Source organism: Perca fluviatilis, chromosome 11 (assembly GCF_010015445.1).
Source record: "Perca fluviatilis chromosome 11, GENO_Pfluv_1.0, whole genome shotgun sequence".
Classification (NCBI taxonomy): domain Eukaryota; kingdom Metazoa; phylum Chordata; class Actinopteri; order Perciformes; family Percidae; genus Perca; species Perca fluviatilis.
This window is the reverse complement of record NC_053122.1, coordinates 31,034,705-31,178,883: the sequence shown is the minus strand read 5'-3', so window position 1 is coordinate 31,178,883 and position 144,179 is coordinate 31,034,705. Positions and strand designations below refer to the sequence as shown.

The following is a 144,179-nucleotide window of genomic DNA, read 5'->3' as shown; positions in this document are numbered from 1 at the left end:
ACTAATGGGACGCTTACTAATGTCTCCAGAGATGACCAAAATATGCTCCTGTTTTCGCTACAAAATTGATTAATGAGCTTTTTTGTAATGTATTCATTCAGGAAGTCCAGCAGGAGTTTGTAAACGTGAACTCAAATGTAACCTAAAACAAGAAGTTCCAGTGTGTGTTTGAGGGGATTGCAAAAAGCAGGAAACCCAACGCTTCTGAACTCAGATGTCTCACAGAGATCTACATCATGGAGGGAGGGACTGCAGAAGTCAATTCAGAAAACGCATTCCCGGCGGAAAAAGCGTGGGAATGCTGAATAGCTGAACCTACAAAGCCAACTGGATGAATAGGCTGAAACCTGTAAGAAGAAGCTGAAATAGTGAGAATAGCTGGAAAGCGGAACCGTTAAAAGCTGCCTTAAAAGCTGAAAAATGACAAAGCAAGTAGAACATTGTGAGTCTTAGCTGAAGCTGAAGAATAGCTGAAAAAGTGGAAATTGGTCCACATAGTTAAAGAAAGTGAGAGAGGGAGGGAGGAGGAGGGAGGAGGAGGGAGAGAGAGAAAAAAGAGAAAGAGACAGGGAGAGGGAGGGAGAAGGGAGGGATGAGGGGAGGAAGGAGAGAGAAGAGAGGAAAAAAGAGAGAGAGAGAGAGAGAGAGAGATGGACGGAGAAGGAGGGATGGAGAGAGAGAGGAAGAGAGAGGGAGGGAGAAGGAGGGAGGGGGAGAGGAGAGAGAGAGAGAAGAGAGAGAGACACAGGAGAGGAGAAAGAAAGAAAAGAGAAACAGAGAGACAGAGGGGAGGGAGAAGGCGGATTGAGAAAGAAGGGGAGAGGAAAAAGAGAGAGAGAGAGAGAGACAGAGAGAGAGGAGGGATGGAGAGGAAGAAAAAAGAGAAAGGGAGAAGGAGGGATGGAGAGAGAAAAGACAAACAGAGACAGAGGAGGGAGAGAGGGATGGAGAAAGAAGGAGAGAGACAGGGCTAGGGATGGAGGAAAGAAGGAGAGAGAGAGGACCCAGAAGAAGAAGGAAATAGTGGAGAATAGCTGAAAAGGGAAGCAAAAAGCTGGTCTTTAAAAAGTCGAAAAACGACAAACATGACAACAGAGGAGAAGGAAGAATCACGAAAGGAAAGAAGAAGACAGGGCCGTGAAGGAAGAGAGAGAGACAAGGAGAGAGGCGAAAGAGAGGAAAAGAGAGAGGAGGAGGGAGGAGAGAGACACAAGGAGAGAGGAGGAGAAGGAGGAGAGGAGAGAAGGAGAGAGGGAAGGTGAGAGAGAAGGGAGAGAGAGAGAAAGGAGGAGAGAGACAGGGAGAGAGAGAGGGAAGGAGGAGAGGAGAAGAGAGAGAGGGAGAAAGAGAGAGAGTGGAGAGAAGGCGGAGGTGGAGAAGGAGAGAGAGGAAAAAGAGAGAAAGAGAAGAGGGAGAGGAAGGAGAGAGAAAGAGGACGGGAGGGGAGAAGGAGAAGGAGAGAGAAAAAGAGGAAGGGAGAGACAGAGAGAGAGGGAGGGAGAAGGAGGGACGGAGAGGGAGAGAGAGAGAGGAAGGAGGAGGGAGTGGAGAAGGAGAAGGAGAGAGAAAAAGAGAAAGAGACAGGAGAGGAGGGAGAAAGAGGGAGGAGAGAGAAGGAGAGAGGAGGAAGGAGGGAGGGAGGGAGAGAGAGAGAAAAAGAGAGAAACAGGAGAGAGAGAAAGAAAAGAGAGGGCAGAGAGACAGAGGGAGGGAGAAGGTGGATGGAGTGAAGGAGAGAGAAAAGAGAAAGAGACAGAGGAGAAGGGAGAAGATGGAGGGAGGACAGAGAGAAAATGAGAGAAGGAGAGAGGAGAAGAGGAAAGAGACAGGAGAGAAAAGAGAGGAAAGAGAGAGAAGGAGGGAGAGAGAGGAGGAGAAATGGAGGAGGAGAGAAGGAGAGAGAGCAAAGAGAGGAAAGAGAGAGAGAGAGGAGGAAGGAGGGAGGGAGAGAGGAGAGAGGAGGGAAACCGGGAGGAAGGAGAATGGAGAGAGAGAGAAGAGAGAGAGAGGAAAAGAGGAAAGAAACAGGAGGAGCAGGGAGAGGAGAGAGGAGGAGAGGAGAGAGAGGAGAGGGGGAGAGAGAGAGAGAGGAGGAGGAGAGAGAGATAGTGGAGGATGGAGGAGGAGAACGAAAATGAGAAGGAGAGAGATAGGAGGAGAAAGATGGAGGGAGGGAGGAGGAGGAGAAAAATAGAGGAGGGAACAGGAGAGAGAGAGAGGAAAGAAAAGAGGAAACAGAGAGAGGAGAGGAGGGAGAAGGAGGAGAGAGAGAGAGGAGGAGAAAGAGAGAGAGAGAGAGAGGAGGGAGAAGGAGGGATGGAGAGAGGAGAGAGGGGTGGAGAGAAGGAGGGATGGAGAGAAAAAGAGAGAGAAAGAGAGGGGAGAAGAGAGAGAGGGAAGAGAGGGTAGAGGTAAAGAAAAAGAGAGAGAGAGAGAGAGAGAGAAAAGAGAGGGAGGTTTGTAGCCTGTGGCCCAGGGAGACCATTGAAACACACCACACTTACTCAACAGCACAAACAGTATCTTGTATAGACCATTAAACAGAGACACGGAAAGGACACAGAAACCCCAGCATGTTTGTAGTAGCCTGAAACAGGAAGCAACAAGGGGAATGGAATACAGGAGAGGATAAACATGGATGGAGCCCACGGAAGAAGGAAGGACGACGTGACACCAAGAACCCTGGAAGGAAGGGCGCCATAGTGGAACGAATGGACTGGATCTGAGAGGAACGGATGGAATGGAAATAGGAACAGACATGGAGGGGAGAAGGAAATAGGAAGGGAAACATGCAATATGGAGATGAAAGAAATGGATACCCTGAAGAACAAGAGATGGATAACTGGAGTGGAATGAAGGAAGAATGAAGATGGGTGAATGGAAGGTAGATATGGAGAAAAGGAGGGATATACTGAACGGATAACTGGAAGGGGACGGAAGGCACAGGAATGGAAGGACAGAAAGGAAGAGGACAACCTGAAAAGGAACCGAAAGCTGAAATTTTGTGAAATTTTAAATTTTGAACACGGTTGGAATAGAGAATGGAGGGGAGGAGACACCATGGAAGAAGAAGAGGAGAGGATATGAGAGAAAAAAAAAAAAGGAGTTGGACAGAAAAAAAAAGGAAAAGAAAGGTGAAAGGAATAAAAGAGAAAGAAGGAAAAGTCCCATGAAGGAAAGAGCTGGAACATTGAATGGAATGGAATAGGTGGGTGGGCCCGGGATGGAATAACAGACCAAAACGCACAACAAAAAAGAAAATGCCCGAAATGGGGGAATGGAATGGAATTGCGGAACTGGTTGAATAGCTTAAATCTGTAAGAAGAAGTTGAAGTAGTCAAAATAGTTGAAAAAGCCGAAATCGTTTTAATTAAAGTATGAATTTCATTAAAAAGTTAAAACTTCATGCTAAACTGAACTGTTTGCTTTAAATGTTGAATAATGACAAAATGTGTAGAACATTGTGAGGTGTGAGTAGATTTTCTAACTGATAATGACTCACATATGCAGAAATATGAAACAAATTAATACTGTAATACTGTTAAAGATGAAAGTTGAAAAGGCTGAAAGAAGAAATATTTTTATTATTATCAGATATATACACTGCATAGAACGAAAAAGCATCAATCTAGCTGAGGTTAAGATAGGGGAAAAACCTGGCCTGAACAAGAAGAAAGAGAGGAAAGAGACAAGGAGAGAAAGAGAGAAGAAAGAAGAGCCGGAGAGAGGAGAGAAGAGAAGAGAGAGGAGAGAAAGAGAATAAAGAGAGGAGAGAAAGAATAAAGAGGAGAGAGAGAGGAAAGAGGAAAGAGAGGAGAGAAAAAAGAGAGGAAAGATAGAAAAAATTTGACTAAAATTGACTAAAGACTAAAAAGGCTTAAAGTTTGACTGTCTCTGAAAGGGTTGTCATGGCTACCAAGTGTACGTGACGTGTGTTTATAAACATGCTTTGTGTATGTGTGTCTGTGTATGTCTGCATGTGTGTGTGTGTCTGTGTGTGCTTGCGTGTGTGTGTTTGTGTGTCTGTGTGTGTTTGTGTGTCTGTGTCTCTGTGTGTGTCTTTGTGTGTGCGTGTGTGTGTGTGTGTAGGTGTGTGTCTGTCTGTGTGTGCTTGCGTGTGTGTGTGTATCTGTGTGTGCTTGCGTGTGTGTGTCTGTGTGTCTGTCTGTGTGTGTGTTTGTGTGTCTGTGTCTCTTTGTGTCTTTGTGTGTGTGTGTGTGTGTGTGTGTGTGTGTGTGTGTGTGTGTGTGTGTCTGTCTGTCTGTGTGTGTGTGTGTGTGTGTGTGTCTGTGCGTGTGTGTGTGTATAGGTGTGTGTCTGTGTGTGTGTGTGTAGGTGTGTGTCTGTCTGTCTGTGTGTGTGTATCTGTGTGTGTGTGTCTGTCTGTCTGTGTGTGTGTGTGTATCTGTGTGTGTCTGTCTGTCTGTGTGTGTGTATCTGTGTGTGTGTCTGTGCGTGTGTGTGTGTATAGGTGTGTGTCTGTGTGTGTGTCTGTGCGTGTGTGTGTGTATCTGTGTGTGCTTGCGTGTGTGTGTCTGTGTGTCTGTCTGTGTGTGTGTTTGTGTGTCTGTGTCTCTGTGTGTCTTTGTGTGTGTGTGTGTGTGTATCTGTGTGTGTCTGTCTGTCTGTCTGTGTGTGTGTTTTATCTGTGTGTGTCTGTCTGTCTGTGTGTGTGTGTGTATCTGTGTGTGTGTCTGTGCGTGTGTGTGTGTATAGGTGTGTGTCTGTGCGTGTGTGTGTGTATAGGTGTGTGTCTGTGTGTGTCTTTGTGTGTGTGTCTGCTAAACTGGATGAATAGCTTAAATACGTAAGAATAAGTTGAAGTAGCGAGAGTGGTTGAAAAAGTATAACAACATCCTACACTGGGACACATTGATTGATGTACCACAGCAGGATTCGAACCCTGGTCCTCCACACCAAAGTCCAGCAGCATAACCACTGGGCTATCTTTAGATGAGGCAAGCAATGGTCCTTCGTTATTTATAAAGCATCCCTTTGATCATTAATCGCCACACCTAATGAGTGAGAGACAGTGTGAGAGAACCCTTCAAACAAGCCTTAATAAATCCACAACAGTAAATGCTATCGAAACAGCGACTTGACCGTTAGAGGCACACGGCCTTTGTGAACGTATCGGTATAAAATTTATATGGATAAACATAAAAATGTGGGCATGTCAGCGATTTAAAAAAGTGGTTCGTTCTGCTCTTCGCTGGAAAATATGGACGCCTTTTATCATTGGAGCGGATGGACAGAAATTTGTTTATCTCGTCATTTGGAAGCTCGCTGAGCCAAAAGTATGAGACGTATCACATGACTGAGCAGATTTTCTGAAACTAGACAAAAATACCTACGTTTTGATGTATAAATTGTGTATGACAAGTAGATATTGTGGGGGTGAGAGCAGTTTACAGACAAGGAACTAAGATAATTTTTTCGAAGCTTCACCCTCTAGCTGTGATGTCATCCACTCTAGCAAACGCAATACACACCCTGTTTAATCGATAAAATTTCCTGAAATAATTACTAAACTTAAACAGATTTTTCACAAAAACTGTAAAAGATATCAAAACACTGAGCACACCCCGAATACCTGAATATTTTGTGAACATTTTAAATTTTGAATCACGTCTGTAGGTGGAAGAATGTAGGAGGAGATACATTTTGAAGCAGAAGAGGATTTGAAGGCTTTGAAGCCTGCTCTCATTGACTTTAATGTTAAAAAAAAGTGTTAAAAAGCTTAAAATTTTAAAAAGTATAAATAGTAGAAAAAAAGTTGAAGAAGTCCCATCATTAGCTGAAAGAGCTGAACATTTGAAAAGTTGAATGGTTTAAATAGGTGAAAGTATGCAGAAGTTACAGAGAGCCAAAAAACGTACGGAATAATAAAATTAAAGTTAAAAAAAATAAAGAACCGAATAACAATAGGTGGAATGCTGTAGAACAGCATTCCCCCAATAAATAAAACCGAATAACAATAGGTGGAATGCTGTAGAACAGCATTCCCCCAATAAAGAACATGAGGTCAGACAGATTGAAATAACGTCCAGAAAACCAGACAGACCAGAAACAACAATCAGACGAGAAGACATCTTTAAAGCCCCAACTGGAAGAGATGAACCAATCAGAACAGTGATGACAAAGGGAGTGGCTGGCATCGGGAAAACAGTCTTAACACAGAAGTTCACTCTGGACTGGGCTGAAGACAAAGCCAACCAGGACATCCAGTTCATATTTCCATTCACTTTCAGAGAGCTGAATGTGCTGAAAGAGAAAAAGTACAGCTTGGTGGAACTTGTTGATCACTTCTTCAGTGGAACCAAAGAAGCAGGAATCTGCAGGTTTGAAGAGTTCCCGGTTGTGTTCATCTTTGACGGTCTGGATGAGTGTCGACTTCCTCTGGACTTCCACAACACTGAGATCCTGACTGATGTTACAGAGTCCACCTCAGTAGGTGCGCTGCTGACAAATCTCATCAGGGGGGAAATGCTTCCCTCTGCTCGCCTCTGGATAACCACAAGGCCTGCAGCAGCCAATCAGATCCCTGCTGAGTGTGTTCACGTGGTAACAGAGGTCAGAGGATTCACTGACCTACAAAAGGAGGAGTACTTCAGTAAGAGATACACAGATGAGGAGCAGGCCAGCAGAATCATCTCCCACATCAAGACATCACGAAGCCTCCACATCATGTGCCACATCCCAGTCTTCTGCTGGATCACTGCTACAGTTCTGGAGGACGTGTTGAAGACCAGAGAAGGAGGAGAGCTGCCCAAGACCCTGACTGAGATGTACATCCACTTTCTCGTGGTTCAGTCCAAACAGAAGAACATCAAATACAGTGGAGGAGTTGGGACCGATTCATCCTGGAATAAAGAGACGAAGAAAATGATTACATCTCTGGGAAAACTGGCTTTTGAGCAGCTGCAGAAAGGCAACCTGATCTTCTATGAATCAGACCTGACGGAGTGTGGCATCGATATCAGATCAGCCTCAGTGTACTCAGGAGTGTTCACACAGATCTTTAAAGAGGAGAGAGGACTGTACCAGGACAAGGTGTTCTGCTTTGTCCATCTGAGTGTTCAGGAGTTTCTGGCTGCTCTTCATGTCGATCTGACATTCATCAACTCTGGAGTCAACCTGCTTTCAGAAGAACAAACAACATCGTGGTGGTCCTGGCTGACTAACGTCTTCAGAGTCAAACCTGAAGTAAAATGTTTCCATCAGAGTGCTGTGGACAAGGCCTTACAGAGTCCAAATGGACACCTGGACTTGTTCCTCCGCTTCCTCCTGGGTCTTTCACTGCAGACCAATCAGAATCTCCTACGAGGCCTGATGACAGAGACAGGAAGCAGCTCAGAGACCTATCAGGAAACAGTCAAGTACATCAAGACGAAGATCAGTGAGGATCTGTCTGCAGAGAGAAGCATCAATCTGTTCCACTGTCTCAATGAACTGAATGATCGTTCTCTAGTGGAGGATATCCAACAGTCCCTGAGTTCAGGAAGTCTCTCCACAGATAAACTGTCTCCTGCTCAGTGGTCAGCTCTGGTCTTCATCTTACTGTCATCAGAAAAAGATCTGGACGTGTTTGACCTGAAGAAATACTCTGCTTCAGAGAAGGCTCTGCTGAGGCTGCTGCCAGTGGTCAAAGCCTCCAACAAAGCTCTGTAAGTGGGATTTATTCATCATAATGACGTTAAATCAAACCCTCTCGTGTAATATTGCTTAATTCAGTCATGATTAATTATCATGTTTCCAACTTGTTTATTAAAGTAGAGCAGCAGATGTTTAAACATGCTGAGAAGGCATTTCATATACTGTATCACCAAAAATCCAGACTCAAGATATAAACACAATCATTATTTGTCTTCTTCTATGACATTTCTCTAAACTTTGAGCTTCATTCAATTTAAACCATCCTTCTCATGTCAGGATTTAAAATTTAGCAATTCGGAAATCTTTTCATGTTTCCAAAGCATTTTGTTTATATTTATAATAAGTCGTGAAGCACAAAGTATTAAATATGGCTATGGCATTTTCTTTTTCTTTAAATTTCATGTGAATTTGAATACTGGATGTCTTTCAACTCCTCATTCATTCACAATTAGTTATTATGTTTCCAACCTGTTTAGAAAATGGATTTTATATACTCTATCACCAAAAGTCCAGACTTCACATTTAAACACAATTGATATCTGTCTTGTTCATTACTGTCCCTCCAATTAAGCTCTGTAAGTGTGATTTATACATCAATAAATACTCTGCTATCTTTCAACAGGAGTTAGATATGAATAACTTGTTTCCTTCCTGTTGTCTCTCCAGACTGAGTGGCTGTAACCTTTCAGAGAGAAGCTGTGAAGCTCTGTCCTCAGTTCTCAGCTCCCAGTCCTCTAGTCTGAGAGAGCTGGACCTGAGTAACAACGACCTGCAGGATTCAGGAGGGAAGCTGATCTCTGTTGGACTGAAGAGTCCACACTGCACACTGGAGACTCTCAGGTCAGGATTCAGTAACCCATTCAACTGATGACCATTTCAAATCTGATTAACTTTAGTTGATAAACAGCTGCTTTGTATCTGCTGATACGATAAACTTGGGCAGTAGTTATTAATTATATAATTATTAATTCATAGACTCAGAGTTACTTTCCATGAGGATTTTTCATTGTTTACTTTTGCTGTTGAATAATTAAATAGAACAGATGATTTTAAAGGTGTATTCTAAATCTGAACCAAAATGTACCTGGACAACAAACAAACATAACACTAACACATGGCTACATGTGTTGACAGAGGGTTCCTGTGTGTTGTTCTCTGTGTTTGCAGTCTGTCTGGCTGTCTGATCTCAGAGGAAGGCAGTTCTTCTCTGGCCTCAGCTCTGAGCTCCAACCCCTCCCATCTGAGAGTGCTGGACCTGAGCTACAATCATCCAGGAGACTCAGGAGTGAAGCTACTGTCAGCGGGACAGAAGGATCCTCTCTGGAGACTAGACACTCTCAGGTACAAACACTGATGAACAAAAAGGAGATATTTGTGTAGGAAGTTTTAAAGGAGAACATCTCCAGGAACTAAAATGATAACTCCCTGTTGTTAATAATTGATGTAGTTTCGACACATCTCTGTATGTTAAAGGAACTGTCCGTGGTTCAGTTTCAACTCAACAGACAGGTGACAGACAAGAGACGTAGACTGATTTCTGGACCAATTATTACGCTCTTAAGTTCCGCTTTTGCTGGGAGACTACCAAACCTGACTCCGCCAGATGGATTGCTTTGCATTTGCTCGTCATATCCATCTGAGAATTTTCCATTGGAGAACTTTTGGGAGGGGGTGAAAATACTGGTTAGTTGATTGGATAAACCATCTGTCTATTACCACCTATGTTGGTGATAGACGGGTCAAATCAACCAATCAGATCAAACTCTTGCCGAAGAAGAGAAACAACTTATTTTCCTCCGAGAAAAGCCTCCAGTACCGTTTTTGCTCTTCTTTCAATAAAGGAATACTTTCAAATTTGGATAAAAGTTGCGCGATAGCTACGTTCTTCTCATCCGTGGAAGCTGCCATGTTGTTTAGACTAACAGTCGCTTCTCGTTGCGTCACACCTAAACCCACCTCAAAACCAACCCTGATTGGTCGGTTATTTGGCGAATGGCTCCAAATCTTCTCTATCTCAAGATGCCAGACTGCTCTGCGAGTAGAAAACTGGAGCTCGCGAGATCAGGACGGTCTTTCAGTCTCAGATAGCTCTGTACTCTCTCTTTATGGACAGATAGCTCTGTACTCTCTCTTTATGGACAGGTAGCTCTGCATTTTGCTTTTGTGCTTTTTTTTTGTGTGTTCCAATTGGTGATGTAGTTTTGTTTCTGTTGTGTTTTAATTTGGTTAACTCTGATTGGTTGGTTCCCAGACTGGTCCTGAGGAAGAACAGAGTCAGAAATGAACTGAGCATCAGGACCAGCTGAGTGAGGGACTCTTCTCTTTGCTCAGCTCTTGGTGTTGCAGGGCTTTCTGCTGATAGGAGAGAGGGGGAGTCACTGTTTTTAGATGTAGCCAATATTTGATTGCATGTTTTGAATTTTGATGAATAATGGAAATTGGCCTTATTCAGCTCTGCAAGCGTGTTGTTGGTGTTTTGGTGGTTTTCTGTACACCTACAGTACAAGCCAAAAGTTTGGACACACCTTCTCAGTCAATGTGTTTCTTTATTTTCGACTATTTACATTGTAGATTCTCACTGAAGGCATCAAAACTATGAATGAACACATATGGAATCATGTACTTAAAAAAAGTGTGAAATAACTGAAAATATGTCTTATATTTTAGATTCTTCAAAGTAGCCACCCTTTGCTTTTTTGATAGCAAAGCAAAGCCTTGGTGTTCTCTCAATGAGCTTCATGAGGTAGTCACCTGAAATGGTTTTACCTTCACAGGTGTGCTTTGTCAGGGTTAATTAGTGGAATTTTTCCCTTATTAATAAAAAAGCAAAGGGTGGCTACATTGAAGAATCTAAAATATAAGACATTTTTTCAGTTATTCCACACTTTTTGTTAAGTCATAATTCCATATGTGTTCATTCTAGTTTTGATGCCTTCAGTGAGAATCTACAATGTAAATAGTCATTAAAAATAAAGGAAACGCATTGAATGAGAAAGTGTGTTCAAACGTTTAGCCTGACTCTATCTGTGTGTGTGTGTGTGTGTGTGTGTGTGTGTGTGTGTGTGTGTGCGTCTGTATAATAGTAATGTGTACAGTGCCAGGTCTAGCAGTAACTGCTCCAGCAGGTAATAATAATAATAATAATGATAATAATAATAATAATAAACCCTTGGTGTTCTCTCAATGAGCTTCATGAGGTAGTCACCTGAAATGGTTTTCACTTCACAGGTGTGCTTTGTCAGGGTTAATTAGAATTTTTTCCCTTATTAATAAAAAAGCAAAGGGTGGCTACTTTGTAATATAATGTTTTCAGTTATTACACACTTTTTGTTAAGCACACAATTCCATATGTGTTCATTCATAGTTTTGATGCCTTCAGTGAGAATCCACAATGTAAATAGTCATGAAAATAAAAGGAAACACATTGAATGAGAAAGTGTCCATGGATGCATTGATGTGTGAGGAGGGAAACCTTGTATTCAATCCTGGTGGAGACGGGGAAGCCAGTGAAGTGAGGTGGAGAATGGGGGTAATGTGCTCATGTTATCAGGATCCCAGCTGCAGAGTTTTTGGATGTACTGAAGCCTCTGAAGACTCTTTCTAGGAATCCCAATGAGCAGTGCGTTACAGTAATCCAGTCTGGAGGAGACAAAGGCATGAACCAGCTTTTCGGCATCTGAGAGGGGTCAATGGGGTGGAGTTTGGAGATGTTACTGAGGTGGTAGAAGAGGTCTTGCATAGGTGATTTATATGGGCTTTAAAAGTGGGTTGGGAGTCAACTTTCACACCAAGATTTGTGATTGTTGATGAGAGGGGGATGTTGGAGCCAGAAAAGGTGATGCTGGTTATGGATGATGATTTGGTCTGGTGAGGAGTGCCAACCAGGTCCAGGTCCTGGTGTAAGCCCTGTTCTATAGGGGACAATAGAACCAGGTCATCTGCATAGAGCAAGAACTTGATCTCAGAGTCGTGTAGAGTGAGACCAGGTGCTGCTGATGTCTCTAGGATGGAGGCCAGCTGGTTTATATAGATGTTGAATACAGTGGGACTCAGACAGCAGCCCTGTCTCACTCCACGCTTCTGACAGAAGAATGTTGTTCTCTTGTTGTTAATACTGCACTTATTGTTAGTGTACATAGATTTAATGATGTCATATGTTTACGCCCTACACCAGATTCAATACCTTTGTAGAATAGACCACTGTGCCAAATAGAGTCGAATGCCTTTTTGAAATCTATGAAACATGCATAGATGTTGTTGTTGTTTTGGTGAACATGTTTGGCTATGAGGGTGTGTAGGGTGTAAATATGATCTGATGTTCGGTGTTTTGGTACAAATCCAATTTAACTTTTACTCAGGACATTGTGTTTGGTAAGGAAGTTTATGAGTCTGGAGTTGATGATGCTACAGAGGAGCTTCCCCAGATTACTGTTCACACAGATGCCTCAGTAATTATTTGGGTCAGATTTATCTCCAGATATGTAGATTGGTGTGATGAGACCGTGATTCCAGATGTCAGGAAAGTAACCTACACTCAGAATCTAATTAAAGAGTTTCAGAACGGCCAATCGGAAATGTGGGCTGGTGTATTTCAGCATCTCGTTCATGATGCCATGGAGCCCACTGGGATTTTTGGGAGGGCATTGTCTGTCCTGGGACATTGATTTTGGTGACTTTTTGTCCAGGGAAAAGCTGGTCCTCATTCACAAATTCCCATTAGTATCTATAAGGAAGATTATCTCAGCATCGCTGGTTTTCTTTGCTCTCCAGATGTTTTAGGCTTGTTGGTAGTGGCCTCTCTATGTGGGTCGTTGGGGGAGGGGTTACTCATTACTGCAGGTTGTTGTGATGGTCTGGTGTTAGTCAGGATGGAGGTGGATGGCTGTGGTTCAGGTTGAGGGGGCTGTTGATGGTGATGGAGGGCTGTGGTTCAGGTTGAGGGGGCTGTTGATGGTGATGGAGGGCTGTGGTTCAGGTTGAGGGGATGTTGATGGTGATGGAGGGCTGTGGTTGAGGTTGAGGGGGCTGTTGATGGTGATGGAGGGTTGTGGTTCAGGTTGAGGGGGCTGTTGATGGTGATGGAGGGTTGTGGTTGAGGTTGAGGGGCTGTTGATGGTGATGGAGGGTTGTGGTTCAGGTTGAGGGGGGCTGTTGATGGTGATGGAGGGCTGTGGTTGAGGTTGGGGCTGTTGATGGTGATGGAGGGTTGTGGTTCAGGTTGAGGGGGCTGTTGATGGTGATGGAGGGTTGTGGTTAGGGGTTGAGGGGGCTGTTGATGGTGATGGAGGGCTGTGGTTGGTGTTGGCAGGTTCTCAGACTGTGGAGCTGCTCCTTGAGGCTGAGGATGGTTTTGCTCTCTCAGGTGCAGCTCCTCTCTTATAGCAGTCACCTCTCTGCCCACTCTGCCAGGAGCTTTGATGGTATCAGTGGCGCTGCTGGTCATTCAAGAAGAGGGAAGCTCATTTTTGGCCTACATCATAAAATTCTTCCATTTATGTAGACTATTATAATAATATATATAATATAATGTAATAATTACATTATATAATAATTATAAATAATAATATAATACAGTAATAATATAATTATTATAATAATGATTTATAATATCCGTGAGAAGGTTTCATCAAAAGGCCAGCAGTACATTTTCTTTGTGTCACAGCACTTCCAGTCAGCTAACTTTGTCATTCTAGGAGAGCTGAACAGACCTGTTACTTTACATGTCTTTTGAACTAGATCAGTCTTAAGTGTTGATCTAGCTCTGCTGTTTAATCCTAAATTCTCTTTGTAAGGAAGACTTTCAAATGGTTTCGCCAAAATCAGGTCGACAATATTAGCATTGTCTGCCATCGTGTGCAGTTTGCTAGCTGGCTAGTTCACCCCTACAACACTGGCCTATCCTACTGTATGAATGAATGAACAAACTATCTAACAAAACGATATTAAATTCGAAGGAGGAAATGTGGGAATTAGGTTAAACTGAAACAAGGAATGTGGTGTATAATTGTATGAAATGTATGATGAAGATTGGCTAGCAATTTAACCGCAAATACCAAGAAATAGGTTGCAGCAGTTCGATCTTTCCCCTACACTTGCCAAAATCCACGATGCGACTGAGCTGAGCTCTGCTTGAAGTTGAACAGCCGATGACATTTTATAGTACAAAATCGCTGTCAATCAAAAGGGAGATACAGTCCCTACGACAGACCCTCCAATCATCACGAAACCGTTGACCCCCAGAGACGCTGAGCGTCCGTGGAGTGAGGACATAATCGCACCATTTATCCAATAACCTTCTAGTTTTGAAGCACTGAAAAAACTGCTCCAAAGCAATCCCATTGAAGTCAACGGCTTCAATGGGGAAATGCACTCCGAGACCTTTACGGGGAATGTATGAGAAAGAAATCAAGTCAACTAATTCTGGAGCCAACTCGGTCTTGAGATGAACGTATTCCTAGCATTTAAGTCAGTAAAATGTTAACACAATGGTACATATTTGACCATTACATTTTTAGACATTTTAGGAAAGCTGAGCTTCCCTTGCAGTCTTAAAGAAATCGCAACTGGATGGTATTGAAGTCCTCTTGCAGGAGAGCTGGAACTGGCCTCATTGGCTTGACACATGATGGTCCCATTATGGTGGACATTGACAGTGAGAGGTGGACTGTCCTTGTCTTCATCTTCGATGACTATCTGTCTCCACTGCATATGCCTCTCTTCTTATGATGGTCATAGTGGGCACAGATAGCTTTATGCCACATTCGGTACTGTCCGTGTACAGTAGTAGGTTACTAATTCCTCCTGTGTTGCATATGTCTGCAGTCAGTGCCTCCTGAGTTGTTTGTGTTTGTAACCTTTCTTGGCCTGTGTACTTTTAATTTCTGTTGGGTAGTCAATCACAAGGAGGCAGGGCTCTCCCCGGGAGATCTACAACATTGTTTCTATTCCAAACTGCTGCTCTGCTGCTACTTAGCATGCTATGTTAAGTTAGCACAGGCTAGCCTTGGTTTCTTGAGGTGGAACATTAAAATTAGCTTAGATTTAGCTGTTGTGTTAGAGGAGTTAGCTGTTGTGTTAGCATAATTAGCTGTTGTGTTAGAGGAGTTAGCTGTTGTGTTAGAGGAGTTAGCTGTTGTTGTTAATAGTAGCTGTTATGTTAAAGGGGGTTAGCTATATTGTGTTAGCAGAGTTAGCTATTGTGTTAGCAGAGTTAGCTTTTGTGTTTAGAGGAGTTAGCTGTTGTGTTAGAGATAGCTGTTGTTGTTAGAGGAGATAGCTATTGTGTTAGCAGAGTTAGCTGTAGCGAGTGATAGAGTTAGCTGTTGTGTTAGCAGAATTAGCTATTGTGTTAGCATATTTAGCTGTTGTGTTAGTGGAAGTTAGCTGTTGTTGTTATTTAGTAGAGTTAGCTATCTGTCATTGTTTAGTGGAGTTCCCAGCATTGCACTAATTAGCTGTTTAGTTAGCCAAGAGTTACCGCTGTTGTGTTTGTACGAATAGCTGTTGTGTTGAGAGTAGATTTGCTTCTTTAATGACCCACTTTTGCACCAATCAGATTGGTCATTTAGTCGACTGCCCACTGGCTTATTCAACAAGTCAAATCAGCCCAAATGAGCTGATGGCTCCACCCGACTGACAACGTACGGAACTGCTTGAACAGACTCGGGAGTCACTGACCTCGTAGACTATCTGACAATAATAGTGTGTGTAAATAAGTGTGTCAGCACCTTCCGGCTGTGGGAGAATGTGACCCGCTTTACTAGGCTCCCTTGTGTTTATTTCCTGCATACATCATGGTGACAATGCTTGTCCCTCTGTCCTGCTCTCTGTTCTCCTCTCTTTCCCCTCATATTGGTCAGATTTTCCTCTGGTTATTTCTTTTTTAATATTTTGCCATTCTTCTTCTCTCTTACTGGTCTGTCTCTCAGTTCTGTCTGACTTGTTTTCTGTAGGAGGATCATGGAGGTAGATTAGACTTCATGGACTACATCACATTATGCGTGATCATTTTGAATTTAGTAATGATCATCACAATTAGCATGCACTTATTATGAAAATATAGCAAGGGTAATACAAAAATGTTAATAAAACAAAGAACAGAATCAAACCCAGGGTATTCCATATAGTCTAATATGCTATTCTTCAGATAGACACATGGACATGGTGATGAACACGCTTCAGAAATGTTTTTCTTACACAATAGGTTACTGATGATGAAAGTGATAACTTATTTTAAAGTTTTTTTTCTACAAACTAATAGCTGTGAAGATGTAAGAGTATGTCTGAAACATTTAAGAGGTAATTTGATGAAAATTACAATCTTGAAATTTGCACAAACCATTACTTGCTGTATTTTTCTATTTTAAAAGTTTCTTTCTACTAATTTACAAGTGTGAAATGTTTAAGGCTGAAACTTTCTATAATGGAAGTGGTTTGAGATTTCTATGTTGTAAAACAAAAAAGTTATTAAAGATTAAAATGAGTGGTGTTGCAATTTTACGACGGTCCCTATTTGTCCATTGTTTAATTCTAAAGAAACATGACTATGTATAACAGGCTCCATTACCTTGTATCTTACGTTATGGCCCCGTAGCAGACGTTTTTGTAAAAATAGGCTAACGATTGTGTCATAATCACGCGACTTTCTGTCACAAAGTAGAGAAATTACTGTATAGTCAGGAGAAAGCAGTTTCAACTTACATTAGCTGTTTAAAGGGGTGATAGAATGATTATATAGGGTATTTCACTGTTCCGTAAGGTCTCCTAATAGGGTATGTAACATTGGTTGGGCTGAAAATGTCCCAGGTGTTATTTTTTTGGCCCTTATGCATCCCTGTGTAATGGCTCTATTTGGAAAAACAGCTTTTCTTCCATATATGGTACGCTCATGAATATTTAGATGAGCTGCGCGCTGACTGGTTGAGGAACTACATACACATTCATTGGCGACAATACAGCAGGTACACACACACACACACACACACACACACACACACACTGATGCCCGGCGCACAGTACACACACACAAACACAGACAGACACAGAGCTGCGCACACACACACAGACACACTGTCTGTTAAGGCGCTGACACACCAGGCCGATAATCAGCCGTTGGACAGTCTGGCGAGGTCAGTGACTCGAGTCTGTTCCATGTGTTTTTTCATTCATTCAAACCTTTATTTAACCAGGAAAAAACTCCTTGAGATTACAAATCTCTTTTACAAGAGGGTCCTGGCAAGTGGCAGCAGCTTGGTTTCAATAAATACAAAGACAATAACGAAATAAAAACATAGACACACTTTCACTCATCATATTCAAACACCAATGTCATCATAAAGAAAATCTGGGTCCTAAATCAATTTAAAAACAATGACAGACAGACTGCCTCTCTGCAAGATCTTTTAGAAAGCCTTTAAAAGAATAAAGTGAGACCAACTCCTTCAACCGTAGCTCATTCTGAAGCTGATTCCATGCAGATGGTGCTGCAAAATTAAAAGCCTTTTTGCCAAAGTCAGTGCGGGCTTTAGGGACTGACAATAAAAACAGATCCTGTGAACGCAAGTGATATGTTCCTGCAGACCTCGGGAGGATGTAAGCATTCAGATAAGGAGGAAGTAATCCTAGTATTGCTTTATAAATAAAAAGATGCCAGTGCATCCAACGCCTAATTGAGAGGGAAAACCACTCGACCCGAGAGTAAAGCAAACAGTGATGAATATGAGATTTTAAGTTTGTGATGAATCTTAAGGCTCCATGAAACACCGTGTCCAAAGCGTGAAGACACTGGGAGGTCGAATACATATATAAAATGTCACCATAGTCCAAAACAGACAAGAATGTGGCATTTACAAGTTGTTTTTTTGCTTTAAACGATAAACAAGACTTGATTCTAAAGAAACCTAACCTAACTTCAACTTCAGTTTTTTAACCAAACCTTGGACATGCAGTGTAAAATACAGTGATTGATCAATGATAATGCCCAAGTATTTATAATGTGATACTTCTTCAATTTCTGTACCTGAAAGTGTACAAATGGTTGGAACATTGTTTTTTGATGATTTTCCCTTAGTGAAAGTCATGACTTTAGTTTTGTTAGAGTTTAGAACCAATTTTAAAGTAGCCAAATTATGTTGCAAGATGTTAAAAGCGGCTTGTAAATTTATAATTGCCTGACATAAAGTGGACCCAGAACAGTAGAGAACAGTATCATCGGCATAGTAATGATAGTTTGTATTATTTATATTATTACAAAGGTTATTTATGTAAATGCTAAAAAGAAGTGGCCCAAGGATTGAGCCTTGAGGCACCCCTTTTGAAATATTTAAAGATGCAGAAGTGAGGCCATCTACTTGCACACATTGTGTTCTCCCTGATAGATAACTATTGAACCATCCCACTGCTTGTTCCGATAGTCCAATAGAAGTGAGTCTTTGAAGAAGTACTTCATGGTCCACTGTGTCAAAAGCTTTTGACAAATCAATAAACAATGCTGCACAGTGCTGTTTATTGTCTAAGATTTTGACCAGATCATTTACAACTTTTGAAACAGCTGTTATTGTGCTATGCTGCTATAGGATATTATTATTAATTAAATAGTCTTTTAATTGCAAGCTGATAACTGATTCCATTAATTTTGCTAATACTGACAATTTAGAAATAGGCCTATAGTTATTCATGTTTGCAGGATCTCCACCTTTATGAAGGGGGAGAACATTGGCAGATTTCCAGATTGCTGGTACTTGATTTGTGGCTAAAGAAATGTTAATTAAATATGTAACTGGATTTGCTATCAGATTTGCAGCTATTTTTAGAAAATATGGTTCCAATTTGTCTGGACCTGATGATTTTTTTGGATCTAGATCTTTCAAGGCCTTTCTTACTTCTAGTACGGTTACTGTCTTGAAATGAAATTGTTGAGCTGACAGTAACTGATCAGCAGAACATGCAGTTTGAGAACCGGAAACTGGATTATTTAATGTTTCATACAGGGAACAGCAGCAATGAAATGATTATTAAAACTATTGAAAATTTCATGTTTGTCAATGATTTTTTTGTCATCAACAACAATACAAGATGGTACTTCTGTATCTGTTTTTGCCTCTGTTAATAATTTGATTGTTTTCCAGAACTTGATGGGGTTATTTAAATTTTTCGATGTTTCAGAAAGGAAATAGGAATTACGTAAACGCAGAAATTTCAACCAATCCGACTCAAGCTTTGACTTTCTAGCTTGAGCCCAGGCTTGATTTCGCTCTAGAAGAAGGCCAGACAATTCATTGCTAAACCAAACATTATTTCGCCCTTTCACTCTGTCTTTTGAGTGGGGCATGCTTATTTACCAGGTCTGTGAAACCATCATAAAAAAATGTCCAAGCATTTTCAACATCATCAATAAGACTAATTCTTTCCCAATCAAATTCATATATATCATGTAAAAAGCCCTGCATTGAAAACTGCTTCATTGCCCTCTTAAAAATTATTTTTTAAGAATTTTTGTGTTCCTTACAGATGACAATGATCGCTTGTATCATTTGCAAAAACAGAGGCACAGGAATATTTGTGAGGGGCATTTGTAAGAATGAGATCAATTAATGATGATTTTTCTGGATGTTCTAAATTTGGTCTGATGGGACTATTCACAATCTGAAAAAGATTAAAAGAATTACAAAATGATTTAAAATTATCAGACATTGGCAGAAGCCAGTTCCAATTAAGATCTCCTAAAAAGATAATTTCATTATAATTCAAACTTATTAAAAACTCCCTCAGAGAGGAAAGAGTGCTACTGTCAGCTGAGGGAGGTCTATAACAACCAACAACCATGATGTGAAAACTCTTAGAAACTTCTAAGTCAAGGGCCAACAATTCAAATTTTCTGCTTATTGACTTTGAAACAATTACATTCACAATAAATGACTTTTTCACATATATCTTGACACCTCCACCCTTTTTAGGTCGGTCTCTTCTAAATAAGTTGTATCCGCCTATAGTCACATCCTTATCAGAAATAGATTTGTTCAGCCAAGTTTCACTTAAAACAAAAACATCGGCATTGGTTGAAAGTGCCCAGATACGAACCATATCTATTTTGCCAACCAGACTACGAACATTCAAATGACAAACTCCCAGGCCCTTTCTGCATTTAAAGCTTTCAGGGGTGTCATATGACATAATTTGCTCTGGGCCTGGATTTGGGTGAACATTTCCAGAAATTAATAGCAACAATATAAGCAAAAGTCTCTGTTTAGGCAGTTTACAACGATGGTGGTTGTGGATGACTGTCAAGTTTAAAAGTGCTGCTCCTTGGGACCCCAGATGGTTTTGCAGAGCCATAAGACAGCTTAGATGTTGCACTTCTGATATACCTGAAGTGAAGAGCAAAGGCTGGGGTTGATTGACCGCAGCCAGCTGATGGCTTGTTTCGCTCCTCGCCCGGAGTAAACAATCCGTAAATGAGAGCAACGCGTTTCCATGGCAACAAGGGGAGATTCCAATAGAGAGACACAGCACTATCAAATGCAGCACAGCAAAAAACATCCACGGCTTTAAATCCATTTTAATTCAAGGAGTTTAGTCAATATCCATTAAAAACTCAAGATCCTCTTTTTCAAGTAGAGTAAATCCACCACTAGCTCCGCCCGTTCCACAGCGTCCTCCCGTAACGCAATGCTGTGAAGCTAGGAGTGAAGCTAAATAATTTCCACGGATAAACAATGCGTTCCGAAGTCACAGCCAACCCAGATAAGGTGAAAACAGCAGTGCTTATTTCAAGATGATAGCCTACTATCCCAAGACCACGACTGGAGTCAGATTTCCACTTCTTCCACCCCGAATCTACCCGTCTTCACAGCAGTATAAAGACAGATAGGAGTTTATATCAAAGTTTCTTTGCTCTGCACCCATCCGGGAAAAGGATCATATAACGCAGATAAAGTGAGTAGAAAGAGTAAGTCCCGATATGCACACAGCTACGGCACTCATAACAATGTTTATCAAAAAACACTGCACGCTTACGTTGAGCTGATTGTGCATGTAGGCCTAAGTAGGCCTAGTCAAAAAGCATCCAAAAACTTGATCAATTAATCCAATAAACCCCAGAATCATCACAGGGGTTCCATATGAATTAAAATTGAGTATTCAATTCATAAGAGTGATGCCAAATGTTTACAAACTCACTCACTCAAACAATCTCTCAGAGCAACATACAGGCGTACTGCCACTTGCTGCCGACTCTCTACCCCTCTCTATGACTGATGTGTTCCGTGCCGTCGTCCTTCCAAAGGGGCCATCGGCCTTTATTTTGGCCGATTTGACATGTATAATCGGCAGGGCGGGCACTGCAGGCAGTCGGACTCAAATGACCCATCTGATTGGTAGAGTGCTAACCCGGAAACAGGGAGCGGAATGAGCATGACTAGAGTCTCTCAAAATCTGACGAAAATCTTTTAAACTGACCTTTGTCCATCTGAAATGAAGACAGATTCAGCGACTGCATGGCCTTTTTCTCACTTAAAATGTTTTCAGAAAGACGTTTCGGTGAACTATTTTAGTACAATATGAGACTGTATTCTGAATAAGCCGCCATGACAGTCTGTCTTTGAATTTCCGGAGAAAACAGACCATGTGACTCATTCGTCCTATTAGTTGCCGGTTTTCATTTTTGGGCGACAATACAGATTGCACTGCCTGTTGTTATGGAGACGTATTACGTCTCGTCTTTGGTGTGTTACGAGACACTTTTTTGACCAACTCGGGGAGACTGATCAGTCCAACTGCCTTTTCTGCCGAGGGTCGGCCGTCTGGTCAGTGTGTCTGCAGCTTTACATGCCGAGACATGCCAGGGCGCGAACCGCGAGACAAAATGACAAGTTTCGATACTTTCATTACAACTAGTGTTGTTGTAACGTTACCCTTTGGACATAAAAAACCTCCACAAAAGAATCACAACTCAACTTGTAGCTAGTAAGCGCGGGGAGCGGAGAGTGAACCCCTGCAAGTCCTCTGCCAGTGCCTCTGCGGTGCTGCGTTAGAGCCACAACTCCCTCTCGTCCTACTCGTTGTAAACGCTTTTCTCTGGGCCAGTAGGCTATTCCGTTGTACAGTCTGGAACACTGCATTTACGACCGTGGTTTATTTTCAATATCCTTGGAAAAACTTCCAAACTTTATTCTTTCTAAAGTACACAGCGCAGCTGGTGTGTGAGATCCTGACAGACTTCCAGCTCACAAAGCAGGTCTGTGAAGGGGGAGAGGCAGACAGGGAAGGCATCAAACCCGGCCGGCAGCCGTCGTCTGTCACGGCAGATTGTGGAGCTCCTGAAGTCCAAAACTGTCTTCTTTTGTAAAATGGCCCATATTTGAGCTTTACATAGTTGATTTATTGCATAAAAAAGTCTCAGAAGTGAATTTAGTGATGGAATAGCAGACGAAAAATGTATAACATTTCTGAGATCTGCACGACCTAGATTCAGAAGACGCCTGATCTCAGGTCAGTGGTGTAGCCTATGTAAATTTTGGGGTGTGACAAAGGTAGGAGTTGAGGAGTTGACATCAACTTTTAGGTTTGTTGAGATTCGCCCGTTTTCAGCAGCAGTTTCTAATTTTGAGATTTGCAGAGGAAATCGGTGGCAATGGGATTTTGAGGTTCTATGTATGTCCTATTTACCCTCCAAACTGTTGTTTTTCAACTATGACAAGGTAAAATCGGTTTTGCATTCTATCACCCCTTTAAGTTTAATTACTAATGTGAACTAGCATTTTAGTTAGCAATAATTAGCCTGTGCCTATGTTATTTCCTTACATATACTGTACCTACGCTCTGATTCTGAAGGAGTGGGGCACAGGCGAGCGCGGCACTCCAAGGATGTAACCCATAGCCTATCTTTGATGTTGCCTAAATGGCAGCTTGCATGGCGGACAGTTGCTCTAACGTGATTAAGTGATAAAGGAGTTGAATTTATTCTGTCATTTCAACTTTAATCTCAACATTTCGACATTATTCTCAGAATGTTCAACTTTATTATCCTCATGTTGACTTTAATCTCGGCATTTCGACTTTATTTTCTAAATGGTATTTTGACTTTATTCTCGTCATGTTGATTTTATTCTTGCCATTTCGACTTAATTCTTGATATTTCGACTTTATTCTCGAAATGCAAAATAAATAAATAAATCTTCCACCTTCATTTCTTTCCCCTATGTGGGCCTAATGCTCCGTTGTAGACATTCAGTTCTTTGCGCTCTAAACTGCACCATCATTTTTGGTGATTTTGAGTTAACTAAAACTGTGAAAATTTTGTGTACGCTCTCCAACATACCCTGAAACTGGGGTAAATCGAAGTATTGACACAGAGCTGTTGAATGTAACATCCGCGAAAACCGACGAATGTCAAACTTTAAAATTTAAACCCCGGTCAGTCAGATCTGCAAAACATTAGTTTAGCTGGCTTTTATTATGAAAACCAAAACAGGAAGACCATACTGTTTCATCACGTGTATCTTAGCAGTCTTCACTTCAGGGTGGGAGAGTCTTCTAGCACTCAGCAGTGGAGCGACAATGGCAGCCGTGGCGGCCGCCTCTCACCCTCCCACGTCCCGTTTTCAGTAATCGACACTGATGCGCCCAGCCGCCATCAGTCCCCGTTCCCTCACAGCTCCGCTGAGAGCTGGCATTTTCACCGGGGTTCCCTGTCATCATTACCGCGCATTTTATAACAACTCACACACTCTGGACTTCATAATAAGCCACCGAGTAGTACTTTAACCCTCCGTTTCTGAATGACGGGCGGTCGGTTCGACTTTGACGATGGTGGCACCTACTGCGGAGGCTGGGAGGATGGCAAAGCCCACGGCCAGGGTGTGTGCACCGGGCCCAAGGGCCAGGGCGAGTACTCGGGCTCGTGGTCCAACGGTTTCGAGGTGGTCGGTGTCTACACCTGGCCCAGCGGGAACGTGTATCAGGGCTACTGGGCGCAAGGGAAACGTCACGGACTCGGCGTAGAAACCAAGGGGAGGTGGATTTACCGGGGAGAGTGGACTCACGGGTTCAAGGGCCGCTATGGAGTCCGTCAGAGCCTTAATACACCGGCCAGGTACGAGGGCACCTGGAGTAACGGACTGCAGGACGGATATGGCGTGGAAACGTATGGTGATGGAGGTAAGTGGGGGGACATCATTGGGTTTGTGATTCTAATGCAAGTAAATGTTTTTCAATGTTGGAACATATTAATGTCTATTTTTAGAAACGACAGTGTAGCAAAAACATTGTGCACATGCCCAGTGACAACACACAAACTCAATTGCCTCATTTACACACACACACACACACACACACACACACACACACACACACACACACACACACACTACACACACACACACACACACAAACTGGAACATTGTGTTTGTAAGGAACAAATGTTAAACATTCAGTTTTATTAGGAAGATGTGGAGATACCTATTTGACTGTATTGAACAATAATGAAGCAAGTTTTTTTATTTTATTTTGAAAAGTTGACATTTTGCTCAGGCTTGTAATCATATAGTATAATATACATGTTGGTATCTTAATTAACCCTGAAAAACAGATTTGTTCCAATATAAGGGATGGTGTCTAGGCACTGGCCGGTTACTGGTTTCAAGGTGTACCGTGGTTTGAAAAAGTCAATGTTTCAAAACCACTAATATTTTCCCTTCCTAAGGTATGAGCTGTTTTTTATGAGTGGTCAAGGAGAGAAACTGCAGTTTAGTAATCCGTCTCCCTGCCAGTGTGCAGTGTGTTTAAAAAAAATAAAATACATTGTGTTCAATGGAAAAACAATTTAGTTTTTTACCCAGACATTTAAAAAAAAAAAATTTTTTTATTTTTATTATTATTTTTTAATCAATATGTTACACCCATCTATTAAACTGATGATACTTAAGTCTACCTTTCCTTCAAGACCATAACTGCTGCTGCCACTCACTCTACCTTTACTCAGCATTTTTCCTGGATCAGAATGGGCCTTTGGAGGGAAACATTAAATGGGGGTCTGGGGGTCCTCCCCTTGGAAATTTTGAGCGTCAAAGACTTAATTTCCTGCATTCTGATATATTTTTAGGCACCACTTTATGGTGAGAACATCTTTTTTATGTCAAGGAAAACCCAACATTCTGGTGGCAGGTAACAATTAAAAATATTAAAATATAATGGAATATAATGAAGTAAGGGACCTGGGCCCCAAAGTCCAGTTTGTTTTATATATTAATAATATGAACATTATGCAATAACCTTCTGTGAACATCCAGTCTAAATTTGGTGACATTCTGATCATTATTTCCAGAGATTCATGTGATAAGGCAGACGACCCTTTTGGAGAAGCCTACATTTTCTCTATATTTGGTTTTTGGAGGAATCCAAACATCATCCAATTAAACAAATTTTCCAGTAAAACACGTTAATACATGTTAATCAATTTTAAAAACAAGACATATTAAAGTTATGAAAAAACATTTTTGGCGATTTGTTCCTCCAGGGTCTTCAGTGGGCCACTGTGGAGAAGGCTTGTTCCACATAGCAAGATAGCTGCTTGGAGTTATATTTGGCCAGCCAAAAGACTTCCCAGTATCTCAAGTTACTTCCATCTTTTAAAATAGCACATTCTCACATTCTCTAACTGAATCCATAATGGCCAGAGCCTACGCTTTCCTAACCAGGACATAAAGCTATCTGTTTAATCACCTAATGACGCTCATTGGTGGTGTTTTTAGAATAACCGTTTTATGTCCGAAGTGTCAAAGTACCTTTCAGACTCAAGCAAACTCAAAGCTTACTAAAGTCTTTACTGTTGTTGTAAATACAGTAATAAATACATGGCCATTGATAGATGAACATCTCACATGCTTTTCAGATGCCAAATAAATGTGCAAGTCTAACTAAATCATGCTTGCATTTTGTAAAGTGACCTGAAATCAGGCCTGGGATCTATTTAGTGTTAGCATTCATGGATTAGGTGGCAGGTAGGCCTACCAAAAGAAACAGTTCTCTCTGAACAGGTTGTTAAAACACCATTGACATATAATCACCTTTAAAAGTTCATATAGTGAAATTGTTAACAAGCAGTTGCTTATTTCCACATCCAGCACTTACAAAGCAACATGATGAATTATGGGGTTGGGTGTCTTTGGAGTTGTGTCCACCTGATGAATGTCAGTCCACTATTCTCTCTTTTTTTTTTTTTTTTTCTCAGCCAACTCCTGAGGGAAATATCTGTCTCTAAAGCTGCTTTATGCTTCACTTTGTTCACCAGCTGGTCTTTAACTGTGTCTATCTACTGTTTGTTGCCAAGCAGGCAGAGTACAGGGGCCTCTTCTCTGAAAACAGCAGCTGCTGAAAACCAGGTTGAAGAGAGCAGGGATTTGACTGCTGAACTCTTCATCGCTTAAGCGTTTTGTGGAAGAAAATTTCTCTCAGGTCCAATTCAGTGGCTGGTTCAGATGAGTTTTATTCACTGTGCAGTGGAGAAAGTTCACAAGAAGCTGTAGGAATCTCTCTGACCAGAATGAGTTTCTAGCCAGGGTTTTATACAAGGTTACAGGAAACAACAGAATAAACAAAAGCTATCTGAGTAGATTTGCACACACCCAATATTGTCTGCTCAAACTAAACAATAGGTCTCTCTCACAGTGACCAAAGTAAAATGCTTTGTTTTATCACTAGGTTAGTCAAAAGGCAGACATAATTAATTAATTCAGGAGACACTAAAGTTTTGTTGATCAGAGAAAATAATAGGAACTTAAAGGTCCAGTGTGTAACATGTTTAGTTGTTCATTATCAAAATCTGTGTTGACCGTTCACGAAATTGTCCTTTTTCATGAATATTTACCACCACCATCAATTCCAAGTATTCCTTTTGGCTTGAAATGTTACATTTGCATCCGCATGAACTGGGGTAGAAGCTTCATATTCATGTGCCATCTTGAAATACGTTAGCCGGTAATGGACATACAGGACATACTGCTCTGCCTTTTGTGTTTTCGCTGTCACAGGATAAACTCACAAGTGCTGCTAATGGGTATCGTAGCTTCCCGGCCCCGGCAAGTTTGAAGAAGGAAACATGGAGTACCACACATACAGTGGGGCAAAAAAGTATTTAGTCAGCCACCAATTGTGCAAGTTCTCCCACTCAAAAAGATGAGAGAGCCCTGTAATTTTCATCATAGGTACACTTCAACTATGAGAGACAAAAGGAAAAAAAAAAATCCAGAAAATCACATTGTAGGATTTGTAATGAAATTATTTGCAAATTATGGTGGAAAATAAGTATTTGGTCAATAACAAAAGTTCATCTCAATACTTTGCCAACAAAGGGTATAGAACAATGACAGAGGTCAAACGTTTTCTGTAAGTCTTCACAAGGTTTTCACACACTGTTGCTATTCTGGCCCATTTCTCGATGCAGATCTCCTCTAGAGCAGTGATGTTTTGGGGCTGCAGGGCTCGAGAGTGTGACCAATTTGGTCGCAAATGCGCCCAAAATTTGTAAGGGTGCGACTAAGATTTTTCCTAGGTCGCACCAGTGCACCTAACGTCCTCGCATCCGCTGCCTCTCCACGAACAAAGCAATGTCATTTATATGTTGCTGTACATGACCCATTCCTTCTGTAAAGCCGTTCCTGTGTTTGGATCTCTCCTCCGCGCAGCCCCGCCCCCATTCACTCACACACCGGCCGGCTCACCTGCAACATGGGAAAGCGGCTCATGGAGAGACACGGCTCCGCCGGTCCACATGCTGACATTTGTCTACAGTTTTAATTGTTATTAACACAGCTGTATATGGTTAAGTACGATAGGGAAACCTGTATTGGTACCAGTGTTTCCACTGGTAGCCTAACTCTCTGTTATTGCGGCCGCCACGGCGAAAAACACAGAAGAAGTTATTGAATGGAACTACGGTAACTTCAGTTCGTTGAATAATAGTGTGTGAGATGGAGCCTGCTGGACCTGGGCGAGAAATGTGACCCATGGCCACGTTATCATAGTTCATAAAAATGCAGCGCAGTGACGATACAGACATTTCATAGCTTACACAAGACGTATGTAACGCCGCTGACCCGCATTCGACCCGTGCAGGACCCATTCATAATGAGTCAGCCGTCACTCTGTGAGTAGCTTCAGTCCATCGTACTCCCCCTCTCTCCCTATATGAGCTACTGGGCTATCTGGTGTTATTGAAAACAAGTGAAGGAGCTTTCTCAGCGATATATATTTTTTAAATATATCCCAGGCTATTTATTTCAGATAATTGACATGTGTTGCAGCTGTACATTTTCAAATTGTGAAGGAAACCCTGTCTTTGCATTTTATTTCAATCACATCTGTTTTGATAAAAGAGCTTGTGAAAAGTGGCTTTGACTTAAAACTGAACATTTAGCCTACTTTGTAAAAAATATAAATTAGAGATAGAGAGATATATATTGTGTATCGCCATTCAGCCGAAAAATACAGAGATATGATTTTTAGTCCTGGACTAGTGGAAGTTCTGATAATAATCAGTGTGGAGTGGCCCAGCTTGCAGAAATTTGATGCTAGGGAGTGTGGCAAGCTGGTTTAGCAAAGCCAAAGGGGAAGAAGGCCAAATTACAGGTGTTGGCCATCTGAGGGGCATTTGACAGCAAGGGGGGACCCGCTATAAGACTTTGAGTACAATATAATGTGCTTCAAATAAAAAAAAATTGTTGTTTAAAATAATTGACATAAAAAAGTTAGACGCACCAGTGCGACCAAGGCAAAAAGTTAGTCTGGAGCCCTGGGCTGTCGCTGGGCAACACAGACTTTCAACTCCATCCAAAGATTTTCTAAGGGCTTGAGATCTGGAGACTGGCTAGGCCACTCCAGGACCTTGAGCTGCTTCTTACGAAGCCACTCCTTCGTTGCCCGGGTGGTGTGTTTGGGATCATTGTCATGCTGAAAGACCCAGCCACGTTTCATCTTCAATGCCCTTGCTGATGGAAGGAGGTTTTCATTCAAAATCTCACGATACATGGCCCCATTCATTCTTTCCTTTATACGGATCAGTCGTCCTGGTCCCTTTGCAGAAAAACAGCCCCAAAGCATGATGTTTCCACCCCCATGCTTCACAGCAGGTATGGTGTTCTTTGGCTGCAACTCAGCATTCTTTCTCCTCCAAACACGACGAGTTGAGTTTTTACCAAAAAGTTCTATTTTGGTTTCATCTGACCATATGACATTCTCCCAATCCTCTTCTGGATCATCCAAATGCTCTCTAGCAAACTTCAGACGGGCCTGGACATGTACTGGCTTAAGCAGGGGGACACGTCTGGCACTGCAGGATTTGAGTCCCTGGCGGCGTAGTGTGTTACTGTTACTTTGGTCCCAGCTCTCTGCAGGTCATTCACTAGGTCCCCCCGTGTGGTTCTGGGATTTTTGCTCACCGTTCTTGTGATCATTTTGACCCCACGGGGTGAGATCTTGCGTGGAGCCCCAGATCGAGTGAGATTATCAGTGGTCTTGTATGTCTTTCATTTTCTAATGATTGCTCCCACAGTTGATTTCTTCACACCAAGCTGCTTACCTATTGCAGATTCAGTCTTCCCAGCCTGGTGCAGGTCTACAATTTTGTTTCTGGTGTCCTTTGACAGCTCTTTGGTCTTGGCCATAGTGGAGTTTGGAGTGTGACTATTTGAGGTTGTGGACAGGTGTCTTTTATACTGATAACAAGTTCAAACCGGTGCCATTAATACTATAGTAGTATAGTAGTTACCTAGTATAATAGGTAACGAGTGGAGGACAGAGGAGCCTCAGAAGTTAGAGGTCTGTGAGAGCCAGAAATCTTGCTTGTTTGTAGGTGACCAAATACTTATTTTACAGAGGAATTTACCAATTAATTCATTAAAAATCCTACAATGTGATTTTCTGGATTTTTTTTTTTATCATTTTGTCTCAAGTGTACCTATGATGGAAATTACAGGACTCTCATCTTTTTGAGTGGGAGAACTTGCACAATTGGTGGCTGACTAAATACTTTTTTGCCCCACTGTATTCAAAATCCAAATTTCAGGAACAGTAGTCTTCTTCTTCACCCAGAAAAAGAAGGATATTGAAAAGAGCAAGAGACTGGCTTTTTGAAGCGTGAAGGCTACTGTAGCTGTAATACGTACTTTGAACTGCGTGGTGCGAGAGAGTTGATATACAATCTCAATGGTGGATGCGAACAATTCCTACACATTGGACCTTTTAGTGTGAGCTGGAAAGAGGAGAACAGGATAAGTAATGATGAGTAAAACTGTAAGGTAATTAATAAATTTTCTTCTACAAGCACATCACTATGACTTTATTTATACCACACTGTTATGCTTTACCTTTATACTACTTATACTTCCTGTTTATATCTGCACACACTGGAATATATATTTGTCTTACCAAAACAATAAAGTTTAGGCTGTGAAACAAAAAAAACAAGATGAAAGTTGCTGTAAAGCTTAGTAGAGCTGATGGGGTAGGCTTGGGCCAAATGGCGATCAGATCGCATATCAACAATTGAAGGAATGAGCTGCGATTGGTTTTTCCTATGTCTATATTAAACAGGGCTCGACATTAAGGCCTATTTGCTTGTCCGGGACAAATGGATTTTTTGTAGGGCAAGTGGAAGAGAAATTTACTTGCCCCACTGGACAAGTTAAGAGTCAAACAAAATATAAAATGCCATGTTACTAAACGTTATGTGCCACTCATTACGTCTACGTTACCATTTTGAAACGATACATTTTTTACCACGCAATCTGGGGCAGCGGACCCAGCGGTAGCAGGTCAGCAGGCCACTAATGTTAGACCCAGCCCGCTGTTCAGCTCATTCTCTGTAAGCAATGCAGCATGAAAGCACGGAGAACCAGCCGGTGTTATTTAGCTAACGTTAGCTTGCTAACTCCACCTTAATGTTACCACCTCGCCACATCGTTGACAGAAAACGAGAGACCCGGTGCTAATACGGCACCGGTGCCTTAACTACCGTTATCTATCGGACCGAATTGCAACACGGATTTCGGTGCCACTGAAATGCCTCTGATGCTCCGAAAATGGAAGTTAGAGGGAACTGAAACATCGCTGCATGTCACGCTAGTTAACACTACTCTTGGCAGCAGGTAACGTTAGCCTACCGTTAGCTAGCAGCTGGAGTTTTTGAATTTTGTGCTCCTTTTTGAAAAAAACACATATATATATATATATATATATATATAAACTTTTTCAGCCCTTCTGAGTTTGCAGGTATGCGGATTAAATATCAGGTAATAATCAACTGTAAAGTAGCTACACCTTTTTAAAGGATCCCTTTGGTAAATCAGCCTCTGCCCGGTAGAAATTTGTGAAATTGTATTAAAAAAAAGAAAATGTTAACACCAACATTTAGTGGCAAAATCCATTGTTATGTCTACAAAATTATTAGACATATAGCTTATCTGCTAATGTTAGCTGCCGACCGTTACCTTGAAACCATCCAGCAAATAGACGGTACCGTAGGGTGATTTAACGTCACCGCTCATTTTACACACAGTTTAACAACAAAACTAAACTCTGAGTGAACATTACTAGCTAGCTACGGTTTTAATGTTGGTTTTGAGCGGCATGCACCCCCACTAACCTGGAAAAGGTTTTAAAACCGTAATGTTAATACAGCGTGTCGGAGGAATGCAGCGTTCTCCTGCAATGGGAGGCAGAGGGACCGTCACAGCAGAGTTAGCTAACATTAGCTTCTTGTCTCATCTGGGTTCAGATAAACAGTAAATTCATCAAAGTCAGTGTGCCCAACACTATTTTCCAATAAACTGTAGCTGTCAAATTTCACGGGACCTGCGTGAATGCGGATTTCATGTCGCGGCTTTCGTCACTGTTTATCACTTATTGAGTGAAGTACTACTTGCCCTGTTGTTTATTTGGTTGCCATGACTTTGCGAGTGATGACATCCTGTCACTGTTCCAGTCTATGGTTCCAGTTGCTCTGCTCACCCTATGGGGGGAGGGAGAGAATGACAGTTCGCTTGAGTTCAGTAGAGCAGATGGCTCTACGACTTTATCACTTTTCATAAACAGCCGAAGGAACGGTGGTGCGTGGTGTACATAGCGGAAACCCTGTTGTGCATCTGCCCCATTTCTGATACCATGGCGCTGGAAATTTTACTGTGGCGCACCGCCACTATGCTATCAACATAGAGGAAACACTGGAACATTTAAAATATTGATTTACAATCTCAATATATTGACTCAGTATATCAAGTATCGATTTAGTATCTCAATATAGCTATTGACTTAGTTACTCAGAATATTGACTAGGAATCTGAAAGTATAGACAAACTTTAAAATATTGACTTAGAATCTCAATATATTTACTTCTGCGTGCAAAGTATTACTTTATATTATGGAGTCTGGAGATCCTTTTTTCTTGTTGAAGGAGAAATCTATTCTTGGGACAGGTTTGTTTCTACTGTTTCAACTGAATTGTATTAATGCTGATAGTGTTTGGATGCTTTCAACGGTTTGTTCGAATTCTGCATTAGCAAAACACAATTTTTTATAACCTGATAAACGGCTGAAATTTCATGCTTTTTGTCTAAACGACATACCCAAATTAAAAGTGGTACAGCTCCCATATACTTTGACATTCTGGGGTGTGCCTGACATCATTGGAAAGGTAACACTCAATTTTTTGTTACAAGTGTCAGGGTGATTCTAGGCCTTACTGACACAGAGTTACAGAGGCTAGAATGGAGGTTTTTTATTTCCGTCCAAGTCATACATCTGTAAAATGATTAAAATAAAATACTGTTAACACATCTGGTAAGATACAGATACACCCAGGCCATAGCAACATGTCCCAGCTTACAATAGAAAAAATCTAGAAGCCAAAAGACTCACTGATTTTATATGAATTCTTTTCTACAGAAATGTCTCTGTTCTTCTTATTTCAATTTGAAAAGTGCAAAGAAAAAGCCAATAAAGTACACAATAAAACACTTCTCAAATACACAAACACACCCACATCAATCACACGCATACTTGAAATAACTATATACATAAATGTATAGAAATAAGTCATTACAAATTGCACAGGGTGTGATATTCTGCTGATAGGCCCTGTTTTTGCTTTGATACAGTTCCTGCCAACACAGGGTTAAAATTTCAGGGTCAAACTGCATATCAATCGAATTGTCTGCTCATTCGCTAAAAAGGTAGACGCGTCTTGTAGCATTTAAATCTAACTGGTCCGAGCAAATGTCGATCGAGTAAACATGGTGCCTGACATGTTGTCAGAGGCTCCTCCGCTTTCATTGGCCATATCACAGGCAAACCTGAACGGATTGGCTCATATCAGGTATCTATGGAAACCTTAGACCCTAGGAAATACAGTGACGCCCACATCTACGAGCATGTAGCAGCCTTGGCAGAGAACCTAGCGGCGATTGAAGTGCGGAAATGAGAAACTGTTTCGCATTTTTCCGTTGTGATTCGGCCAGAAACTTCAACATTGTGAGGCGAACAGATCGTTTTGGAATATAACGGCGTGGATATTACATTTCCTTGGACTCTTGGGGATTTATGACAAACAAGTTTTGGGCAAAATACCACTTTGTTGCTGAAAGAAAAAGGTATGCATGCACGACTCTAGACAACAGCTGCGCAGTTTACGGCTGAATTGTTTTATTTTCTGTTACTTTGTAACAGTTGTGTAACTGCTATAAATCATCTTATGCTTTGTATGTGCGCTTAAATAAATCATTAGAGGCTAAGCTTTCTGGTGTGTCGCATGGCTGTATATTTTGAAGATTTAATGCTTTAAAGTTATAAAAACGCTAATGAGTGGAGGTTTTATCAAGGTTACAGCGATGCCACAGCCACAAAGTGTCCCGTCCGCGGTGTAGTGATCCTTGAGAAGTTAATAAAATGATAAATCTTTACCCGGACAAGTGACTTTTGTGCATGGATAAGTGAAACGTAAATGTACTTAACTAAATTAACTAAAAGTTAATGTCAAGCCCTGTTAAAGCAATTTTGACTAAATTACTATCAGAGCTATAATATCTAGAATTGGCGCCCCCCTGTTTATTTCTGGTGGAGTGGTAAGTCCACCCACTGACCCGCCTGCTAATCAGCACGAGTGACGAGTGAATTGGAAATCCATTAAAAACGTGTGGAATTAGCGGGAAAGTCGCTGAAAGGAGATCGCTATGATCCCTACGTTAGGTTTAAATAAAAAGTGGATAGTTAGCCACTGTAATAAAAAAATGTGACAACCGCATCGAGCTACCGAAGCAAAAACGCTATCAACACAGAAGCACGTCAGCCAAGTAGGAGGCAGGACAGCCGAGCCGCGATAATTATCTGTGGGTTTGTAGTCATGTGATCCATTGTTAACATAAAAATGTTGATTCAAGGGTTAAGCCAGAGGTCTTTTAAACTGAGGCATGCCTCCTTATTCTGGGATCAGACTACAGGATTTCTTTGTCTTTCACGACAGTCACTATGTCAGACTAGACAGACACAGTGCCAAAAATTCTTGCTCTGTCTTGGACGGGAGATGGCAACACTACAAGTATGACACCGACCAGCCCCCAGACCGATTATCGTGTGCTGTCATCGAGATCACACATTCATAGGTCGCTTTGGAGAAGCGGCAGCCTCTCAAAAACTCTCAAAAATCTTTTAAACTGACCGATTCAGCAACTTTATAGGCTATTTCTCACATAAAATGTTTTCAGAAACACATTTTGGTGTAGTGTCAATGTCCAAAAACGCTGACTAAGACTAAATTAACATGCATTATTGTTGACGAAAAAAGACGAGACTAAAATGTTTTGCATAAAATAAAAACTAAGATAAAATCTCTCTTCATTTTCGTCTACAATCGTCTTTACTTTTTCATCATGAGATAGAATATTCAGCTGTTACTGAGACCCGGTGCTACGGCACCGACAGGTGCCCTAATGACAGTTATCTACCGGACCGAATAGCCTGCGCTTCTCTCTGATGCTCCTAAACGGACGTTAGAGTCAACTGAAACATCGCTGCAAGGGGCGCTAGTTAACACTACACTTGGCAGCAGGTAACGTTAGCCTACCGTTAGCTAGCAGTTGGATTTAACACAGTTAAAATGCTGACAGCTAAACGGTGTAAAGGTTTGTCTCTATTTCCAACACGAGATGTACGACAGTCTGCAGCTGCCGTTGTCTGAAAAACAACACATGTTGCGTTCACTTGAAATACGCCTCGCCAGTTTCGTGCTGCATTTATTTTATTGTAAAATATCCTTTCCCCATGCAGTGGTTGTTTTCGTCGTTTACTGGTGAAATAAGGAAGAGGCTCAATATTTATATAACTTTATAGCATTTATTTATTTTTATAACTATTTGACTGAAATGCTTATCAGAAATAATTTATTTAAAAAAAGACTAAAATGTTTTGACTAAAACTAGACTAAAATGACGAGACTTTTAGTCAACTAAAACTTGACTAACAAAATTTTTTGGCACAAGACTAAGACTAAATTAAAAATAGGTGACAAAATTAACACTATTTCGGTGAAGTATTTTCGTAAAATAAGAGATAATTTTCCAAATGAGACGCCATTATGGTCGGTTTTGAAATTCGGGAGCCCCACATGTAGCGTTCGTCCAATCAGGTGCAGCCATCGCGGTTGTAGGAGGGTGTAGTCTGTGTTATTTGCTTGTCAGTGAAAAGAAACTGATAACTGCTTGTGGCTAGACCACTGCGGTGCTGGGAAGCGGGGCGATCTCTGCCATGAAAAAAAGCCAACATGGGCACTGTGTGTATCTTTCCTCCTCCTTGCAGCAGCAGTAGTGTCTCTTTTCACCATGTTTGCATATGTGCACCAGAGAGCACTCTCTTGGGGCAAGCATTCTCCTTATTGGTCAACGTCAAGGAACACGTCGTAGAACATGTCACACTAGGTGAAAAAAGACAAAAGATTCTGACATTCTAGACTTTCTGCGTTGTGGTGCAGCTCTAATTACCGACCAAAGGTACCGGTTTTGGATTGGGTAATCGATTCCCTGAGAAACTCGCCCTTATGGGGGCACTTGAGGGGTTAATCAGGGATCTCAAGCTCTTAACTTTTTTAGTCTAACTAGTGCAGTGCCCTTTGGAGCATGTACCTGTTCGGAACGGGCTGATTGCTTGGTTCACAGTGGGTTTTTTCCACAACTTTATTTTGTAAATTCTCACAAACATGTGACACAAAATGCAGTTATAAAATGCTTGGTTTCCAGTATTGCTGCTTGCAGCGTTGTCGGGTTGCTTGCATGTTCGAAGCATTCTCGAGAACAACTTATCAGTGTTCCCCACAGGTTGAAAATTTACTTGTGGTGGTGGGTGGTGCAGGATGTGGCGGCATACTTAACATTAACAGATCATTTTGAAAGAAATAACCATTTACATATTAAACAAATCAGACTAAAAGATGATACAGATGAAGTGCAGCCATGATGTACTTTGTCAATTAAATCTGGTTGGTTTATCGATAAAATACCAGATTTCCTGGAGCCCAAATATTTTATGTATTAACAAGATAACCATAATACCATACTATGACGCATACAAAAAGTAGCATGTTAATAAATCTCAACAGTCTCCTCCTAACTCCTGTTAAATCATATAAGACTAAGGCTATCTAAAGTTAATTCTTTTAACTAGTCGCTTTTTGGCGAAAATCGCCATTTTGAATGGGAAAATGTCATCCATGTGAAGAGTTTTTATTTGTGGGGGATGGGGGTGTCCGGTCTGAGACCCAGTGCTAATACGGCACCGGTGCCTTAACAACCGTTATCTACCGGACTGAATAGCAACGCGGATTTCGGTGCCACTTAAATGCCTGCACTTCTCTCTGATGCTCCGAAAACGGACGTTCGAGTCAACTGAAACATTGCCGCACGGGATGCTAGTTGACACTACACTCGACAGCAGGTAACCTTAGCCTACCGTTAGCTAGCAGCTGGAGTAAACACTGTTAAAATGCTGACAGCTAAACGGTGTTAACGGTCCCATGACATGGTGCTATTTGGATGGTTTTATATAGACCTTAGTGGTCCCCTAATACTGTATCTGAAGACTCTTTTCCCGAAATTCAGCCTTGGTGCAGAATTACAGCCGCTAGTCCCACAATGAGCTTTCCTTAGTATGTGCCATTTCTGTGTCTGTAGCTATTGAGGAGGAGAGAGAGGGGGGTGTGTGTCCTTGACCAACTGCCTCTTTGCTCGTTTGAAAACCATGATGTCTCTCTCATGGGTGGGCCAAATTATCTGCGCGGGCAAAGCAGAGAAAGTGGAGGTTATGACCTCAAAAGGAGCAAGATTCCAGATTGGCCCATCTGAGCTTTCATTTTCTCAAAGGCAGAGCAGGATACCCAGGGCTTGGTTTACACCTATCATCATTTCTAGCCACTGGGGGACCATAGACAGGCTGGGGGAACGCATATTAATGTTAAAAAACCAACCTTCTTCCAGTCTTAAGTAGTCCATTGGCAGTGTTTCTTGGCCCAGGCAAGCCTCTTTTTCTTATTCTGATGTCTTAGCAATGGCTTTCTCGCTGCAACTGGACCTGTCAAACCTGCAGCTCGAAGTCTTCTCTTTACAGTTGAAACTGAGACTTGCTTATTACGACCACTATTAGGCCGTGCTTGAAGCTGTTGTCCTGTGAGCCGCCTATCATGCACGCTGTTGACTCTCAGAAACTTGTCTTCTGATTCTGTTGTGGCTTTGGGTCTGCCAGACCTCTTCCTGTCAGAGTTTTCCCCAGTTCCTAAGTGCCTTTTGATGGTAAAGAATACTGTACTCAGGGGCGGAGCTAGACTCTCGGTACAGTGGGGGCGGAGCTTCATCATGGGGCCCTCTGTTACCAAGTAATTTTAAATTAGAACCGTTAAAAACGGTAAATTATCTGATGAATGCATATGTTATAATGTGTCACTTGTTGAGCCAAGTAAGCCTATATGTCAAATAAAACGCAAAGAAAAGCCAAATGTTTTGACAAATTTGTATTGACAAACAAACAAACAAAGCAGTTTGCCAGTCAAGTAAAAATGTTTCAGCACCAAGGACAGCAACAGCCGATGGACAGCGATCGTGCTGAACAGGCCAAGTGCGCTCAATCAGTGCCACGCTATATAATTGACATGGCACTATTATACTGTATTGAACACAATGTTTGTTTACAAGTCCATAGGTAGGCGAAATGTGCTACATGAAAACTCAACTGGGATGAAAACTTTGAGTAAAACTGATTTATAACATTCTGAGTGACTTATTAATAACTAAAATATAAATTCTTAGAAGATTTCTTTTCTTACCATTTAGCATTTAGTTGTCTGCTTAAGGATCTTCAAGAACAAATACATCTAACAAAACTATATACATATCATGGTCCCTTATTACATCTTCATCCTCCTCTCCTTCATGGTGGCAAATCTGCCAACCACTTTGTCGTTGTCGATATGTATGTCCCGCTCCACACACAGCAAGGTGAGATGGGACAGTCTGGCCTCATCCATGCACGAACGCAAGTATGTCTTTGTGAGCCGCAGACGGCTGAAACTTTGTTCGGCGCTGGCGCTGCTGATAGGAAGGGTTTTATAAATCCTGTGGAGAAAGGTCAGGTGTGGGTAGGCTCTATCCATGTCGTTGGCAATGAGGAATGGCAGGACGGCGTCGGTGGTGAGATCCATGTTTAACTCTGAATACAATGCACGAAAAGAGCGAAACTCCTCCACTGCGTCTTCTGGCTTGGGCATGTCTTCTGAGTAGAAACGGGCCAGCTCAAGCATTTTCTCCTCAGCATCAGGGTGCTCAAACCGCTTTGGGCAGAGGACTGCGAACAGTTTGGCCATTTTTTTGAAGTCTGAAAATCTACTTTCAAACTGCCCCACAAAAACATCCAGAATGTAAAAATAAATTTCCGATTTGAAGCAGCGTCTGCTGTCCTCGATCTGGTCATCCTCTGCGTCCTCGTCAAAATGCCTTTTTCTCTTGCGAATCCTCTGCTCTGCAAACTCGGTGGCTGCGTCGCTTTCTCTGGCCATACTTCTTGCTGTGTTCTCCATGCTGTCAAAGGCTTCTTCTGTACGTAACTCTCTGATCTGAGCCACCGTACTGTCAATAAGATTCACAGCAGTGTTGACATCCAGTGACTCTTTTTGGAGGTAATTCGACAGGATGTATGTCCTCTTCAGCAAATCGTTCCAAAACACCAACATGAACATGAATTCAAATGTGCTGAACTGTGTCAAACTCGAGGCCCGCAGGCCAAATCCGGCCCCTGGCAGATTTAGATCCGGCCCTCATAACAATTTAGGTTCAAAATAATGTCCATCTGCTCAATGAGAACTGTGGCTAGCCCCCCACCAGTGTTGGGTGTAATGCATTACAGTAACGTAACTACTTTTTTCAGGTAAAAAGTAGTGTACTACTACTGAAAATTTGGTAACGAAACATAGTTCCTTTTTCAATTCGGAGCAACGTTACTTTTCCCAGGGACAGATTTGACAGCGACACTGCCTTCTTAGCTGCGTGCTCACAAGCTCCACACGGTACGTGACAGAGGCTGGTAGCAGAGCAATCATGGAAGCAGCCAACACTAACTTTTAAGAGCGTTTTAAGCTTTGTGGCTTTTTGCTGGACGGCGCTCTGAGCAGAGAGCTACATTACACATGCCACGTTTAACAGTAACTTCCCCAACACTGCCCCCCATCCACCACCTCATTTTCTATTCTCTTAATCTATTGTGTTGTATATTACTATTTGTTTTTATTGATCTGGAACCGGTACACAATGAATTTCACTGCACATTGTACTGTATATGATTAATGTGTTAATGTGAATTTTAAATTCCATGTTCTGTCATCTATTTTTATTTATTAATTTTCCTGATGTTTTAGGCAGTGTATTGTAAGTCATAATTTTGGTAACATGACATCACTATTAACTGCATGAGGTGAAAGAGACAGGTGTATGTAGGGCTGTGAAGATAACCGCATCACCGCAATACCGGTGCTGACGTGCCACTACCGCGGTGATCATCGCATTTATTTTTATTTTTTTTTACTTTTTGTCTGCGAAAGTTACAGGAGAACAGATGTCGTGTGATATGAAATATAATGAAAGCAATAATTGTGTAGTTATCCTAGATTATGGAGAAACAAACTTAAGTTGCTCGTCACTTCACCTTTGCACAACTGCATCAGTAGTGCATGGGATTGCTTTTATGTGTGTCAGATTGTTATCAATTATTTCTACAAGTAATGTTTAATATAATACACGGTAGGGAAGGAAAAGACATTTGTTCTCAGCTGAGGTCACGCTGCAGGTTTTACCATTGCACATTAGCCTAGCAGCTAGCGGAGTTTCCTTCTGTTTATAGCTTACAGAACTGTTAGTCTTCCTCTATAATACCATTCGAATTTCATTTGTTATTTTTTTTTATATTCAAATAATATTTGAATATTTAATGCTCATATGCAGCCTGTTATAAATATGAACTACACTACTCAGGCTTTTGCATTGTCAATGCAACTATAAGCATGTGGTTGTTGTTACATCTTCTGTCACTAGAGGGACTTCCAACATTAGCCTGGCCTTGAACGCATGTACGCCGCTCTCTTTTACATTATTTTCCACCGCGAGCACACAGCGACAAACCCAAATCAACAGAGAACTCTGTAACGAAACATTATCTAACAGGTGTATTGACGTGGCTCAATGACATCATATTAGAAAGCACAGCTGAAACAATTTGTCATAAACTAAGTAACAATAATGTTAGCTATGATGCTAACAGCATTGATAACTAAGTCAAAGGGTGCTGCCACTATTTTAGTGATTTAAAAGCAACCGGTTTCTTGCAGATTGTCATGTTACTGAGAAGACAGCTGTAAGAAGGAAATACATTAAGTAAAGATGCGGCGATTACAACTTTCTAGGCCGATTCCGATTTTCTTTGAGTTAGACCAGCCGATACCGATTTTAGTCGATTCCGATTTCATTTTGCACAGAACATAGAAAGTTTTTTGAACAGATAATGGATCACTATAAAATAGAACTATATTAATTACTCCTGGGTTCTCATTTATAAACGTGGCGTACGCACAAAACGGGGCTGAAAATGTGCCACTTCCCACGCAAAGGTTGTGATTTATAAGAAAAAAAAAAAAAAACCTGACGGGAGAATGTGCAGTCCTCCACGCAAACTCTGACCCATGCGTATGCACATTTTGGAGACAAAATAGGAATTGGCGACGCAGATGGTGAGGTGGTGAACTGAAGTCAGACTGCAGAGAGTAAATGGGAATAAGATTACTCTAATCTTTTCTAGTATTGATGCCTCACGCACATTCTTTCACTCCATATCATCCACGTTACCATGAAGATGAAATCCAGCAGTGTTATTTGCGCTTGTACTGAGTGATAAATGTTACATAAACACCTCCAACTCAAATCTTAAATAAAAATTTGTTCTTAATATTTAATCGGCGCTGTCTCGCCGTCACATTGTCCACTACGGAGTGCAGGAGGAGGGGATGGCCCGACTGTATGGAATGCAGGATATCATCAAATACCCTACCATTAGATAACTGCAGAACACAGTGTAAATAACTAAATATCTGTCTTTAAAACTGTGCATATATCATCAAATGTCAAAGTCTGGAAATACAGATGTTAAGCTCTGGCGCAATCGTTACCCTTAATGTCCTCGTTATCAGTCCGAACTTTAATACCGTTTGTGAGAATACCTGCATGTGTTTGCCTATTACACTTTATTTTGTCTTCAAATTGTATCTCGGGGTGGGGGATACCACTAGTTGATGCTGAGTTGGCAAGGTGTTAACAATCACAAATTGTTGTAAACCTATAAATACTGCGGTGACCTCTGTGCGTAATGCTGCATGATGGCCCATCTGGCACTGCAGGAGGACTACGCTAACGGAAGAATCAGGAGAAAAAGAGACTTCAGGGACCATGACGATGACTGGCTGATTTAGATTTTCTAAAGCTGAGCTCTTGGATCTATGTACTGAATTGGGTCCAGGAGAGGGCAACGCGCCGGAACCGTGCCATCCCGGTCCAAATATAGGTCCTCGCCACTTCTGGGGGAAACGGTCTGTTTCCAGAGGGAAATGTCAGACAGCTAAGTGTTTTTTAAAATAAATATTATATATAATCTTCAACTTAATCACTAAGCCTTGTTTGGATATAATATATAGTTCTGTTAAATCTTATTATATACGTCTGGTATATCAAAGCTGTCCCTGAGTGCCGTAATGTCTGCCGTTTTGGACGTATTATTAATGCATAGTTATAGATCAGGGTTCCCTACACTGTGCAAGAACCGGCCGAAATTATAATTCAATTTGCAGCAATTCCTGAACGTCTGAGAAGTTTTTGCTTTTTCTCTGCCAGTCATCATGATGCGGTGTAACAACTGCCAGTGTCATTCATACACTGATTAGTATTCACGAGGTGCTTTGCATTGACTATTTATGGTTAAAAATGGGCGTGTACAGGGCGGGATAAGAGGCTGATCCACGTATGCACGTTTGTAGGTAATCTCTGATTTATAAAGGGAACATTGCTTACAGGTGTGCCTACACACGATTTTATAAATCTGACTTTTTTTTGCCGTACGCCATTTTGAGCTTTTGGGCGTACGTACACTTATAGTAAGGATCCTACGCACAGTTTTATAAATGAGACCCCAGGTGTGGGAAATCTAAAGTACAATGTTAGAACCATTTCCTTCTTTTCACATCCAATATCCAACTAAAAAAATTTGATTTTGGTTTTTGGTGTCATCCCTCCATGCCCTACTTTTTTTTGCAGGTGTTGCATATTACAAAGTTGTTATCTTCTGCACACACGCCTAAGAATTTCCAAACAACTGACATGTTGCAGAGTTTCCCTACATGTGCGAGAATAGCGCGACACACGACGGAAAAGTTGAGAGAAAGGGGGGAAAAAAAGACTGTCCGTGTATGTGTGCGTCCTTGAGAACTGCAACTCGTATAACTAATGTTGTCAGTTAATTGTAGCATTGACCGGCATGAAATCGACATATGTCAGACTGACCCGCCGGTCGCCGGTAATGGCCGAGCACGTGAAAACAGGCCAATTCCATTCATAGGCCGGTCTATCGGTGCATCTATAATATGAAGTTGAAGCTAATTCTGACAGTTGTAGGGCAGCTAACATTAACTTTAGCTGTCTCCATGACGCTCCCAGCTGAGCTCCTATAACTCGCGACGCAGTTAGGAAATCAGAACGAGCTAACTATTGATAACGTAAGCATGGTCGGAGTCGAACCCGGGCCCGCTGCGTCGAGGAGTAAATCTCTATATATAGGTGCCCGCTCTACCAACAAAGCTATCCGGACGCCCATGGATGATGATTTTAAATTCATGTTAAAACTATTTCCCATCCTTCTTCCAATTTCCAGCCGCAGCCTGTCACTGTACTAATGTTTCTCCGTACATAACGTTAGCTCACAATGACCGTGTTTCTCACTCCCGTAACTTATTGTTCATCCCAACTCCTTTGTCAGGATCTTATTTATGGATTTTGCATCTGCATTCAATACAGTAAACATCAACACTCTTCTGCACCGCCTCCAACAGCTGCAAGTCAACCCAACTCTGACACTCTGGATTAAGGAGTTTTTAAGGACAGACCACAGCATGTGAGGGTAAATGGGTTTAAGTCCACCAACACTATTTTAAACACCGGAGTGCCTCAGGGCTGTGTGTTGTCACCTGTCCTATTCTCCATCTAGTGGAAAGAAAATCCAACTTCATCATCCAGGATGCCTCCCACCCCGTCCACCGAAGCTTTGAGCTATTACTAGGGGTGGGCGATATATATCGTCTACGATAATATCGTCATTGTTGTGTGTCGACCGGTGTGGCAGTTTGCTGAGGCATCGCGTCGCTCGCTGTGGCCGAGCCAACCCCTTTTTATTGCCTTCCCCTCAGCAAACCCCCGGCCCTACTAGTGCCCTCTTTTGCCGTACGGACGAACGCCAGTTGCCCGTCAGCGGGGCGGATGTTTTGACCTATACTAAAAAGGAGTTGCTTTTGACGCTTCCCTGATTAATTTTAGTTTATAGAGACACACACGCCCTCCGTCTAAGGAGAAGCCCTCGCCCGGATCAGGGAACCCGAAGGCGAGACAAGAGGTTAGATACACACTACACCAGACGTCCCCAAAAACACGGGCTCTTATCCCACTGTATATGACAAGCACTGCCCGAGGGGATCTTTAAAACCAAAGATTTTTCTTTAGTACTTACAGTCTGTTAGCCGTCCTCCCAGGGTCACCGGAGGTCCCTTGCTTCTCAAGGACGCCCGCCTTGCCCTTCTTGGTCGCCCGACTGAGAGAGGGGGATGCTCAAAGGCTCTGACCAGGCCGCGCGGATAGGGAAATGCACTCCCACTAGGAGATAACAGGAGGTCTGCATGTCCAAGTCGATCCCCGCCGGGAGGCTACTCTCCGCGGGCGGTTAAAGAGGAGTCACTAACCCCCGTAAGGGGGGAAACCCCACCTGCTTGACAGCGGGTGGTACGATCCCAGAGAAAATAAAAGAACTGGCAAAGATTGGCGCCCCTAGTCTAAAATCAGACTCAGGTGATTTTTATTATTTTGTGACAAAAGCAGAAATTAAAAGCAAGTGGTCCTTTACAACATAAAAATAAAAATAAAGATAAAGCCTCCGCTCTAACAGAGGTACTTAAAGCTGCTTCTCTTTTCCTCCTGGCCCTGTCTCTCCCACACTCATAAACGAGCAGGTAATCTCCTTCCTCGATGTCGAAGAGGGTAAATAAATCTTCCCCACAACGCAACGAAGAGAGCGTCTGGGTAAAAACTAAGAGAGAAGAACACTTTTTGGCCTCTGTATAACCGAGGTATTCGAAGCCGCTTCTCAGAGATAGTCTTTTTTTCTTTTTTTCCCTCCCTTACACTCAGCGCGGCAAGGGGAACCCCTCTCAGGGAGGGGAGGGGGGGGTGGATAATGAATCTTCCCCAAAACACAGAAAGGGTAGATGGAGAAGGCTTCATGGTATCCCGATGCCACGTAAAGCACTCGGTAAAAGAGCCCGAAGGAAGCCCAAAAGGGACCCAAAAGAGGGGCTCACCCGAAGGGGGCCGCTACTCGACAAAAACACTCATATTTATACACAAAAAACATTTTACTCCTCCCAAAGTTATCAAAAAGGACGTACTATATGTACTTCCCTATCCTTGTAAGGTAATGTAGGAAACACTTCACAAATAACGTAACAGTAATGAACTTCATGAACTCTACAGCTCGTGTGCTGTGTATGGCCACACACGTGCCTTCAAGACGCACACACACACAGCTGCATGCACCCATCAAGGCCGCAGCTCCTGCCTGTGCCCTTATCTGTCTAGGTGCTTTCCTACACTCTTCACAGTTTCTCAATGAGAGCTCTTTCTGTCATAAAATGCAAAAAAGATCAGTATGTAAGCAAAAAAACAGATTAATAAAAAAATATTTTTTGGGGGGGGGGGTTTCAACACACACTCTAAGCAATGATATAGTTTGCTTTTCAAAACACATCTATCTAAGTGATTATATGGTTATCTTGTTAATACTGACAACGCTATGTATGTTGTAAAGCAAGAAATGACATGGATTCTGCTATTTCTTCGTTTTTGAGTTTTCATCTGGCCTTGCGGACAACATGTGTTAACGATGTGCAAATTGGCATTATCGAGTATTTAAATTACTTAGAAAAAAAACACTTCAAAACACGCATTGGAACGCTACACGTTCACTAATGTCAACAAAGATTGCGGCGCGCTGTCGGTGTATATTTATACAAGTACAGCCTACTGAACTAATCAATATAGGACTATGATACAACACAGCCGTTACGAGAGCCTTCCAGGCGGCTCATAACATCCCGGAGGACACAGCCAGACCGGGCGCTCCGGGGTTTGTTGTTTGGCATCTAGCAGGCCGAGCTAGCTACTGGCAGGATCAAGACAAGAACTCCGGCAAGACCAGAGGCGGAGGACTGCATTTTTGTGCATAATGAATGGAGTACAAGCTGTAGGATCGTTGCCCAGCACTGCTCATCTGACCTGGAAGCCCTGTCGGTAATATACAGGCCATTTTATTTACCACGAAAACAGCACACTGCCGTCTACATAGCCCCCGACGCTAACGTTAGCACAAGTTTGGCTCACTGCTAACCATAGGGAACAAACTGCAGCGCGTTCACCCAGAGGGGATACATATTGTAGCCCTTAAAGTCTGTACTCCCCAGCTTTTTCCAGCATGTAGATTGTGTTACTAGAGGGAAGAACACACTAGACCATGTATACTCTAACATCAAGAAAGCATACACCTCTCCCTCACCTGGGCCAGTCAGGTCACATCCAACTACTCCTGATCCCAGCATAAATCCCGCTCAGAAGGACTATACAGCCAAGTAGGACTATCAAAACCTGGCCTGACACTGCCCTATCTCATCTCAAGGACTGCTTCCAATAAGGACATGGTTGTGTGCAATATGTTACAGAACAGAGCCCTTTGTTTATTATTATGATTTCATCTTGCTTGTATGCTGCACAATTTACATTACAGCAGAAGTGTACAACTGAATGTTGACTCAGAGTTCAATGTTCCTACAATAGTTCAATTAGTATTTTATGTCTTTGAATTGTTTTTACTTGAATACTTATATTTTAAAGAAAATAAATAAGAACTGTTTTCATTCAACATTGTGCCCATTATTATCATCAGTGATTAAGTAACTCAGACTTTTAAAAACAAATTTTTAAAGGATATCGTCTAATTATCGTTATAGTCAAAATCGCCAAAAAATATTAGAGATATTATTTTTTGTCCATATCGCCCACCCCTAGCCATACCTTAGGAAGAAGGTTCAGAGTGCCTCTGGCTAAAAAGTCATTATACAACAAATCCTTCATTCCCAATGCAATACATACTGTATACAAACTCATGCTACTGACACATCACACACACTCTGCCTTCAATCAAAAGAACATTTTCTAACATGGCAACATATTAGACAATAAAGCTTTCTGAATCTTGAAAAGTTTAAGCCAATGTTTTTTCGGGGTTAACGCCATTCACTTATCCAGCAGTACTGACAACAGATAAAGCCACCGTGTTTTTAGAAGCTCAAGCTTATTGTTTTATTGTTCACTTTTAACTCACTTAACATAATCTTTGCTATCTCTTTTACCTCTCTCTTTTCCTCACAGCGGCACTCATACACTACTCTCCGTTACCGCTCGCTTTCTCCTTGCTCGACCACATAGGCACTGATGTCACTCACTTAAGGCACCCTGCCATTCTTGTTTTAACTTGCGTTATTCTCGTAAGGGTGTAGCGGTTAACCACCATACCGTGAGATACGTTGTTTCTTCACTGTGGTAAAAAAGCCCTAGGTACATGCCTGTGTTGCCAGATTTCATAATCGGGCCTCTTATCAACACAGTCAGCAGCTGCAGAGACTGTGCTGCACCGCTCAATTTTTAAGTTTTCTTCAGTATCAAAGTAATCCTCTGATAGTCATCTTCACATCTATGGGCACACTGCAACCAGGAGCAGCTAACAGGGCTTACGTTTTAACTCACAGCTTAACGCTATACTCTTAACTAAATTGACAGCGATGTTATCCTTCTCGTTTACATCCACTAAAGCATCATGGGATCTATAGTTCAGGTTAGTTGTTTTGATTTTGTCTAAGTGGGGGCCCACAGTTTCAGACTTTGAAAATCCCTGTGATAAACTAACCTAATCCTGACCTAATTGGCCTGCACAATTTATTAGAGCTCGGTAGCAATGCTGGTGAAACTACTTACAAAAGGAGCCAAGCTGAATATTGTTGAAATAATATATAAGTTAATAATAATAAGTTAATAATGGCAGCACTCACTGAGACTTCCGGTGACATCATGAACGAAGTGGCAGCATAGAGACATGGCTCCGTCGTGCAACGCAGTAAAATAAATGACAAATATAGTTATTAGACCCTAAACGCAAGAAACAACTCCCCTGCAGAATAACTTCAAGACAGAGTACTCAAGGTAAACAAGATGCCTCTAAAGAAAAGGAGGACAAACGGAGCACAACGACCCATGCTTGCATAAGGACCACCAGTAACGTGTCAGTTCGACACAGACTTAACGTTGCTAGAAGACCTAAGGAAACTCCGTAAAGAGAACCAAGACGGCCATAACCACAGTTATAATGTATGAGGAATCAACAACCCAATTAAAAGGAAAAAAAATCTTGGGCAACTAAATAAATTACAATGTTCTATAGCTTTAATTCAGGAAACACATCTAACTGAAATTGAACATTTAAAACTAAGACGTGAATGGATAGACAAAGTCTATATCTTCTTCAACAGGTTTAACCAGCCCTTGTCCTTGTCCCCCCACCCCCACCCTCACCGCAGCCATCTCTCCTTCTTCCCTCTACACACCTCTCCCCCCTGACACCACAGTCACCCCCTCCTCCTCCCCCACCTCAACACAATCCGTGCCTCACATCACCACAGACCAGGTCAGAGGACAGCTGAAGAAGCTCCGGCCCAGGAAAGCAGCAGCCCCGGATAAAGTGTGTCCGAGACTACTAAAGACCTGCGCTGCAGAACTGGCTGAACCACTACAACAGATCTTCAACCTTAGCCTACAGCTAGGGAGAGTGCCCACCCTCTGGAAGACATCCTGCATCTTTCCGGTTCCCAAGAAGAACAGGCCCAGCGAGCTGAACGACTTCCGACCGGTGGCACTCACTTCACACCTGATGAAGACATTGGAGCGGCTGTTCCTCAGCCAAATGTTGGTGTGGAGGATGCCATCCTCTACATGCTACACCAAGTCCACTCCCATCTGGATAAGGGAAGCAGCACAGTGAGGATCCTTTTCTTGGACTTCTCCAGTGCCTTCAATACCATCTAACCCCCTATACTTCAGGACAAACTGAACAGGATGGGAGTGGACCCCTATCTGGTAGACTGGATCAAGGATTACCTCACTGACAGGCTACAGTACGTCAGGCTGAAGGACACCACATCTGACACTGTGGTAAGCAGTACTGGAGCCCCCCAGGGCACAGTGCTGGCTCCTCTTATCTTCATCCTGTACACCTCGGACTTCTGTTACAACTCGGAGCTGTGTCACATACAGAATTATGCCGATGACACAGCCATCGTTGGGTGTATCAGGGGTGACCGAGAGGAGTATCGGAGTCTGGTGGGGGATTTTGCTCTCTGGTGTCACACTAACTACCTACAGCTCAACACCTCTAAGACGAAGGAGCTGGTCATTGACTTTGGGAGGTCCAGACCAAGACCAGTCCTGCTAGAGGGAGCTGAGGTGGATGCTGTGCAATCATACCTCGGGCTGTGGCTGGATAATAAACTGGACTGGAAAACACACACCAGCCACCTGTACAGAAAGACACAAAGCAGGTTGTACTTCCTGAGGAGACTGCGGTCTTTCAACATCTGCAGCAAACTGCTGTTGATGTTTTACCAGTCTGTGGTTACCAGCGTCCTCTTCTACACTGTTGTGTGCTGGGGGGGCAGCATATCCAAGAAGGACACCTCCAGACTGGATAAACTGATCAGGCGGGCCGGCTCTGTGGTCGGCATGAAGCTGGACTCACTGGTGACTGTGGTAGAGAGGAGGACACTGGACAAACTGCTGGACATTACTGACAATGCCAGCCACCCCCTGCACACCGTCATCAGCAACCAGAGGCGCCTGTTCAGTGGAAGGCTGCTCCTTCCCAAGTGTAGGACCAACAGACTCAAGAACTCCTTTGTCCCTCATGCCATCTTACTCTACAACTCCTCACTCGGGGGGAGGAGGAAATAGGGTAAAGAGGACAGAACGAACAGAACAGGAAGGAAGGGAAGGAGTGGTAGCCACTCACTCATTCACTGTGCAATAAATTAATAATCTACTCACATACATACCTGGACACTCTAACTGCTCTTAACTGCTAATTTATGCTAAATGTCATTTATTTATTAACTGTATAATAACACAATACCATACAAAGTCCTATATATCTATCTTTATCTGTAGTTTATTGTTGTTTACTGTCTGTTTACTTTTTGTAAAAATATTTAGCTAAAAGTTTGTTATTCTTATACCGTATTTTTTTCTATACTGTATTTTTTTTATACCTCTTTATTTAAAGAGTGTTATGTAAGCTGCTAAAATCTGCTGCTGGAAATCTAATTTCCTTGCGGGAGTCATCCCAAAAGGATCAATAAAGAGAAGTCTAAGTCTATAGTGCAGCATGTAGAAAGAAGAAAAAAAGAGTGGTGGCTATCCTATTTAGTTGATCTGTACATTATAACAATGAAACCACTGTCCAAGATGACAAGGGCCAATATGTCATGTTGATTGGAACAATTGGAAGTGTAAAGATAACAGTTCTACATGTGTATGCACTGAATGAAGACTCTTGTGGCAGATAAAGGAGAAGGGATCATACTCTTGGGAGGGGATTTCAATTGTAAACTAGAACTGCAAGCAGTTATTGATGGGGTCCAAGCCTCCCCGGCGTGAGTCCCCCCTGGAGCAAGTCGCCTCTGACGGAAAGAAAGTGGAACCAAAAGTGCGACGTCAGAGAGGCAAATGTCAGGAAACATTGCAACATGCGAGATGCAAGGTCTGTAGTGAATTGCAATAGCAAATTTCCCATTTACTTTCATTGAATTATAGGTCAAAACATATCTAACTCAATTATTGGGCCCCTTGAGGGCCAATCTGTTTGTACTGTTGCTTAATTCAGTCAAAAGAGAGAAGTTGTCTCTGTCCGTGTTTTAAACACACACCTGGGGCTAAGTTGGAAACCAGAATCTGCTTTGAATACAGTCCTAATCTAGTCCTCACTAACACGGGCCCAATTGCAGTAACTACATGAAAACTTCACTGTTGTTGCATGAAATGTCTAGCGGTAGGTAGGCTAGCATTACCTGCTATCGTGTGTAGTGTTAACTAGCGTCACGTCCCTTTCAGAGCATCAGAGAGAAGCGCAGGCATATCAGTGCCACCGAAATGAGGGACCAAATCCCTGTTGCTCTTCGGTCCGGTAGATACCGGTCGTTAAGGCACTCGTGCCATATTAGCACTGGGTCTGGGTACCCAACCCTAGGTAAGATAAACTGATAAAAATCTATATTGGTTCAACAATATTTAAACCTTCGTGCAGTCACGTCACTTGTTGTTATGTTGTTTTCTGCGTGGGGTAACGTCAGTCTCTGAGTCGAGTTGATTTTGTGAGATCTAAATTGGCACAATGTTAGGAAAATGCTATTTTAACAATATATGGCTTCACTTAGACAAATACAAGACATAGCTTGAGAAAGACCAGGACCCAGGGCGTGCAAAATGTGGACTATGTCGTAAAACGTTCGACATTTTGAACATGGGCGCTAGCTAGCCATGCTAAAGGAGCTAAGCACCAGGCTGCTGCTGCTGCGCACAAATCCACTCACCCCATTACCAGTTTTTTCACCCCAATGACCAACGTGACACCCGCTGCCAGCTGCAGCGCTTCTCTCTTGTCCACCATCAAACAAGGGACCATTTCGGGTGCTGTGTCCAGAAATTAAGCCCTAGCTAACTGCAGAGGTACTGAGGGCACTAAAGGTGGCTAATTCTCACTATTCTTACTAAATTTCGCCAATGTTGAGTTAAAATGTTAAGAAAAAAACTACGCTAACTATAAGACAATAGAATCCTATTGCGCTTTTGAGAACATCGGAAACCTAGGACAATATTTTTGCCGCTGACAGACTCATAATGCTATTATTAGTGCCTGTCAACATATAACGGGGTATCTACAGAGATTAACATTATGCATAGTTACTTTAAAATCTTAGCTACTAAATCTTGTATTCCAAAAAACTGTTTTTCTCGATACTGCTACCTTTTGAAGTTAATGTCTGTTACTGGACACTTTTATTTACTTATTTATTTTTCAAATATTGTTGCCTCCCAGTAATTTGTCAGTTAGGACTAGATAATGGAGTTCAAAGGGTTTGACAGATTTTATTCTGTAAACATCTTATTGGTGTCATTGTTAAATATACATGTTTATTTTGTATCAAACCATATAGGTTGTCTTTAATTTTAGGATGTATATTTGTATTCTTATTTTTCATGTATACACAGACGTTTCAGAGAACGTATGATCATGAAAATGTACCTCAAAGGCATGGAAATGTATTGGTAAAAATGTGTATGAACCCAGAATTAAGTTGACTATATGCAAGTGATATCAGTCATTTTAAATAAAAAAAACTTTTAAAATTACTTTTGGCTAAACCATATGCAGAAAACCCCTCATTGCAATTATTTTAGTAGAAATTATAATTTCTGCATTTCAGTTTAATTGAAAAAAAAGATGTGTGTGTGTATATGTAAAACGCGTTGAATGTGTCCAAACATTTGGCCTGTACTGTGTATGTGTGTGTGTGTGTGTATATATATATATATATATATATATATATATATATATAAAAGGCACCACCATTTACAATGCTATGTAAGCTTTTGAGAGTTAGATATTGTACTTAGCCCTATGACTAAGGCCTATTTGTGATAAAACTTAAATTAAGTGTTATGCTCTTGAATTTGATAGTAAATTCAAAAGCTTTGCATAAAAGATGAAATACAAATAAATCTCATTTCAATAATGAAACCGCTTTCTACCTATACAGGTGTGTGGGTGCTTTTACCTGCATGGTTCAAAGTGGTCTCTTGCTCTTACTATTGTCCAAATTATGTTTGCTGCTGGTGTAGTTCTTCTGTATTGGCGAGGCTGTGTTTAAAATGCTCCACTCTCTTGTGACACTTTGCCAAAGTGTCACCAAACCCGCTGTTACCAAGGCAAATGGTGATTGTTTTCTGTAACATATACGCAATACAGGGCATGTGCTTGAATGGAATTATATTGAACTTTCCAATCATCTGCCACAGACTTTAGCAGTGTGTTTGGCGATCGTTTTAAGCATGGTTAAAGCAAATGACTGAAGCTTACACTCACTGTCAATGGTGTGTGCGGTCACGCCAAGGTAATTGTGATGCTTACCGAGGTCCAGTGATCCTGTCAGGGCAATACATTCGACATTCGCCAATATATCAGCAATTGCAGTCTTTTCTGGCGTATAGCTGCTGAAATTTAGACACAATTGTGCTTCTGGATTGTGTCATATACGTTGTGTTGGAGGACGCAATCTGTAATGCTTCTGTTAACCCCCTGTCCTTGACCATCGAAATTGGCGTGCAGTCCATTGCAATCAATTTTGCAATTGCATTTGTTAATCTGTCACTGGTAGATTTACTACATTTTTACTCCTCCAGTGTGGCATGTCGAGTTTAGTTGCTAATGCTACCGTCAGCATCAGTGGCTAATTTAGGGCTGGGCGATAAATCTTTTTTTTATCGAATAAATCAAATGTGTAGTTAACATTGACTTGTTCAAATTACAGACAACACTGATTCGCACGGGATTAAGATCACAGACAACCTCCACCATTATTACAAATGACTAGTGGTAACCAAGTAATATTAATCCCGTGCGAATAGGGCTTAAGACTACATAAAATGTTGGCTCTAACACTCCAGTGATGAAATATTCAGCTGTGTTAAGGTTGTGTGTAAAGCTCCTATTGTATGAAAACCGATTAGGACACAGACATGAAGAGATTATAGTGGTGCAGAGGTGTAGAAGATTAATTAAGTGGTTTGAAATGCGCGCTCACATGTCACTCAAGCAGTCATCAGCTGGCACGCACCACCGGAGACGAGAAGTGGAGCGCTCAGAGCAAAAGTCTGTTGTCCTGCTGCGCGCAATCTCGACTTTTTTTTTACAATACTCTTGTCAAAATGTGTTTCTGCTACAAACGAAACTGTTGCCTTGGTTGAACCCGCCATATAAGGCCGTCGCTTGCTGGTCTGGTTTGCAGGATTTGGTGACTGTCGGGGCGGACAGATCATGCCCCGGCTCACAGACCCTCCCCCTTTTACACATGTTGGCCAACTCTGGCAGACTCGCTCTCTCCCTGTTTTTTCAACATGAAATAAAAAATTTAAAAAGTCGTCAGATTTGCACATGTGCGAGTAGTTGTAAAAGTACTTGCACTGTCTCAAAAAATGGTCGCAAAATGAGACCATTTGGTTGCAGTCTGGAGCCCTGCTGAAATTCACTGAAAGTTTTGTCAGGATTAAGGTGCTAGCTGAATGTCCGCTAGCTGCTAGCTAATTTATGCAGCGCTATGTTGTCCATCTCAGCTAAGAACGGAGAAATGTTGTGTTTACAAGCGAGCAGTCTGATGTTTGTAGAGGTCTGTATGGTTATACTGTAGCAGCCTGGTGTTGTTTTCAGGCAATTTGATAAACAGGTTGCCCACAGGGTCTTAAAAGTCTTTAAAAAAAGTCTTAAATTGAATATTAAAGGTCTTACATTTCTTTCACAAAGTATAACATTTCGTTTACAAAGGTCTTAAATTATTTCTTGCCCTTTCCTAGGATAAAATAAATACTGTAACGTCGTAAATAAATGTGTGTGACAATTTAACGTTAGTCCGTTTGTGACTTGGATGTTTACTTCAGTGTTTTTCTTTACGCTCTTGACCGTGGAGTGTGCGCATATACAGTATATATTAAGAGACACATGGATGTATAATAACGGTGCAACACAGTGTATTATTATAAATCCATGGACATGGTGAGCAAGCTCTGGCCTAAACATCCAAGCTCGGGCGCAAATCAATCAGTTGTCAGGAAAGAAAACAAAGTCTCGCACAGTGCTACTAACAAGCTAACATTAGCTCGTTGGTTAGAATAGGCAAATGCTGAAGGTCTGGTCAGAGATGCGGACAAGTTGGCGGAAGAGGCAGAGGGCAATGGGGCTGAGGTTAGCACAAAATTTGGTAATTGTAGTTTCATAGCATAAGAGATCTTCATGCAACAAATACTTTGTCTAATGTTATTAGAGTAAAAACACCTTACAAAGCTATTGTGAATTAAATATGATTGTTGAGTATTATAATAAAATGTTTTATTAAATTCAGGTAACGTTACATGGTAAATAATTATTTTCTCAGGCCTAAAATCCACACTGATTTTCCATTATATGGCCGTGAAGTTGGCATTAAATTTCATCCTAGGTGGTTTTAAAAAAGTCTTAAATTTAACTTGAAGAATCCTGGAGGTACCCTGGATAAAGGTAAAGATAGTTCATAATGTCAATACAGTGAGGCACCGGCTTGCTGAGCATTCATTCACACCATAGACGGTAGGGCTGAATGATTTTTGAAAATAATCGAATTGCGATTTTTTTTCCCAAATATTGCAATTGCGATTCGATATACGATTATTTTTTTAAGCTCTTTGTCTTCTGTATTATTCAACAAAGACAAACAATAAATCATTGTATGAACAACACACGATTAGATAGATTAAACAAACTGTTCTTTCCTGGAGGCCAGGCCTGTATGTGATGATGAAATTAGGTGATGCATGAATTTATATGAATGACATCTTTTATTTAACTACTTCAATCACAGTAGTATATTGAGCACTGACCAAGCTTGGTGTAAACTTCATATGAAAGTCAGAAACAAATCACACAAACTAAAGTGCAGATTGCAGAAATGTAAAAGCAAATATGTGGCTTTACCACACTTAGTGGTATTTAGATTATTTAATATATACTGTAATAAACACATGTAAACATGTGGATTGCACTTTTTAAACACTGTCTTTGAACTTTACTAGACACTTAAATAAGTTAAAAAAATAAAATTATATATACATACATACACACACACAATGGTGTATTTTTTTTTACTTTAGTTGATGCTTTCTCTGCGGAGTTCAGACTGATTTGCTCTCGCCAGTCATGTGACCTTTGCGATTAGGAAATCGCATTTTAACATATCGCGATATTATTGCAAATGCAATTAATCGTTCAGCCCTAACAGACGGTTAAATTCACACGTCAGTCGTCAGACAGTCCGGCAAAAATGCAAGTCTTTCAGTTTATTTTGAACAGAGGTGAAAAAAGTACTAAAATGTTGTACTCAAGTAAAAGTACCAATACTTTGATGAAATATTACTCAAGTACAAGTGAAATTACCTATCTGAAAAATTACTCAAGTAAAAGTAATAAGTAGTTCATTTAGAATGTAAAAGTTACTTAGTTACATTCACAGCAGGCAATGTGCCTCATGCTACAATTCTCTCCAAAAAAACTGAACTCTCCCTTTACCATTCACACTGCTGATACATTTGATGTGACTGTAAATTCAAAGGCTCGTTTACATTCAAACCGGTGACAGTTTTGGTGGTGCACAGCCTATTTGTTCAACCAAAACTAATGTTCACAGCTCAGACTATCAGCTAGCTTCTACACACCTAAGTAGCCCATATGAGCTAATTAGATGTATGTGAATTAATCTAGCCAGTGTCCTACATACGTTGTTGTACGGGTTGCTAGTGCTAGACAAAAATTAGCAATGCCACAAAACATGTTGTTTTGCTAATTGGAAATTTGCTATTAGTTATTATCAATGCACAAATACTTCCCAAAACATGCTTCTGCAGATTAGATATGGAGTTATTGAATGCTGCCAATTCAGTCACCTTTGGCAGGCACATCTGGCATTGCATGATGATATTATTGGCCCTCTTGAATTTAAATGAAATTTTAATGTGGCCAAGGATTTTTGTCGTTTTGGGCAGCAGAATTCAATGTTTCAGCTAGCATTTCTACTGAAACGGTCTCTGAACCGTCGTCGCTCGCCTGATCCATCTCCATCTCGTTCTCAATCTCCTACAGATAGACTTGGCACCTGGTAGGCAGCCTAGATACTGATCATTCGTCACTGTAGTGGTTCCGGGCGCGATATTTTTTCTTCCTTACGGTTTTCTTTAGTCTAAGTTTTTTTTTTTTTTACTCCGTAACAGATGGGATTTGTAATGTAGTGAAATACCATACTTCACTCAAAACATAATCAAGTACATTTTGAATTACCGATTTTAAAAACTACTTGAAAAATACACAACAAAACTACTCAATACAGTAACGTGAGTAAATGTATTTTGTTACTTTCCACCTCTGATTTTGAATGCCTGCGAAAGACCATGCAATACAATTCAGACCGTCCTGCCAACCTGTAGGAAACACACACACACACACACACACACACACACACACGGTAGAAGCAGGAGAAGTTGGAGACAGGAGATGAGACGATGACTTAAGGATAGCTACGCTCGTTATTGTAAGTGCAATATAAAGTTACTATATCAAACCTTAAGGCCAGGATGGAAAATTGACTTTTTAAAATATAAACATTAACCAGCTACTGACAGATATGTTCAAATTTGATTCATTCAATTGTTAATTATTATTTTGTGTCATAAATCCACTCGACATTTTCATATTATACCAGCATTTGCAGCATCTTGAGCCTTTTTGGTAAGATTACTTGGAACACTAAGCCCAAAGTAGTTTTTATCTCCCTGAAACAAGTTTCCTTTTATTTTTAAAGGAAAAGCAAAGCACGATGTCCGGACTTTTCCTTGGAAAAAGAGGTTGATTTCCCTCTCTGCAGAGTTGGTGGGAGACTGAGGTTCAGTGGCCCGGCAGGATCCCTTGTATCACAACGGATACAGAACAGCTCACTCGACCAGCAAAATTAAATGATTTAAATACAGCACAAACGTTTGCGTGTGTGTCACCCTGTAGCAACCAAAGTCACAGGGGGAAAACGGGGAGGGGTGAGGTGACGGGGAGTTTTATATTCTGGCCACTGGACATTGATTCACGCTGAGTTCAGGTTCTGCTTAGCCAATGGGAATTCAGAGGGGTTCTTTAGACTTCCGGCCATTGCGAGGCTCTTTCTCTCATGGCTCTTTTCCCTCACATTTTTTCACATGGAAGTGTGAAGTGAAAGGACTTCTGAAAGTACTTGCAGGCCCATCTCTTTGAGAAAGGGTGCTCAGGTTGTAGCTTTGTGACGTAGGCCGCAAATCCTTCGTCTGTGGCTACATGTATTTCTTTCTCTCAGAGGTCAGTTTTACTTTCTTCGGTCCCAACACCCACCATATTTTTTAACTGTCAATACAGTGGTCAATTAGGATCCCTTTAAATTTAGTTATAAAATAATTGTGACCAGATTGTGACATTTAAAAAAAAAAATTGTTAGTGGCTAGTCTTGCATTGCCAGACCTATCTCCAGTGCTGCGGAGGAAGGTCTGGCTAGTCCACACAACATTCCTGGATAGGAGAAAAACGTGCTCTGGTTTATTGGCATTTCTTTAAACCAATCAGAATGGTCCTGGGCGGCGCCAACACAAAGAAAGCGGAAAGTGAGGGACGTCCAGACGAAACTGAGGGACATTCGGCTGAACCTCCGGCGGCACCAGAACAATCACGTAAATGAAACGTCGTTGATATAGACTAGTTAGTGGCTAACATAAATGCCACGACAAATATATGTGGGATAACCTAATAAAGTTATTTTGACACAGAAAACTGGACAGTCCTAGATAATTTAGCAGTACTATAGGCAGTCCAATCAGGATGTTGCTCATGTTGTTGATAAAAAAGTAAACACATAAGCCAAGGTAAAGAAGAAAAGTTATTGAAACAGATAGAAATGAAAAACACATACAAACAAAAGAAAAAGAAAGCAAGTAGATTGCTGGCACTACAGTCCTACAAACTTGTGCATCTGCACTTAACAGCCAAAACAGTGTGAGGATATGAACCATTTCAGATGGTGAAAGATTGCACAGGGGGAAGGAATTTAAAAAGAGAGCCCGCAGAGTGAGTGGGATTGCCCATCTTCAAATGTAGTGATGTGCACAGATTGTCATGCAGAGTCATTCGTGTAAAAAGACTGTAGCAAAAGTGAGGTTGATCTAAGGAAAGATTGTTTTAAAAGCATGGTTAAATTGATTATTATAGTCCTAGCATAAGTAAAGGGTTGTTTAAGCTGTGAATTATCTGCTGGTGAACATTTAGGAAATTTTAAGCGTCAAAGACTTAATTTCCTGCATTTTCAGGAAAAATTTATGGTTAAAATGTTTTAATTTATGTCAAGGAAATATAAAAATCCTGGTGGCAAGTAACAATTCAAAATGTAAAATACAATGCAGAAAGGGAAGGGGGCTTTTGCATCCGACTACAAAGTCCAGATCATCAACGATAACTTTTTTCCCTAAATTGAAAAATTTAGGAGTGACTTAGATTAGGTAGGAACTGCGATTACTGTTGAAGCTAATTTGTACAATAATACAATAGTATTATGAATACAAAACTTTATGAAGTGTAATGTGTTCTATTTGTCAGTGATGTTAAATATACAGTTGTGTAACGGACCGCCCTTACAGTTGGGGATGCATGTGAACCACGGATTAATTATAGTGTGAAATACAGTTTTTAACTGTCGCTGAATGGGACTCATCAGAGAGACAGAGCGGGCCGCCTCTGCAGGGAGTGCTTGAAACTGTGGTTTTCACGCGTACTCTGTAAACTGGACTACTATTTACAAGAGACGTTTTCACAGGTTATGAAACGGTCTTAATTTAATACTGATAGACAGCAGTGCAGCCCGCCGTGGACATACAGCAGTCACAGCTCCGGCGGAAGACTGAGCTCCGTGCTCGTCAGCAGCAGCTTCTCGCTGCCCCGCCGATCCCCAGCATGGTCACCGGGAGAGTCCGGTACAGCCCTCTGCAAACGGAGATCCCATTAGCGCTAGCTTTACAGCGGAGCATTCAGATCTAGTCAAATCAGCGCCAGTCGCACAGCTGTAGCTGTGGTTGAGAGGCTGTCTACGGGAAAATCTGACGTTTTGGCACTCAAGATTTTCCTTTGGCACTGGCTAAAACCTCTTTGGCGGGCGCCAACATTTTTTCTTTATGCAGGAAAAATCCTGGTTGTTTGTCATTAGGTTGTTTGAATAAGAATTTGAAGGAAATGTATAGAGGTCGACCGATATGGGTTTTCTCAGGCCGATGCCGATCTTTTGAAATCAATATTTGCCGATATTTGCTGACCAACACTCCAAAAAACAAATATATTTATTTTATGTTCAGTCATTGGGCTGTGTATTGGCAAGAATCTGGCGATATGATACGTATCACGATACATGGGTCACGATTCAATATATTTATATATTTTTAAGTATAATTTTAGAAAAACTAATATTTAAAAAAAGACAATGTTCATAAAAGTCAAAGATTACTTTAGGTAAACAATTCAGTTTATTATTAAATCAATTAATCAATCAATCATTGTTAAATCAAACTGCCAATTTGGGATTGTGATTCACAGGTTTATATGCTAAAGTAGGCCAAAGTTCAGCCATAGCTTCATTGTTAGCTTCTAGCAAAAAGTCAGGCACTGTTAGGCAAGGACAATAGTGGTGCCTCTCAGCATAGCCATCTAGTGGTAGGGGGTTTAAACACAACATAAACGTGAACCACTGTCTTACATGAATATTTTTTAACGTAAAAAAAAAAGTATCAAAATTAAAAAAGAAATCGCTATTGCCTTTTTGAAAATCGATACAGTATTGCAAAATAAAATATCGCGATATTCAAGTGTATCGATTTTTTTCTTACACCCCTATTCAGTCAGTCAGTTTAGGTATATATAATGTTGAAGAAACAGCACATTTTAACATTTGAGAAGCTTAAACAAGAGAATGCTTTTGTTTTTGCTTAAAAATGAAATGATTAATTGATAGCTGATTCATTTTTGTTCAATTCAATAATATAAAATTTTATTTATAGTCTCAAATCATAACGAGTTATCGCAAGACACGTTACAGATAGAGTAGGTTTAGACCACACTATAATTTACTAAGAACCAACAATTTCAGTAATTCCCCCTAGAGCAAGCATTTAGTGCAACAGTAGCGAGGAAAAACTCGCTTTTAGGCAGAAACCTTGAGTGGTGAGGAAAACTTCCTTTTAGGGAGAAACCTTGGACAGACCCAAGCTCTTGGTAGGCGGTGCCAGGGGTTATGATGAACAGTGGCAATTATAGTCAGAATAAAGATAGTGGAACTAGGACTAGAAATAGTAGTTGTAGTAGTTCATGGCATAGTAGGGCACTGCAGGGCTTAGCAGGGCATAGCCAGGCATAGCCAGGCATAGCAGGGTGCCAAGCAGGACCACGGCGACAGCTGCAACCAGGATTTAGGTGCCATCCTAAACCAAGGAAAATTGCGGGGTGAGAAAACATAAGGACTCAGGGGAATAAGCTCCCCAAAGCTAAGTTAGTAACAAGCATTTCTGGGAAATAAATGCACACAGATGGAAAGAGAGAGGAGAGAGGAGCTCAGTGTGTCAAAGGAAGTCCCCCGGAAGTCTAAAACTATAACAGCATAACTAAGAGCTGGTCCAAGGCAAACCTAAGCCAGCTCTGAGGTCGAAGGGTATTTTCACACATCTTAAATTTACCTTTTTAGGGTATTTGCATGAAACCAATCCCCATGTGTGTCATATCAAAATATTCAGAACAAACTCAGCTTTCTGTACAGTGAGGCCCACATTTTTTCTAGAGCAATGTGTAAAGAGATAATTTGACATTATGAAACGCGGGATGTTCGCTTTTTAAAATGCCTCAAATCTCTTTTGTAATGATGTGTTGTACAAATTGTTTTAGTTAGTTCTTAGTTCTTATAACAGGCCACCTCTCCTTATGACCTGTCTCTCATAGTTACGCTGTTATAGTTCTAGACTGCCGGGGGACTTCCTTCCTTTGACACACTGAGCTGCTCTCTCCTCTCCCTTTCTATTACCATTTGTGTGCATCCCGTTCCAGAAATGCTTGTTATTAATCCTAGCTTCTGGGGAGTTTACTCCCCGGAGTCCTTAGGCCCTATTTTAACGATCTGAAACGCGCCAAACGCAAGTAGCTTTGTGGGCGGATCTCGGGCGCTGTTGCTATTATACCGGCGGTATAAATGACTCTTGCGCCCGACGCAAATCTTAAATGGGTTGGTCTGAAGTAGCTAGGTGTGGTTTGGGCGTAACGTGAAAATAACCAATCAGAGCGTCATCTCACATTCCCTTTAAGAGCAGGCACGCTTGTTCCATGGCGGACTGCTATTATAACGGCGGATTTGCCTGGCGCACGCCAGCGGGAGCTGTCCGGGATGCGGCAAAGTAATAAATGCCTGTCTTGGCCAGGTGCCGATGTTGCTGCGGCCTCTCGGGCGTATCACCTCAAGTCTGGAGAGGATTGCTGCAGCCATGGAGCATGGGCCTCCAAACGCACCACCTGCACCTGTTGTGCCCCTTCCTCCTCCCCCCACTCCATCTCCATCCACCTGCTCCACCATGAGCGCATCGCGCATTACTCCAGATTCACCAGATTCCGCCGGAGTGTCCAATCCCACCGTGGTTCAACATCACGTCTCCTTAAGTCCTCTAATATTTCCTCATTTATGTCATCAACACATCCATGATTCATGGAAATGTTGTGTAAAACACAACAAGCCACAAAGAATGCTGTGACTTTTTGAGGACTGTACTGTAAAGTGCCTCCTGACCTATCCAAACACCTGAAGCGCATTTTCAGTAATATTTTTCTTTGTAATTTTGTATGGTTTTCAAAAATGGGAACTGCTGTAGATGAGAGAAGTGTATGCGCGTTGTGCACACGCTACATTATGGCCAAGCATTCGTCCCTAAAATAGCATCTGAATAACGCGCTACTGACTTTAGACTAGCGCCACTGACTTTAGACCAGGTTTTTCCTGGTCCGTGGCGGAATTGTTTTCTGAAACTGCAAAATAGGACCACGTAATGTTTGCGCCCAAACACGCCTCCTCTTTTCGCGGAACCGCCCCCTGGAGCGCAAATACATTCCCTAATTTACCGACGTGCGTCTGTGGAGGGAAAAGTCCGCTGTGCGTCGGGTGCAAAATAGGAATGATACATGCGTCGATGTACAAAGGCAATTGCGGTGAGTGCAAGATAGGGCCCCTTATGTTTTTCCCCCCATTTCCTTGGAGAACGTTGTCACCAAGATCCTGGTTGCAGCTGTCGCCGTGGTCCTGCTGCACTCCCTGCTGAGCTCAGCGGTGCCCTGCAATGTCATACTGTGTCCTGCTAAACCCTGCTGCTTCCTGCTACGTCCATCCATGCTCTGCTGGGCCACGCTACATCCTGTAACGCCCTGCAGTGCCCTGATATGACATGAACTACTACGACTACCATTTGAAGTCACTGTTCCATTATTAATGTGACTATTATCGCCACTGTTCATTGCATCCCCAACCGGCACCGTCAGACACCGCCTACCAAGAGCCTGGGTCTGTCCGAGGTTTCTTCCCAAGAGGGAGTTTTTCCTCGCCACTGTCGCACTGGTCGCACTGCTTGCTCTTGAGGGAATAACTGCAATTGTTGGGGCTTTGTAAATTATAGAGTGTGGTCTCGACCTACTCTATCTGTAAAGTGTCTCAAGATAACTCGTGTTATGATTTGATACTATAAATAAAATTGAATTGAATTGAATTGAAATTGAATTGAATTGAAATTCTTGTCAGCACACGCGCTGCAGCGTCTGCAGTGTCTTAAGTCACATTAAATCCCTTTTTTTTTTCTTCATTTACAATATCTCTTACTAAAAGGCAGAAGTAGTGAAGTAACAAATGCATGGACTAGTTTTTCAGCATTATTTAGCAATTTTTGTATATGTATTAAAATCAAGTATTTCTGATATAGTTGTCAGAAGTCACAAACCATACATCCTGCAGTCTTGTATTTCATGAATGCTTCTGTTCAAGGAATTATGTAATCTATTAGTGATTCTGTTACTTATCCGTCTCTCTTTCTGTCAGATTTTTTTATTCCTGTATTTTACATATAACTCACAGTCTGTTGTCTCTCTCCCTTCCTCCCTTTCTCTCTCCCTTTCTGCTGTAGGTACCTACCAGGGTCAGTGGACTGGTGGGATGCGTCATGGCTACGGCGTGCGTCAAAGTGTTCCGTACGGTATGGCCTCTGTCATCCGCTCACCCCTACGCACCTCACTGTCTTCCCTCCGCAGTGAGCAGAGTAATGGTACAGTACTGCGTGACAGCCTGTCTGACAGCCCTGCTGGTACACGCGGTGGCTTTGTACTCAACTTCCACTCAGACGGAGAAGGTTCAGAGAAAAAGAAGGGTCTTTTTCGCCGTGGCTCCCTCTTCGGCAGCCTTCAGCGATTGCGCAAATCAGACTCTCGCTCATCCATTTCCAGTAAGCGCAGCTCAGCACACAGTGACACCACTATGAGCCGCATCAGTTCAAGTGACGCCAACTCCACTATTAGCTTTGGAGACGGAGACCCAGGCGATGACTACTTGCCTCTGGAGGACAATGTGGATGCCACCACCACCGAGTCATACATGGGGGAGTGGAAGAATGACAAGCGCAGTGGCTTTGGTGTCTCAGAGCGCTCCAACGGCATGAAGTACGAAGGTGAGTGGTTGAACAATAAGCGCCATGGCTACGGCTGCACCATCTTTCCTGATGGCACCAAGGAAGAAGGCAAGTACAAGAACAACGCGCTTGCCCGGGGCATCAGGAAGCAGCTGATCCTGCTGAAGAACACCAAGACCAAACAGAAGGTGGATCGAGCCATTGAGGGAGCAGTGAGAGCAGCAGCTATCGCCAGAACCAAAGTAGAGATTGCCATCTCCAGGTAAAATGTCCCGTGGCCAATATTTGCCTTTATAATGAAATTGTGTTTTCCATATATATATTTAATTATGGTGGCCCGCCACAATATCAACGTTGACTGCAACATATTGATTTATTTTATTGTAGAGATGTGCACAGCACATTGATTCGCTCAGCCCCTCCTTTTCCCTATACATAAATTCTGACCTGCCTGTGAATAGCCCCGCGGACGCCTCCTTGTGTGCTTGACTGCATTTAACTTCTGTCTTTACCATATACAGTGGGGAGAACAAGTATTTGATACACTGCCGATTTTGCAGGTTTCAACACTTCAACTGTGAGTGACGGAATCTAAAACAAAAATCCAGAAAATCACATTGTATGATTTTTAATTAATTAATTTGCATTTTATTGCATGACCTAAGTATTTGATACATCAGAAAAGCAGAACTTAATATTTGGTACAGAAACCTTTGTTTGCAATTACAGAGATCATATGTTTCCTGTAGTTCTTGACCAGGTTCGCACACACTGCAGCAGGGATTTTGGCCCACTCCTCCATACAGACCTTCTCCAGATCCTTGAGGTTTCGGGGCTGTCACTGGGCTATACGGACTTTCAGCTCCCTCCAAAGATTTTCTATTGGGTTCAGGTCTGGAGACTGGCTAGGCCATCCATCCTCCCCTCAATACGGTGCAGTCGTCATGTCCCCTTTGTAGAAAAGCATCCCCAAAGAATGATGTTTCCACCTCCATGCTTCACAGTTGGGATGGTGTTCTTGGGGTTGTACTCATCCTTCTTCTTCCTCCAAACATGGCAAGTGGAGTTTAGACCAAAAAGCTCTATTTTTGTCTCGTCAGACCACATGACCTTCTCCCATTCCTCCTCTGGATCATCCAGATGGTCATTGGCAAACTTCAGATGGGCCTGGACATGCGCTGGCTTGAGCAGGGGGACCTTGCGTGCGCTGCAGGATTTTAATCCATGACTGCGTAGTGTGTTACTAATGGTTTTCTTTGAGACTGTGGTCCCAGCTCTCTTCAGGTCATTGACCAGGTCCTGCTGTGTAGTTCTGGGCTGATCCTTCACCATCCTCATGATCATTGATGCCTCACGAGGTGAGATCTTGCATGGAGCCCCAGATGGAGGGAGATTGACCGTCATCTTGAACTTCTTCCATTTTCTAATAATTGCGCCAACAGTTGTTGCCTTCTCACCAAGCTCCTTGCCTATTGTCCTGTAGCCCATCCCAGCCTTGTGCAGATCTACAATTGTATCCCTGATGTCTCTGGTCTTGGCCATTGTGGAGACATTGCAGTCTGTTTGAGTGTATGGACAGGTGTCTTTTATACAGGTAACGAGTTCAAACAGGTGCAGTTAAAACAGGTAATGAGTGGAGAACAGGAGCGCTTCTTAAAGAAAAACTAACATGTCTGTGAGAGACAGAATTCTTACTGGTTGGTAGGTGATCAAATACTTATGCAATAAAATGCAAATTAATTATTTAAAAATCATACAATGTGATTTTCTGGATTTTTGTTTTAGATTCCGTCACTCACAGTTGAAGTGTACCTATGATAAAAATACAGACCTCTATATGCTTTGTAAGTAGGAAAACCTGCAAAATCGGCAGTGTATCAAATACTTGTTCTCCCCACTGTATATCTACGGCAACAGCTTTCACAACTTCACCTGCAACTCCCAGACTGTCAGTAAGTTGCTTTCTCTCTGCCTTTGTTTTTCACATAGAGCCTAACGTTAGCTGCGATAGCTGACAGTAGTTAAAGTTTGTGCTTGTTACAGCAGACCTCTTTAGTTAAGTTAACATTAAGCAGCCCGGTTCTGTGTGGAAAATCAACAACGGCAGAGAAAAAACAGACTTAACGTTAACTTAACATACTTGCTGTCTGGGAGTTCCAGGTGAACTCATCGAAAACATTCTCGTATGCGTGTGATGATGCTGTGAGCTGACGGCAGTAATGGGGTTTGACATGACATTGAATTGTCATGGTTAGCATCCTAAGATCTCACGCCATCAGGACACCTCTTGGCCTTGAAAAGAGCAGTCAGACCATCAGACAGTTTGGAAACAAACCTCCAGGTGAGGCTAGTCAAACTTATTTGGAATAGAAAACAAAGGTGTTGAATACCGATCTCAGTTAACACAGTGGACTTCCTTTTATTACTTTGACACAGTAGGGAAACCCAAGGGAGAGGGCCTAAGATATTCAAAATAAAATAATATTTAAAAAGTCATGAGTTGTACTTTTATTTTATCAATTTATAATTTGACAATCATCTAATCTAATCGAAGCAAAACCTTTTTGAGGAAATAAACCCTTCAAACCTGCCGATTCAGTTTGTGTTGAAATGTGAAAGGTTAAATCCCTCTCTGGAAAACCTCCACAATTGTACCAGTACCCAAAATCCCCAGGCCCAAAGAGCCTAATGACTTTAGGTCTATAGCAATAACTTCACTGGTAATGAAGGACTTTGAGCGCTAAATTAAGAGCCACATAATCTCCCAAAAACAGCACCCTCTAGACCAGGGCTTCTCAAAGTCCGAAACAAGGTCCGCATCTGGATCATTGATCAATAAATTGTCAGTGACGTTGCATATAGGCTACAGTAGCGGTGTAACGGACCATAGTTGATCCATGATTGGATTTTGTGTGGTGTGTAAAATGTTCTAAATAAATAACAAAATGTAGGCCTAAATAGTAAAAATCGGTTTAGACTTATTTTTACAAATGAAATACATTTTTTTGTTATTACAGAGAAAATGCAGGAAAAAGGATCCATTGGGAATGTTCTTTTTAAGAAAATGGTTGTCTTTTAATGTCAGCAGCAGTATGCTGGTTGCAGTTTGCAGTGTGCAACATTTGATTGTTATTTTATTAAAAGTGTTCTCTCCTTTGGCATCATCTGTTGGTTTGGCAGAAAAATTAAAACAACGTCCCCCTCTGTTGTCTTGTCTTCGGTCGCCAAAATGCCAGGTAATTTGTGCTGCAATTTCCCCACAGCTAAAATAAACAAACTACTACTATTACTACCAAAATAATTGTCAACATATCACAGTTATGCTGTCTCTGCAGTTGCTAGGAAGAAGTTGTTAGACTTTCAGCTCTGTGATTGGTGGTCTACCTATTAATTCACAGAGGGCTGAGCAATAGTTTTTAATGAGAGACTGAAATTAGTCATATAGACCAATCTTATCTTCACTCTAGGCAGGCTTTGTTATTACTAACTTTATGATAAGTTCTGCCTGCTGTGGGGTTAGACACAAATCACAAGCTAAGTTAGCACTGCCAATAAACTAGCTAGCTAGCCTGTTGCTTTGTACATTCATGTTTGGAAGACGGGAGTAAACCACTGGTGAGGAAGACATTGCTGCGAATTTGTAATCCATGCCGTTTTTTCCCAGATGAACTTTTAAGGAAAAGTTTTTTTTAACAATATGTTTATCGCAGGTCAACATTGGGTACAGTCCGCACTGTTACAAGCAATGTTACTTCCATCCATTTTCTTTTCCACACAATAACAACAAGACAGCAGCAACCAAAAACATAGTTATAATTGTTTAGCGGATTCTAAATACATCAATGGTGAGGTAGTAAATAGCAAACTAGAGAGCAAACCAGGAAAGCGAAATGAGAAAAGAAAAATTTCCTTTAGAGCTACCACTATTACAGTATACTCGACCCTCATCCCACATCTTCACCTCAGACCCCTATGTTTAAAAACTGGTCGACATGCCCTATCAAAACCCGCTTCTCCTGAAATTCTAAATTAATCTATCCAGATGGAGAACCTTGCCCAACTCTTTCAGCCACATTTTAAATGACGGCACAGCATCAGACTTCCGTAAGTACTCAGAAAGACTGGTCATTTGTCCCTGCCAGAGTTCAAAACAGTGTCATTTGTAGACCCCAGGATGGCCACAAGGGGGTTGTGCTCCCATTGCTTGTTAAATGCTTTTGAGTAGAAATTAAATACAAAAGTCCAGAATGAGTGGAGGTTGGGGCACATCCAGAATTCGTGTGGGAGGGTGCCAAATACAGTGTTTTCCACACATAGACTAATTTGTGTGTTTTCAGGCGCTAATTGGTCGCAAAGACGGACGTAACCCATGCGGGCTATTTACAAACAGGGCGCACTTGGGTAAAATTGCAGATTGTCTGCCACATGAGCGAGAAGAGACAAGTTGCGCTTTCAATATGCGTTCCTGGGAGGGTCGTGGGGAAAGTGGGAGTTCCACCCAAAAAGGTGGGAGGATAAGCGCAAAGTGCACCTAATTATATATTCCGTGGTATTTACAAAGACTGTCAGTAAGAGCGCGCCTCTATTCTGTGGGGGAAATTCTCCGCCTCTTAAAAGCAGGTCTAAACCAGCTGCAATCGAGTTTCCTCATAGACCTTTATGCCGCTGGTGAAATGGCAACAGTAATTTGAGCAAGACGAAGACATAGGCGAGGCTGAAAAAACGCTTTGCTACAGTGCAATTTACGGTCTAGTGGGTGGAGAAAGACGCTGATTGCCTGATGGGTGTCAGGGTTGATAAATACTACGCAAAATGTGGAAGCATAGCGTGCGCTATTACCGAACTCGCATAAACAGACGCAGCGCAAACTGCGCTAGTGTTAGTAAATTAGGCTCGCAGCGTATTCTTTCAGCTTCATTTCCTCTCCCTGCTCTCCTCCGTCTCTCTGTCACTTGCATCTCTCTCACGTAGGCTAACACACACACACACACACACACACACACACACACACACACACACACACACACACACACACACACACACAGCCCCTCCATGCACACAGCGTCTGTTTCCATGAAAACGAGAGAAGACGGCTGGCAAAATTCACAAGTTCACGAAAGGTTGGTATCTCGTGAACACTTTTACACAATCACACATTAGAAAGTGCTATAAAAATATTTTATATTCTGAATACAATGTTGTCAGTGTGTTAATGTTGGAGTCCCGACCCGACTCTTAGCAAACATGCGATTGTGCCTGCTTTAGAAAGTTAACTAGTCCCAAGTTTGCGGTAAAATGCAGTTGTGTTGTCGATGTCAAAACACTATATGTAGCAGCTGTGAATCAAATAAACTTTTATAAATAATTTTATGTCATTTCTTTACTCTTACACTAAATGTTTGCTGCTTCAATCCGAGTATTGAACAGTATTTTCCGCGACTGAAAAAGGCACGTTTTGAGGATGAGGACCAGCCTGAACCAGGGGTATCAGTCTGAGACAGAGGTGAACAGTCTGACCAGTGTAATTAGTTATGTTATTAATTTGTTTACAATATTTTCAGGCTTCAACCAGTGCTTCTCAAGTAGAAAGACAGGGTCAGGGAGAGAAAGAGATAGATTTGTTAGGCATTGAAGAAAGAGTAGGAGAGGAGGACAGCATCCAACAGTGTGTCCTCCTCAGTTTTTGATACTTGATTGCTACGGAAATAAGTATTTTACCCCCCCATCACCCTCCCACCTGTCTATGCTGATTGTTTCTTGGCAGATTAGTGTCTGGTATAAGATTGCAACTGCTTTTTCCACTTACTGGCCCAACAATTATAATTTTGAGTGCATGATCTATGGTATGTCTGCAAATGTAGATAAGCAAGACTTTATAAAGTGCCAGATTTGCAGACATTGGAAAAGGTGTGAAGCCGGGAGGCTATACTACCAAGGTTTCCTGGTAACAGTCACCCCCAAGTACATGAACCTGTCCTTAGTAACTTTAAAGTTTAAAGTTCAGCACTTTTATCCCAGTTGATTTGAAACCCTGAGAAAGAGCCAAAGTGGGTAAACAACTCCATAATTGCAGGTAATGACTTCCGGGGTTTAGACACGTTAAGCAAAACGTCATCTACATGCAATGACAAATGATTCAATTCAATTCAATTTTATTTATAGTATCAAATCATAACAAGTTAGCTCAAGACACTTGATACAGATAGAGTAGGTCTAGACCACACTCTATAATTTACAAAGACCCAACAATTCCAGTAATTCCCCCAAGAGCAAGCATTTAGTGTGACAGTGGTGAGGAAAAACTTCCTTTTAGAGAGAAACCTCGTGTAGTTAGGAGAACTTCCTTTTAGGAAAACTTCCTTCCAGGCTCTTGGTAGGCGGTGTCTGACGGCGCCGGTTGGGGGTGTGATGAACAGTGGGAAAAATAGTCACAATAAAGATAATGGAATGATGGAAGCAGTTAAAGTGATGGTTCGGAGTAATTTCACCCTAGGGTCCTTTGCACCATGACCTCGAGCCAAACACCCCCCCAGAAGCTTTTTTCACCTGGGTCTAACATTGGGAGAGTTAGGGTAGAGTAGCGTTATCAGCTGAATAGCTTAGCGCAGGGGCTAATGGACCCACGTTTGTATCTCGTAAATGACCCCACTAATAATGCCCGAAATGATACCAAACGTCTACACTAGTACATATAGGTTATGTACTCATAAAACGATGGATTAGAAAGTTTGTAAGTATACCACAAGTTTATGTAAATAACACTTTCCTGCTGGCTTCTGCTCTCTGCTGTTGTTGTTGCTGCTGCTGCTGTAAGACGAGTGCTTAGGGCCGTCTACAAATTACAACACCGAAAAGAGATGCAACAAAAATATTTTTTAATTTAACTTTCTTTTAAAGTAAGTGCTGTAGTATAACTAGCAGGAGACAAGTAATAATTGAGGTAAGTTTGGAGACATTACCTTATTTAATCATTAAATTAATAAATATTTTTGCTTACAAACTTTCCAATCCATCGTTTTATGAGTACATAACCTATATGTACTAGTGTAGACGTTAGGTATCATTTCGGGCATGTGATTAGTTGGTCATTACAGACATACAACGGTCATTAGCCCTGCGCCTAAGCTAATCAGCTGATAACGCTACACTACGCTAACTCTCCCAATGTTAGACCCAGGTGAAAAAAGCTTCTGCGGGGGGTGTTTGGCTCGAGGTCATGGTGCAAAGGACCCTAGGGTGAAATTACTCCGAACCATCACTTAACATTCTGTGATGTTTTGGTATACTTGCTGCTACTGATTCTATGGCCAAGGCAAACAAAAAAGGTGAGAGAGAGTCCCCCTGTCTGGTACTGTAGTATAGTGGGAACTGAGCAGAGATATTATTGTGTTTAGCGTATAATATCTTGAATAAACTTAAGTTGAAGTGAATGTGTCTGTTTGGAATAAGGGTGAACAATTGTGTGGATATAATTTTTCAACCAGAATGTGTCTGTTTGGAAAAAGGGTGAACAATTGTGTGGATATAATTTTTCAACCAGTTAGCTATTATTTTGCTTTGTTTCAGTAGGGAGCAGTGACGAGGCATCTAGCTCAGTCCGGCCCTTTTTCAAAATTAATGAAATGTTGCTTTTATAAAGCGTGTAAGGCAGTTAGCCGTTAGATGCTCCATGCTTAAACGAACGCAAACGATAGCCATGAGCCAGTTCTGCCAAGTATCTGGCAGGCCCAGCAACTCTCTCGTAAGCGACATCCGTGTCACTTTTGGATCAGAGCCAACACTAAGAGCGGAGGTGCTCTGGGTCCTCCATGTGGTGACTAGACACCAGTCCTATAAATAAGAATTAGAAAATCGGGGAATTGTTTCAGACAATGTTCTTGGACACTTGACATCTGAAAAAAAATGTTGATGTTGTGATATAGCCTAGGTCTTCAATTTCATTTAAAATGGTCTTAATCTTACAAAGGTCTTTAAAAAGTCTTAAATTTGACTTGGTGAAACCTGCAGAAACCCTGAACAATGGCTACCCCTCTGGCGCCAAAGTTTGACTGGTATATTTGTGATCCCCATCCCATTCTTAGTTAGTCTCTAGCTGTAGTCTAAAGTCGAGTCAAGTCAACTTTATTGTCAATAATGCAATATGTGCCAGACATACAGAGCAATTGAAAATACATTTCTCTCCAACCCACGGTGCAATAAGGACATGTACAAGAAGTATAATATAAAAAGATAAGAAATATATACAAAGAAAGATAAAAAAGATGAGTAATATATAAAATAAAAAGATAAGTAATATGTACAAATAAGATAAAGAAAGATAAGCTATATATACAATTAAAAAGTTCAGAGTCCAGAGTTGGGCCAGAGGGGAGGGTGTTGAGCTTCCAGACAGCCTGAGGAATGAAGCTGTTTGCCAGTCTGGTGGAACAGGCTTGGATGCTCAGGTATCTTCTCCCAGATGGCAGGAGGCTAAGTGGCTAATGTGTGTCTCCTGGAGAGGTCTTGTATAGTATGGAGGACTAAAAATGACCGAAGGAAAAATAAATAAATGCAGAAATATAGTGAAAATAACAGCCTGGTCTCATGGAAGTTCGTGTAAATGTGACGTTATTTGAATCTATTGATACGTGTTCACGGAGACGTTTTTGTCGGTTTTTACGTGGTGGAAAACACGAAAATATAAAGTAATGTATTTCAATGGGAAGCATATTTTGTGGCCACAGCACGAAATGGTAGGGAGTGATATAAAAAGCCGAAAATCCGCGTAGGGAGGTTGGTCGGGTGGTGGATGGGTCAAACAACACAGGACTTTCACCCGGGCGAGCGGGGATCGCGTCCCGCGTGCGGCACTTTGTTTCCCGGGGATGGCGTCCCTGCGTGTGGCGTTTTGTCCCGCATGTTACTGTGGCGCGTCTCCCCACGTTTAAGGCGCCCTTTCCCCGGCGTTTAAGGCGCCCTTTCCCCGTAAGTTTTTTCCTAAACCCAACCTCCGCCAACCCGTTATTGTGGGGTGTCCCCAGCGGGTTGCCTCGCGGGCGCCTCCCGGCTTATGGAACGTCCTTTTCGGCCGCCTCCCGGCCACCTCATCCAGCGGGTCCCCAGCGGGCCGCCTTGCGGGCGCCTCCCGGCTTATGGAGCGACCTCTTCCCCGAGAAAATAACGTGACATTTACTCGTAAAAAACGAGAAAAACGTCTCTGTGAACACGTATCAATAGATTAAGAATAACGTGGACATTTACACGAACTGCCGTGAGACCGGGTTGGAAAATAAATGGCTATTTCTGTATTTTTACATGTATTTATTTATTTATTTATGCATTTCTGTATGTATTTATTTATGTATTTATACATTTATTTATATATTTATGTATTTATATATTTATTTACATATTTATGTATTTATATATTTATATATTTATTTATTTATACATTTATTTATTTCTGTATTTCCACATTTCTACATTTATGTATTTCCACATTTCCACATTTATTTTTCCCTGCGCCTGTATGCTAATTGAGTGGGGGGTGCCAACATCAGTCTGAAGAAGGATTGGTTAGCTGGGGGCCGTGTCGCTAACCAGACAGAAGCAAACGATCTATCTATCCATCTCTGGACGCAGGCTACCTATGAATGCTGTGTGTAATACGGTGTAATACAATCTATGGTAATGAGTCGGGCGGTGCTTAAAGAGCAATGTGCAGGTTGAATTCATAACTGAATTAATACGTAATTTATTGTGTTTGTGCTGGTTGCACAAAGTCCAGTCTGTCAGGAAATCGTGTACATCATTTTCCTTGTAGGAAAAGCAAGGTTTTTCGTTTTTGGGTGCGTTTTGTGCAGGTGAAGTGAGCAGACTTCACTGCCGCGTCTGTCACCACACACTCGGTCGTTTGTGGTGCTCTTTTCCCTCCGGAGAGTTATAGACCTGGAGATTTGTTGGAGTCTCGGATGGGATTTTCGAGTAAGGACAATGTGAGGCTGATTACCGATGCTGTTCCCTCGGTGCACTCGATGGAATCAAGTCCACCACCATCAAAGCTTTCACCTGAATCTGGCGCGGGCAGGACTGGAGGACCAAGTGCTAGCACTTGCAGAAATTCCTGCACCAAAAAAGAGCTCTTAGCAGAGTAAGTCTTACTTTTAATTCTTGTAACTCTTAATTTGGCTGATTTTGGCTAATAATTTCAGAATAAAGAAGTGATTTGAGCGTGTATGTATTGGGCAATCCACCATCTAACTAGTAACTTACATGTTAACTTGGCTATTGCATTAGCAAACATTTGGTAGCTGATGATTTGATGACCGGAGTAGCTAAAATTGCGTCTGAAATCATTCCCTCATCTGGATTAAAAATGCGCTGATTGCAAAATCCTAGCATCAGGGCTTCAGTATACAGAGAGAGGGAGAGACTGAGCTTTAGAATAGGTTTTCGTAATTGTCTGCCTTGACATCAGTGCAGTTTGCATTAAGCTAGCTATGAGCTGTTGGCAGCTAGCTAGCCCAAACACCCCCGTTTTCCCCGCATTTTATTAAGCTATCTATGAGCTGTTGGCAGGCAGCTAGCTAGCACAACCACCCCCGTTTTCCCCGCATTTTATTAAGCTAGCTATGAGCTGTTGGCAGGCAGCTAGCTAGCACAAAAACCCTGTTTCCCCCGCATTTTATTAAGCTAGCTATGAGCTGTTGGCAGGCAGCTAGCTAGCCCAAAACTCCAGTTGCCCCTGCATTTCAATTCAGACCGTTCTCCCGCACGATTTTGTATCCCAGTAGGCTACTCTCTGGTAATTTAGAAAGTCCAAATTGATATATTAATCAATATGCTGAAATCTCCTAGATTTTGCCACTAGAGGTTTAGACACATCAGAGCTGCTTTGGTTTTATTTTTTTTATTACTGATCCAGTTGGTAACTAAGCTTGTATCCTATTTTGTGAGTGATTTTGAACCTCTGTGTTTTTCAGATTTTGGCAGAGAGTGCAGCCAGTAATGAAGGGATAGATGCGGTCCGTGTACTTTTTCGTTCATTCGATTTTCATTTCATAACCAGGTATTATAAAACAAAAAACAAATTGGTTATTTGATTTTTGTTTTAAAATAAAACATATGAAATTGAAAAACAAGGCGTTTTTTCCTTTTCATGGTCAAAAGGGGATGGGAGAAATTTAAAATATGATCTGATTTTCATTTTCTATTTCATATAACAAAAATAAAATCACTCGAAAATAAAAATGAAAAAAGGCTTGTTTTTTCATATTCAGAGGAAGTTTTGTTATCTCACCGATTAAAAGCAACTAGGTCCGTGTACTTTTTCGTTCATTCGATTTTCATTTCATAAACGGGTATTAAAAAACAAAAAACGAATGGTTATTTGATTTTCGTTTTAAAACACGACATTTGAAATTGAAATACAATGCGTTTTTTCTTTCTCATTGTCGAAATGGGATGGGAGAAATTTTAAAATATGCTGTGATTTTCATTTTCTATTTTATATAACAAAAATAAAATCACTCGAAAACAGAAACGAAAAAAGGCTTGTTTTTTCATATTCAGAGACCGGATGTTGTCATTTCCAAGGCAACAGCGCCAGCCTAGCCTACCAGTGTTCAGCCCAGGCCAAAATTACTTTGGAAACCTAGCTATACTCTTGATAATCCTTGGGGGGAATTTTATTTCATAATGTCACATGTATTTATTACCCTCTCTTCCTGCCTCCCTGTCTCTACCCGCCGCAGACAACTTCGCCCGAAGAGAGTCGAACCAGCGGAGCAAATAGACTTTCGGTTCACGGCTGTAACGTTACCGTTACGCCACCGTTAACAATCCCAGCAAACGTTCTGTTGCTGCCGTTAAGCTTGCTGATCTGGCAGAGAGTCACCGGGGGTTCGGGATCAGATCATGGGGATCAGACCTCCGGTGCTGGGTCTAATATTCTAATATTAGCTGCTGCTGCCGCTAGCTAGCAGGTAGCCACCAGCCCTGTGACCTCGGTCCTCGCGGTTCGCTCCCCGGGACTGACTCTGCAGAGCTGGCGTTACCCGCTCTATGATCAATGAGCAATGATCAAGGATTACCAAATTTCTCTCTCATATTGCTCCTCATAACCACTGAAAAACAAAAAAATCTAACCCAAAGTACAATTATTATGGACGTTAGCTGACATTAAGGGTTTCTGCTTCATTAAGGGAAATTGTAAGGAAAATAACGCGTGGTTAACCATTAAGCTTTTTCCGCGTTAGCGATTTTTTGATCACTATTTATAAACAGTGATCAAAAAATCTAACCCAAAGTCGTTATGGACGTTATCTGACTGATAACTGACTGATATTTGATTGATCATTGTTTAGGTACATTAAAGTTAAGCTTTTTCACGTTTCACGGAATCTGTAGCCTAACTTCCGTTTTTTGCCCCCCTTTACATAAATATACATATGGCTATGAAATAGATCATGAAATACAGGCTTTAGTCATAATAGTTCAATAGCCTAAATACATGTATGTTTTACTATGTATTTCGAGGGACTTTTATTTATTCCATCTATTTATATGCACGTTATATTTAAAGGAAGTTTGGTTATCTCACAGACTCAGACTAAAAGCAGCAGCAAGCCTGCCTGACATCAGTGCATCATAGCATATCACTATCTGCAAATAAAATAAAATATGAATAAATCACGAGGCGGCAGATTCCCAGCTCAGCTAGAGCGAGTAACGCAACTCTGCAGACGGACCAGAGTCAGTCAGCACTGGGGCGAACCACGGGGACCGAGGTCACAGGGCTGGTGGCTATCTGCTAGCTAGCTGCAGCAGCAGCTAATATTAGAATAGACCCAGCACCGGAGGTCTGATCCCCTACGATCTGATCCCGAACCGCGGTGACTTCTCTGCCAGATCGGCAACAGAACGTTTGGGGATTGTGTAACCGGCGTAACGGTAACGTTACAGCCGTGAACTGAAAGTCTGTTTCCTCAGCTGGTTCGACTCTCTTGGGGCAAGGTTGTCTGCGGCGGGTAGAGACAGAGAGTCAGAGGGAGTCAGGGAGAGAGGGGAATAAATAAATGTGGCATTATGAAATAAAATCCCCCAAAGCATTATCAAGAGCACAGGTTTCCAAAGTAATTTTAGCCTGGGCTGAAAGCAACACTGGTAGCTAGGCTGGGCTGCTGTTGCCTTGGAAATGACAACATCCAGTCTCTGAATATGAAAAAACAAACCTTTTTTCATTTCTATTTCCGAGTGATTTTATTTTTGTTATATGAAATAGAAAATGAAAATCACAGCATATTTTTAATTTCTCCCATCCCCTTTTGACCATGAAAAGGAAAAAAATGCCTTGTATTTCGATTTCAATTGTTGTATTTTAAAACGAAAATCAAATAACCATTTGTTTTTTGTTTTTTAAGTCTGATTATGAAATGAAAATCGAATGAACGAAAAAGTACACGGACCCAACTAGCCTGCCTGGCATCAGTGCATAATAGCATATCACTATCTGCAAAGAAAATAAAATATGAATAAATCACGAGCGCGGCAGATTCCCAGCTCAGCTAGAGCGGGTAACGCCAGCTCTGCAGACGGACCAGAGTCAGTCAGCACCGGGGAGCGAACCGGGGACTCAGGTCACAGGGCTGGTGGCTAGCTGCTAGCTAGCTGCAGCAGCTAATATTAGAATATTAGACCCAGCATCGGAGGTCTGATCCCCATGATCAGCAAGTTTAACGGCAGCAACAGAAAGTTTGATGGGATTGGTAACGGTGGCGTAACGGTAACGTTACAGCCGTGAACTGAAAGTCTATTTCCTCAGCTGGTTCGACAATCTTCGGGCGAAGTTGTCTCCGGCGGGTAGAGACAGAGAGAGTCAGAGGGAGGCAGGGAGAGAGGGTAATAAATACATGTGACATTATGAAATAAAATTCCCCCCAAGCATTATCAAGAGTATAGGTTTCCAAAGTAATTTTAGCCTGGGCTGAAAGCAACACTGGTAGGCTACGCTGGCGCTGTTGCCTTGGAAATGACAACATCCGGTCTCTGAATATGAAAAAACAAGCCTTTTTTCATTTCTTTTTCCGAGTGATTTTATTTTTGTTATATGAAATAGAAAATGAAAATCACAGCATATTTTTAATTTCTCCCATCCCCTTTTGAGTCAAAATAATCAAATAACCATTCGTTTTTTGTTTTTTAAGTCTGTTTATGAAATGAAAATCGAATTAACGAAAAAGTACACGGACCAGATGCACCTAGCACTGTAGATTTTGAAGAGACAGAGGGCTTCTCTCTACAGGATCCTGGACCATTAGTGCTTCATCGTGGGTCACAGTGCAACATCAGATGTCTGCAATGCTCATCAGGTAGTGTAACTTGTATCTATCATTAGCTGTATTAGACACAAACATTTACAAATTACTTCTAATGGTAGGAAGAAGACATTTCATACTGGACTGTATTAGGTTGTGCATGTGTTGTGACCACTCTCTTTTTTTTATTTATTTTTTTGCCTAGCAGTTTTCCTTGGACTAGGGTGGCCCCTAAATCATGGCTGCAGCTGTCGCCGTGGTCCTGCTACGCCGTGCAGTTCCCTGCTACATCCTGTAACGCCCTGCTACGCCATGAACTACTGCAACTACTATTTATATTCGTAGTTCAATTATCTTTATTGTGACTATTATTGCCACTGTTCATCACACCCCCAACCGACACCGTCAGACACCGCCTACCAAGAGCCTGGGTCTGTCCCAGGTTTCTTCCTGAGAGGGAGGTTTTCCTCGCCACTGTCACACTGAATGCTTGCTCTTGAAGGAATTACTAGAATTGTTGGGTCCCTGTAAATTATAGTGTGGTCTAGACCTACTCTATTTGTGACTTGAGTGTCTTGAGATAACTCTTGTTATGATGTATTAAAGTTGATAAAGATGAGACTTTATTGATCTGGTGGTGAAATTCACAAGCTACCTGCCAAGTCAAACTTCTAAAAGTAATGCAAAAGTAGTGTAAAGCATTACAATTCAGAGACAATAATATTGTAATATAACTAATTACTCTGAAATGACAGTAACAAGTAATCTATAATGAACTGCATTTTGGAAGTAACTTGCCCAACACTCCTAGTTACTATCAATGACATTATGAATACATTTTATACAACAAGACACTTTGTGATTGTGTTCATTTTGTTAAAACAAAATATATTTATTGATTGCCTCCCTTCCTCTGGAAACTGCCTCCTGATTGCGGCCACAACACAAGCTGGTATTGCCTTCCTGATCTCCCTGCCCAGAAACCCATATGTCTATCGGACCACCTGCCTGTAGGTTGTGTATCGGAATTGCCTAGAGAATGATAGGGGTGCAATGTTGATATTGATAATCCTGTTAACATAGTCAATATGATCAAGAGTGGTAGACTTATTTGATGTAACATTTTCAGTTATTCTATTCCATAAAGGTATGTATGCACATCAGAGTTTAAAAATCTGCTAATCCCTCAGCATCAATAATGCACATTAGATTAGATTAGATTATACTTTATTGTCATTGTGCAGAGTACAAGTACAAAGACAACAAAATGCAGTTTGCGTCCAACCAGAATTGAAAAAAAATCAAATATGTATAACTAAGTGTAAGTAATGAACAACATGTACAGATATGTGCAATGTAGTAGGAGTAACATAGTAAGAATATAGATATATGCAGGGTATTAACAGAATATAGTATAAGAAAAACTGAATAAATATGGATATTCAGTATGAATCACATAAACAGATAAGTGCAGTGTGCTAACAGTACCATTGTAGTGCAGAAACGGTGTTATGTGTAGAAAACTGATGACTATAATAGAAGTGTATAATATAGTAGAGTTATAAATTACTCTCATCTAAACATACTCTGGTCTGTTGGCTTGGAGAGGGCCATACTCCTGCCTGAAGTTGAGGTATGCTACCTGCAGCGAGAACGGGTTGAGGCAGCAGGCATCAAAGCTGGGATGGAGCGTCAGGCAGGTAATGTCTGTGGCTGGGACTAAACCCTCAACTAGTGCCCAGTAGGCATCCACCTCTTGACAACACATGCTGTCCACCGCCGACGCCATAGCCTCACAATGTCCGCAGAAGAACCTAGCCAACAAAACGATTACGTGCTAGTGCTAACCTGCTTCTCTTAATACATCCATGGCTTGGATGGACTCCACAGCGGAAGTTATTTTATCACAATTTTATCTCAAAATATCGTTTATGGCGGTTATATATTCCTCCAGTTTTGAAAATCTAGTTGTTTATCATTAATATACACTATGTTGTATAGGGGTGTTCAACCTGCACATAAGCAGCAGAGTAGGCTTCCTTGTACCAGTGAAATCAAGGCAGTAGTAGTAGATTCGATCACATCGCTCTAACCAATCCTTCTTCAGACTGATGTTGGCACCCGCCACTCAATTAGCATAAAGGCGCAGGGAAAAGTAAATGTGGAAATACAGAAATAAATAAATGTAGAAATGTGGAAATACAGAAATAAATAAATGTAGAAATAAATACATTTATAAATAAATATATAAATAAATATATAAATACATAAATAAATGTATGAATACATAAATAAATACATATAGAAATGCATAAATACATGTAAAAATACAGAAACAAAAAAAAGCATTTATTTCTACTTTTATTTATTTATTTATTTTTCCTTCTGTCATTTTTAGTTATAAAGTACTTAAAAGCAATATAAAATTGAATCAAAAGCTTTTGTGAAACCAACTTTTCCTTTAATATGTTGGTGGATAATATGTTGGTAGATGTGGATGTTTTAGTATTAGAGCTGGGGACAACAACCTTTTTAATACAACGTGCCATTTTAAAAGTATCTTGTTAATCAGTGTTAAGCATTAAGCCTGCCATCATCTAAGCCTGTTCAAAGCAGTGTTACTTTTTTCCCTTTGCACCGCATTACTAGCCAATCAGAGGCAGAGTAGGACGGGTCTTCGCGCAGTGCGGATGGGGAAATAGTCATTCAAACAGTCGTCAATAGCTGTCTGTCCTGCCAATGGCTGTGAAAGAGGTCATTTGGCATGCTAATTAGAATATTTCCAAAAAACACTCTTGCACACTTATTACTAGTGTGCCATTGGTTGAGCTACCACACGCCTACATATGGTACCCCTGGATTAGAGTATGGAAACTGCAAGTTGACTGGCGGAGGCATTCAACCACAAGGCTGTAATTCTAGTCTTGATTTTATTAATTTTACCTCTCTCTTTTTATTTATTTTATTTCATTATTTCTCAAACCTTTGGAAATATTGTCTTTGATACACCCATGCCAATAAAGCTTACTTGATTAACTTCAGTGGAGAGGGAGAGGAAGGAGAGAGAAGAAGAAGAGATAGAGAGAGAAAAAGAGAGAGAGAGAAAAAGAGCGAGCGGGGGTGAGGATGGAACCAATGTGAGTATATATAATAGAGAGTCAAGAGAGTAGGTGTGTGTGCTGGAGGGAGAGGAAGAGAAGCAAGTAGGCACATTCTTGGCTAGATTGACAGTTTATGTGTGCGTGTGTGTGTCGGTGTGTGTGTCAGTGTGTCTAAATAAGGCCAAGGAGGACGACGCTTATCAACAGCTGAAAGCGCCCACCCCCCTCCCTCCCACACACACACACACACATGCTTTCTCTGGTATTCTCCTTGGTCAGTGTGAAAGAACGGGCTGAACTCTGTTGATGACATGGCTGACCTTTAAGGTCCTGACACACCAAGCCGACTGTCAGCTGTCGGCCCAACTAGGACCGACCGCGACCAACCGTCTAGTTTGTGCGGTATGTCCAGCGTTGGCCTTCGTCGGCCAAACAGCCAATTCATATGATTGGCAGTTCAACTTGAAAACGAGAGTGAGGAAAACAAACGACTGTGAAAAGCACACACAAGGCTCCTTTAATTTTTCATCTCATCTGATCAATCCATACACATACTAAACTAAAACTAAACTGGTCAAAAATTACGTTTGAATGTTTCTTCTAAAAAAACAAGGTTTGAACTATTGGAATATATATTTTTGCAAATTATGTCTATAAGATGGCAAACGTAGAACGAGATATACATAATTACTTGTGTAGGCATATTTATTCCAACAATAACATGTCTTTTAAAAGATCTCTATATACCTACAGATTACAAAATAAACTTTACTAAACTAATATCCTATACCGTGATATTTAAAATAAAGACAGTAATAGACTTCTCTTTCTCTGCACCCTCTGTACCGCTAAACAATTAACCCCCTAGCAAGCAAGCTAGCTTACTAGCCAGCCGGCCAGCCTCTAAATTAGTAAAATGTAAGAACTTAATGTTTAATTTACACACTCTTGTCAAATCAAAGGAAAGCACATTGCTATTGCCAGATGAGTGACAATTTAGTTTGGCTAATTTTCTGTAACCAGTGTATGATGAAGACAAGTTGGGTGGGTGAAATTAGAGCCAGAAAAGAGCCAGCAGCGGGCCATTCGGTCCCTCCACTCACAGTGTAGGGAGACTTCTTTGCCGAGAGAACTGCTGAGAGTCTGGTGTCTTCCCGGTAGGGAGTGAAGCAGATGGACCGTAGGCTCTGTTCGGTTCTACCGCTGATCGACCAAATGCTGTTGGTTGTGGATATCATAGCAGTGTTATCCGGTTTCCCTTGTTTAATGACGAATAGATTACCGCTGCCTGTTGGTATGAGTTATTTCCTCTCACGCAGGCACAGAATGACGTGGTACTTGGCTGTCGGCTTTAGTCTCCGCGGTGTGTTCCGGTGCTAATTTTTGGCCAAGACAAAGGGCGACGAGGGCGGATTAGAGGCGACGCCATAGTCGCCATCTCAAGTTGTAAAAAATAACTTTTAGAAGTGTGCTGGAATTTGTGAAAAAACATTACCTTACCCATTGTGATAAACTGTTTTGGTCACTTGAGGTGATTGTGTGAAGTCTTAGGTAAGTAACAAGCACACATTTTCATCTGCTCCATTGTTTTATATAATTTGGATGCCAAAACACGTATGTTTGTTGATTTGCGACCAAGAGTTAGCAGTGGCTAATGGCTCAGGACTTTTCAGCTTATAGCAGGTGAATGTGACTGCAGAGAGCCTACAGCAGGGCTATTCAACTTATTGGGCCTCATTCACCAATATCTTCCTAAGTAATTAATATGTAATTAAATATGTTCTTAAGAAAGTCCCTAAGAAAAGTCTACGTCGGATTCATGACATGTTCTTAAACAGCAGAATTGTTTGCACCTGTGTTCTTAGGATTGATGAATCCCACGTCTTTGTAATTGAAAGTGCATGTCAGTTGTTCCTAATTAGCATAAGAAAATGCCCCGCAAATTCCCATATAAAGACATGACACTTCTTGTGCACCTCCTGGGAAGCGCTGAGATGGTCGGAGTCGCAGATGACTTGTACATTGCAGTGGTGTACTGAATCTCAGTACTTAAGTAAAAGTACAAATAACCAGAGACATATTTACTTTAGTAAAAGTAGAAGTACCACAATGACAACCCTACTTAAGTAAAAGTAAAAAGTACCTGATTTTAAATGTACTTTAAGTATTAAAAGTACAAGTACTTGCGTAACGAGTTATTCTCTTAATCTTCTTTGCATATTACCATTTGAAATTTGTAATATGTCCACTACCACAAACGACGCCTGGCTTTAAAATAAAGTGAAAAAGTGTTCATAGATTTTGTTCTTAGCTAAGAACAAATCCAAGACAAGAAAACATTAGTGAATGTCAGAATCTTCGTAAAATGTGCGTTAGTGGGGTTTAAGAACACATTTCTTCGTAAGAACGGTTGGTGAATGAGGCCCATTGTTCATGAAAAATCAGTGCCTGGGGCCTGGACATTTCCCTGAGCTATTGTCAATAAAATCAATAATTTTCCTGACATCTAAATACTGAGTGAAGTTTATAGAGATTAAAGAACGAAAACTTGACGATGACATCATTCACATGAATATGAATTAGCCATGTGGATTTTCCGTTCCAGTGGAGAGGATGGTTGTTTATGCCAGAACCTAAGTTTAAAAGAATTTTTCCAAATTTAAGATTCTTGGCAAACTAAGATAAACTCTACAAACCGACAGTTTTCGTTTTAGCTTGTTTCTAAAGATTCACTATTTGCAGAGTAGCATGCTGTGGTTGTGTAAAACACTGCAGCGATGAAAGAGAGACTGCATGCAGCCTGAGCAGATTGAAATATTGCTTTCTACATATTTATGCCTGTTAAACAGGTAAGTATTAGCTTTGTACTTAAAAAGGTGTCTTTGCACTTACAGTAACAAGCGTAACATTTGTTGTCATATGTCCCAGGGGCCGTTGCTAATCCTCTCTGTGTTCTCCAAGTTGGGTCATGTTACATATGCTGCATGTTGTAACACAAATACCGCTTTGCTTTGTGTGGGATGTGCATGAATAGTGCTTGAACCTACATGGCTTTTTGTCTGTTTTATTATGGGTGTTGTCCAGTCTGACTTAGATCCTCCCGCAATACTGAAACTAATCTGCATGTGAATAGAGATGTAAATATGGGGAGTTGGGTTTGCACTCTCGCTCTCTTATGTGAAAAGCTTTGTTTTGTCTAATTCCCATAATTTTGAAAATAAACATTATCTGTCAATATTTCTAATCCTGCTGAGCTCCAGCGGCAGAGCTCTCGCCTCCAGAGGGTTCCTATTTTTGAAAAGAGAGGTGTGGGGACATTGATTTTTGTGGCACAAGAGCTCATGTACTGTACTGACTGAGAAAGTAAAGGGAAACAAGATAATGGACACTTTTATTTTAATTTATGCAGCTGTCTCCACCTCTCCACCTAGCCCTGGGTATCTGATGCCACCTCCCAGCTGAACATGCCTGGAACACCTCCCTAAGGGGTCATCCTTACTAGATGCCCAATTAGTTGAGGTCGTCAGCGTCCCTCCTCACTATGCACAGCTTGGATGGACCCCGTTTCCCCCTCCTGAGGCAGTGGATGCTTTTCCATAATAATAATAATAATAACAATAACTAGAACTGCAAGCAGTTATGACGGGGTCCAAGCCTCCCGGCTCCAGTCGCGCCTGACGACCCGGGGAGTGCGCAAAAGCAGAACCCAAAGCGTAACGTGGGGAGGCAAATGTCAGGAAATATCGAGAGGTTTGAGCCGCAAGGTCTGTGGTACGTTGTCGTTGCAAATATCCCATTAACATTGATTGAGTAAAAGGGCCAAAACTCGTTGATTATGGTTTATAGATTATAGTGCCCCCTAATGGCCAATCTTCGCCAAATTTGGTACAGAGCCTCAGAGTGGCATGCCGAACGAGCATCACAGTTTTGTGTTGATAGCAATTCTCTATAGAAAAATAGAGAAATTGCAATTAATCGCAAATGTTCCATTTGCATACATTTATCAGTTGTCGGCCAAAACGCATAATTGTTGATTATAGCACCCCCTAATGGCTGATCTTCGCCACATTTAGTACAAAGCATCGTAGTGGGATCTTAAACAATAATCTTAAAGTTTTTGCTGATAGCATTCCATTTGGCCGAGATATGATAAAGTTTGTGTTTGGTAGCTACCTCGGAAAATTAGTTTGGTCCTAAAATGCGCATCGTTTAATGTAGCAAAATTTTTTTGATAACTTTTGGTCTGGTCTATCTGGCGATGCTATGTACCAGGTTTCGTGCAGATCGGTCGCACAGCCTAGGAGGAGATGAAGAGAAAAAGTTGGTTTTGTGCATTGCGCGATGTTGCGAAAAAACTTTTAAGCGGAAATGGGCGTGGCCTATATTTTATATATATGTGTATGTCTAGACCACATTATAATTTACAAAGACCCAACAATTCCAGTAATTTCCTCAAGAGCAAGCATTTAGTGGTGAGGAAAAAGTCCCTTTTAGGGAGAAACCTTGGGTGGTGAGGAAAACGTCTTTTAGGGAGAAACCTTATATAGCGCCTTTCAAGAAACCCAAGGACACTTAACAGAATTACTGTGGCTAAGCTAAAGGAGGTTGTAGGCTGTGGTAAACAGGTGGTGTTTCGGGAGTTTTTTTTTTAAATGTCCAGTGATGTAGCATTTCGGATATCTGCAGGGAGGGTGTTCCAGAGGAATTGGGCTGCAACACTAAAGGCTCTGTCTCCAAAGGTGCAGGACCGGAGGTTTCGGTGTGGGGTGTATGGATGGAGGAGGTTGGAGAGGTACTATGGGACCAGGGCATGGATGGATTTGTAGGTGAGGAGGATTTTATATGTAATGCAGGACTTAATTGGGAGCCAGTTAAGGTGGTTGAGGGTTGGGGTGATTTGCTGCCAGGTCTTGGTGTGGGTGAGGACCCTGGCGGCAGAGTTTTGGACATACTGGAGCCTGTCTAGGGTTTTGCTGGGGACCCCAGACAGGACTTCATTGCAGTAGTCCAAACGGGATGTCATGAAAACATTAATGAGGGTTTCTGTTACAGAGTCAGATAGTGATGGCTGGAGCCTGTTGATGTTTTTGAGATGAAAAAATGCTGATTTGGTGATGGATTTGATGTGAGTATGGAAAGAGAGGGTGGAGTCCAGTATTACACTAAGTTTGCGTACCTCAGAGGAAAGGCTGAGTGGATGGTTTGTTGTTGATATAAAGCTGTGCATCATCGGCGTAGGAGTGGAAACTGAGACCATGTTACCAGATAATCTGACCAAGGGGGAGCATGTAGATGGTGAAGAGGTATGGATCCAAGCACAGAGCCTTGAGGTACGCCTTGGTTGATCGGAGTGGGAGTTGCTAATGGTGACAAATTGGTTCCTGTGTGAGAGGTAAGACTGAAACCAGAGGGAGCTGTGCAAGTGATACCAAGGTAATGGGATAGGTGGTTGAGGAGAATGGTATGGGAGATTGTGTCAAAAGCTGCGGAGAGGTCAAGGGGAATGAGTATGCTGATGTGTCCAGAGTCAGCTGTGGTGAGTAGATCATTTGTGATTTTAAAGAGGGCGGTCTCTGTGCTATGATACAGTCTGAATCCTGAATGGGTTCATAGAGCTAATGGTTGGACATATGCTGATGGACTTGGGTGGCAACTGCTTTTTCCAGGATTTTACTTTGGAATGGAAGGTTGGAGATTGGCCAGTAGATGTTTTGCATCCTCCAGATCCAAACCTGGCTTCTTTATGATAGGGGTGAGGCAGTTTTAAAGTCGGTGGGTACTATGCCAGATTCCAAGGAGCAGTTGTCATCCACCATGATGGGACACAGGACAGGCAGACATGCTTTAACCAGGGCTGTAGGCATTGGATCCAGGGAGCAGGGGGAAGCCTTTGCTTTTGAGACCAGCTTGGTCAATAGATGGTTGTCTACAGGCATGAATAAGGAGAGGCAGCACTGAGGCAGATGAGCAGGAGAGGGAGCAATGTCCTGTGGTTGACTGGAATTAGAAGTGGATGGGGCACACACCAGGATTTGCTGATAATAACTCCTGGATAAGATCCACTTTGGCCTGGAATAAATCCAGGAACTTGGTGCAACAATCAGGTTCAACCTTGGTGGGTGTCAATGGGGCGTAGCAGGCGGTTAATAGTGGAAAACAGCATTCCGGGGTGGTTTTGCTGGTTGCCGATGATGGTGGTGTAATTGTCTTGGCTTTGGAAAGAGCTTCTTTGTAAGAGTTCACATGTTCTTTGTAGGCCTCCAGGTGGACAGTGAGGTCAGTTCTTTTATGAAAGTCTATCCAGTCTGCGACCAGAGGCTTTCATGAAGCGAAGTTCAGCTGTGTACCAAGTAGGGCTGCTCGATTATGGAAAAAATAATAATCACGATTATTTTGGTCAATATTGAAATCACGATTATTTAACACAATTACTCATTACCATTTTGATATAATGGATAGTGTCCAGGGTATAATCTGTTAGTGTCCTTTATCTCACAGAAAGAGTCTTTGGATCAGAATAAAATCTGTTTTAATACTGTGAGTCGGTTCAGCTTTACAGATATCACACAACGTTACACAGCTAATGAACAGTTCCACAGACATAACATGTTCACTCACTATGACCACTACTACTGTCATTACTAAACATTGTGCCAAAATATCAACAATAATGTCGCCGTCAGTGGGCTTATTTGCTAGCTAACCTTAGGAAAAATCCAGCACATAGACGGTACTTTTGAGTAACGTCACGTGAAACAGGTGATTTAACGTCCCTGCTCATTTACATACAGTTTAACAACAAAACTAAATGCTGAGGGAACATTACTATGTTTTTTCATGTTTTTGAGCAGTATGCCTATGCACCCCCACTAAGCTGGAAAAGGTTTTAAAAAGTAAGTGAATACAGCATGTCGGGGGAAACAACGTCTATAGACAGTATACTACAGCGGGGGGGGCAAAGGCAGAGGGACCGCAGGGTTAGCTAACGTTAGCTGTTCCCAGACAAGTGGTTGGTGAGTTGGTTTTGCCTTCTTTTGCTCACCAAACGCTGCTGCCATCTTTACTTGCGCTGAGTATTTAAATTCCAGCGGATGATATGCACACGACTTGCCTCCCTGACTGGCTTCGGGAGGGGCGGATGTGCGCGTGCGGATGTGTGCATGCACGTGTCATTCAGAACACAAGACAAAATTAAAGCTGTGAGCAGCGATGGACGGGCCCTCGCGCCTCTCCGCACATCGGGGTTACTGGCAGACGCCGCTCCTTGCGACCGTTCATTCGCTCGGCACTCAGACACCACAAATCGTCACCAATGAAAAGGGAACTCCTTGCCGAGTTCAATGATACCATGATACCTCACACAAGACTCTACGTCATACGGTTCATCAGCTGTGAAAGGGGGCGTGGCTAAAGCATAGGGGGCGGGCCAAACCATTACCAATGAATAAGGAAGTCTCTGCTGAGTTCAATGATATCTCACACAAGGGTCTACATCAAACGGGTCATTAGTTATAAAAGGGGGCGTGGCTAAAGCATAGGGAGCCACCCCACCAAAAAAAAAAAAGTAAGTTTTTGGTTTAATTATACACTAAAAACAAAAGGGGATCCAAAAAACGGTTCAAATGATATGAAAAGGGGCGTGGCTTAAGCATAGGGGGTGGGCCAAACCATGACCAATGAAGAAGGAACTCTCTGCTGAGTTCAATGACACCTCACACAAGACTCTACCTTAAACGGTTCAAATGTTATGAAAGGCGGCTTGGCCTGAGTACGTGGGCGTGGCCATATTATAGGGGGCGGCTCAGTATCAGATGTAGACCACACATTCTGAGTTTCATGCAAATCGGATGATGTTTGTCATATAAGGCGCATTTAATGTTGCCAGCTGGGGGAGCTATGACCAAAAGTCAATTTTGGCCTGTAGGTGTCCTCAGGCCTGGACCCTTGTCAATCATGAAAAATATCGTATATATCGTATAAGATACGACAACGTACACTCAAGTTACAACAACTTCTTTGTTCATCGCTACACACTCAAAATGGCCGCCACACCACCCCCACACCGTCTGACGAAAAGTTTTTCTTTTAATAACTTTTCATCTTTAAGGTGTTGGGATGGTACGGACCAAGTTTGAAGTCCATCGGATGAAATCTCTAGGAGGAGTTCATTAAAGTATAGCACCTTGACTTTTAGGCCTACTTCCTGTTGCCACTAGGGGGCGCTATGACTTTAAGTAAATATCGGCCTTTATTTGTCCTCAAGGTTGGACTCGTATGAATCCTGAAAAGCTTCGACCCAGTTGGACAACGTACAGTCGAGTTACACCCACTTCCTGTTTCGGCGGTGAAACGCACAAAATGGCCGCCCCGCCACGGCCACGTCCTATGACGAAAGATTAGATATAGGGCCTTCGCCGCTGTCGGCGCTCGGGCCCTAATAATTCCTTCAGTTTCAATAGGGCCTTCGCCACTGTCGGCGCTCGGGCCCTAATAATTCCTTCAGTTTCAATAGGGCCTTCGCCGCTGTCGGCGCTCGGGCCCTAATAAGAGTGTTCTTGCAAAACAGAACATGGTAAAATAATAACAGAGCAGTGTTGTAGTGGACTGCCATGGTGTTCACTGTGGTCAGGGCTGTTTTGGTGGTCAAGTGGATGGCTAACACATTTGTTAGGGCTGGGATGCTCACTGATTTGATGTTTCGAAATGTAATTGTAATTGTTGCCTAGGGAGAGAGGTGGGGATAGTAAAGAGTATATATGTGTGTCTCCATTTCAAACATTACTGCAGGTTAAATGCTTTTAGCAGCAGAGGTTGATTGTGGGCGACAATAATGTCATGGTTAGCTCGTCAAAATTCTACTGCCGCAGTTGCTGGCTGGCTCTGCAAAGTTAGCTAATGTCCGCTAGCATACGTACAGGCTAACTATAGCCAGTTATCTGTGTGTATAACGTAACAAAAACCCAACCCATTTCGACCCAGGTCATATGTTGACAACGTAGACGCAGATATAGCTAGGAAACTCCGAAAGCATTCGTAATATTTAGCTACCTAGCAGGCTAGGCTAACGCTGTTGTGCTAATTTTACCAAAAGTCGGCGTAGCGTTAGCTAGCTGTCTAAACTTGTGAAAAGCCGAACATCTCCGTCCAAGCTGTGTTTCTCCAAGACCGGACTCTAGTACTGCAGCCCTGATTCACACACATACTTGATGCTGTCCATCTTTACATTAGCGTCAGTAACTGGGCTGCTAGCTGCAGAGCTAGCTAATGTTACAGCCAGGTTCTAAGTGTAACAACCTAGGTAACCATATGCAGTGAAGAAAAAAAATATGGCGTTAGTTGACTTACTTGTCCGAGGTTTGTATCTGAGCCACAAAGAGTTGGTACTGCACCAGGCTTTAACCTCAGACGATCAGCAAGGCCAGCTTTGTATTGGACCAAGTCGTCGGTGAAATGTTTTTCGCACACTAAGAAAACTTTGGGGATTTCTGTCGTCGTATTTACAGATAAAATAAAATTAACCCACTGGCTCTGCACAGGCTCAGATGATGGAACAGAAAAAATATGTTTGGGTTCTTCTGAACATCCAAACACTGAGCAAATGTTATGCTTCCCTCGTTTTCTAGCCATGATGTCTCTCGATGAAAAACAATGGCGCGCGTACGGTACGGTGGCTATCTCTCTACCCTGGAAATTCTAATGGGCTGGGCCCAAATGCTCTAGGCGGGCAACATTTTTATATATTTAATATTGCGACATAACGAGCAGATTCCTGAATGGCTCATCTGAGCTTACTTTTTTTCAAAGGCAGAGCAGGCAACCAAGGGCTCGGTTTACATCTATCACCATTTTAAACCAATTGGGGACCATAAACAGGCTGGGGGAACTCATATTAATGTTAAAAAACCTCATAAAGTGAAATTTTCATGCTATGGGACCTTTAAATATTTTAAAGCAGTGTTCTGCTACCAATTGGGCTGGGTAGCAAAACTTTTTTCGTAGTTTAGTACATTTCTCTATCTCAAATTTGGTACTCCAGGGTAATGGCAGTATGTCTCAGGCCCCTGCAGGACTCTACTCTTCACAGTCTCACCATTTCTGTGAGTGGACAAAGTTGGGACTGATTAACTGATAACCATGGGACTGATTAATGTGCTCCTGCAGCGGTTGTCCAGTTTAGGTGGAATCACTTGCCATGCTCTGATGGCCATCTTCATGTGCCCTATGACATTTTTTGTGTTGAAATTTAAACGCAAACTGCTTCAGTAATTGTTTATCCCGTTTTGCTTTGGCGTCTAAATTAACGTAGCATCCCAGCTAACAATTTTTGGTTCCCAGAACGTTCTGGGAACGTTCGTTTTTGGTTGCGCGAACGTTCCCTGAAGGTTAGGTTTGGTTGTGTTTTGATTGTGTTTTCGTTATTATGGAAAGTTGGTTGAACGTTCTGGGAACGTTAGTTTTTGGTTACATCGAACGTTCTCCGAACGTTGTCAGAACGTTGCAACCTTTAGAGAACGTTCCCCTAACGTTGCAACCTTTAGAGAACCTTCCCCTAACGTTGTAACCTTTATGGAAAGTTCCCCTAACGTTCCCCTAGCGTTGCAACCTTCAGGGAACGTTCCCCTAACGTTCTTTTTTAAATTCCCCTAACCTTTAACAAACTTTAACAACAATGATACTAATTTTATTATTACTTTAAACCATCTGCGTGAGCAGGGATGAATTATTATATATTAGCAGGAATGAATGAACAGGCAAACTTGATTGGATTTAAAACTTTAATTAACAATATACAAAGAATAATAAACAAAATACAAAATAGATAAGGATGTAGAGTGCAAAGTAATAGTGCAAATGTATTTGCAAATGTAAAAAAAAATAGAGCTCCATGGTTTTGAAGGCTCAGTCCTTCTCAGCTGACCTAAAAAGAAAGAAACAAAAGTTTGATATGTCATACTAAGAAAAAACACATTAACAAAAGCAAGACACATTGCCTAACAACCCTGTTTTTATTCTGATCACAAATATTGATAGTTTTTGATTATTATGATTATTATTAACATCACAGAAGAATTTTAATTTACCGTCTGTGTGGGGCAAACTTCAGCACCAATCAAGTCCTCCGTGTCTACTGCAGTCAGCGCAGGGAAGTTTTTCTGGGAGACCGCTAGAGTAGAAGTCAAAATGAAGCAACGTTACAAGTCAAATTAAAACCTTTTATTAGCCAAGCTAAGCATAATACTGATGTGAACAATAAAATAACACCTGCCTGTTATAACCCTGCAGATAGTCAGGTCCTGGAAGGCCTTCTTTCCTTTTCTGCCCCGCAGGATATACAGTTTTAGAACATCATTGGTTGCCACTCGCTGTAGCATGCGACGGATGGCAGTACCTCCGGTCGAACCTCCGGGCTTGTCAGGAAAAGTTGCTGTAAAACATATAGAAACACAAATTATACACATGGAACAAAGTGGAGAGCTTGTACAATCTCATTTTGTAAGAGAAGTCAGTTCTGTTATAATTTAAGTTATGCAAAAGCCACTGTACCTTCAACTGGGTCCCAAGATGAAGTGGCAGGCCGAGCTTGCGTTAGAATACACCCATCCAGCTCTGGGCGACCGGCTGGTTTCTTGTGTGTTGACTCATCTAAAAAGAAAGTAGATATGAATATTGGTCAGTTCATTTATGGTAGGTTTCTTGCAAATGCCATTGCATAACTACTCTGTTACATTAGACAACTGCAAAAAAAAAAAAAAAAACTTACATGCAGGTGGGGGTGGCAGTGATGTCTACTGACCTGAAAAAAGGCAGGAAGAGACAAACAAACAGTCACATGATAAGCACCAGGTTGAGGGTCAGTAGTTCCATGGTAGGAATATGACTCTGGTTTCTTAAATGCATGTATAAATGTTAACTTACTGACAGGGCTTCCAGACACACGCTCCGTCCTGGAATGCTTTCTTGCTTGTGGACCAGAGTCATCTGAAATAAAAGACCATACAATTTATACTGATTGCAAAAATAATATTTGAATGTATACAGTGTAAACAAACATTACAACACAAACATTGTATGTGACGGTATTTCTCAGGACTTTTGCATTGTAGCCCAGAGACTTTCTAATGGGGAGACACAGCATCCATAGAAATGCATGGGGTTAGTTTGTAAAGCCAGTATGGCAGCTGTGTAGCCTAAACATATTCTGTCTCTTCCTGTATGCTTCCCTATTCACTTAAATAGGAAAATAGCTTGCCGATAACTGCCCAAAGTACGTTGCAAGGTGGCCGCCGAGTGACTTGCCTACATGACTGATTGTACTGGCTATCATGTATGTACTGTACACTAAAACTAATTGAAAGAACTGGTATGTCTTATTTGTAACAACAACGCAAGCAGGTTAACACGATGACACAAAACATACAATGCGGCAAAGCATAAATGTCGTGCACAGCAGCAAACAAAGCGCAATATATATGCAGTCCATTTAAAGCGTAACTCTTGCCACAATGCAACCTAGGATCGTTTTGTGACTGTACCAGAGTCAAACTTCGTTTAAAAGCATAATTAGGACGGAAACGCCACTTTTAAGATTGATCGTATTGTCGTTTTCTGGTCAAATGGCCTTTTGAATGGGAGAACTAGAGTCTACTTTTATCACATCAAAATCACTATATGTAAAACACTAAGGCTCGACACAACATGAAACTTTGCAAGAAGTCTCACCAGGGGATTTACACATCAACTCGAGCATTGAGAACATTGTTTGTGCTCAAAGAGTTTACCAAAAATAAAAAATTTTGAACAAGTCGCTGCTTGACTGGCAAGATGGCGACGAGGGGAAAAACAAATGCTGAAGTGAGTTGTTGAACCTTTTTTGGTCAACCTGATCAAAACCGGAATATAACAAAGCACTACGAGGGAAAGGGCTTACGGTTAGACCCCAAACCGTTGCATTACAACCATAACATCATGAAACTGTAAAGTATTTCACTTACTTTTTCGTGAGATCGTTTGGCGAAGCAAATAAAATCTTCTTTCTTTGTCCGGTCCGTTGGTGTATCGTATCAAACGCAAACGGAAGTCCGGAGGACAGGACTTGAATCGGTCACCTGAGAGCAGAGGCACAGTCTTCCCATTGACATATATATATATATATATATATATATATATAAGGGTCTTCCCCTACTGGCGGGGGGGTGTAACGGTTGGATTTAAACACTGATTGAGCCACTTGTTGGAAGTGAAATGGAAGAAGTGAATTGTCTTAGTTGTGAAAATCGATAGATTCTTGTTTTAAGTATGTTCATTTAATACAGTTAAAAAAACGAAATCAAGCACAAAAGTACAGTTTTTAGCAAAATTGATTTCAGCCTAAAAGTAAATATATTATCTTGCTATGTTGTTTATCTTACTTAGATTTTATAAGACCAATAATTTTTGAGTGAATCTAAATCAAGTGACTGCAAACCTTTTATATGCTACTTCAAAAACGTAAATGGAGCTGGTTTGAATAAACATTTCAAAATCGCACTCAGAACAACCAAAAACAACCAAAAACAACGGTAACGTTGTGTGGAGGTAACAGTGCAACCACAGGAGAACGTTTCAGTTCCCCTAACGTTTAGGGAACATTACAACGCTCCCTAAATGTTCTGTGTTAGTGGGGATCTTGGTTATGTTTTCATTTACAACAACAGTGAAGCAAAGCTGACACAACTCTCTCTTCGTTGCTGTTGTTAAACGTAAAATATGTAATTTTTTGCCGCTAGGGGTCTCTCAATCGAAACAATGGATGTAAAAACTGACTTTTGATGTTGTCGTGAAGTGGCATTATGGGAGTTTTAGTTTTCATTGTTTAACACAGTTGCCGATTAAAATACACTCACCTAAAGGATTATTAGGAACACCTGTTAAATTTCATGTTAATGAAATTATCTAATCAACCAATCACATGGCAGCTGCTTCAATGCATTTAGGGGTGTGGTCCAGGTCTAGACAATCTCCTGAACTCCAAACTGAATGTCAGAATGGGAAAGAAAGGTGATCTAAGCAACTTTGAGCGTGGCATGGTGTTTGCAATGCATGAAAAGTGGGATTTTTGTCCCCGTAAACGCCCGGAAATCTCTCTAATTTTAACCTAAACGACAATTTACAGACTGTGAACCGATTCCAATTTAATAAAATCCTACAAAGTGTCCAGTTGTTTTTATTATGACAGAGTAGCTGTCAAAATTCTCTACATGCGATCTGTTGCTGATTTTAATTAACAACACACTGTAGATGATCCGTAATCTGAACAGATTTAGTCTCTCTGACTTTTAAACACAACTATCAGCAACGTGTTCTGTGCAGAATAAGCCTTTAAATCAGACAAATCACAGTTAAAATCCCTCCGATTGAAAATCAATGAAAAGTTTATATAAAACGTCATCATGTTGAGTCGATTCTGAACCAATCAGCTGTTCGATCAGCTGAGAGACCGGCGTTTCGCAGCATGCACTGGGTCCGCCTGCGTCCGCCTGGCTCTTGCAGTTGGAGAAAAGCAACTGCGCTACCTGCGTCTCAGAACTGCGGTCGCCTTGGTCTCGTGAGATTATCGTTGCCCACGTGTTCATGACGTCAGAGCAAGTCGGGATCAAGTCGGACACAAATCTAACCGGCATGCATTGGGCGGCGATCGCCGGTGATCGATTCTGCGCAGATCTGGCTCATCTCGAACGAGCCTATTGTCTGGCCTGGCTTGAATTTCCTCACTCAGTAATGGATGAAACCACTCCTTTTAAACAAGAAAAATCACTCGTGATTGGTTGGCAGGTCTGTCACTATTGGTCACCCTAGGTCATTATAATATATTTGCTAATATGATATGCTGTATATTGATGTCATTGTTATCCTAAGGAAAATTATTTGCCAGGACTGTGCAGTTTATTCAAAGAAAGAGCTTTATTAGCACAAACACAAACGCACAACTATAAGCATAGGAGATCTGCCCACACAACAAATGGCCAAGCTCACAACAAGCCCAAAATCCCAAAAGTCTCATTGACTAAAGATGGATCTAATCTAATAAGTCTTAACCTCTTTCTTCTCGATCGACTTGCGTACTGTCTCGTAATGTCTTACAGGCAGCTGGAAAACAATTAAATGAGAGTGGTATGAATAAAAAAATTTAACTCATAGTAAAATTAAACAAGAAGGAGAAAACAGAAAAAGTTACTTACACACAATGGCATCATTATCAGCATCATGTAGCCTAAATGTGGACTTCAGCTGACGGTTTTCCAAAATGTATTTGCTCTGCAGAATACAATATCAAAATGGACTGCAGAACCGCCATTATTTACATTACACAGAAACAGCGCGAAAAGAAAGAGTTAAACAAAGCACCGTTAAAACTTATATTTAACTGTAAAAACGGCACAAAACAGCAAGTTAATAACGTATTAACTTTGAGACAATAAATATTGAAGGGTCACAACACAATTTTCAAAGAAAACGATAAAATAGCGCAGCAGCATTTTACACGCAACCTACCTCAGCAATACAAGACGGTTTGTGAGGAGGACATGGAAGCTACGGCATCTTAGGAGGGACAATGGAGGTGCAGTGCAGCAACAACATTTCCGCAGGAAAAAAATAGCAATATGATAAATAAATTTAACTCAATAAGATACAATTCACAAATACCCAACAAATCATTAAATGATGATTAAAATTAAATTAAATATTAATTGGAAATTAGAATTAATAAAGTGCTACAACCAGTCATTAAAAGGCAGTTTATAGTTGTTAATGTTGTGTCAAAAGGTACTGCATTCAAACATGTTATTGCACAAGTTTCCTGGCTTAATCCCCATCCGGACAGACATTTTTATGGAAAGCCAATAGAAGTTTGGAGCTTGCAGGGAACAGACACGTCATACCCAGCATAAGTTAACACATCCACTGTGCATTTAGGCAAGACCAAAGAAAAGGTCACTGTAGTCATGCCACTATGCACTATGTGGTTGAGCTCCAGGAGACTGTGTTGTAACCCAAATGCACATTTTACCTTTGTGGCAAAGCCTGATAAAAACTAATTGTTGAAATAAATTGTTTTGTGTATCTTTTTTACATAACATTGGCCATTGCTAATGACATACACAGTAATTAATATAGCATACTTTCATTAAATAAATCAATTCAAGCTAAAAAAATGTACCAGAGATTTTCTTAAAATTAATACCTTTTTAGAAAAATGTCACCTGGGGTAAAACTCCCCTTGCTGCTACCCTGATTTGCATTTGTATAGCTCACAGCATTTTCATTTACATGTTAAAGCCTCCCCTAGAATTAGGGGGAAGGGGATCATGGGGGGACAACTGCCAAGCATGGCCCACGTCAATTTCCGACAATTCATGGCAGTTTTCTGTGTTGCCTGTAAATTGCCGTGTGCAGTCGTAAAACTGAACTTCCATGACAATCTACAGGTAAGGTAAGGTAACTATTAATACCCGAAGGTAGATTTGGCTTAGAGTGGCGAGTTGGGTGGATCAGCGTCCTTTTACAAACACACATACACATACATACATACACACAATCGGCAGCAGACTGTAGGACAGTGCCGCTTACTGATGAAAATCCCACTTTTCATGCAGTGTTAGTGCCAGACAGGTTGGTCTGAGTATTTCACAATCTGCTTAGTTACTGGGATTTTCACACCCAACCATTTCTAGGGTTTACAAAGAATGGTCTGAAAAAGGAAAAACATCCAGTATGTGGCAGTCCTGTGGGCAAAAATGCCTGGTTGATGCTAGAGTTCAGAGGAGAATGGGCCGAGTCATTCCAGCTGATAAAAGATCAACTTTGACTCCAATAACTGTTCATTACAACCGAGGTATGCAGTAAAGCATTTGTGAAGCCACAACACGCACAACCTTGAGGCGGATGGGCTACACCAGCAGAAGACCCCACGGGTACCACTCATCTCCACTAGAAATAGGAAAATGAGGTTACAATTTGCACGAGCTCACCAAAATTGGACAGTTGAAGACTGAAAACATTTTGCCTGGTCTAATGAGTATGGATTTCTGTTGAGACATTCAGATGGTAGAGTCAGAATTTGGCATAAACAGAATCGGTGTTACCACTATGCAGGCTGGTGGTGGTGTAATGGTGTGGAGGATCCCTTTCGCCTTCATAACTGTCTTAATTCTTTGCGTCATTGATTCAACAAGGTGCTGGAAGCGTTCTTTAGAAATGTTGGCCCATATTGATCGGTTAGGGTCAAGCACGGTATTAGTATGGTGTTCCTAATAATCCTTTAGGTGAGTGTATATCTGTTCACGGATGGGTTTATCCATTACAGTTTTATCAACGTTATGTTTAGTAACGTTTATTCATGTCATTCCTGATGAAATAGCTGCAGTTTCCCCCACATAATTACGTTTTCTTGTTTCGATTTGTGTTGGTAACGTTAGCTAGCTAGCAAGCAAGCATTAGCCACTTAGCTAAAACCACAATATCACAAAATATTTCAGTAAGTTACTTTTTTGGATGTTTTCAACACCGGTGGAAAAAGGGTTTGTTGTAACAATACTCAACACCGCTGAGGGAATTACTTCGCGGCTGGGACTGGCCGCATCTCTGCGCCGAGGCTATCTCGGCAGAGGTTACGCCTACATCAATGGGATGGCTGCGGCCAGGGCCGGGTTAAGGTGGTCAGGGGCCCCTAGGCTGCTCTTTGTGTGAGGCACCCCCTTAATCATTGTGCTTTACTGGAAAAATGTATTTAGTGCCATACATGGTCCACACGCAAATAAGTTGAACTGAGACACACACACTAACACACACACGTAAAATGAGAAAAACTACATCATAAAACTAACATCAACAGAGGTGTAAGTGGAAAGAATACCATATATTATCCTCTGCCACCACAGCCCCAAAACAATTACAATGGAAATGTAACTAAACAGCAAAGCAGCAGAATTCCCTGGATTCACAGTTCAACAGCAAGCTGGTAAACACGTTTAGCTTTATAAATCAACAGGTAGGCTACAGCATCTGCAGCAGTGCAGAACACCTGGCTTTACTGAGGCAAAATCACAACATCGTTACCAGTGGAAGAAGTATTCAGATCTTTTACTTCAGTAAAAGTACTAATACCATACTGTCCTCCATTGAAAATGTTACTTAATTAAAAGAATGTAAGTATCATCAGGAAAATGTACTTGAAATATTAAAAGTAAAAGTACTGAATGTTGAAAAATCCTCATATTTTTTAAACAAACCAAACCGTTCTGTCAATCAACTAAGCGTTTAATGGTCTAAACATCTCAGCTGGACTTGTAGTTTGTTATAAAATGGTGCTTTCTGCTGTAAATTCTTTTTTGTGTCAGTATGTGTATTTTTTTTTTTTAAGTAAATACTTGGCCTACGTTTTGAAATACATGCAGATATACATGCATAAGTAAATGTAAATGTTGTAGTTGTGCCCTATGTTTGCATCTTTCTACAGATATCAACAGTTCTGTCATTCAACTGTTTAATGGTCTAATCATCTCAGATGGACTTGTAGGCCGTTTACTTTAGAATAAAACATCAGATTTTATAAACCACATGTGTTTTGTGTGCAGAAATCTTAATGTGTAAAGTAACTAGTAACTAAAGCTGTAACAGATGAATGTAGTGGAGTAAAAAGTACAATATATCTCTCTGAAATGAGGCGGAGTAGAAAGTGGCATGAAAAGAAAAGACTCAGTAAAGTACAAGTACCTCAACATTTGAACTCAAGTACAGTACTGGAGTATATGTACTTAGTTACATTCCACCACTGATCATTACTGAGACACAAACCACTGTGCGATACACTAGATTGTGAATAAAATAAATAAAAAAACAGCAGCAGCAGCACATAACACTGTTACTAACCACAATAATGAAACCACAGCACAACATAGGCTACATATTGTTGCATAATCATCCCACCTTGAGTATTTTTTCTTTCTTGATTTTCACCACCACAACCACCGTCTTTAAAACCTCGATCCAATATTCGCATTCATTGTCAACTTATTTTTTTATATCTAAATCTATCCACCCACCGTCAGCACAGCGCGAAACATATGCAAGCATTGCCTATCTGTGGCACTCGGATCCATCATGTTCAGTTAGGCGTACAGCTGTATTTTTACAGTCACTTGAATATCACTGTTCCCAAATAATTTGCGCAACATAACACAATGCCTTTTGAAGGGTAATCCAACAGCCATTCTCTTGGCTGCGTTTTACCATTTGCCAGTTTTCTTTTAAACAGGGTTTTGTAAAAGTATCCTACCTCTTTTGTGTGGTCTTTCTGAGGCAGCATCTGCATCTTTGTTCTGGCAACTTTTAGGTCCCATTTTAATCCATTATGCCCTCATGTATTCATCAATTTTATCCCAACATGCAGGAACCAAGCTACAGGTAGCAGGATTTTTCGGCCTCTTTTTGTGTCCTCTCAACAGTTGGAGGGGGGGCGGGGATTCCCTCCATCTTTGCCGGGGGCGCGGCTGACCAAGAAGCAGGTGAACTGTGTCTGCAGCATGGCGCTTCGGGTGTCGGGAGTCTCTGACCCGGCCCCTCTGTCTCAGACTCCCTCCTATGATTGGATAGATGTGACCCAATCTATCCAATCACCTGCTTGTTTTTTTAAAATGTTTGTTATGGGCCAATTAGGGTCTTTTTTTTTCGCGCTGAAATGAATTTAAAATAATAAATTGTCTGCACACATGGGGCCCTTAGGTTGCAGCCTACGCTAGCCTGTGCATTAATCCGCGCCTGACTGCTGGGTGTTGCTGCCAGACTCTCCCCACCTTCACCTTTTGTCTGCAAGACAGTCACCACTTGTCGGTCATTCTTAACTGTTGTCGACCGGTGTGGCAGTTCGCTGAGGCGTCGCGTCGCTCGCTGTGGCCGAGCCAACCCCTTTTTATTGCCTTCCCCTCAGCAAACCCCCGGCCCTACTAGTGCCCTCTTTTACCGTACGGACGAACGCCAGTCAGCGGGGCGGATGTTTTGACCTATACTAAAAAGGAGTTGCTTTTGACGCTTCCCTGATTAATTTAGTTTATAGAGACACACACGCCCTCCGTCTAAGGAGAAGCCCTCGCCCGGATCAGGGAACCCGAAGGCGAGACAAGAGGTTAGATACACACTACACCAGACGTCCCCAAAAACACGGGCTCTTATCCCCCTGTATATGACAAGCACTGCCCGAGGGGATCTTTAAAACCAATGATTTTTCTTTAGTACTTACGGTCTCAGCTGTCCTCCCAGGGTCACGGAGGTCCCTTCCTTCTCAAGGACGCCCGCCTTGCCCTTCTTGGTCGCCGGACTGAGAGAGGGGAATGCTCAGAGGCTCTGACCAGGGCGCGGGCAAGGAGAATGCACTCCCACTAGGAGATAACAGGAGGTCTGCGTGTCCAAGTCGACCCCTGCCGGGAGGCAACTCTCCACGGGCGGTTAAAGAGGAGTCGCTAACCCCCGTAAGGGGGGAAACCCCACCCGCTTGACAGCGGGCGGTACGATCCCAGAGAAAATAAAGAACTGGCAAAGATTGGCTCCCCTAGTCTAAAATCAGACAGGTGATTTTTATTATTTTGTGACAAAAGCAGAAATTAAAAGCAGGTGGTCCTCTACAAAATAAAACTAAAAATACAAATAAAGATAAAGCCTCCGCTCTAACAGAGGTACTTAAAGCTGCTTCTCTTTTCCTCCTGGCCCTGTCTCTCCCACACTCATAAACGAGCAGGTACTTCTTCTCCGTTCGATGTCGAAGAGGGTAAATAAATCTTCCCCACAACGCAACGAAGAGAGCGTCTGGGTAAAAACTAAGAGAGAAGAGCACTTTTTTGGCCTCTGTATAACTGAGGTATTCGAAGCCGCTTCTCAGAGATAGTCTTTTTTTCTTTTTCTTTTCCTCCCTTACACTCAGCGAGCGCAAGGGAACCCCTCTCCGGCTGGGAGAGTGATAATGAATCTTCCCCAAAACACAGAAAGTGCAAGGGTAGATGGAGAAGGCTTCATGGTATCCCGATGCCACGTAAAGCACTCGGTAAAAGAGCCCGAAGGAAGCCCAAAAGGGACCCAAAAGGGACCCAAAAGGGTAAAAGGGGCCAAAAGGTACCCAAAAGAGGGGCTCACCCGAAAGGGGGCCGCTACTCGGCAAAAACACTCATATTTATACACAAAAAAACATTTTACTCCTCCCAAAATTATCAAAATCCTTTGTAAGGTAATGTAGGAAACACTTCACAAATAACGTAACAGTAATGAACTTCATGAACTCTACAGCTCGTGTGCTGTGTATGGCCACACATGTGCCTTCAAGACACACACACACAGCTGCATGCACCAGTCAAGGCCGCAGCTCCTGCCTGTGCTCTTATCTGTCTAGGTGCTTTCCTACACTTTACTGTTTCTCAAAGAAAGCTCTTTCTGCCCTAAAATGCAAAAACAGATCTGTATGTAAGCAAAAGATAGATTAATATATGAGCAAAATATATGTTATTTTTTGGGGTGTTTTCAACACACACACTCTAAGCAATGATATAGTTTGCTTTTCAAAACACATCTATCTAATTGATTATATAGTTATCCTGGTATACTGACAACGTTATATATGTTGTAAAGCAAGAAATGCTATTTCTTTGTTTTTGAGTTTTCATCTGGCTTCGCGGACAACACTGTAAAGAAGACCGCTAAATGCTCAAGGTGGAAGAATTTTAGCCCAACACCGCGGACAGCCAGACTCGGACACCTGCGGCGATATGGTCTGTTTCCCCGACAGAACATTTTCCTTTAGTCGCCTGTCAGTGGCGTCATATAACCTTTCACCCTTTAGTTATTCGGAACTTACGTCAAAACACAGGCACCCAGATGATACGTTCAAGAGTAATTGTAAATCATACAATGTCACAGAAAGAAATACTAGTAAACGTAATACTGCTTTTTTTTTGCCACACAGCATCATTTTGTGATTAATTACATGCCACTTTGCAACACAGTAATACAGGAGAGACTTATTTATTGATACATTTCAATATCAATATCCAGCTTAACGTTACTACAATGTGCTGGTTGACATGTAGCTAGCTAACGTTAATGCTAATGCTTGGTGGGTAACATTATAAGGTTACAACATCGTTCAACACACTCATAAAGTTATTTTTAGTATGATTGTTTTGACCACAGATAACAGGCTACCCCACGAATAAGTTCACCAGCAAGGTTTACGTAACTGTATAGATAGACGACTAATCTAATGCTAATTTAGCCAGCTAGCACACCACAGTCGGTCTGCCCGGTCCTCCCCCGGCGCAGAGAGACTTCAGTCGGGATGACAGCTGACAACAGCCTCGGGACATATAGTTACCGTTAGCCCCCAGCCAGCTAGCAGCAAGCCACTATCATTACAGCAATCTGAACCCAGCCAGCACTTAACTCAAGTGCCGGGTGCTAACGACGCTAACGGCAGTTTAGCTAATGAAGTGTCGGGAAACAGACCATATCAGACAGTCCCTTCAGGATTTCGCGGCCTTTTTTTGAGATTGTTGCGGCCCAAAACGTCTGATTTTGCAGGAGCTTTTGTAAAATATTGCGTTAAAAGTTGTAATGTCTTTTGGATGTTTGTTGCAATGAAGTTGCGGGAGACAATGAAAGTTGCAAAAAAAAGTTGCAATTTTTCTTTTGTATAGTTCTTTCTTTTGGGGAGAATAAAATTACTCTGGCCTGAGTTTTCCTAGTAACCTTACCAAAAAGGCTCAGGATGCTGCAAATGTTGGTATAATATGAAAATGGCTGGTAGATTTAAGACAAAAAATAATAATTTATTGAATTAATGAAATTTGAACATATGTGTCAGTGGCTTTGTTGATCTTTACATTGTTAGTTAATTTCCTAACCTGGCCTGGGACACACATTCATATGGTTTGATAAAGTACTTATTGGACTTTAACTTATCATTGCACTTACAATAATGAGTGTAGCTGTCCTCAATTTGGGTCGATCGTGTACGTCTCTTCTTTATACACCATGCTGTTCTCTCGTCAGTCGCAGGGCGGAACTAAGCAGCAGCCGCGCCCGCTGCAGAGAGTCGACAGGATTGAACCAGCAGCAGCTTTCAGCGACTTTAGAGTGAAAAATTGTTACATTGATGTTAAAATGTATACAGGTTGGCAGGACGGTCTGAAATGTTTTGCACGGAGTTTCGCTGTACGTTTTGTTGGTAAATGTGAGATGTTCGAGTCACACACGTCTCGTCTTCATATCAGAAACAAGGAAATGAATGTCAACCCGTTCTCACTCCCGCTTGGTCATTGGCTCTCAGAGTCACATACTGACGTGAAGTCTGGCACTTCTGGGATTGGTTGAAGTTGCATGAAACTCAGGTTATTGGTCAAACTTGCGGAAAAGTTGCAGTTGGTCAAAATTGCAAGTCGCACCAAATTCACGGTGATTGGTTGAATTTGCATGAATCGGCGACATCGTGAAATCCTGGAGGGACTGATCAGACCCAGGCACCCAAGTCAGAACAGCGTCCATCCATAACGTTAGCTACGTCTCCTTTAGCACTATTGATGTTCGTGCTGAAAATATCCTCCGTGTCGAATTTCTCCCCCCTTTGCGTTTAGCTGTCTTTACAGTTAGCTAAATTAACCCGACAAAAGTTGGGTTAAGCACAAAAACGACTAGTTAAGATTACAGCAAAGTGAAGGGGGAGATAATTCCGGGCAGCTGGGAGATGTTCTGCTGCTGTATAATGGCCATCAAACGTCCTTGCCATCCTGGAGATTCCCCCAGCAATCCTCACCTACACCCGTCTCTCAGCCTCCTTGAGTAACGTTACAACAAAGCCCGTCCACCCCGTTGTTGAAAACATCCAAAAGGTGACATTGACATGTGAAATATATTGTTCTAGTGTGGTTTTTGCTGCTGGCTAATGTTAGCTTGCCGGCTCACTAGCTAACTGGTCAGCTACCAATACAAATCAAATCAAGAAAATAATAATTATGTAGGGAAAACTGCAGCTATTTTTATTAGAACGTCAACAAACTTGAATGGGTAAACTTATCCGTGAACAGATGTATTTTAATCAGCGATGGTGTTTAACAATAAAAACTACAACTCCCATAATTCCACACAACTTCCCAACGTCATCAAAAGTCTGTGTTTACCATCCATTGTTTTGATTGAGAGACCCCTAGCGGCAGAAAGTCACATATTGTACGTTTAAAAGATTTAACTCGGTGAAAGTGTAAAATATTTTTTTTAGGAATGGAGGACATTTTTGTCCTCTATGGCAGGGGTTTTCGAATTGGGTGAATGTGAGCCTCCCCTTAGAGTAGGTAAGGACAGCCGAGAAAATCACTGAACATCAGTGGGCCTATCCACAAGTCAACAAAACATGCTTAACATGTGTAATTGGCAAGTTAGATGGCACCAACACTGGCCTGGCAACGTAAAGGCCAAGGTTTTGTTTCCAGATTTTTGTGGCGACTTATGATGCTGGGGGTTTTAAGAGCATTAAACACTTCATTTCATGCATTGTGGTGAATTTTTATGCATCTATTTCTACCTTTTTCTGAATCAATATGCTGGAAATATCTTTATGTAAAGGGAAACAGATTACAATCCAAATATAATAATAATGGAATATATTGAAGTAAGGCTCTCAGGCATTCTGTATTGCTTTCAACTATTTATTCTCCTTTGGATCGACCTTTCTAATTATATCAGCACTAGGGTTGGATATCGTTTGATTTTTTTTTGATACCGGTGCTAAAACGATACTTTTAAAACGCTGCCGGTGCGTAAAAGGTCCTTGAACCGATACTTTTGAAAAGATTTTTTAAAAAAATGTATATATTTAAAAAAGAAAAAAGGAGCACAAAACGACAGAACGGCTTGTTTATTGCTTAGGCCATTTGGTCAAAATTAAATGATTTATTAAAAATGTAATAACAATAACTTATAACAATAACTTATTTCACCAGTAAATTGCTGGTAAACGGCAAAAACAACCACTAGATGATAAAAGGGTATTTTACAGGGGTATTTTTGGACTGCACCATGAGGCTGGCGAGGAGAGTTTCTGTGTTGTTTTTCCGAGAACGGCAGCTGCAGACTACGTCTATGTGTTGGAATCCTTTTTACAGCGAGAGTGGACACTAAGCAATGTCCGGTTTCATATTTGTCAGTCAACTTTTCAAAATACATTTGGGGCTACACTCAAAACATTCGGGGCTGTAGCCCCGGCAAAATCAGCTGACGCCACGTCTGTCAGTGGTGACATGAGGCCGCGCTTTTGATGCGCAGAGGTGTTCAGAGAGAGAGAAATAAGCGCAAGTCATCCTCCACCTGCAGCCTTGATCTGTATTTGTTTTTAATCTTGGTCAGTGTGGAAAACCCACCTTCACACAAGCAGGTGGAGGTGAAGGGGATTAGGAATTTCATAGCCTTAGTGGAGATCTGGGGGGAACTCGCTCTCCACAGACAACCATAAACATGTGATCGGCATTTCTGCCAATGTCACACTGCAGCCTCGGACCCCGACAAGGTGAAACCTAACTTTAACTCAGGATCATATTTACTAAGTTTTTTGCTGGGTCCTGTCCCCTTCCTTAATGCTGACTTCTGTTGACTTGGGACAAGGAAATGATGCATTTTAAATCTAATACACGCACGCACAATTACCGATATCAATAGAGCTGCATACAGTTATTTTTTCTTTCTTTCCCCTGTGGCTCTTTGGCGCCCCCCAGGGGAGGCGCGTCTCACCTATTGAAAACCGCTGCTCTAAGGTATCAAGAGGGTGTTTTTTTTAAATCTGATAATGTGTAAAAAATTAAAATGCACAAAAATCTATGTTGCTAATTATTGACTTACCACAAACTGTGAAAAACAGAAAAAGAAATTTCGGGGACAATTTAACAACACTGGCAGTCAAGATGCCATTTTGTAGTTGTAGTTACATGCAACAATGTTAACCCTGGAGTGAAAAAACACTCCAGTCCTGCCTACCTGGAGCAGATGACGAATCATAGAAGGCTTAGAGTTGCATAATACTTAGCCGAGAGTAGAAAAACTTTTGAAACCGGAGTGTTCAGAACAGTTGGAAATCTGAATGTTTTAGCTCACAGGGATTTCTCTAAAATACGTTTACCTCATATTTTAGCCATGTTTAACATGAAAATCCAACATTATAAAATTATAGATATGACAGAAAATCCGGAAAAGCATAATATGTCCATTTTAACTCATGACTAGCTTCACTTATTACATGCAACTCACTTGAGTTTGAAGCCTTTGAAGTAGCCTCACAAGCAATTGCTGAGTTTCAGTAATTTTTAATGTTAGATTAACAACATGTGAGAGGGGCGTAAACCTGAAAAACAAGGCTACCTTATTACTAAACAAGATGAATATGTACAACAACAATAAAGGTGAGTGTTTTTCTCTGAAAACTGTAACCTTCTGCAGTCCATGTAACCTATAAACTAGTAATACAAGTGCTCCGATTTTTTTAAAGTAGCAATGGCACAGTGTAAAAATACTCTAATACAAGTGTATGCCTCATATTAAAATCTTTAGGAAATGTTATTGTACAAGCAAAAAATACTAAATTTAACAGTAAACATCCATTTAAAATAATAAACTACTGATTCATTATTGCTTCAAAACTTAAATGTTGCAGCTGGTAAAGGTGGAGCTCATTTAGTCATAGTTTTAATTGCAAGCAATATCATCATAGGCCTTCCCCTTCAGGGGTTTTTCCCTAGTCATCTGGCTATAGGCCTAATGAACCAGCAAATTAATTTATGAAAGTTTGCTAAGGTGTTCAAATTAGCTGTGAGACTCAACGTTATTGTCGGCTAACGTTGCACATAATGTGAAATCGTCTCATACTGATGAGTAACGTCCATTTCCAGGGTGTAAGCATATTTTTACTGAATATTGGTCAATGATAATCAGTGGGTGATCAATCGGGGCATCCCTAGTGGAATTGTTAAATAATATGAAATAATAATTTATTAATTAATCAATTAATACACTTTTTGTGTAGCTGCTCATCTACACACCTGGCCATATAGGTTATATCTAGCAAAACAGGGTCAACTACGCTGTGTGAGTATGTTAGTTACTTGCTGGATGTTAAACTTACTCCATGTATTTTATTTCTGCCTTTTTGCAGGACGTCCCATGCCCGGGCCAAAGCGGAGGCTGCAGACCAGGCTGCACAGTCAGCCAGTCAGGATTCAGATATTGCTAGAGCTGTGGCAAGAGAGCTCTCCCCGAGCTTCCATCAGCCAGGTACTGTAACGGCAGCAACAGTACAACAACCCACAACAAAGTAGAAAAGTTTAAGGTCAATTAAACGCTAAAAATGCCATTTACATGACCTCAACCAGTAGATTGTGAGCCCCATGTAGGCTGAGGCCTTTCACAGTGGCCTGGGTTCGAATCCAACCCACGGCCCTTTGCTGCAGGTCATTCTACCTCTCTATCCTCGTTCCTGTCTTGAAGCTATCCTGTCAATTTAAAGGCCATAAAAGTCCAAAAAATAATTTAAAAAAGATACCATGATGTGTAACCATGTTTAAGTCAGAATATAGAAATGACTGTTCCCTGTGCTTCCTCTTTTTAAAAGTGGTACAGTATTAGCATCCTTTCTGCATCACAGGTAGGGGTGGTACGGTTCATGAAAAAACACCCGAACCGCTCGGTTCGCTAGTCTCGGTTCGGAGCGTGTGTGTACCGCACGGTTCATCAGTACACTGTTAATGTGCACTAACCTCTTACTGCCGTAGTGCCCACTTTCGACACCTATGTTAAAACAGTTACTGGAAATGACGAGCGGGATGGGCGTGACAAACGCAACCCATGGCAGCTGATTGGACGATTGCGTCACATGGGTCTGGCTGGTACCAAATTTCAAAGCCAGACTGTCATGGCGGCTCGTTCAGAATACGATCTCATATTGTACTAAAATAGTTCACCGAAACGTGTTTCTGAAAACATTTTAAGCGAGAAATAGGCCATGCAGTTGCTGAATCTGTCTTCATTTCAGATCGACAAAGGTCAGTTTAAAAGATTTTCATCAGATTTTGAGAGACACCGGAGCCGACCGCTCCTCAAGTGGAGTGGGGTGCCGCCTCGCAGGTCCCGCCACGCTCACCTGCAGAAATTTCAAGTGGGAGAGAGGCTGCCCAGAGCTGGAGGATCGCCAGCGTAGTTTATAGTCTGGTGTGTGGGAACATTTTGGATTTCACGTTACCTATGATGAAATAAAACAATATAGAACTGCCACTGTGTGCACGTTTTGTGCAACATGCATTCAATATGCTAATTTTAGCTATATGCTGAAGTATATTCTGGAGTGATAAAGAAAAAATAAGAACCGTACTGAACCGAAAACCGTGACCCTAAAACCGTGATACGAACCGAACCGTGGGTTTTGTGAACCGTACCACCCCTAGTCACAGGGGGTCACCCGATTTAACCCTCTGGAATCGAGGGCTATAGCTCAGCAGGATGAAAATAAATATGTCAAGTATTTAGATTAATAACTTCATGAGTTTTTAGCATACATGCATGGCAAAAATATTGATAGAAACCTTATATTTTAAACTTTCCAATGTGTCCACTGCCAAATAATGTGATTTTTAAAATTGCATAAAGTAGATAAAATATAAAACTTTCACATAACTCAGTCACAGCAGGTAACATTCCAAAGGGAGAGCGCAAACCATACCCCCAGTATTTGCATCTCTATTCACATGCCGATTAGTTTCGGTCACACTGGACTACGGCCATGTTGGCGTTATTTTGTCACTTTTGTCACAATTTGGAGCAGTAGGCTAGTTGGAATCAGTTACCTGCAGGATCTGTGCTGGGCTAAGCTAATGCTGGAGCTGTCAGACAGCCTTACAGCACGCACGGAGATGAGAAGGGTATGTATCGACTTGTCTTACTCTGGGGGTTACGGTGAATAAGCTAAATTGAAGATGAAAAGTTGTTAAAAGAAAAACTTTTCGTTATAGGGTGTGGCCGTGGCGGGGTGGCCATTTTGTGCGTTTTGCCATCAAAACAGGAAGTGGGTGTAACTTGAGTGTACATTGTCCAGTTGGCTCGAAACTTTGAGGGCTGATATTTACTTAAAGTCATAGCGCCCCCTATTGGCAACAGAAGTAGGCCTAAAAGTCAAGGTGCTATACTTTAACGAACTCCTCCTAGAGCTTTCATCCGATGGACTTCAAATTTGGTCTGTACCATCTCAACACCTTAAAGATGAAAAGTTATTAAAAGAAAAACTTTTCGTGAAACAGTTTGGGCGTGGCGTGGCGGCCATTTTGAGTGTTTAGCGATGAACAAAGAAGTTGTTGTAACTTGAGTGTACGTTGTCGTATCTGCCCGAAATTTGTCACGATTGACAAGCGTCCAGGCCTGAGGACATCTACAGGCCAAACACTTTTGGTCATAGCACGCCCCGCTGGCAACAGGAAATGCACCTTATATGACAAACATCATCCAATTTACATGACACTTGCAATGTGTGGTCAACATGTGATACTGAGCCGCGCCCTATACCTTAACCACGCCCCCTTTCTCAGGCCACGCACCCTTTTCATTACATTTGACCCGTTTAAGGTAGAGTATTGTGTGAGGTATCATTGAACTTAGCAGAGAGGTCCTTCTTCATTGGTGATGGTTTGACCCACCCCCTAAGCTTTAGCACACTGGACTACGGCCATGGTTAACCAGATATGCCATGCAGCTTCAAGCACAATTGATTTGGATACAAGCTTTGTATTTTGGAAGATGGACAGCATTCTGAACAGCGAAGTCCTCGCTTTATCTTCACCAGATTTAACACACATATTTCTGTAATCATTGTGGACATATTTCCCATTTACCTTCATTAGGAAGGCGGCCATTTTTAATTTATGCATTTTTCATGTGTTTTACATTCTTTTGAACTCCTAGGCTGTGATTTCAATCTTCTTGAATCTTTGCAGGTAGTATCTGTTGACCCTCATGACAAAAAGTTATCCAAAGAATTTTGATAGTTGAAGTTGCGTTATCTTGGCAGAAATTATTTCGATTGCCCCAAAACTTGACAATGTTGTTCCTGATGGTGGGTTTAGCATCTGTGCCAAATTTGGCGGCAATCGGCCATTAGATGGCGCTGTTTTAATTTTTTTTTCAATAATCTGCAAACTATTGATATATGGGAAACCTACTTTGTCTAACTGGGGGTGTGAGTCCAATCGGCACAAAAACTTGCACATAGACTTGAAGGACCCTCATGACAAATAGTTATCAAAAGATTTTTGATAACTAAAACAATGCGCAAGTTATGGAGGAGCAACTTCCTGTAGGTGGGTGTCGAAACAGGAACGGTTGTATCTTGGCAAAAGTTATTCCGATTTACATGAAACTTAGAATGTTTGGTCTACATGTGATATTGCGTCTGCCAGTAACCCCCGGGGCAATGAGCGAGGGCCCGTCATCGCTGCTTGCAGCTTTAATTAGGGCCCGAGCGCCGACAGCGGCGAAGGCCCTATTCAAACTGAAGGAATTATTATTCTTTTTCCCGGCAAATGAAAAAATAACAAAATTAAAAAAATAGAGCCCCTGCAGTACGTTTAACGCAGACTCACGAAACTTGGTACACATATGTATCATGTCAACACGCACACACAACGTCACTGGAGCCATACCCTAAACCCAACAGGAAGTCCGCCATTTTGAATTGAAAGTTCGAAATTAGTGCGATTTTGGCCATTTCCACATGTCGTACTTTAACGAACTCCTCCTAGAGATTTGATCCGATCAACTTCAAATTTGGTCTGGGCCATCTTAAAGGAACACGCCGACTTATTGGGAATTTAGCTTATTCACCGTAACCCCCAGAGTAAGACAAGTCGATACATACCCTTCTCATCTCCGTGCGTGCTGTAAAGCTGTCTGACGGCTCCAGCGGCATCAGCCCATAACAGAACAGGCAGGTGAATGGTTCCAGTAATCCTACTGCTCCGAATAAGTGACAAAATAACGCCAACATGTTCCTGTTTACATTTGTGATTTGTAGAGTCACAGCATGTACAAAAAACAACGAACATGAGACAAAGCCATCTTTTATCCGTAAACAAACCGGGAACTATATTCTCAGACAGGCTTGCTGCGAGCATATCACTCCGCCCGAGTACTATATTCTTCCGCCTGAGAATATAGTTCCCGGTTTGTTTACGGTTAGAAGATGGCTGTGTATCATGTTACGTTGTTTTTGTAACCATGTGATGACTTTCCACAATCATCAAATATAAACAGGTATCATGTATATTTTGTCACTTTCTCACAATTCGGAGCAGTAGGCTAGTTGGAACCAGTTAACTGCAGGATCTGTGCTGGGCTAAGCTAATGCTGGAGCCGTCAGACAGCCTTACAGCACGCACGGAGATGAGAAGGGTATGTATCGACTTGTCTTACTCTGGGGGTTACGGTGAATAAGCTAAATTGAAGATGAAAAGTTGTTAAAAGAAAAACTTTTCGTCATAGGGTGTGGCCGTTGCGGGGTGGCCATTTTGTGCGTTTTGCCATCAAAACAGGAAGGGGGTGTAACTTGAGTGTACATTGACCAGTTGGCTCGAAACTTTGAGGGCTGATATTTACTTAAAGTCATAGCGCCCCCTAGTGGCAACAGAAGTAGGCCTAAAAGTCAAGGTGCTATACTTTAACGAACTCCTCCTAGAGCTTTCATCCGATGGACTTCAAATTTGGTCTGTACCATCTCAACACCTTAAAGATGAAAAGTTATTAAAAGAAAAACTTTTCGTGAAACAGTTTGGGCGTGGCGTGGCGGCCATTTTGAGTGTTTAGCGATGAACAAAGAAGTTGTTGTAACTTGAGTGTACGTTGTCGTATCTGCCCGAAATTTCTCACGATTGACAAGCGTCCAGGCCTGAGGACATCTACAGGCCAAACACTTTTGGTCATAGCGCCCGCTGTAACAGGAAATGCACCTTATATACGAAACATCATCCAATTTACATGACACTTGCAATGTGTGGTCAACATGTGATACTGAGCCGCGCCCTATACCTTAACCACGCCCCCTTTCTCAGGCCACGCACCCTTTTCATTACATTTGACCCGTTTAAGGTAGAGTATTGTGTGAGGTATCATTGAACTCAGCAGAGAGGTCCTTCTTCATTGGTGATGGTTTGACCCACCCCCTAAGCTTTAGCCACACCCCGTTTTATAACTAATGACCCGTTTGATGTAGACCCTTGTGTGAGGTATCATTGAACTCAGCAGAGACTTCCTTCTTCATTGGTGATGGTTTGGCATGCCCCCTATGTTTAAGCCACGCCCCCTTTCATAAATGCTGACCCATCTAAGGTAGAGTCTTGTGTGAGGTTTCACTGAACTCAGCAGAGAGTTCCTTTTTAATTGGTGATGGTTTGAACCGCCCCCTATGCTTTGGCCACGCCCCCTTTCACAGTTAATGAAATGTATGACGTAGAGTCTTGTGTGAGGTATCGTTGAACTCGGCAGGGATTTCCCTTTTCATTGGTGACGCGCAAATGCACGGTCGCAAGGAGCGGCTTCCGCCAGTAACCCCGACGCGCGCCGAGGCGTGAGGGCCCGTCCATCGCTGCTTGCAGCTTTGATTTATATTGTTTTTCCTAATTATTTGCCTGAGTGGTAGCATGTAAAGTAATAGCCCAAGAATGGAACCCTGTGGAACCCCATACGATAATGGTGTTGAAGATGAACGAGAGTTGCCAATATCTACACAGAAAGACCTTCCAGACAGATGGAAGCTGAGGAGGACCAAAGCTATGAGGACATCAGTGTTTTCCATACATTGATATATTTGTGGCAGCCCGCCACACAATCAATGTTGACTGCCACATAATTTCTCTCTCTCTCTCTCTCTCTCTCTCTCTCTCTCTCTCTCTCTCTCTCTCTCTTTCACACACACACACAAACATAACAGACCCGACTGTGAATAGTTCCTCCATGCAGATTATTTAATGCCATTGATTATTCTACACACTCCAATACAGTAATGTAAGTGGCGGTATGAGCCTTAAACTTGTTTTGCGATCCGCTAATTAACACACAGAAGAAGAAGTTGCTTTTTCCGACATCAATCTTTTTCCCCGCAGAGAAGACGGCTGGAGTCCATCTGGAGTTTAATGGTTATTATTATTATGAATTTATTACCGGTATTTATTCAGGCTTTTTACTGTATAGAGAAAGTTTTGGCGCCTGCGGCCGCTGCCATCTGTCAGTATTGAATTGAGACAATTTCATAACCTGTAAAAATAACAATGTCCGTATGTCGCGTTAAGTCCTTTCTACTGTGTTTTGGTACAGTTCATTTTAACACCTGATGCGAGCCATTTGGGATTAGCCTACGCATGAAACTCAAAGTTTTGGTGAGAAAGGGGAGAGAGAGCGGGAAGACATGCAGGAAATCGTCAAAGGTCGGACTCGAACCCTATCTATACGTGCTACCAACTGAGCCAACCCGGCCACGAATTTTGTATTTTCCTTGACATAAATTAAGATGTTTTCGCCATAAATTTGTGCCTGAAAATCTATCAGAATGCAGGAAATGAATTTTTTGACGCTCAAAATTTCCTGGGGGAAACAGACCCCCGCAGGCCAATTCTGAGCCAGGAAAAACCCTGGTATTATGAACACCTCAACGAGGGGACTGAGAGGAGGGACCGGGGTCCTAGCGGAACTGCAGCGTAGGGCAGAGAGAAGCCACGTGGCCCGCGACTCCACAGGTGGAACAGGAATTGACCTGCGCACCGCCCACCAGCATGACCAGAAGCTCTACATCCAAAACGGACCAGTCCAGCCGGACATTGGACCGAGCGAGGGGCAGCGCAACCTTGCTGGAGAAAGCCTGGTGATAGCGATAGAAAAAGTTCCTCCCATACTTCAGGTTGAGATCGCCGATCAGAGCTAGGTAGCAATCCTAGTTCCTGCCACCGTTCCGGGTACACACTGAACAAATCACATCTCTAAAAATGCCGAAAGCCACCAAAAACTGCCCAATAGAAAGCTCTTTGCACAACCGAGGGTCCGCGGATTTAAGCACGGCAGAGAACCCCACCCCGGAAACGACAGATTTTTTCTGTCGTTTTGATTCTACTGACCACTGTGAGGAATGTGTAAATGTGATTAACACCATCATACCCTTAGACACAGAGAGGATTGTCATAACTGTGGAGGAGGTCAGGGGAATTTTTCAGCATAACAACCCAAAGAAAGCATTAGGGCCTGACCACAGCAGTGCATATATATTAAAATCCTGTGCCAGGGAATTAGCCCCTGTATGGCAACCCATCTTTCAGTTGTCAGTGGACACACACACCATCCCAATAGTGTGGAAAACCTCACATATTAGGCCCCTCCCTAAAACACAGAGTCCCAAAGAATATAATGATTTTCGGCCAATAGCCCTTACATCTGTGATTATGAAGTCACTGGAAAAGATCATGGTTCAACATCTAAACAAATATCTAGGGAAGCAACAAGACCCTTTTCAATTTGCTTATAAACAGGGTCGCGGACGCACGGAGGATGCAGTGGTTACACTGGTGCACCTCATTTCCAAGCATCTTGATAAACCAAAACATATGTTAGGGCTCTGTTTCTTGATTTTTCATCTGCGTTCAATACAATTCAACCAAATTTACTTTTATCAAAAATGATTCAGTTTCAGATTAATTCTTATCTTATTCTTTGGTATTACTCATTTCTTTCAAATAGGGTCCCAGCTGGTCAAAGTAAATGACAAACTTTCTTCTCCCAAAACAACTAATGTTGGAGTACCCCAGGGATGTATTAGCTCACCTGTGTTGTTTACTTTATATACCTCTGATTGCACTGCTACCTTACCAAATCAGTCTCTGTTAAAGTATTCAGATGACTCAACTCTCCTGACCTTATTGAACAAAGGTGATGACCCTACACTGTATCAGGGCAATGTGGATTGGTTAGTTAAGTGGTGTGATAACAATGCTCTTATCATTAACACTGTGAAGACAGAGGAAATCATTTTTGGAATAACTCATAACTGTCAACTGCCCCTAGTGAAGATTCATAATTCAGAAATTAGTCAAGTCTCGGTCTATAAATATTTGGGTGTCATGATAGACGACAATCTCTCATGGACCTCTCATATAGATTTCATCTGCAAAAAAATACAACAGCGGGTTTATTTTCTTCGTAGATTGAGATCTTTTGGAGCTAGCAGTCAAATCATCTCTCTGTTTTCACATCAGTAATTCAGAGTATGATGCTTTACTGTAGTACTGCTTGGCTAAGTAGCCTCTCAGTTAAAAATAAAACAAAGCTATTTAATCAGATTAAAATTTGCGCAAAGATTACAGGACTACCTGCAGTGTACTCCTTTCAGGAGGCTCACAATAATAGTATGCTTAGACTAGCCAGAAATATTTCAAATGACCCTTTACATGTCTTGCACAGTGAATATCAGCTTCTGCCTTCAAACAGACGCTTTAGAGTTCATTCTTTTAATCGTATTAGACTTAAAAACTCCTTCATACATCAATCTATCCTATTGTTAAACCAGCTACATTAAACCCAGTGCAATATTTATTGCAGGGATATACATCTCCAAGACTCTGTCCGTGTGTATGTTTATGTCATGTACTGTTGTTACATATGTTTTATTTGTTTCCTTTTTGGAGTTTGTCATTTGTGGTAATGTCTCATGTATGTTTGTTGGTGGTATTAATCTTATGTATGTTTGGATGTTTTTGAACGAGCTACCCAGGGATGTACAAAGAATTTCAGCCTTTGGCTGACAATAAAGTTGTATCGTATCGTATCGTATCGTATCACATACGGGGGAAGGCAAAATCAAGCTCACCAAATTAACGTCCTTGCCCTGCAAAATGTTAGCACGCAGACGGGCAGAAATATGAGCAGAAGCAGGAATGTAAGGCCTACCGGAGGACGGAGCTGAAGCAGCAGTGGCCAGGGAAAAGGCAGCTTCAGCCGGGGCCGGCGGGCCCGTCTGGGCGGAGCTGAGTGCTGGCAGCGCCGCGGAGGAGAGAGCAGCACCGACGGTCGCAGACCCAGCAGGAGCTGGAATGCGTTCAACGGCCTGCAGCCGTGCTTCCATTGACTGCATCGAGCCGGCCAGAGACTGGAGAGATGCGAGAATGAGGCTTGTGTCCGACGACCCACTCGGAACATCCAGGGCAGCAGCGCGGCCGAGGGAACCCGCGCCGCGTGTCTTCGTGGGGGCGCCGAGGGAGGGATCCGCCTTCCTGGTCCGTTTCCGACCGTGGGCAGCCACAGGAGCGGCGGGCGAGGGATCAGGCGATAAGCACCCGACCTGGACTGCCAGCTTGCGGAGCTCAGGAGACGGCAAACCCGAAGCAGGTACAACGCCGCGATCCCGGAGCCGCCGAAGGAGAGACTCCGACCCATCCGAGCGACAGACCGGCCATGGAAGCCAGCCGCAAGCTCCTGCGAACGCCGTCCGGCGAACCGGGAATCACCTCCGGTGACGAGCAAAGACCAGGAAATGGGTCCGAAACAGGAACAGGCTCCGAATTCGACATGGCGAACACCAAAAACAAAACACCAACCAGAGAGGGAAAGCGATCCATGTAGCCGTCCGACTGACAAAGGTGAGCGTTTTGCCTGAAACGACAGCTGACAGCACAGGGAGAGAACAGATTTAAAGCAGAGTTGTAAGGCTGTGATTGGCCCATGAATTTCGTGGCCAAGTCTGATTGGTTTAACTGAAAGCGTCACTTCTAAACAGCTGATTTGATTTAAGAATGAGTAGTGACTGGGTTAGTGACGTCTTCCTGAAAGAATTTGCGCTGAGCTTCATTAGAGGAGAGTGATTAGGCAAGGTGTGATTTCTGTTTGTTTGTTTTTTTGTTTTGTTTTCCTCGAGACCACAGGGGGTGGGAGAGGGTTTTTGTTCTTCTTCAATTTGTGTTTATCTCTTCTGTGCAACATCTGCTATTACCTGTAACACGTTGTGTAATTTGTTTTGTATGTCTGAAGGTGCCAATAAAAAAAAGTTGATCACAAAAAAGTATTATGATACTCAACCTATAAGTCAATGTAAAATGTTTTATGTGTTATGATTATTTTTATGAAGCATTATGAATATTCATTAGTTCTTATAACTATAGAGAACTATAAGAAGATTATAACGAATTATAAATGTGTTATATAAATTTGTCTCTCGATCTGTTCTTTTTGTCTTAATAATATTGTTTTTATCTGTTTAATAAGAGCTTTGACTGATTGATACTATCAATTGTCAGTTAACGGTTACAAGGTTAATCATTAACATCCCTAATACTGACATGATAGAAGCAGGTGATGGTGACTCAATCTACTAGTGTACAAATTGTATTCTATTGCTACCTATATATAAGGGCTCTTAGATTATTCTGGTGATTCTCATTCTGAATTGAGTAACTGTGAAGTGATTTTAATTAGTTTAAAGAACAACAGTTAAAGGTGTAGTAAGTGATGCTGCATAAAGATTGTTGATATTGAACTTTAGTGCCAAATACAACCCGCCTTCAGAAGCTCTGCCCCCCACATTCATGGACGTGCATTGCGATTGCTACCACTTCTGCTAGTATCACTGCTGACTAACAAAAATATGGCAGAATTGATGTTAGATAGGTGATGGATTAGCAAAATGTGGCAACCCAGTCTCATGGCAGTCTGTGAAATAGTCACAAAATTGAATCTATCGATTCATGCACAGTGACATGATTTTCCCCGTTTTTTTTATGTGACACGTTTTTTAAAGAAATGTATTTCAATTGGAAGCATGTTTCATGGCTGCACCATGTTTTTTTTCTGTCAGTCGGGACTGCAGCAGAGAAGCTGTATCACTTTGCTGTTATTGGTATTTTTACCACTATAACCGCTGCTTTAATCAACATTTATTGACTAGATTTGTTATTATGGTTTTTATTTCTTTATTTTAATATTATTTAGGGCCCTAGCGCCGACAGCGGCGAAGGCCCTATTGAAACTGAAGGAATTATTAGGGCCCGAGCGCCGACAGCGGCGAAGGCCCTATTGAAACTGAAGGAATTATTGTTTCTATTAGTAGGGCCCGAGCGCCGACAGCGGCGAAGGCCCTATTGAAACTGAAGGAATTATTATTGTTTTTAGGGCCCGAGCGCCGACAGCGGCGAAGGCCCTATTGAAACTGAAGGAATTATTAGGGCCCGAGCGCCGACAGCGGCGAAGGCCCTATTGAAACTGAAGGAATTATTAGGGCCCGAGCATGAAAGTGTAAGGCCCCAACGGTGCCTTGCACTGAAAGTGCGAAGGAACCTATTGTTTTTCGTCAGATTGTTATTTTTCCGAGTCCTTCGTCGCATTTTTGAGGGGCATGAACGAAAACTCACAAAGATTTGCACACATGTCACAACTGGTGAAAATTGCAAAGTTCTGTAGTGATTGGGCTCGGGTGTTGCCAGGGGGCTCCATAGCGCCCCCTAACGTGCGCCTTAATTCCGAAAAAAGTAATAACTTAATATACCAACTTTTGAGGGAACATAGGTCTCATCTTGAACTCCATGTAAGCGGGCTCCATAGCGCCCCCTAATGCGTAGAAGGCCTTAACTTGGACATAGTTGTTCCGATCTTCACCAGATTTAATACCCATATTGCTCTAATCATTGCAGACATATTTCCCATTTACATTCATTAGCTCTGCCCAACCGGAAGGCGGCCATTTTTATTTATTCATTTTTCAGGTGTTTTACATTCTTTCGAACTCGTCCTAGGCCGTGACTTCAATCTTCTTGATTCTTTGCAGGAAGTATCTGTTGACCCTCATAATGAAAAGTTATCCAGAGAATTTAGATATTTAAAAAAATGCGGAAGTTATAGCAACTTACTGTCTAAACAGGAAGTTGCATTATCTTGGCAGCAATTATTCCGATTGGCCCGAAACTTGACAAGGTCGTTTCTCATGGTAGAATTTGCATCTCTGCCAAACTTGGCGGCAATCGGCCATTAGATGGCGCTGTTTTAATTTTGTTTAATTAATCCGCAAAATATTGATATATGGGAAACCTACTCTGTCTAACTACTCCTGAGGCGCGAGTCCGATCGGCACAAAAACTTGCATACAGACTCGGAGGATCCTCGTGACAAAGAGTTATCAAAAGAATTGTGATAGCTAAAACAATGCGCAAGTTATGGAGAACCAACTTCCTGTAGGTGGGTGTGGAAACAGGAATGGCTGTATCTTGCCAATCGCTATTCCGATGGACACAAAACTTAAAACTGTTGCCATGTGCCAATGAGGCTGTCTGCCAAATATGGCGTCAATTGGCCTTTAGATGGCGCGGTTTTAATTTCTGTAATTAATTAGCAAATTCGCTTTGAGCAAAACCTCTTTTTTTAACTCCTCCAAGAGCGTGAGTCTCATCGGCACAAAAATGTGCACGTAGACTCGGTGGACCCTCATGACAAAAACATATCAAAAGAATTTTGATAGCTAACACAATGCGCAAGTTACAGAGGACCAACTTCCTGTAGGGGGCTGTCGAAATCGTTGTGTATCTTACCAAGACTTATTCCGATTGCCACCAAGCATGACAAAGTTGTTCCGCATAGGGGCTTGACAAATTTAGAGTGAATCGGCCATTAGATGGCGCTGTTAGAATTTTTGTTATTAATTATTCACATTGCGATATATGGGAAACCTACTTTGTCTAACTCCTCCTGGGCCGTGAGTCCAATCTGCACGAAAACTTGGATATAGACTCGATGGACCCTCGTAACTAAAAGTTATCAACAGAATTTTGATAGCTAACACAATGCGCAAGTTATGGAGGAACAACTTCCTGTAGGTGGGTGTCGAAACATGAACGGTTCTATCTGAGCAAAAGTTATTCTGATTTACATGAAACTTAGAATGTGTGGTCTACATGTGATGTTGCATTTGCCAGTACCCCCCGGGCCAAGAAGCGAGGGCCCGTCATCGCTGCTTGCAGCTTTAATTAGGGCCCGAGCGCCGACAGCGGCAAAGGCCCTATTTAAACTGAAGGAATTATTGTTTCTTTCTTCTTTCTATTATTTTCCCGTCAAATGAATTGGCTTTTTGAGGGGCTTAATATATTCAAAAACTCACCAAATTTGGCGGTCGCATCAAGTCTGGTGAAAATTTACGTATTTTAAGGGTATCGGGAATAGGCGCACAAAAATGGCTCGCTAGCGCCCCCTAGAAAGTTAAGAAAATTGAGCCCCTGCAGTGCGTTGAACGTAGACTCACGAAACTTGGTACACATGTGTAACTTCATTAGAGCCATACCCTAAACCCAACAGGAAGTCCGCCATTTTGAATTAAATGTTCGAAATTAGTGCGATTTTGGCCATTTCCACGTCGTACTTTAACAAACTCCTCCTAGAGATTTCATCCGATCAACTTCAAACTCGGTCTGTGCCATCTTAAGACGTTAAAGATGAAAAGTTGTTCAAAGAAAAACTTTTCGTCATAGGGCGTGGCCGTGGCGGGGCGGCCATTTTGTGCGTTTCGCAGCCGAAACAGGAAGTGGGTGTAACTCCAGTGTACGTTGTCCGATTACCTCGAAACTTTCGCAAAGAGTCCAACCCTGAGGACAAGTAAAGGCCGATATTTACTAAGTCAAAAAGCCTAAAAGTCATGCTACTAGCAAGGAAGTAGCCAAAGTCAAATTTAAACGAACTCCTCCTAGAGATTTTATCCGATGGACTTCAAACTTGGTCTGTACCATCCCAACACCTTCACGATGAAAAGTTATTAAAAGAAAAACTTTTTGTCAGACGGTGTGGGCGTGGCGTGGCGGCCATTTTGAGTGTTTAGCAATGAACAAAGAAGTTGTTGTAACTTGAGTGTACGTTGTCGTATCTGCCCGAAATTTCTCACGATTGACAATGGTCCAGGCCTGAGGACACCTACAGGCCAAAATTGACTTTTGGTCATAGCTGGCAACAGGAAATGCGCCTTATATGACAAACATGATCCGATTTACATGAAACTTAGAATGTGTGGTCTACATGTGATACTGAGCCGCCCCTATAATATGACCACGCCCACTTACTCAGGCCACGCCCCCTTTTATAACATTTGAACTGTTTAAGGTAGAGTATTGTGTGAGGTGACATTGAACTCAGCAAAGACTGCTTTATTCATTGGTGATGGTTTGGCCCGCCCCCTATGCTTAAGCCACGCCCCCTTTCATAACGTTTCAACCGTTTAAGGTATGCCCTTGTGTGAGGTATCATTGAACTCAGCAGAGGCTTCATTTTTAATTGGTGATGGTTGGACCCGCCCCCTATGCTTTAGCCACGCCCCCTTTCACAGCTAATGAACCGTATGATGTAGAGTCTTGTGTGAGCTATCGTTGAACTCGGCGGGGAGTTCCCTTTTCATTGGTGACGGTTTGCGGCGTCTGAGTGCCGCGCAAATGCACGGTCGCAAGGAGCAGCGTCCGCCGGCAACCCCGACGCGCGCAGAGGCGCGAGGGCCCGTCCATCGCTGCTTGCAGCTTTAATTATTGTTTCTTTCTTTCTATTCTTTTTCCCGTCAAATGAATTGGCTTTTTGAGGGCCTTAACATATTCAAAAACTCACCAAATTTGGCGGTCGCATCAAGTCTGGTGAAAATTTACGTATTTTAAGGGTTTCAGGAATAGGCGCACAAAAGTGGCTCGCTAGCGCCCCCTAGAAAGTTAAAGAAATTGAGCCCCTGCAGTGCGTTTAACGTAGACTCACGAAACTTGGTACACATATGTAACATGTCAAGATGTACAAAAAACTTCATTAGAGCCATACCCTAAACCCAACAGGAAGTCTGCCATTTTTAATTCAAAGTTCAAAATTAGTGCAATTTTGGCCATTTCCACATGTCGTACTTTAACGCACTCCTCCTAGAGATTTCATCCAATCAACTTCAAACTCGGTCCGTGCCATCTTAAGATGTTAAAGATGAAAAGTTGTTAAAAGAAAAACTTTTCGTCATAGGGCGTGGCGATTTCGTGCGCCATTTTAAAGCGTCGCAGCGTAAACGGGAAAGGGTAAAAGGATGACGTTGTCCGATTACCTCGAAACTTTTCAGGATTCATAAGAGTCCGACCCTGAGGACAAATAAAGGCCGATATTTACTTAAAGTCATAGCGCCCCCTAGTGGCAACAGGAAGTAGGCCTAAAAGTCAAGGTGCTATACTTTAACGAACTCCTCCTAGAGATTTCATCCGATGGACCTCAAACTTGGTCTGTACCATCCCAACACCTTATCGATGAAAAGTTATTAAAAGAAAAACTTTTCGTCAGACGGTGTGGGCGTGGCGTGGCGGCCATTTTGAGTGTTTAGCGATGAACAAAGAAGTTGTTGTAACTTGAGTGTACTTTGTCGTATCTCACCGAAATTTCTCACGATTGACAAGGGTCCAGGCCTGAGGACACTTACAGGCTAAAATTCAATTTTGGTCATAGCGCCCCCTGCTGGCAACATGAAATGCGCCTTATATGACAAACATCATCTGATTTACATGAAACTCAGAATGTGTGGTCTACATGTGATACTGAGCCGCCCCCTTTAATATGACCACGCCCACTTACTCAAGCCACGCCCCCTTTCATAACATTTGAACCGTTTAAGGTATACCCTTGTGTGAGGTGTCATTGAACTCAGCACAGACTTCCTTTTTAATTGGTGATTTAATTGGTGATGGTTTGACCCGCCCCCTATGCTAAAGCCCCGGCCCCTTTCATAAAATTTGAACCCTTTTAAGGTATACCCTTGTGTGAGGTATCATTGAACTCAGCAGAGAGTTCCTTTTTAATTGGTGATGGTTTGGCCCGCCCCCTATGCTTAAGCCACGCCCCCTTTCATAAAATTTGAACCCTTTAAGGTATACCCTTGTGTAAGGTATCATTGAACTCAGCAGAGACTTCCTTCTTCATTGGTGATGGTTTGGCCCGCCCCCTGTGCGTAAGCCACGCCCCCTTTCATAAATGCTGACCCATCTAAGGTAGAGTCTTGTGTGAGGTATCATTGAACTCAGCAGAGACTTCCTTTTTTATTGGTGATGGTTTGACCCGCCCCCTATTCTTTGGCCCCCTTTCACAGCTAATGAACCACATGACGTAGAATCTTGTGTGAGGTATCGTTGTACTCGGCGGGAATTCCGTTTTCATTGTTGACGATTCGCGGCGTCTGAGTGCCGCGCAAATGCGCAGTCGCAAGGAGCGGCGTCCGCCGGTAACCCCGACGCGCGCAGAGGCGCGAGGGCCCGTCCATCGCTGCTCGCAGCTTTAATTCGGTCTTATTACCGCTGAAATATAACTATATGCTGTATTCTGTAAGACAGAACACGGAGATGCAGAGCGCATTCATAGCCTATATCCCACAATGCAATGCGGTCATTCATATCAGAGAATCGGACAGTGAGCAGGCATCTCTTTAACGCCAGTAATGCTTCAATGTTCATATTTATTGAGTGATTTTGTCCACCAGCAACCGTGGGGCAAGTTGCTCAGTTTTTCCAGTAAGTTATGCACCATGGTAACGTGTCCCCAACCCACCGGGATTCTCAGGAAGTGACATAGTAATTACCGATCAGCAAGTCAGAAAGAAAAAATACATAATATACGTACATTTGATGTATTTGTCACATGTTGTATGTTAGGATTTATACATTAAAGATAATAAAAAATACTGTTTTATGTATTTGTAGTATGTATTGTATATGATTCAGATTGCTCGGTTGACAGGCAGGCGGCAGAAATTTAAAATGGAATTAACCATGATAACTTTTGAATAAATGTTGATTAATGTGGCTTAGTTTTAAAAAGATAAATAAACAACAGAGCAATACAGCTTCCCTGGTAATAAGACTGACTTAACATTAAAAGAAGGAAATAAAAACCATGATAACATCTTTTGAATAAATGTTGATTAAAGCAGCGGTTATAGTCCTAAAAATATCAATAACAGCAGTCCCGATTTACAGAATAAAACATGGTGCATATGACACTGTTCACAATTTTACCGGTACCTGAAATTCTGTAAAAATAATTCCAAACCTATTTATTCTATTTACTTAGAAGATTTTGTTATTTATTTAGAACATTTCACACTCCACACATCACACTCTCCCATCCCAAACTGTCCCTACAACCTATAAAATCAAATAATTATTTATTTATTACACTGCAACTTTTAATTTGTATCTTATTCTGTTTTAGCCTTTTGTTATTTTCAATCTCCTTAACTGCTCTTTAATGTTTTATGTGTAAATTGCCTTGTGGTGAATGTGCTATAGAAATAAAGTTGCCTCCAGCCTGTCAGTGTGTCAGCAGGGCATAGTGAACATTGTCGTGCCTACAATCTCCAGCCTGTCGGTCAGTTACCAGGGCATAGAGAACATGTTGTCCCTGCCTGTCTCAGAGGAAGTGTAACCTAACCGCTTTTGCCTCACCATTATATTATATTGTAGCGAATGGTGTCTGCATGGAGTTTTAAAAAGTGTAACCACACTTGCAACCGCTTTACTGGCATTGCCATGACTGCGGCAGAGAGGACAGATAAGCTTGCTCTTCCTTCTTGAACAGTCAATACGCAGCAGGATGAGACGGTGATTATTGTCCTTGCACTCATCGACTGAATAATCGTTTCCAAAAAAATGTCTTCAAGGAAAATTCCAGTGTATACAAAATGAGTTTTGGCCATTAACCCTGTCAGTAATTATACAATTTAAGTTCAGCAGGTTGAGAAACATGAACAGTTAGATGATCAGACAGGTAAATAATTCTGCAGACACCCAAACATATTTGGAGGAGATAATGCAGGTGAACTATTTACAGACATACAGTACTTTCCAATTCAACTTTGAACAACTGTACTTACCGCAGTTGTGTGCACACAATTTTCCTGTGCAATGGGCTATTACCCTGTTTGCTTTAGTCATTTTCCTGTGTGCATACAAGCTTTTATAACTTTTATGTTATTTCAGGCCCTGACTACATACGGCAGAAGTATAATGAGCCAGTAGAGGTAAAGGAGGTTCCTGTGGAGGAGAAAAAGGAGAAGTCTTCATCAGGGAGCCCTCATTTCTACCGGAAAGGCACAACACCCAACCAGTCTCCATCTCAGAGCCCAGGTCCCAGCCCCACTCCTTCACCCACTGTTGTTAAAAAGACCTTTTTTAACAGTAAAGTTGATGCTGCCGTCACTCCTGGGAAAGAGAACAAAACCCCAACAGCTGAGTCTTTGACAGCAGGTATACAACTTGGGTTATTTTTTAACTGACCAGCATGTCTTTGTAATGAAAAGTCATTAATCCGCAATTAACAGTCATCAAGGTTACAAGGTTAATTTATTTATCATTTCATAACCCAGGGTTGCACAATGAAATGCTAAGTGTAGCCCCTTCACACTACAAACACATTAATCAATAAATTTGTATTTGTCACATGAAATCGTACAGGGTAAAATTCCAGTGAAATGTAATCCTCCTTTAACTGCTTCCACTTGTGCATGATTCATCATACTGTGTGTGTGTGTGGGGGGGGGCTTCTACATAGTGGCCTGAGGGTAGACGCTCCTCCCAAGTCTCTGATATAACCTCATCAGAGATTACCCGGGTGGTTTATGATTCTCCTAGCCTTTTTCACACACCTGGTGGACATATCCTTTAGTCAGGAAACTGCCCAATGTTTTTTTATTTTGCCTATAATAGGCACTCCCTATTATGTGTTCAGGCGATCAAACCACTCTCTTGCTGTTTCGGGCAGAATGCTCTGATGATGCAGGAGTAGAAATTGCTTAGTATTTAAGGGGATACCCGAAATTTTCCTTAGGTGTGAAACAGTCTCTGTCTTGCTTTTCTCACCACTAAGTCAGTATGCAGTGCCCAGATCAGACCCTTGATTATGTGGCCACAAAATTACTTGAAGCTGTCACCCTTTCCGTTTAGGACTTGTTGATATTAACGGAGGCGTAGTTCCTTCCCCACTTCTTGGCTACACAGACGTGTGTGTGTGTACAGGGAGTACAGCATGCAGCTCAAACACAACCCTGGGTTGCTCTAGTGTTAAGGATGAGGGTGGAAGAGGTGTGTCCGCCCACCCTCACCACCTGGGGCCTGCCTGACAGGATTTAAGGATCCAAAAGCACAGTGAGGTGTTAAATCCCAGGTCCTTGAGCTTTGTGAGGAGCCTGGAGGGAACTATGGTAATAGCACTAACAAACCCCAAATCGTGGTCACCTGTGATTACTGCAGCAACCAGTGTAAGTAACTGACTCAGAAACCAGGCATCTATAAAAGTGCGGAATAGTCACTTCATTATCAGGTAATTGTTACTTTGCTCACTGTCACTTTGTTAGTGTGGATATTATTAAGTGAAACATCTGGCTGTTTGTTGCTCTGGTTTGCATTATAAAATGAAACAGAAAGTGTAAAAATGCAATGGTTCCTTGGATGCAATGGACACACACCTAACTACCTTCTTTGCCACAACCGTCCCCAACCAATATACTGTATGTGCTGGTTCTTTGGTTAACTATTTCTCTTTTTCTTTCTTCTTCTCGGCAGGCATATCAAAAACAGCATCAAAACTTTCTCTCAGACAGGAAGTGAGGCAACAGGAGGACCCTCCAGCAGTCAAACCAGATGTTACCATGACAGTCAGCAGTTACCCCAGCAATGGGCAGATTCACTCCCAGTATCACGGTTACTATGTCAAGGCAGATGTCAAGATTCCGCCACCTGAAGAACCAACTGGTGGGGAGGATGACCTTCACCCATTAAGCCTTGCACGCTTGCCGCCACCTGCCAAACAGATTTGGACACCAGCACTAAAATCCCTGCCAACCCCTAGCCCTTCACCAGTCCCATCTAAAGAGGACACCAAAGCACCAGAACCTCCCAAGCCAAAACGGCAGGAATCAACCAAACCAAAGAGCCTAGCAGAAACCAAGAAAGCTAGTGTGGAAATAGCCCCTGAAATTGTAGAGGAGGAATCGGTAAGTTAAATAAAGTTACCATTATTATCATGTTTGATTTTGATTCTAACTTGCAGTTTTGATTGCATTGATGTGCAATTTGCTGAGCCCAAGGGGGAATGTAACAATCCCACAACCTTGGTAATGTTAATGCCAGCAGTCTCCAGCATGTTAACTGTGCACTTTAGCTGCCTCTTCTAATGTTAGCTTCAAAAACTGACAGGACTTTTAAGATGATAAGCTTAAAACAATTATATTATGTGCTTAAAGGTTTGACTGGATTATTGCTACTGTTCAATATCTGACAAGATAGCTGCTAGCTAAAAAAAAATAACATGATGCAATCAGCTAGATCATTTATCTAGAGAAAGACACCACTCTGATGCTCTTTCTGAACAGCAGAAATACTGTTATATCCACTCTTATCTTTTCACACATCACATTGTGTTTTTGTGCTAAACTATTCTATTTACCTACAATATACGTTGTTTCTAGATGCCAGACTATGTTTACCAGCCATTGAGCAACTTTGTTGGATTGGGTTAGTAGACTGAGTTTATAAAAGCTTATCTGTTGCAAACGGGTGCTTATTGGGATCTACACACACTTAAAGGGTAATTTCCCCATGCATTTGTAACTAATAGACTGTGAACAGAAATCTTTGAAATTGGTAGAGTATTGAGCGAGATCGCAGTGACCAGCCGGCGCGAACAGAGCTGCAATTTCACCTAATGGGGCAATTGTGCACCACTCGATTATTGTCCACTAAAAGTTATTGTTTTTGCCACGGACAGGCTCAGATTGTTATTAAAAGTGTCTGACAACATTATCGATCTCACAAGGTGACTTCTTGTCTAAAATCACTGGTGTGGAGTGTCGAACGTGAGTCGGGCAGTCAAGAAATTATAGGCTTGTGTTATCTAAAAGATTTTCAAGGCCGTGGCTCAATATTTAAATGATTTTGATAATGTAGATGAGGACATTATAATTCGATGGCTGCCCGTATTTATTTAAGCCAGAGTATATGGGCAAGAGAGAGAGAGAGAGAGAGAGAGAGAGAGAGAGAGAGAGAGAGAGAGAGAGAAGAGAGAAAGAGAGAGAGTCAGCCTTCGGAGTGTTTTTGCGGTCAGTAGGCTATAATACATCCATGGTTTCATTTTATCTAAAAGATTTTTAATAAAAACAATGGTCCGTATTTGCTCATTTCTCTAGCACAGCCCTGTTGATTAGATGGGGGAAATCATCTGACGTGGTGACACAGCATTGTAAGCAACAGGTCCCACTCCTGACAACATATTCTTTGGGCAGATAGGGGCACAGCACCCACGGAAACAGCATTTAACCGCTGCTTCACCCTTCTCCACCTGATGCCTCTCTCTTCATCCGTATACTCAAATGAATGCAGGTGGTCATCAAATTAAAATGACCTCATCCACATTGTTGAAATCATTTAGCCTAAATTTTGAGCCACAGCACTGAAAATCTTTTAATAATTAATTTAATTTATTTACACTGTTTATTGATCCCCAGTGGGGAAATTACAAGTTACACTCTGTTTTTGAAATCACTACACACAGGCCTGAAATACACATGCTCAGGACCTATTCATGCAAAAATGGAGAGATGTCAGAGTGAGTGGGCTGCCAATGCTGGACCAGCGCCCTAAGAGGTTGGGGGGGTACCGTGCCTTGCTCAAGAGCACCTGGCAGTGCCCAGCAGGTGAACTGGCATCTCTCCAGCTACCAATCCACAAGCCTATAATTTCTGTACTCCAACACAACAAACTACCGGTCTTTTACCTGACTCACGTTCCACACTCCACACCGCTGTCTTTGGACAAGAAGTCACCTTGTGTCGTTAAATAATGTTGTTAGACACTTTTAATAACAATCTGAGCCTGTCAGTGGCAACAATCACTATTAGTTGACAAAAATGGAGGGTGTACAATTGTCCCATCAGGTTACATTGCATCTCGGTTCTCGCTGGACGATCACACTTAATACTGGACCAATTTTAAAGATTTTTGTTCAATCTGTTTTTTTTTTTATGGTGATTTACAGTTTTACTGGGCTTTTTCAACATAAAATATAGCGACACTATAGCGCCGCCTACTGTGCTCTGTGGCTGCAACACAACAAGTGCCTGAAAGTACAGTGGCCGCCAGAGCTGTATAGTAACGAAGTAGAACTACTTTACTACTTTACTTAAAGGGGTGATAGAATGATTATATACAGTATTTCACACTGTTCCTTATGGTCTCCTAATGGGGTATGTAACATTGGTTGGGCTGAAAATGGCCTGGTTGATATTTTATTGGCCTGTGTTTTGGCCCTATTTGTAACAAGAGCTTTTCTTCCAAATATGGTATGCTAATGAATATTTAGATGAGCTGCGCGCTGATTGGTTGAGCGAATCCCCAATACACACACATTAGAGACGCGACAGAATCTCATTTTCCAGACACTGCAATGTTTCCTTACCAAATTCACTTCTGAGACTTTTTTTATGCGATAAATCAACTATATAAAGCTCAAATATGGGCCGTTTTACGAATATTGATGGCTAATTGCAAATTTGGTAAGACGTGTCGGACTTTAGGAGCTCCACACAGTCTGACGAGAAAGCGGCAGCTTGCTGGGCTCCGTACCCAGCGCAAAGTCACCCTTTGTGGATACTGCACTACCGGGGCTCCGCAGCCGGCTGCCGACATAACTATAATATATTTACGGTTTGAATTTCGTCACGCAATTTATATGACATCATTCCCTAATGTCTTATAAAGCTAACCGTTGTGTCCGATTTGATTTTAAGGCATTTTTATGAACGCGAGGCGTCTTTGTAGGACCAGCAGTTGCTAGCTATTCATTCAATACAATGGGGAAATATCGCAGCTAGCTAGCTACACTTTCTATAGTATATTATATAACTATAGTATATTTACAGTTTGAATTTCGTCATGGCATGAATATTACAGGTTCCCCAAGGTCTTACAAAGCTTAGCTAACACTTGTCCGATTTCGGATTTCAATTGAATGCATTTTTGTGAATGTCAGAGTTAGGATGAGGCTAGCTAGCTCTCATTGATGGACTCCAGCTCACCGCGGGCTCTATCAATGAGACTTGCGGACAAGAGGCGTTTATTTCCCCGATTGTTTGTTTAAATAACTCAACACACATATCCATTATAAGATTAACTGGAACCTGCGGGCTGCGGTAAGAGATTGCGGGCGTAACAAGCTCGCTGACCGCACTCTCAGTCATTCACCGGCTGGCCGGTAGCAGGAAGAGGGAAGGGAGAACAGCGAGCTGCAGGCCCTGGAGCTCTGTCAGGGCAGCGGCGTGTAGTAGTCCAGAGAAGGGTAAGTTTGCGCGGGTATTGAGCACCGGGCCGCCGGCCTAGCTCAATCGAGCTCACAGCAGGCCGGGGTATGTGACGGAGGACATGCAGGGCGGCGATGTAGCAACCCAGGCAGCACCGGCCGCTGAACTCCGACACACAGTCGGACAAAATAATAAATAATAAATAAATAATAAAACGGCCCATATTTGAGCTTTACATAGTTGATTTCTTGCATAAAAAAGTTTCAGAAGTTAATTTTGTAATGGAATAGCAGAGATCTGCCTGACCTAGATTCAGAAGACTACCTGATCTCAGGTCAGTTGTGTAGCCTATGTAAAAGTTGGGGCGTGACAGTTCTCTTAATACACCCATGGGCGTGACAAAGTTACAGGTCTTGGGAGGTTGACGTCAACTTCCAGCTTTGTTGAGATTCGCACGTTTTCAGCGGCAGTTTCAAAATATGAGATTTTCAACGTTTTTCAACTATGACAGGGTAAAATCGGTTTTGCATTCTATCACCCCTTTAAGTACTAAAAGGCTGTATCTGGAACGTATTATTTTTTTCTCCTACTTCCACTTTTACTTGAGTACATATTTTCAATGAGTGACTTTTACTCTGATACATTTTTTATGTGCTGCATCGTTACTCGTTACTGTTGTGAATTCCTCAAGCTACGGAGACTGTGTGTGTACGTTAGTTACGTACGCTAATTACGTATGTTACTACGAAATCCCTGTGATCGCGTTGTGTTTCTTTTCATTACGGTTGCCCGTTCAGAAGTCAGAGACGATGTAAGTTTGTACTCTTTCTATTTAGTTATTGTTACAGCAGATTAAGCTATTCCTGAGTTGTTTCAGTCTGCAGTGAGTCCTGAATGTTAACTGTTGGACCCTGTGATGTCAAGCTGCTAGTTTATCTGTATTTTGCTAGCTTGTTAACTTTCCTGTACAGCACATGTTACTAGCTAGTGTGTGATACGTTTTTTGGGGCTTTAATCGTTACTGTGCTGGAGAGGATGTTCATTTTACTTGCAAAGTGTGATAATTGTACATTTTATTTCAGTATTTATTAATATTTGTTATTTTTAATATAATATATTTAATATTTGTTAATTCCTTTGGCTACAGCCTTGACTAAACATTTGACATAATATAAACAATATGATACTCAAACTTTTGACTGCTTTCTTTAATAACTAAATAACACAATACTTGTAATTTTACTTTCAGTACTTGAGCAGTACCTTTTAAAATAAACTATTTGCAATACTTAAGTACAAAAAAATGTTGAATACTTTAATACTTCCACTTTAGTGTGTTGCTTAAAGAGCACTTCTACTTCTACTCAAGTCACTTTTTTGATAGAGCACTTATACTTGTACTCAAGTTTGGGTCTCTAGTACTTTATACACCTCTGGTGGCCGCTACGGAAACCAAAACTTGCGCATGTTAAATTACTATTGATCGAATTCAAGCTCAAATTTTCCAAAGAATTCCAATAGAAAAAGTAGCAGGACTACATTCAGAACACATAATACAAAAGATACTTGTCTTGTGTTTTCACAGGGCCCGAACTCTATCTTGGTGGCTCTAGTGATGCTGTTGAACGTAGGTCTAGCAATCATTTTTGTCCATTTCCTCACCTGACCAAATCTGAAATCAGGTAAGAATGTGTATGAACGATTTAGTTCCCAAAAAGTATCTGCTTGTCATAACTAAGACTGTGTTGGTGGTTACTTACTATAAACGGCACATGTTCATGAGCATAATAAAAAAAAAATCTAAATCAAGTGCATGTTTGAACTTTTTAGCTAATCTTTTTTCGAATGTATGTATTAAGTTAGAACCAGGTTCTTTCTGAGGTTTCTGCCTGTTAAAAGGAAATCTTTCCTCTTCACTGTCGCACCAACTGCTTGGTCTTGAGGGGAATTGTTGAGTCTCTGTATAATGGGAAAATACATGCAGCTTTAGGTTTTTACAGTGTCCTTTTTTTAATGTAAAAAATCTGTGCAGGAAGTGTTAACTTTAATTGATGGTTTATTAACAGAAATTACAGGAAATAATGTCTGGATAAAAAACTGTATTTCTGTTAAAGAAGTGTTAGCAGAGCTTCTTACTAAAATATGACAAGATATGCTTTAAATATAAAAGCCTAAACACAAGCCTTTGGACTGTAAAAATAGAATTGTTGAAGCAGTTTTCCTTTCAGTTCGGAATTGGCAGTGTCTATGTATATCTCATCTCTGTATATCAACATGCTGCTGCCTCCATTTCAGGCCATTTCGTTTTTGCTGATAAAAACACTTTCTATTGTATTCAATGACTTCCCTGTCTGAGAGATATAATAACCACTGATACTTATTCATTTGCAAAGCCTTTGCTGGTAAATTGCCAGCTTTATAGCTCATTCCTGCTGCTCTGGCACTCTGGTCCTGTTTAGACCTGGTAATCCGCCCTGAGAGATTTGATCACAAGTGGACTGCTTAGGTGTAAATGCACCCAGGACGCATTAAGTAGGCACTGAGATCTGATCACTCAGACCACATTTGGGGGTTTGGGCCACATTCTTTTAGCATTGTGTATGAAAATGTGTCCACATTAAGCACCGCTTATTTTAACTGTGAGCAGCGGTAAAACCGATCTGCGCTGACTGTGCTATTGTTTTCCTATGAGGAGAGTGGTGGAGACAACTAGGATGAAGCACTACCCCTGGTTTGGCACACCGCTCGAAATTGCCACTGAGCACTGGGCTCAAAGTTCAAATTATTTCAACTTTGACCTTGTTGCTGCTGACCTGTCAATGTGCAACCAATAGGATAACAGATGTATGTGAGGTAGCCAGAAGGACTGATGACGTATATACGCGCTTTGCCTTTGAAGTGTTTGCACTCTGCTCTGTGTCCTACCTTGGGGTTTTACTGCTGATGTGTAGGCAGCTTAAGCAGAACTATGTACTCGTTCACTGGCTTTGTCCACAACATCTGAGCTAAAGATAGCCTAGCTCTGTGTATGTGGGCCATCTTTTTTTGTATTTAAAAAAATGTGTATTTTGAAAGTATTTCTTATGTCAAAGCAGCTAATGTAGCTTCTTGTTGTAGCATGTGGCTATTTGCATGCAATGAAAATTCATTGGGCTGTATTTTGAGAACAGTTTGTAACAAAAGTATAGTAACTTTGTATTTGTTTCAGTTTTACAAAGGAATGAAGAGAAAAGAGAACTCAGTAAAACACCTTTACCTTGCTCCTGTGTTCCTGTGTTCCCGTGTTCTAACCCTTTCTCTGAATCCTGTTGTTAGCTATCTGTCAGTTTCTGCTTAGATGCCACACGCATCAGGGACAGAATACACATGGAGACACATTCTAGTGCCAGGTGTGACCACACGTACTTAGTGCTGTCTCCACTTGTGAGGTGATTACTGAGGATGTAATTTAAAGGTCCCATGGCATGAAAATGTCACTTTATGAGGTTTTTTAACATTAATATGAGTTCCCCCAGCCTGCCTACGGTCCCCCAGGTTTTAGCATACCCGTAACCACACAAATGTTATGATATTTTAACTCTTGGCATTTGACATAATGCTTAATTGATGAATAGTAAGCTATTTAACATGCTGATGTTTGCAGTTTACGTTAGAACAGATTAACAGACTAATTATTTTGTTGAATCCATTTCTTAGGAGGCTTTCCTCATTTAGTTTGGTTGAATCACACTAGTTAGTTTTTTCCCCTTGGTGGGGTTCGTTTGGGCAGGTGTATTCTCACATTGCCAAGCCTATCTCCACAGCGCTGTGGAGTAAGGTCTGGCTACACCACAGATGCATTCCTGGATAGGAGAAAAAACACTCTGGGTTGTTTGCACTTCTTTAAACCAATCACAATTGTCTTGGGCGGGGCTAAGCTCCTGTCGCAAAGACAATGGATCTGCTAAATAAAAGACTCAGGAAGGAACTGCACCCGCAAAAGAAAACACCTCATACAATATTAAATAAAGTTAACTGTTTACATAATACAGTAACGTGAGATATAGGCTATAAATTAGCTAGATACATAGTTTACATAATTTGCTCTTACCAGTGTATCGCTGTGTTTATTTTGTCCGTAGCAAATCCCCGCCAATTGGTCCCAAAACGACCCAGTTGGATAGTAAATGCTGTAAACATTTCTTTGAGTCACGATTGGCTGAGTGCTGAGGCAGGAAAAGAGTTCTGGACCCAAATGCATGAAACAACAGGTACACTGGGAACAAGCCAATCCAAGGAAGAAAACCATGCAAAACATACAGGATGAATATAGGAATATAGGAAAACAAAACGGAATAAATAACAGTGAAGCAGGAAGTAATCAATCGGAACCAATTAAACACAGGGCTTGAGTTAACAAAATAAAACAGGAAATATAAACTGAAAACCACAACCATGACACTTTCTAAATCATTCCCCAAAAGAACCAAGGAGGCCTGCCTTGTTGCACAATCCAAATTTTCTTAAAAAACGGCCATTTTTAGTGTGTAGCTTTATTGTTGTTCCCAAAACGATAAGAGTTAATAAACATTTGAGTAAGTGAACTGTTGTTGATCCAGACTAAGGCAGACGTGAATGTAGCAATCACACTCTGATGTGCACCAAAAGCGGACTAAACAAGCGTACCAAGAGTTCAAGGAGTTGAAGAGGTGGTCTGAGTACGCTTTCAGACGAACTCTAGTGACGTTCGTTTGTGGTCAGAGCGTGATCCGACCTCGAACCAGCCCAACAATGTGTATTCTGCAAGTCTGAGCTAAACAGCTCTTGTAGTCAGGTGTGCTTTGCAATCTGTGATTCGGCAGAGCAGCAAAACTGTAGAAGCTTACAATGTTTCTCTCACAAAAATAGACTGAGGTCAAGCTCGCCTTCACTAAAGTTGGAGACAGATGTTGCCAGAGCAGAGCGAAGTCTTGGTGATCAGAGCAGATGTAGTAACGCTGCTCGCAAAACAGTGTCTGAAAAAATATTTAAATGAAATGAACTGGAGATGCAAGAAATATGCACTAGTCCACACAGGACCTTCTTTCTGTACTTACTTTCTCAATGCATTCTCATGAATGGGTTTGTATGATATTGTACAAAAACAGAGCACCGTGAGATCGTCGTATCAGCGGCCGTTGGTAGTTGAGTTTAATCGACAAAAGGTTACTTTGAGCCGGGTACAGGGCACCGCGAGATGATGGTCCTTTAAGGGGCTGTGGCAGTTGAGTTCAGCCAACAAAAAGTGAGTGTCATGCAGCGACAACAGTTAAGTTTAGGAAAAAGATTATGGTTTGGATTTAACCACTCACCTATCCAGCCTGACCTCCTCCCTACACAGTCCACAGCTTTCTTATACAGCAGCAGTCGTTGTGCATACAGCAATAAATACGTTGAATACCATGCATGAAAAATGGGTTCAAGAGAACAGCATGACTTTCTTGCTCGTGGGAACATACCAGACACATCTGGCCCAATAAGCGGAGTGAACGTTCTTGCATGGTTTGTAGTGATGCATTTTGGTTCGTGGATTTTTCTCTGTGTGAAACAAAACAAGGGGAAAGTGCTCCAAATTTACAATCTCATCAACTGTTTCGGACCAGAGCAAATTAGTGTATAAATGCCCTTACCCTTTTGCTCTTGTATGTTGGGTTTTGGAAAGAACAGAAAAAAGACTATTGCTCTTACTATATCCCCATGCACATCACTTCAGCATGCAGAGAAATCCAAAGCTTGGAAGGCCGTACCTAGTTACGGTAGTTAAGATATAATTGGACAATTGCTCTTTTGGGGATGGATTTAGTTAACTGACTGAGTACAAGGCCTCCCTTTAATATAAGCCTGTTTCATAGAAAGGCATGGTTCTCTCTGTAGTTGAGGTAAATAATGTAAGAATTTCGTTTTTTTAAACCATTTTCATGTTTGCAGTTGCACTTTCATCTGCATCCCTTACCTACTGTATATCTGTGCACATGAGACAACTACATAGGAGTTTCGTATTTATTTTACAATCCAGGTCTTTTAATCTAAAGAATTATGTCACTGTTTACATATCATTCTATGTAATATACTGTGTAACAATCCATCCCTAATCCTCAACTCTTCTGACGCTGCAGGGGACTCATCCAAACTAGTTGCCCAAGTCGCTAACTCTCCATCAGCCAAATGGCCAAAAATGGCGCCCCTCAGAACGGCAGACACGGGCAAAATGGAGGACTGAAAATAGACGAATGAAGGTGGAGAAGAAGTGGGGGGAAACACATGGAGGAGAGAGAGGGGAAAAGCAGAGAGAGAGAGAAATATGAAACCACCCCACCCCCCCCCCTTTCTCTGGATGGACTGAATGATTTGACTTGACTTGATTGAACTGGCAATGATGATTTGTGACTCCACTTAGATGTGTGAAAGCTGTTGGTTGGAAATGGGAGCCCCAAGTATGGATTCTCTATCAGGCTTAGAAATAACTGGAAGAGTTCAGTGAATGTGAGTGAGGCCTGGCATCTATACTACCTATAAATGCCTGCAATGTGCGTGCTTGTCTGTCTGTTTGTCCATTTTCATCCAACTGTTCAGCAAATTTGGGAGTTTTGAAAGGGTTCAATAAAAGGTTTGTGCGTCATCCAGCTGAGTTGAAGATCATTTTTCCCAATTTAAATGATCAACCAGAAGAACAGAGAGAGCCTTTACAGTGTTGATTAGTAATGGAAATGTAATTATTGTCAAAGTTGGTAATATGCCATGCTTTCATTCTATTAAACTACCATCAGATCGGTCACTTATACTTATTACAATTACAATATTTAGAACACATTTGCAGGTTGTGGTAATCAGAAAGCCAATTTTGAGTTGCAGTGCACTGTGTTTGCACTATTCCCTGGGGCCTTTATTCAATGTCTATCTGCTGTCATCTGCTGCATGTGTTTATTACAGTGAGAAACTATGTTCAGCTTCGAGTAAGCATGCACATTTTTGCAATGACGGAGGAACTTTTGTTGAATTTTGCTACCTATACTCAATTTTTTATTATTTTTTTTTTTTAACAAAACAATCCACACAAAACTATTTGCGTGCGTGCATGCGTGTGTGAGTGAGTGTGGATATGGGTGGGTACCCACTGGATATGGACTGGATATGTTTAGAGATGCACTTTAAGCTGATGGATGCCAACAGCTGCCTTACTATTTTACAGAGTGACGTGGTGGTGGGTGAGAAGGGCCCATGCAGGAATCTAAAGCACTTGGCTGATTCTCCTGGGAGAGTGGCTCTATTTCTATCAGTCGGTTTATCGATCTGTTCAAATCTGTTTTTATCTGTTTTCTGTGGATCTCAGTGCCTGCCGTTTACACACCACATCAGGTGTATATTAGACAATCATAGGAGTTTATAGCATTTGTAAAACATAACCACAACCTAATAGTTTTAAAAAGGTTCATTGCAATTTTGCAAACAGTGTTATTCCATAGTGTATTTCCTATTTGCAATTAATGAATGAATGGTTTAAAGATTGCTTTTGACATGGCCTTCACTGATACTTGTTGAACTATTAATTTATGTTACGATATTTCCATTTATGTTCCCACAGTCCTCATTACTATTGTTCTTAATTTTACATTGACTCATCTATCCTAATGATAGAACATGGAGTATGATAACGGTATATACCATATAGGATTGTATTTGACAAAACTCAATTTAGAAGATTTAGATAGACTCCCTGATTTCATAATGTGTAATCCCTCCTAGTTCACTGTTTGAACATGTTTAGAAGCTTAGCTGTGTAAAATTTCAAGCTAGTGGTAAAAACATTTCAACAATTATTGTGATGAGTTACTGAGTAATTGAATAAGAATACACTTTTAAAAGCAAGTGTACTATAAAAACCTACAAAACTGCCTCAGCGTATAACATTATTATAATGGTTATAAAAGCATAATGTTAAAGTGCTCATATTATGCTTTTTGGCTTTTTCCCTTTCCTTTATTGTGTTATATATCTTTTTTGTGCACATTATAGGTTTATAAAGTGATGAATCCCAAACTCCACCCCAAAGGGACTTACCATCTCCAACAGAAAACACTGTTCACAAACTGCTCTAAACAGCTCTATTGTAGTCCAGCCTTTACTTCCGTGACGAACATGCGTCACTTTGTAACACACGTTATAATGCTTGCGTGGCACGCCCTCATACTCTGCTTCTGACTGGGTAGTAGTCCTTACCTGGTCACTGCGCATGTGCGACTCCCAACAAAGATGGAATAGAAGTGTGATGCCTCACTCAGTAGCTAAAATGGAGAGTTCAACACACATGGTGAAAAGAAGAGCTGCAGCAATGTGTAGTACAACAAAAAGATGATGTTTTTTGAAAATTAAACCATGTAAACCTATTCTGAAATAACCTCTAAATACAATTATGAACCAGAAAATTTGCATAATATGAGCACTTTAATGCCACTTATAAACTGGTACTTCCTATTGAACGGTAGTATTTTAGTGGAAGTTATTGGACTGTTGAGGATAGTTTCATGGTGAAATCACGCATTTACGTAACACATTCTAATTTAAGATTATCATTACTTGAATAACTCTAATTCATTAAGTAGTAATTACAGCCAGGTGGCATAACATTAGCAGAGAGCTGGGAGGACATCAGAGAGTTATTGTTGTAGCTATGTAAGTAGGACTATTTTGTGGATGTGAACAAAGTCACTGACCACTGTTAAGGAGTGGGTGTACTTGTATACACACAGTATACCTAACAAAACCATGGTATGTCTGAAATAAGTCCTCACAAGGTGGTTAGGCAAAGAGAAACAAAGTGGAAAATAAACACAACTAAAATTATGAATGACAGTCACAATTAAATGTTACAATATTATTGTTAAATGCCTGTGTTGTATTGGAAACTACCAGGTTTGACCTGGTGTACCACTATAAAAAACATGTGATCAATGTACAACACATTACTGATTATTTTTTGTTTAAACAATATTTTATATTGCATACTATATATTGGAATATGCAACTCCTCTGCTCAGAACCACAGGGCCACGGTTCACTTTATGTTGACTAGGTTGTATGAATTTCTGGGAAAGGTTGAGGTATTAGAAATATAAATTTTGTTGTACCATTTTAATCAGCATATTTCTGTATTCTGTTCATTGCTAAACTAGCAGTAAATGACTCCCTTGTTAAGTAAATACCATAAATTTATATTAAGTTGATGATTTCTCTTATGTTGTCCGTCACTATATAGTCTGTCACCGAATTTATGTTCGAGCCTTTGTTACACACAGTGTTTGTCATGCAAGTATTAAACATTTGAACTACTGCCAACACTTATGGTTTAGTAACGCGGACCATCCAAGGAATCTTCCATACTAACAATATTAAAGTGACAATCAGTCCTTGGAAGAATAAAATTAAAGTGTTTGCTTATATGCCACAAAACAACAGAGCCATGGTGTTGATAATATATATTTATTATTTATTCACATTTTGATGTGAAAATACCAATTCAATGATTTCTTTGGTGATTAAGATGAACAATGATTGACATTAACTGTTGTTGATTAAGCTATAGTGCGTAGTTTCTGTCTCCCCCATGAGGAATTCTAAGTAATGACAACAACACTGTCGGCGCGTCCACATGATACAGCCTTACGTGATCGCACACGCGCCCCCAGCCCTCCTCCACGCAGTTGCTAGTAGCCAAGGAGAAAGTCATCGGACGACACAATCTTCTGAACATATCCATACTGAGAAATACAGAGAGAGTTGTGTGGCGCTGATAGTCTTAATTAGCTTTGTAGCAACTCATTTGGCAATGGCAATGTAACAGACGTTCATTAATATCAAAAAGTTACGCACTAAAGCTTTAACAGTCTGTCTACTATTTGAAGTATTATTATCAATTGATTTAGTCATGATACCTGTTCTGTGTAACAATGGCCTGCCTAATGATTCATTTTCAGTTATTGTTTAATATTCTGTATGTTACAACAACAAGCCAAAATGTCTACATATTGATGGTTGATACACTTTATTTTATGGGGACAGACTTGAAAAATAAAGCATTACTGTGATAGGATTATAATTCATACAGTGTACAGTCAGGTATACCTTTAACCAGATTTATTAACGGGTTATTAATTGCAATTGACTTCTTAGTTAATACATTTACATTCTGTAGATTAGAGTATTGAGGGGGTTTATCACTCACATATAGATCAAATTTTTGCATGGTTTGGATGATGTTGATCACTTGCATTATTTTCAGATAACAGCACAGCTATGATGCTGTCTCATCAGCATTTTAAATGTACAACTCATCTAAGAAATCAACTAACCTGTAGGTTTATGAAAAATAACGTTTCTAGAAGCCAAGAGCGAGATTAGCTTTCATTTTGTGTTTAAAAACTACAATTTTTTTTACATTGTGTTATGTGTTCTTTATTATGTTTTCAGATGTTTTTCATTTATTTAAAGCTGCTGGTGTGTGAATATTGCTTTCAAACTAACGTACTTGCCCTTTGAAATCAGCCACTACTAACAGTGACAGGCTTGATGCTGTGTCAAATATATTATTGGCTAGATTGGATAAAAATGGTTTAGATTATTTGAAATCTTTATTTAGTTTACCTTGGGAAAAGAACAAATTGTCTTAAATCAGTTTCCACCCTGATTACTGGATTTAGCGTAACTTGTTTTTGTTATATGTGATGCATGCATTGGCTGGTTTAGTTTTGCTAATTTGGATGTCGGAGTAAAATATTGTATAAAGTGTGCATATTCAGTCGGACAGAATTCAGAGTTGGGAATGGATTGTAGAAGTTAAAGTCAGTGTGTAAAATCTTTTTGCAAACTCAGTCCCAACAAGGCTGCAGTGTGGTGCCTATGGTGCATTTGTAGAGTAATAACTTACTAAAAAGCTCCAATCCTATTCTTTTCCAGGATCCCACTGAAACTCCATCAGAAACACCACTGACATGTGTCTTCTTCATTCCGTCACTGGGAATTTAGTGCTATCTACTAGCTACAGGAAAATAGCTTCATCTTTTTTTGTTTAATAATAACACAGATGAAGGCTGGCATATGGACCCCATGTTCAGTATAGGAATCCACTTACTAGCTTTTAATTGTCTTACCATACCATCAGGATATAGAAACCACAGTTAGTAGTAGATATTCAGTGTCCCATCCTTATGAGAGTGAGATTAACTCAACAGACTGTGGAAATCAGTTATTTTATATAGGTGTCTCTAAAATTCATGGAACTGAAGTAGCATAATGTAAAAAATATTGATAGGATTTTTTTAATATGTAAACAGAGCGTTCCAAGCTAAAAGAGGGCATTACATTGTTCTTTAAGGCATAGTGGACCCTCTAGTATACAATGGAAAGTCATTTTTTAGGAGGTCTTAAATACCATACAACACATAATACATAGATAATTTTAATGAAAAAAGTGGTGTATTGGAGCTTTTTGCAAATCTTGGTTTCCTTAGATGTTTGAAATCTAAACATTTACAGTATGAGATTTTCATTTTGCAGTTTGAGGGTCTGAGAATTCCCAGTTGACAGTTTGCCATCAAAAATGGTTTCCATTTTGCAGTGACTTATCAGCAGGAAGTGACCTTTCAAAGAAAGAATAAAATGAAAAGTCATAAAGAAAATGTAATTGTATTCTTTTTCTTTGACAGGGATTACAGTAGGGATTACAGTACATGAAATGTGCAGACTGGATGAACAGACATCCTCACTTGAAATTGTTGCCACTGTAGTGGAAGTGCATGGTGAACTGTTGATGCCTAACTGTAGTCAGTGATTCAGTGTCTGCAGTTGTGTGGCTTCGGCAAATGATGCTGTGCTATTGAAACTGGTAGAAGATCACTTGGGCTAACAGGTATTGTAGTAAGTCAAATGAGTCAACATATATACAGTGTATGTATGTATGTATGTATGTATATATATATACATACAATAACTTCCTGTAGACTTAAAATCCTGTCTTATAGTATTATGTAGTGTTAAGGCCTTCAAATGAACATACAGTATTTCATCTTATCATTTTTTTAATACAGTGCTATTTTCAGCCTGAATACTTGCTCATGTTTGGACTTTCCCTATGCTAATCCCTGAGGAAGGCCTATGGTAGGCGCAAATACATGTACCTCATAAATAAGACGTAGGTGATTTTGGTGTG

The 144,179-nt window shown here is 41.5% G+C and overlaps 1 protein-coding gene, 1 long non-coding RNA gene and 1 pseudogene across 4 annotated transcripts; 2 read left to right on the top strand and 1 right to left on the bottom strand.

Moving 5' to 3' along the window:
• LOC120568927 overlaps positions 1-1,197 on the top strand; it is a 10,522-nt pseudogene extending 9,325 nt beyond the window's left edge.
• A 21,961-nt stretch (positions 1,198-23,158) lies between these two features.
• Positions 23,159-138,600, top strand: LOC120568925 (junctophilin-1-like). Of its 3 annotated transcripts, XM_039816679.1 has the most exons (7): positions 23,161-23,811; positions 63,681-64,440; positions 108,785-108,903; positions 126,648-126,914; positions 128,229-128,659; positions 133,545-133,641; positions 138,094-138,600. In XM_039816679.1, the coding sequence occupies exons 1-6, from the start codon at positions 23,433-23,435 to the stop codon at positions 133,623-133,625; spliced, it is 2,037 nt and encodes a 678-aa protein (XP_039672613.1). In that variant the 5' UTR covers positions 23,161-23,432; the 3' UTR covers positions 133,626-133,641; positions 138,094-138,600. The 3 variants fall into 3 exon arrangements, with proteins under 3 accessions (XP_039672614.1, XP_039672615.1, XP_039672613.1); XM_039816680.1 differs by lacking the exons at positions 133,545-133,641; positions 138,094-138,600 and adding an exon at positions 129,134-129,199 and having other exon boundaries at positions 23,159-23,811; XM_039816681.1 differs by lacking the exon at positions 133,545-133,641 and having other exon boundaries at positions 23,160-23,811.
• On the bottom strand, positions 93,346-94,616 carry LOC120568931. The gene is made up of 3 exons (XR_005640808.1): positions 94,566-94,616; positions 93,490-93,552; positions 93,346-93,367 (listed from the first exon to the last, which is right to left on the bottom strand). It is a non-coding gene; the product is annotated as an uncharacterized LOC120568931 (long non-coding RNA).
• Positions 138,601-144,179: the final 5,579 nt, after the last annotated feature.

What these genes read in the sequence shown, in the direction of transcription:
- LOC120568925 (XM_039816679.1), top strand. Translation starts at nt 23,433, where the DNA reads ATGACGGGCGGTCGGTTCGACTTTGACGATGGTGGCACCTACTGCGGA. An exon ending in CCCGAGCTTCCATCAGCCAG is followed by an intron (nt 108,904 to 126,647) that starts GTACTGTAACGG and finishes ATGTTATTTCAG; the next exon opens with GCCCTGACTACATACGGCAG. An exon ending in AGCTGAGTCTTTGACAGCAG is followed by an intron (nt 126,915 to 128,228) that starts GTATACAACTTG and finishes TCTTCTCGGCAG; the next exon opens with GCATATCAAAAACAGCATCA.